This window comes from Pelophylax lessonae (genome assembly GCF_965119305.1).
Source record: "Pelophylax lessonae genome assembly, chromosome: 3".
In the NCBI taxonomy this organism is placed as follows: domain Eukaryota; kingdom Metazoa; phylum Chordata; class Amphibia; order Anura; family Ranidae; genus Pelophylax; species Pelophylax lessonae.
Genome location: NC_138770.1, coordinates 69,807,961 through 69,952,139, shown reverse-complemented (window position 1 = coordinate 69,952,139; position 144,179 = coordinate 69,807,961). Strand labels below are relative to the sequence as shown.

Sequence of the window (144,179 nt, the reverse complement as noted above, 5' to 3'; positions counted from 1 at the left end):
TTTCTGTTTGAAACAAGGGGCTACTCCTACCTCTACTCCTACCTCTATCTACTCTTTGTGCTACGTCCACACCCCACACAATATGAGGCTGCTTGCATGGCAGCCGTGTGTAGTGTGTTAGTGAAGATAAGGCAGGGTAGTACATGGATTGTGTGTTCAGTGAGTTTAGTGCAGTCAGTGTAGTGTAGTATGGTGAATAACACAGTGTAGTGGTGACACTGACGTGTTGGTGTGTACAACACGTCTGTGTCACCCCACTGATCCCATTTTTTTCATTGCTATATATATATATTTTTTCTTTTTTTTGCAGCATCAGGTGCTGTCGCTGCATTATTAGTACTCCCCCTTCTGTGTCGCAGGTGCTATTCCTTTTGCGTCAGCAGTGGTTTTATTGTTTCTATTTGTTTGTGGCACAGCAGCACTAATGAAAGCCCCTTGAATCGCCTATAGGGAAAGGGAGCCTTGACTGCTGGAAGCATGGCATCACTGTGGGTGTGAACCTAAAAGAGAAGTTAAGTAGCTCCCTTGGGATTGGCTACAAAGACCTGAGGTGACTGGGTGGAGCCTGAACTCTAGGAAAAGACTACGCTGGGGCACATCCAACTGCTCTGAAGAGATTCAGCTGTTACAAGAGTTGCTAGGTGAGTATTCCTCCTCTGTTCACAGGCCCCTCACTACCAAATTCCACAGGAGTTCTCCTTCCCCAGTGTTCCTGTACCATCATGGACGCAGAACTTTTATCCAGGCTGACTGGCTGCTTCTCTTCTTATGGTGAGACTGTCCTCTCAGCTCCTACACCTGCTGACCATCCTCCGCTGCCAAGCCACCCTCCTCCAGGGACATTCAATCCATCCAGCCCCTCCAGGGTCACTACTAATACAGCCAGACACAGGACCCCCTCTGGAGCTACTGGCGCTGAGGGCGCTAGCTCCTCTCTTTCTCTGCTAGACCCTTACTCTGCCTTCCTTCCCCTGAGATCCTCCCAGTGCAGCCATGTCTCCAATACAGCATCAGCCTCTGGTAATGGACACCACCTGCCCCATTCTAGGATTCCCAGAGCATCACATGTGAACGGACCTCATATGCTCCTTCCCTGGATACTGCTTCACTCTGCAGAGCAGGAACTGATTACCACTATCAGCTCTCATCTCCAGCATCTCACTCATCTCCTCTCACTGCTTCACTCAGCTCCCTGTGCTCTGCAGAGCAGGAACTGATTACCACTATCAGCTCTCATCTCCAGCATATCAATCATCTCATCTCTCTGCTTCACTCAGTTCCCTGTGCTCTGCAGAGCAGGAACTGATTACCACTATCAGCTCTCATCTCCAACATATCAATCATCTCATCTCACTGCTTCATTCAGTTCCCTGTGCTCTGCAGAGCAGGAACTGATATACACTGTCAGCTCTCATCTCCTCTCACTGCCTGTGTGAGGGATCAGGTTTCCACACAGCAGGAGGCACTGATCATTAACTCTTTGCATCCCTGCCTCAGCCTGCATACCAGACAGCATTTCAGAGTTACAGCCTCCCCAAGTGCCACGTGCTTCTGTGTCACTTGAGGCTGGAGGCTCCTTCCTATTAACCCTGCATGTCCCAGCGCAACCTCTGACACACAGGGTCAACTTCTGGACTCCAGACTCTCCCTCCAGATCTTTCTGAAGGCAATCATCAATCTTCCTACTCAAACTCTGCTGTGTAAGTATGATTATAGGGTGGTCTGGGATAGGTGTAGCTGTTTCAGAGCCACTGATGCATTTTTGAAGCAGTCCAATCAGTTTTTATATTTTACTATAGTGAGTGTCACACCAGCTGTGGCACCCACCCCACCCTCCAGGATCTGGTTCTCACCTAGGTGACCCACTATAATTAATTTCCCTGTCGATTTGCACAAGTGATTGAATAATTATATTTTAAATATGGCACCGTCAGTTCACGGATGTGCTGATGTGGGTGCTTTTTGATACACGGACAGTTGACAAATAAAACACATATTGATGGTTTTTTTTTTTTTAAAACAATTGAAAGCTAAAAAAAAAAAAAAAAAAACTTCCATTTTAACTTGTTGCCAATCAACACCCTATTTTTTCAGAATTTATATGTGATTACATTCTCAATCAAAAATTAATAAATCTAAATATCACACATATTGATGTTAATACCGAGGATGAAAAATCAAAGCAGCTTCCTTGAATTTTGGGAACTGGCTGCATGGTTTTCTGTGCCTATGCATTGCTCTGTTCAAAAAAAAAAAAAAAAAAATCCAGAAGTAGCATTTTCCCTATTCAATTATGTGGATCTCAGTTGGGAGGTCTACAAAACACATGGAAGACAATGCTGTTTAATTTTGATACCCAGTCTTGCCTAAATGGCTGCCGGAAAGAACTGTGTTTTGACTGCCGAAATGTTAGTCTATGGTATATGTATATTGACCTGCGTTGCTAGCTTGTAACATTATTTACTCTTGCGCTGACTTTTACTCTGCCTATGGTTATTACTCATGTGCCTAAACAGGCCAGCTTCTTTCCACTCACTCGCATGTCAGCAGTATACCAATTGGCATCTGCTGGCTGTTTATCGAGAACCACTGTGTGCGGTACACTGCATGTCAATGATGTCACTTTAAACACAACTTTTCCCTTGGCAGTGGCGCCCACCCAGCAGTCAACTCTTTCTGCATAGGGAATATACCACCTGCCAAACCACGTTTGACCCTTCTAAGACAGAGGATGCCAGTGAATGTTTCACAAATGGTGCACTGGCTAGACCAGTACCCTCTCAGTGGGGAGGCTTGAATCCTCCAATCTGGATTTTTTCAGGGATTTCGGATCTCTTTCATGCGACCCATAATGCTCATTGGGGGTTTCCTCACTTGGTGTGGTACCCAAAAAAGTACCAAAAAAAAATAAAAATTCCAACTGATACATCATTTTTCTATCCCTACATGCTTGTCAGTTAATGGAGGTATTATCAGGAGAAATCCCAGGACTAATACTCCTCTTTTGGTACCACGATTTCTTTGCTAAATTTGCTGGTGCTTCTACCCTTCTGCTGAAGGCCGACATCTGGTCTGCCTTTCTCCTCCTGCCTGTACACTGTGACTGTTCCATCTCAACAACGTGGAAGGTCATGCCCATCTTCTATCCTTTTGGGCATTGAGATTGACATTGTAGAAATGGTCTGCCAACTTCTTAGGGTTAATTCGTTTCTGTCCTTAGTTACATTTCCAAGGGACTCTAGGAAGCCCTGGCTGTGGCAGCTTCAATACTTCTGGGCCATCTTGTTTTCACATTCTGCATACTTCTGATGGGTAGTCTATGAAATGTATATCAGATACGCGTCTTTACATAAAAATGATCAGACCTATGTGTGATGACTTTGAAGCGCAGTTGTCCTTCTTGCACTCTAAGGCTATGTTTCCACTAATGTGCCTACTGAGTCGTGCAATTTCAAATGTGACTTTGTAGTGCGACTTGTTTGCGACTACTTCTGTGTAGACTTGTTTGCGACTACTTCTGTGGTGTAAAAACCTTTTTCTCAAGTCACTGCATCTTGAGTCGCAGCAGTTAGAACGGTCCCAATTGAAATTAATAGGTTTTGACTTGTCATGCGAATTGACATGTGTCGAGGCGCACAACAAGTCACACTAGTGGAAAGGGGGCCTTATGGTCATTCTTTTATAAATGGAGGAATTACTGTACTCCCATCTGGAGTTGTACAGGGCTGCATTCAGCTCCAGTAGCTTTGGCATTTCTTCCAGGGTGACTGGTTTGCTGAACATTGGCTGGCCTCATGGGCCCAACTCTATCTGTTGTGTAACATGATGCTGTTAGAGCTCTTTCCTGATTTGGTGACAGTGGAATTATTGGTGTAAATTTTGAGTAGGCAAGTGGTTTTATAAACACATGAGTGTGGTACAAGTGGTTAACTGCCCCTCTGCACACTCTCCAGTCTTGTTTTTGACTCCTATTGGACCCTGTCTGTGTTTTCCCTCCCAGAACTCTTGGGTAACCTGTCAGTGAATTTGGGACGAATTGGTGCTGTCACCTGGTGTGGAGTTCTCCCTTTCCCACTGCGGGACAGGCATCTGGCTCTTTCCTCCTACCTCTTTACCTGCAGGATATAGCTGTGGCTGGTTTGATGGTGGGCACTGCTCTCTCTGTTGTATTGTTTGTTTCAGGCTATTCAGCCAGGGGGATATCTCCGGAATTTTCTTATCTAGAGGGTTTTAAAGGGTTGGAAATATCCGACGTGCTTCCCTGATTCGCGGCACCTGTCTTCTGTGCACAACTTAAGCGACATCTTCTCCATTTGGCCCTCTGTCTGTTTTTGCATTTAGGGCTCTTTTTTCTAAATGCCTTTTCTTTAGCATTCTTTGGCACCTTTAAGATAGGTGAACACGTTGCCAAGGACAAACGCTCAGTTGGTGGTAACTCAGAGAATGTGCTAATCACGGAATTCTTTGTTTTTATCTCACGCTGATTCCTCCAACCTCAGCTAATTCCAATATTTTCGGGTCTTCCGATTTTTCCTTTCTCAGCTGTTCTTGCCTCCTACTGATTTTTCCTACACACTCTTTCCTCTTTGGCACAGGCATTGCTGCCCATGGTATGGGTTTTTCAGATGTGCTAGATGGCTTTTAGGTAGATGGGAATCATTTCAAAAATGTTGCTACATGTTTGTCCTCGCATTTTGTTCTGATTTAATGTTACTCTCCAGCATTAGTTTAGATCATTGCTGACTCCTTCGTTTATTGGGCCTCTTGCCACGCCAAATTTTGACACTGTTGGGAGAATTTTCCTTTGCAGTTGAAAAAAATCGTTGTTGCAATTTCATGGCCTTCCCTGGGTTGCTGGTATTACCTGAGACAATTGCTTTTAGGTCCCTTCATTCTTATCATTCATGTATAGGGAACAAATGTGGGCATTACCGGTCTGTAGGTTCAATCTCCCAAGTTAAACATGTTTTTGCTCGATGTTGTGACACTTTTACCAATCTATCGCTTGGTCCAACATTGTCCCCTTTTTCTGGTTTTGGCCTGTCATACTTTGTTCTTGTTTCTAGTTCTTGTTTGGAGCTTTTTTGCCGCAAGGTGAATACCTAGGTTTTTAGAAATTGTTCACAGGATTGGTGGCATTGTTGTTCGCCACAGGGGTCTTGGTGGAGATAAGAGTATTTATTGAGCCCTTATGGGGTTCATTTAAACGATTATTCTAAATATGGTAATCTTGGCCTACAATCTGGTGTTGAGAAGGTGCTGGCTGCGGTGGGGCGCTCGTCAGTGTACCACTGACTTGCGTGTGGCGGTTTTGACCTTGCCAGCAATTGATGTTGCTTTATGGGCTATACCCTCAAGTTAAATTCTGGGGTCAGTCTAATGTCTGTCCGGCACTGATGGTAAGGACAGGCCTCTTAGACTATGTAAGTTTATGTTTTATGGGTGCTCACAGTATAACCGTAGAACTGTGGCTGGCATTGTCGGGTGCTCACAGTATAACCGTGACTGACACTGTTGTTTGGTACATTTGGAAAGTTGTTACTTTTGCAAAGTTCAATAAAGCTGTGGCCTTGCCCTATTTCCAACTTAATCAGCTTCTGTGTCTTTTTGGGGGGCAAGGTATTGGTTTATTAGCTGCTCATAAATGAGCCTATCCTTCTCAGCAGTCAAAATATTTAGGGCATTGCTGTCCCCCCTTCTGCGTCACAACTGTTCCTCTTTCTGCGTCGGCAGTGGTTTCCTTTTATTATTTAGGGCAATTGCTGTCCCCTCTTCTGCGTCGGAGATGTTCCTCTTTCTGGGTCAGCGGTGCTTTCCTTTTTTTTTTTTTTTTTCACAGCAGCACTAAAAATATTAAGTCCATTCTGCACTGTAGGAATTCCTCCTCTGTGTTAGTAGTGGTTCCCTTTTTTATTTTTTTGCCTTTCTTAATTTTTTCTTATTAAAAAAAAACAATAATAAAACGGTTTATAGTGCACCAAGCACAAAAGCATTGCCCCCAAGCATCGAATTTTGATCCCACACTGTATAATAAAGTTATAACCCCCCCCCCCCCCAAAAAAAATAAAAAATAAAAACAATAATAAAAAACAGTTTAAAGTGTTTTTTCCATTTTTTTTTTCTAATTTTTAACAGCATAGCCCGTTCCTGCAGCCAGCAAGAGTAACTGTGAGGGGTTACAGTGTTCAGGCACCACTAATGCTAGACATACAGTTTGGGCCGAGCATCACCCATTCAGGTACTCACCTAACACCTGAACTTTCACGGCACTTAGCGGGATGTTCGCCCGCCAAGCACACAGTCAATAGGTTGTTAAGGCTTCCCTGATGAGAGCTGAATTTAAAAAAATAATTGTAAAAAAAAGTGTAAATTAAAAAAAAAATTTAAAAACTGCTGGGGGGGGGGGGGGGGACCTTTGGGTCTGGTATGGCTTTTAAGGGGAACCCCATAACATGATTAGGGAAAAAACAGCATGCCCCCCCCAAAAAAAAAATCTCTACAAGGCCCTTTGGGTCTGGTATAGATTTTAAGGGGAACTCAATGCCAAAATAATACAAAATAGCTTGGGGTCCCCAAAATCCATACCAGATCCTCATCCGAATATGCAGCCTGGCAGGCCAGTAAAGCGAGGGATGAGTGAGCGGCCCCCCTCCTGAACCATACCAGGCCACTTGCCCTCAACATGAGAAGGGTGCTTTGGGATGCCCAGCAAAGTACCATGTCCCCATGTTGATAGGGACAAGGGCCTCTTCCCGACAACTCTGGGCTGTGGTTGTCGGGGCCTGTGGGTGAGGGCTTATCAGAATCTGGAAGCCCCCTTTAACAAGGGGGACCCCAGATCCTGGCACTCCTATGTAAATGGGTATTGGGTACATAGTACCCCTACCAATTCACCAAAAAAGTGTCAAAAAGTAAGAACCACAGAAAACAGTTTTGACAAGTTCTTTTGTTAAAAAAGTAATAAAGAAAATAGTGTCCCTCGATGTAAATCCATTGTCAATCACGACGCCCCCCGGACCCGAAAAATAGAAAAAATAAAAGATGCTTCGCCTCTTGGGAGGCATCCCGCCATCTGCCCCATCTGCGCTTTGACAGTTCTTATATAGGCAAGGGGTGGGGCCACCTGGCTACATCACCTGGTCACCTGGTGACTTCACGTGATGTCAGAAGAGGGCGGTATAACTGGGTGATGTAGCCAGGTGGCCCCACCCCTTGCCTATATAAGAACTGTGAAAGCACAAATCGGGCAGGTGGCGGGACACCTCCCAATAGGCAAAAGTTTTTTTTTTTTTTTTCTATTTTTCGTGATTGACGATTCATTTTTAATCTAGGGATACCATTTTTTTATTTTTTAACAAAAGACTTGTCAAAAACTGTTTCCTGTGTTTCTTACATTTTGACACTTTTTTGGGGAATGGGTAGGGGTACTATGTACCCAACACCCATTCACATGGGGAGGGGGTGGGACCTGGGGGTCCACTTGTTAAAGGGGGCTTCCAGATTCTGATAAGCCCCCCATCTTTAGACCCCGACAACCACAGTCCAGGGTTGTCGGGAAGAGGCCCTTGTCCCCATCAACATGGGGACCCCCCCCATCCAAAAGCACCCCCCCATCATGAGGGCATGTGGCCCGGCATGATTCAGGAGGGGGGCGCTTGCTCGTCCCCCCTTTCTTGACATGCCAGGTTACATGCTCGGATAAGAGTCTGGTATGGAATTTTGGGGGGACCCCACAACATTTTTTTTGGCATGGGGTTCCCCTTAAAATCCAAACCAGACACTATGCAGTTTTTTCTTTTTTTTTTTTTTCTTTTTTTTTTTTTTTTAGCTTGGAAAATTGTGGTTGATGATACAATATCTGTCAAACACACGCCCAACGCTGGTGGTCACTATGAAATATTAAAAGTTAAAAATCCTCTTCATACAATTATGTGCAAAACAATTTGGATGCAACAATAAATATGTATAAATATATATAAATATAATACCTAATTAGCAGCCGCTGTGAATAAAACAACCAGATATAAAAAGTGCAGTTAATACTGTGTCAATACACAACATAAATCACACTCAGCAGCGCTATACCCAAAGTAATACACTCTGAGTCACTACAGGTAAAAGATAATTAATCCTTACAGTGAATGCAAGTGTCCATGTGATATAACAAGCAGTCTCTACTAATCCCAAGTGCAGTGTTTGCTAGCAGAGTGACATGGGGGTCCGTGGTATTAGATCGAAACCACAGTGGTACTTCAATCAAATGGAAAAACGATGGGTCCACCACCACACCTCCAGTGCTCCCCTCCAGATTTAACACTCACCAGATCAACAAAGATCAGAAGCCTCTATATCACTGCCTTTAAGTTGTCTTTCAAAGCCCCTGGTTAAGCGATAGCGGTCACTGCAGACTGTAGCTTCCTGTTTCTCTAGTCCAGACGTAGTGTCCCTGTGTCTGGGGTCTTTGTGTCTCCGTTTCCGCTGATGTCCTATTTTGGATATCCTGTGTCATCCTGGATACTTCCTGTATACATCACTTCCGGTTCCTTATCAGAATCTGGAAGCCCCCTTTAACAAGGGGGCCCCCAGGTCCCACCCCCCCACCCCCTCCCAATGTGAATTGGTGTTGGGTACATAGTACCCCTACCCATTCCCCAAAAAAGTGTCAAAAAGTAAGAAACACAGGAAACAGTTTTTGACAAGTCTTTTGTTAAAAAAAAAAAATGGTATCCCTAGATTAAAAATGTGTTTTTTGCATTGATACATGTCCCCCAGGGCAGTACCCGGGTCCCCATACACTTTTTATGGCAATAACTTGCATATAAGCCTTTAAAATTAGGACTTTCTATTTTTCATGTTTATGTCCCATAGACTTTATTAGAGTTCACATGTTCACTAGAACTTTTTCTCAGTTCGAGATGTTCTTGATATTATGTTCAGATGTTCAGCCCATCCCTACTTGATAGTTCTTAATGGCACTACTATTGCCATTATATGCAATGTTATATGGGAAAAACATTATTGGGGGGGGGGGGTGACATCGATTTTTTCCCACACCAGGTGACACCAACTCTAGTAACGCCACTGCCCACCCCTCCCCTCCTTCTGCCCAACTACAGAAGCCTTTGTATTGTGTGAAATCATTTCCATTGGGCAGCAGAGGGGAGGAGCGGGCATAGTTGCTCTCTGTGCTTCTCTCCTCTCTCACAGACTCGATTATGGAGTGTATCCTCCGGCAGAGCCATAATTCTGCCCATGGGTGTGCACACAGGGTGTGCTGAGTGTGCCTGGCCACACCCTAAACAACTCATACACATTAGCATTATTGTTTCTTTGTTTTTGCGTGTGTTTGTTTGTGCACAGCCTATTGCATTAGGGTGTGCTCCCCAAATCTTAAAACACTGTGACATAAGGAAAGGGGAAGTCGTCTAGGGACGATATATTTGTCCTCACTTTCTGTCCTATGTATAGGATTAGTGGAACCCAGACCAGGTTTTCGAGGTAACTTTGGGTCTGAGTAGTCCAGTTCAGATTTTGTGTCTCTCACCTGGATTGTTAATTTCTTTTTTTTTTTTTTTCAAATTCTTTATTGAGACAAAACAAAATAAGTCAAACAAGGTTCACACTCAGTAAATCAAGAATAGTGCACAACTGAAACATAGTTCGCAACAGGCATGTGAGAAAAGCAATTCAGAGTAAATGGTGCGTACGGTCATGGTGAAGAAATAGCCGCGTAGACGTGGTCTACATAAGGCCTAGGGTGAGGCAAAACATAATGCACATCAACCATTAAAAACACTCAGACATCTACAATATCACAATGTGTTGAGAGCAAAGAGCAGCATTCATCGTTGTCTAAAATGTGAAAAAGGTAAACCGAGAAAGAAAGAAAAAAAAAAAGAGAAAAGTAAAATCCTTTCGCACCAAAAAGGATGACAAAGTGAGGCAAATCTGATTTAAGTATAGTACCCAGTGTATAGTTTGAGCAGACAAGAAGGGGGAAAGAGGGTGGGCATATCGGGTTTGGAGAAAGAAAGGGGGGCAAGGGGAGAGGGGGAAGGCAAAAAGTCAGGAGGGGAAGGAGAGAAAAAGGAGAAAAAAAAAGGAGAAAATGAAAGGTTGGGAGCAGGTGGTAAGTAGATGTATTGAGGAATCAGCAGTCCCAGAGGGACGGAGAGTGAAAAGAGGACAGGGGGTAGGTCAAGAAAAAAGAGGAGCCGAATGGATCCCGTGGGGGCTGCCAGGCCCGTATCTCAGAAGGTTCAGGCAACACCCTGAAGAGCACTTCCTCCTCCGAGAGGATGAACATGTTCCAGCATCCCCAAGTCGCTGTGTAGTGTTCCCTCCTGCCCTGCGAAGTTAGGATCAGGTCTTCAAAGTCATGAATGAGCTTGACCCTGGACAGCCAAAGCGGAATCGAGGGGGGGGCCGTGGACTTACAACAGAGGCCAATGCAGACCTTGGCCGCATTGAATAAATGGCGTAGGACTGATTTCTTATAGCGGCTTGGCGGGATAGAGGAACAGTGTAGGAGAAAGAGAGCGGGGTCATCCGGGAGGACAAAGTCAGTCATTTGTTGAGAGATCCTCCGCACCTTCGTCCAGAAACCCGTCAGCCGTGGGCAGCTCCAGAACATATGGAGCATGGAGCCCCTGGCGCTCAGGCACCGCCAACATCTGTCTGACGCCTCAGGAAAGAAGCCGGAAAATTGTGTCGGGGAGTAGTACCAACGCAACAGAATTTTATAGTTAGTTTCTTGGAGACGTGTGCAGATCGAGGAGCGTAGAGAGAAGCAAAGAATGTTTCTACGTTGAGTCGCCGTAAAGGTCCGCTGTAGGTCCCCTTCCCACTTCAATAGTCCCGGAAGGACAAACTCCCTCGGGGGCTCCGAAATTACGGCATATAGCATGGACAGGGCATGCGGCAAGGGAGTGGTCCCTAAAATAAGGGCCTCGAGTGGAGACAGTGGTTGCTCAAAGTGCGAGCGGGGTCCCAGTTCGTGGAAGAAATGGAGCAAGTGAAGTGCCTGCCACCGGGTAAGCTGAAATGAGCCACCCGCCGCTGTTAACTGCAGGAGCGACGGCCAGGCTGCAGCACTCCCGAAATGGGATACTCTGAAGAGCCCCAGATCCAAGAGAGCCTTAAACCTACCTCCCTCACAGCCCAGTGGAAAGGCCGGGTTGCCCAGGATCGGGAACATAGGTGAGTATGTAGCTTGGGTAGCTACAGATGAAAGGGCTGAGGAGCAGATCCGGAGGGTCGGGCCGATGAGGGGGTGTCGTTTGACAAGTGCAGGTATTGAACTAACACACCACGGGGCTCCCGGGAGATGGAGTGCGCAGAACGACATCTCCTGTGTCATCCACAACTTCAGCTTCGTATGCCTGCACCAGTCCACAAGCCTGTTCAAATGGGATGCCTGGTAGTATCTCCTGGCATCTGGGACTGCCACCCCTCCTTGAGCCTTGGGCATCATGAGAGTGCGTCTACCCAGCCTAGGGCAGCGACCAGCCCATATAAATTTAGCAAAGGCGGCATCTACCTGTTTAAAAAAGGCAGCTGGAATTGCCACCGGTAGAGCCTGAAACAGATAATTTTGGTAGGATAGACATCTTGAGTATGTTGCAGCGACCAAACCAGGAATGGAGTCCCGATGACCATTTATCCAACAAGGCGCGTGTAGTAGTTAGAAGAGGAGGAAAGTTCAGACGGTATACAGCCCCGGGTCCGGTGGCAGGAGCGTGCCCAAGTACTTCAGGGCCGAGGCAGTCCACCGGAAGGGAAAACTGTGACTGAGGGACGCTAGGGTCCGGGCAGGGACCGACACACCCATCGCCTCTGACTTATGGTCATTTATTTTGAGGTGGGAGACCCCCCGTATAGCTCGAATTCACGGAGGAGATTTGGCAAGGAGATCAAGGGGTTAGTCAGGGAGAAGAGGAGGTCATCAGCATATGCTGAGGTCTTGTAGGAAGTTGGGCCCACCTGCACCCTGGAGATGTCAGGGCTCAGGCGCACCTTGATTAAGAAAGGCTCCAAGGAGAGGGCAAAGAGAAGAGGGGAAAGGGGGCATCCCTGTCTGGTGCCATTGTAGATCTGGAAGGGTTTGGAGAAGACCCCATTCGCCTTCACCATTGCCCGGGGGCAAGAATAGATACTTGTGATCCAAGTGAGCATATGTGGGCCAATGCCAAATCTTCACAGAACTTCAAACATATAGTCCCAGCTCACCCGATCGAAAGCCTTCTCGGCATCTGTGCTCAAGAAGACGGTTGGGCAGCGCGTAGTTTTGGCCAGGTGGATCAGGTTCAGGGCCTTGATGGTGTTGTCTCTGGCCTCTCTGGTGGAGATGAAACCCACCTGGTCCAAATGGACCAGATCTGGTAAAAGGGCCTGGAGTCTAGATGCTAGTGTTGCAGAGTGCGATCACTGGGTGCAGCGGAGTCCATTCAGATCAGACATTGTGGAGTAAACAGGAACTGGCTTCTTTATTGGAACATAACACAGAAATCAAACATGTCACCTTCTCATTTGTAATAACAACAGACAGGAAGAGATAACCAACAAGTACAGTGCAGTGTACAGGAAATACACATCATAGAAAATGCATAGCATATCACTTAGCATTAGCGACATCTACTGTTCTATTTGTGAACTGCAGTCTATCTGATAAGCTGTAAGCTGTTGTATCTCCAACACCCCTTCTCAACAGCTAAGGCTTAGTCTATTAAACCCATCTTCTTTGTAAGCCTTGAGTGGCTTTCGGCGGTCAGAGGCTTTGTAAGGATATCTGCTGTCATATCCTCGGTTGGGCAATAAAGTAACTCAAGAAGACCTTGCTCTTGAAGATCCCTAAGAAAGTGGAACTTCACGTCAATGTGCTTGGTTCTTGAATTAACTCCTTCCATGTGCGCAAGTGCGAGGCATCCTTGATTGTCCTCATAGATTTCTGTTGGTCCTAACTGTGGTAGACCCAAATCTGTTAATAGCTGTCTCAGCCATATAACTTCTTGACTTGCCTGCGCTGCAGCAACGTATTCTGCTTCAGTAGACGACAGTGAAACAGAGAGTTGCTTTTTACTAGTCCAACTGATGGCACCTCCTGACAGAAAAAATAAGTATCCACTGGTAGATTTCCTGTCACTGGTGTCTCCTGCCCAGTCAGCATCCACATATCCTGTTAAGGTGCTTTCATCACTTGCTGGTAACTTTAGCTGTCCCTTTTAGATAGCGAATGATTCGCTTTACAGCATTCCAGTCCTTTTGACTTGGCATTGAAACCTTTCTGCATAGGATTCCAACAGTTGCTGCAATGTCCGGCCTTGTAGCAGTGGTAAGATACAGCAATTTCCCTATTGCCTTCCTGTATTGAGTATTAGTAGGTAATGGGTTATCTTGGCAATTCATCTCCTTTAGGTAGTTGGTTTCCATAGGAGACTTTACTGGTTTGGCATCTTCCATTCCAAATGTTTCAATTATTTCTTGTATTTTGTGTCTTTGGTTCAGAAGAAAGCTGCCATCTTCCTCTCTCTCGATCTGGATGCCGAGGTAATTCTTTATGTTGCCAAGAACTTTGGTGTTGAAGTTCTGATTTAGTTTTTCTAGTATTTCTGCTTCATCCCCTTCTTGCTCAAAGCAAATCAGGATATCATCCACATAAATAAGCATATAGACCCATCTGTCTGCCAATTTCTTTGTGTATAAGCAGGGGTCTGCTTTACTCCTCAGAAAGTTTTGATGTGTAAGCACTTCATTTATTTTTATATTCCACGCTCTGGCTGCTTGCTTTAGACCGTATATACTCCTGTGAAGTTTGCAAACTAGGTCTGGCCTTTGTTCATCTTTGAACCCTGGCAGCTGTTCCATGTAAATTTTTTCTGTTAGCTTGCCATGTAAAAACGCGGTTTTCACATCAAAATGTTTCACTTGCATTTTCCTTGTGGCGGCTATTGTCAGTAAAGTCCGTATTGTAGTGTGCTTGACAACTGGTGCAAATGTCTCGTCATAGTCCTCTCCGTATTTTTGAGAATAGCCCTTGGCTACTAGTCTTGCTTTGTATCGCTCAATTGTGCCATCTGCATTGTATTTCACTTTAAAAGTCCATTTACAGCCTATGGCTTTCCTTCCGGGTGGTAGTTCTGTAAGTGTCCATGTTTTAGTGTCATGCATGGATTTTATCTCTTCATCAGCAGCCTTTATCCATTTACTTGCTTCTTGTTCTGAAAGCCGAGATATTTCTTCCCAGGTTGCAGGTTCGTTGATACTGGCAGTACTTGCTTTGTATGAGAGACGTACAGGTGGTTTACCTTTGTTTTCTCTTGTTGAACGTCTCGGTTTTGTGTCTGAGCCTTCTTGTGTCTGCTCTTCAGTACTGGTAGAGTCTGCACTCACTTCAACTGTTTGTTCAGAAGTTACAGAGATGGGCTGGTCAATGTCAGTTTTCTCTTCTATTCTTGCTTCTACTGTTGTCATTACATTGTCTCTGAAATCTTCAACAAAAGTTATGCTGTTGCTAATGGTAACCTTGTCTGTTTTGGGATTTAAGATTCTGTAACCTTTGACATTGTCACTATATCCAACGAAGATACCTTCAAATGCTCTGTTTTGGAGTTTGGTGCGTTTTTCTTCAGGTATGTAGATGAATGCTGTGACAGAACCCACTGTCACTGTGTGTTTTGGAGGGGACTGTGCGCAAGCCTCCTACCAACAGACTATGGGCCAGAAGCTACTGGAGTTTGGCACTGCAGCCTTTTGACTTTATCATCCACTACTGGCCTGGGAAGCAAAATGGCAATGCTGATGGGTTGTCCCGGCAAATGGAACTCAGCCCCTAACCTAAATCCGGACATCCCCAAGTTGACCTGAAAAGGGTCAAGCTGGGTCTGCCGGAGTGTTCCACAAGGGGGGAGCACTGTGACGGATCACCCTGTCCCTGGATTGTAAACCCCTTTGTGTCATTTTCCTATGAGTTTGGGACATTGCATTTTATTGCATTTTATTTCCTCTTTATTCATCCTCTGAACAAAGGAAGATGGCAGGACTCATGCCATTGAGTTAATGTAATGTAATGTAATGTTACAGCCCATTCCCCCCCTCCTCCTGTTCCTGTGTCTAAGTGTGTGGATTCATGATACAGACAATAGCCTGAGCTGGGCTGGAGACATCTCTCCGCAGGGGGTGTGTATTAAGACTTGCAGTTTCAAATGTACAAATGTTCAGTTCTCATTGGTTGTTGGTTGGTCCTTGTCTCATCCCCCCCCCCCTTGCAGGGCTAAGGGGAGTGCCCCTTAGCTGTGTGTAACTGTTGTCTTGGAATGTAATAAACAGTTTAAGCTCTTCATGGCTAACCCTCAACACCTGTGTGGATTGTCTCATGATTGAGGGGTTACGGGCTGGATATGGCTTCTCTGCAGGCTGTGGGTGCGTTTGGAAGACAGGAGACAGAGATCCGGCGGATGTGCCCAGCTGGGGTACAAAGATCCGTTACATTGGTTGGCAGCGGTGGGATGTCTCCTGCAGTCCAGGACATCCAAACCACCACCAGGATTCAAGATCTGGGCAGCTGCCGAGGAGTGATACGAGGACCAGCCAGCATGAGAGCGGAGTTCGGGAGGAGGCTGCAAGGCATGAGGAAGCAACATCGGGGACCAGCGACAGAGCACACCAGGCTCGGCTGGGAGGATGTGATCCGCCGGCAACTCTGGCATGAGGTGCTAATCCACGAGCGGCACCATCAGGGGAAGATCCTTCCCTCCTCCACAGAGATGTACCGGAAGCAGTACCGTGCGCGAGAGGTGTTCCTGAGGGAACGACCGCGAGATGAAGGGAAGACGGAGCTCGGAAGATTGGTCCAGGAGGAAATGAGGCTGGACGCCAGCTACAGAGCCCTCCGGTGGTTCGCGGCTCAACTGTGGCCAGGTACAGCAGATGGCAGCCCAACAGAAGGCGTTGGCTATGGCGGCGTGGGGCTGCTCCATCAAAAAATGTACGGAGACCCAGACTTTGGGAGCGATGAGGAGTGGCGGCTGGAACACATTCTGGATTTCCGAGATGAGGTGCTGGACCTCCCCGACGAGGCGTGTGACCTGGAGGAATTGGAGTTCCTGGTTGAGAAGGAATGGGAGCTCGAGATTGCCTACAAGCGGCTGTTTGACGGTGATCGGCAGCCTGGCATGGCTCCCGTTGCCTGGGACTGTCCGAGAGAAATAGCAGACAGTCACGAAGATGAGAAGCAAATGGGGCCAGGGGTGACCCTGCGTTTTCCCGTACTAACTGCAATGGAAGAAGCAGCGATGATACAGAGGGCACTGCGAGCGCTAGAATGCCGGAACGCACCAGAGGTCCACCAGGCAGCGAGACAAGCTGATAGCATGAAGGTCTCAGAAGGGGGAGTTGAGACAGGCGCTGGAAGGCTGGGAAATGGTGATCAGCAGCAAGTCCAGAGTATCTCATCTGGTGCCCCAGCGGAAGCGCTGGCTACAGGGCAGAGTGCCGCTGGCCTCTGCCCACCCTCAGAGGTAGATCCAGGGAGTCCGAGGGGTGACCTCAGTGAGCCGTTTCCCCAGCACTTGGACGCTACCCCAGTGGTTATCCCCCCAGCAGAAGCGCTGGCTATGGGGCAGAGTGCCGCTGGCCTCTGCCCACCCTCAGAGGTAGATCCAGGGAGTCCGAGGGGTGACCTCAGTGAGCCGTTTCCCCAGCACTTGGACACTACCCCAGTGTTTATCCCCCCAGCAGAAGCGCTGGCTACGGGGCAGAGTGCCGCTGGCCTCTGCCCACCCTCAGAGGTAGATCCAGGGAGTCCGAGGGGTGACCTCAGTGAGCCGTTTCCCCAGCACTTGGACACTACCCCAGTGTTTATCGCCCCAGCAGAAGCGCTGGCTACAGGGCAGAGTGCCCCTGGCATCTGCCCAGCATCAGAAAAAGAGTTGGATCCGGAGAGTCTGAGAGAGGATCTGCGTGAGCTGTTTTCCCAACAGCAGATATCCCCACCGGGAGTAGAGGAAGCAATTCTCCCTCCCCAACAATTGGACACTACCCCATTGTTTATCCCTCCGGCAGAAGCGCTGGCTACAGGACAGAGTGCTGATGGTCTCTGCCCAGCATCAGAACCAGAGATGAAGAATCCCGGAGGCAGTCCCTGCAAGATACCTTCTCAGCGGCTCGTAACTACACCAGGAGAAAAGCAAGTACCTTTTTCTCCCCAAATGCATAGCCCTACCAGCCTACATTCCCTACCAGCGGAAGCGCTGGCATCAGGGCAGAGGATTATTCAGTTCCCCCCAATATCTGCAACCCAGCCCCGGATCAGAGGAGTGCAGACAGTTGTTCCCACTCTGCAGCGGCTGTTTTTATTCATGGGAGACACTATGTGCAATTTTGCTCCCCAGCGCCAGAGTCGTACTTTTACTTTTCCTGGTTGCCTGGGGTGGAAGTTTGTGACTAACGCAGGTCCAGACCAGTTGAGGGTCAGGAACCTGGTTAGTCTGTTTTTAAAAGGGGAGAAATGTGACAGAACCCACTGTCACTGTGTGTTTTGGAGGGGACTGTGCGCAAGCCTTCTACCGACAGACTATGGGCCAGAAGCTACTGGAGTTTGGCACTGCAGCCTTTTGACTTTATCATCCACTACTGGCCTGGGAAGCAAAATGGCAATGCTGATGGGTTGTCCCGGCAAATGGAACTCAGCCCCTAACCTAAATCCAGACATCCCCAAGTTGACCTGAAAAGGGTCAAGCCGGGTCTGCCGGAGTGTTCCACAAGGGGGGAGCACTGTGACGGATCACCCTGTCCCTGGATTGTAAACCCCTTTGTGTCATTTTCCTATGAGTTTGGGACATTGCATTTTATTGCATTTTATTTCCTCTTTATTCATCCTCTGAACAAAGGAAGATGGCAGGACTCATGCCATTGAGTTAATGTAATGTAATGTAATGTTACAGCCCATTCCCCCCCCCCCCCTCCTCCTGTTCCTGTGTCTAAGTGTGTGGATTCATGATACAGACAATAGCCTGAGCTGGGCTGGAGACATCTCTCCGCAGGGGGTGTGTATTAAGACTTGCAGTTTCAAATGTACAAATGTTCAGTTCTCATTGGTTGTTGGTTGGTCCTTGTCTCATCCCCCCCCCCTTGCAGGGCTAAGGGGAGTGCCCCTTAGCTGTGTGTAACTGTTGTCTTGGAATGTAATAAACAGTTTAAGCTCTGCATGGCTAACCCTCAACACCTGTGTGGATTGTCTCGTGATTGAGGGGTTACGGGCTGGATATGGCTTCTCTGCAGGCTGTGGGTGCGTTTGGAAGACAGGAGACAGAGGTCCGGCGGATGTGCCCAGCTGGGGTACAAAGATCCGTTACAAATGCTTTGCATCCAAAAACTCTTAGGCGTTTTACATTTGGCTTCTCATTGTGCCAAAGTTCATATGGAGTTTTCTCTATTGTTCTGGAAAGAAGTCTGTTCTGCAAATATGTAGCTGTCATAGCTGCTTCACCCCAGTATTTTTGTGGTAGTCCAGAGTCTGTCAGCATACATCTGATCATTTCAGTCAGAGTTCTGTTCTTTCTTTCAGCTACTCCATTTTGTTCTGGTGTATATGGGACTGTCTTTTGATATTCTATTCCATTCTGTTTTAAGTACTCTTGTATCTTATATCCTGTGAATTCACCTCCATTGTCACTCCGAAGTATGAGAGGCTTCCTCTGAAACTTGTTACTGGTCTTTATTATATAGTCTTGTAATTTGTCAAAAACTTCACTCTTGTGTTGCATTAGGTAGGTGACTGTGTATCTTGAATAGTCGTCTATGAAAGTCACTATGTACCTTTTGCCTCCAGGTGTAGGTATGTTTAGGGGACCACACACGTCACTGTGAACTAAGTCAAGTGGTCTTGAAGCTCTCTTCTGACTGACTTTGGGAAGTGTTGCTCTTGTAGCTTTGGATTTAATACAACATTCACACTTAACAGTAACTGGACAAGGGGATATTGTTAGATCCCTTGTCAGATTCCTCCTCTGTAGTTCCTGTATGCATTCTGGGTGTCTGTGCCCTAGACGTCTGTGCCATATATGTATACAGTCATTGTACTTGTGAGTACATAGTCTCACCTTTTCCTTCACTGTGTCGAGGTGATATAGATGATCATCCAGCTTGGCACTTGCTAATGTCTGGTTGCCGTTTAGGATTGAACACTTGTCACCTTGGAACTTTACAGTGAGTCCTCTGGCTGTCAGACGCTTCACAGATAAGAGTCCTCCTTCTAGATTAGGAACATAAAGCACATCTTTCTATGGCTATCTTTGGTATGGCTAGATTGTGTCTCGCATAATCAGGGCATACAAGGGTTCCATGCCCATATCCTTCTGCATGTATTTTTCTTCCATCTGCAAGATAAATAGTTTCTTTGTTGTTCAGATCAAGTTCTGTGAAAAAACTTCTATCACTTGTCATGTGACTGGTTGCCCCCGAATCGATGCACCAGCCTTGACATTTATTGTTGCCTGTCACTTTAAAAGTGGCATTCCAGTTTCCTTCCCATGGATCATTGATTATGGCTTTGACCTTTTGTTTAGCATAAGAGGGACGCTGTCTTCTTTGCTCTGCTTTCCAGATGGTACAGTCTTTCTTTATGTGTCCCTGTTTGTGACATCTGAAACACACTCTGGTCTCTTTCCTGTGTAACCTTGCGTCTGTAGCTTTAAGAGTGGTTCTGCTGTCGATTTCTGTGGAGTCATGCACTAATTCCTTTCTTCTCTGATACTCATCTATGAGCCTGGTTTTTACAAATGATAGTGTCAGATCTGTCTCAGGACGTGTCTCCAGTGCATTGATCAGTGCAGTATATGTATCGGGCAAACTGCATAACAACATGGTTGCTGCGTGGCTGTCTGTTATATTCTCCCCGATTGATCTGAGTTGCGCAATCACTTCCAGCATTGCGTTTATATGCGCCTGCATGTCCTGTTCTCTGCTAATTTTCATTTTGTAAAGCTTCCGCAGTAGAAACAGCTTGCTGTTTAAACTGGATCTTTCATGCAGTCTATTTAGAATGTCCCACATGCCTTTCGCTGTGTCCTCATGGCGTATATGTATGAGCTGATCATCCTCCACTAGTAAGCTTATGGTGGCCCGTGCCTGTCTGTTTTTCTTGTCCCAGTCCTGATTATTGTCCTGTGGCCTCTCTGTTGTGGTAACCTCCCACAAGTCATCTCTAGATAATTGCATTTCCACTTTAAACTTCCATAGCTGATAATTGTCATTGTTCAGCTTGGCCACTGAGAGTTTAAGTTCTGAGTTTCCAGACATTTTTCCCTCCTTTATATATGAACAGTCTTACTTGTCTATAGGAGATATCACTGGAAAGCTTCCTTATGTCGATCTTTATCCGGATCCTGGGCCCATAACCTGTTGCAGATAGAGATGTATAGAACTGTTCGCCGGCGAACAGTTCCCGGCGAACTTCGCATGTTCGCGTTCGCCGCTGCAGGCGAACATATGCGATGTTCGGTCCGCCCCCCATAATACATCATTGAGGCAAACTTTGACCCTGAACCTCACAGTCAGCAGACACATTCCAGGCCAATCAGCATACCTCCCTCCCACACCCTCCCACCTCCTATAAATAAGCAAGGGCAGCATCCATCTTAGATCATTCTGAAGCAGTGTGTGTAGTGAGAGTAGGGAGAGAGCTGCTGCTGCTGCTGCTGCTGCTGTTAAGCTAGGGACAGTTAGTCAGTGTTCCTGGTCTTGCAGTGTTCTTGGTCCACTACTGCTGTAATATCAGCACCCCAAAAAGCCCTTCTAAGGGCTGGTATTTGTGTTTTTTTTTTTTATATATATATATATATATATATATATATATATTTCTAGCGTCCCCAAAAGCCCTTTTAAGGGCTGGTAATTGAGTTGTTTCTTCTCATATATATATATATATATATATATATATATATATATATATATATCTAGTTTCCCCAAAAGCCCTTTTAAGGGCTGGTAATTGAGGTTTTTTTTTTTATTTATATATATACATATATATATATTTAGCGTCCCCAAAAGCCCTTTTAAGGTCTGGTAACTGGTAATAGAGTTTTTCCTATATATATATATATATATATATATATATATATATATCTATTGTACACTGCAGTTGCCTGCCCGCTGTGTGTGAGAGGCCAAAGACCTACCACAGACTGTACTGTGTGCACACCACACTCATTTCGGGTGGCACAGGCACAGTACCTGGCATTTTAAAAAATATTTTTTTTTTCCTCTGTCATAATTGCAGTGAGTGCTGTGTCAGGTCCACAGAGTGTACTGTACCCACTGCAGTGCACTGCCCACCACTGATATATATACGGTGGCACAGCATCTTGTTGCAATAAATTGAAAAAAAAAATATTTTTTATTATTGCAGTTGCCTGGGCTGCCAGTGACTGTCAGGTCCACAGAGTGTACTGTGCCCACTGCAGTGCCACTGTGTGCCCACCCACCACTGATATATAAGGTGGCACAGCAGCTTGCAAAGTAAAAAAAAATATATATTTTTTTTAAATTGCAGTTGCCTGGGTGCCAGTGACTGCTGTCAGGTCCACAGAGAGTGTACTGTGCCACTGCCCACCCACCACTGATATATAAGGTGGCACAGCAGCTTGCAAAGTAAAAAAAAATATATATTTTTTTAAATTGCAGTTGCCTGGGTGCCAGTGACTGCTGTCAGGTCCACAGAGAGTGTACTGTGCCACTGCCCACCCACCACTGATATATAAGGTGGCACAGCAGCTTGCAAAGTAAAAAAATATATATATTTTTTTAAATTGCAGTTGCCTGGGTGCCAGTGACTGCTGTCAGGTCCACAGAGAGTGTACTGTGCCACTGCCCACCCACCACTGATATATAAGGTGGCACAGCAGCTTGCAAAGTAAAAAAAATATATATATTTTTTTAAATTGCAGTTGCCTGGGTGCCAGTGACTGCTGTCAGGTCCACAGAGAGTGTACTGTGCCACTGCCCACCCACCACTGATATATAAGGTGGCACAGCAGCTTGCAAAGTAAAAAAATATATATATTTTTTAAATTGCAGTTGCCTGGGTGCCAGTGACTGCTGTCAGGTCCACAGAGAGTGTACTGTGCCACTGCCCACCCACCACTGATATATAAGGTGGCACAGCAGCTTGCACTCATAGTACAACAGTAACAACACATTAAAAAAAATGACAGGCAGAGGCAGGCCACCCCGCAAGGGCCGTCGTGGTCGTGGTGCTGTGATTTCCTTAGGCCCTAGAATAATGCCCAGTGTTCAGAGGCCACCACAGACCCTGAACTCAAAAAATTCTGAGGCCATAGTTGACTGGCTTACACAGGACACCCAATCATCTACAGCTTCCGCTCGGAACCTTAATGTACCATCCTCCTCCAGCTCAGCTTCGGGCACCTCTCAATTTACCACTCGCCAGCCCGCCGGCACCACCACCAACACTAGCACCACAGCCGCTTCACTTGATCCATCAGAGGAGTTATTTTCACATCAGTTGGAAGAAATAAGTGATGCGCAACTATTAGTGCCAGAGGATGTAGATAACGGGGATATGTCTCAGTCAGGCAGCATTATACACATGGACGTACATTGTGATGATGATGATGTTGTACCTGCTGCTGCTGCCTTTGCTGAGTTGTCAAGTGAAGCGGCTGATGATGACGATGTGTCTGTGGATGTCACCTGGGTGCCTGCTCGAAGAGCAGAAGAAGAGGGGGAAAGTTCAGATGGGGAGACAGAGAGGAGGAGGAGACGAGTTGGAAGCAGGGGGGGGAGGTCATCGCAAGGAGCTAGTGGCGCAGTCAGACAGCATGTAGATTCGGCACCCGGGGTCAGCCAGACAGCACGCCAATCAACGCAAGCTGTTGCCACCACCAGAATGCCGTCCTTGCAAAGCTCAGCAGTGTGGCATTTTTTTTGTGTGTCTGCCTCTGATATCAGCGATGCCATTTGTAACCTGTGCCAAAAGAAACTGAGTCGTGGGAAGTCCAACACCCACCTAGGTACAACTGCTTTGCGAAGGCACATGATCTCACATCACAAACGCCTATGGGATCAACACATGAGTAAAAGCAGCACACAAACTGAAAGCCACCATCCTCCTCCTGGTCCAGCATCTTCAGCCACGTCAACCACTGCTGTCCTCCATGCCCCCTATCAACAACCCGCCCCTCCGCCTCTCACCTTCAGCAGTTCCTGCTCGTCACCTGCCCACAGTCAGGTGTCTGTGAAGGAAATGTTTGAGCGTAAGAAGCCAATCTCACAGAGTCACCCCCTTGCCCGGCGTCTGACAGCTGGCTTGTCGGAACTCTTAGCCCGCCAGCTTTTACCATACAAGCTGGTGGAGTCTGAGGCCTTCAAAAAATTTGTCGCTATTGGGACACCGCAGTGGAAGGTACCCGGCCGAAATTATTTTTCACAAAAGGCAATCCCCAACCTGTACTCTATTGTGGAAAAGGAAATCATGTCCCGTCTGGCACACAGTGTTGGGGCAAGGGTCCATCTGACCACTGATAGCTGGTCTGCAAAGCACGGTCAGGGCAGGTATATAACTTACACTGCGCATTGGGTAAACCTGCTGGCGGCTGCCAAGCATGGAATGCGTGGCTCTGCTGCAGACGAGTTGGAGACACCGCCACGACTTGCAGGCAGGCCTGCTGCCACCTCCTCTACTCCTCCTACTCCATCCTCTTTGCTAACCTCCTCGGCTGAGTCCTCTTCTGCTGTTGCGTCTTGCTCCACACCAACTGCACCCCCCCAGCTCCCCAGGGGCTATTCCACATGCCGGATACGACAGTGTCACGCTGTCTTGGGGTTGACTTGCCTGAAAGCAGAGAGTCACACCGGACCAGCACTACTGTCCGCCCTGAACGCACAGGTGGATCAGTGGCTGACCCCGCACCAACTGGAGATCGGCAAAGTGGTGTGTGACAACGGCAGCAATTTGTTGGCGGCATTGAATTTGGGCAAGTTGACACATGTGCCGTGCATGGCACATGTGTTGAATCTGATTGTGCAACGTTTTGTGCAGAAGTACCCAGGCTTACAGGACGTCCTCAAGCAGGCCAGGAAGGTGTGTGGCCATTTCAGGCGTTCCTACACGGCCATGGCGCACTTTGCAGATATTCAGCGGCGAAACAACATGCCAGTGAGGCGCTTGATTTGCGACAGCCCGACACGTTGGAATTCAACACTGCTAATGTTCGACCGCCTGCTCCAACAAGAAAAAGCGGTCAACGAGTATTTGTATGACCGGGGTGCTAGGACAGCCTCTGCGGAGCTGGGTATTTTTTTGCCACGTTACTGGACGCTCATGCGCAATGCCTGTAGGCTCATGCGTCCTTTTGAGGAGGTGACAAACCTAGTGAGTCGCACCGAAGGCACCATCAGCGACATCATCCCATATGTTTTTTTCCTGGAGCGTGCCCTGCGAAGAGTGCTGGATCAGGCCGTAGATGAGCGTGAAGAGGAAGAGTTGTGGTCACCATCACCACCACCAGAAACAGCCTTACCATCGATTGCTGGACCTGCGGCAACACTGGAAGAGGAGTGTGAGGAAGAGGAGTCAGAGGAGGAATGTGGCTTTGAGGAGGAGGAACACCAACCACAGCAGGCATCCCAGGGTGCTCGTTGTCACCTATCTGGTACCCGTGGTGTTGTACGTGGCTGGGGGGAAGAACACACCTTCAATGACATCAGTGAGGACGAGGAATTGGACATGAGTAGCTCGGCATCCAACCTTGTGCAAATGGGGTCTTTCATGCTGTCATGCCTGTTGAGGGACCCTCGTATAAAAAGGCTGAAGGAGAACGACCTGTACTGGGTGGCCACACTACTAGACCCCCGGTATAAGCAGAAAGTCTGTGATATGTTACCCAATTACCGGCAGTCGCAAAGGATGCAGCAGCTACAAAATAAGTTAAAAAGTATGCTTTACACAGCATATAAGGGTGATGTCACAGCACAACGGGAATCCAACAGGGGAAGAGGTGAAAGTAATCCTCCTCCTACCACCACAACCACGCCGGCAAGGACAGGACGCTTTACAGACGTCTTGTTGATGGAGGACATGCGGAGCTTTTTTAGTCCTATGCATCGCCACAGCCCTTCGGGGTCCACCCTCAGAGAACGACTCGACCGACAGGTAGCAGACTACCTTGCCTTAACTGCAGATATCAACACTCTGAGGAGCGATGAACCCCTTGACTACTGGGTGTGCAGGCTTGACCTGTGGCCTGAGCTATCCCAATTTGCCATTGAACTTCTGGCCTGCCCTGCTTCAAGTGTGCTGTCAGAAAGGACCTTCAGCGCAGCAGGAGGTATTGTCACTGAGAAGAGAAGTCGCCTAGGTCAAAAAAGTCTTGATTACCTCACGTTTATTAAGATGAATGAGGCATGGATCCCGAAGGGACTGACAGTGGGGGATGCATTAGACTAAAAAAGGCCTGATGACTCTGAGATGCCTTGGGCTAAAAATGGTCCACACGCTGCTGTATTTAATCTCTGCATGCCAGATGACTTACGTGACGTCTCCGCCACCAACTACGGTTCAAGCCGCAATGTTTTAGTGCACTTTCTGCCTTGAAAACCTCAATTTTTCCGGCCGCTGCTACAGCAGCGGCTGCAACAATACCTATTTTTTCATGCATGTGTACATGCCTAATTTTTCTGGCCTCTGGTGCTACACTGTGGCTGCAAAAAAAAAAAAGGCACATACATGTGTCAATTCCCCTTCGTGATCGTTACCTTGTTGTGGTGAAGGGGCTTGCGTATCACAATTAAGCAATCACCTCTAGGAGTGTGTTGGCACACCCCAGATGATAAGGTCGTTGCTTCATTGTGAACAGACCAAAAGCGATCAGCATGATAATTTTTCATAGAAAAAACATTAATTTTCTTTAATTAAAAAAAAAAAAGAGGACAGCCTCTGCGGAGCTGGGTATTTTTTGGCCACGTTACTGAATTCTCATGCACAATGGCTGTAGGCTCATGCGTCCTTTTGCGGAGGTGACAAACCTGGTCGGTCGAACCCAAGGCAACATCATCGACCTCATCCCATATGCATTTTTTCTGGAGCGTGCCCTGCGAAGAGTACTGGATCAGGCCGTAGATGAGCATGAAGAGGAAGAGTTGTGGTCCCCATCACCACCAGAAGCAGCCTTGTCGTTGTCGATTGCTGGACCTGTGGCAACGCAGTGAGAGGAGTCTGAAGAAGAGAAGTCAGAGGAGGAAGGTGGCTTTGAGGAGGTGGAAGACCAACCACAGCAGGCGTCCCAGGGGGCTTGTTGTCACCTTTCGGGGACCCTTGGTGTTGTACATGGCTGGGTGGAGGAAGAGACCTTCAATGACGTCAGTGAGGACAAGGAACGGGACATGGCTAGCTTGGTATCCAACCTTGTGCAAATGGGGAGTTTGCGGTTGTGCAAATGGACTGACTGACTGTTGGCCAATGGCCAGGTGACAACTGCACCCTGTTGGAGGCAGGGGCGCAGCGCAAGGTAGTGAACCCGATAGCAGACTGCTGCGGATGGACCGGAACATGAGCCCAAGATTCCCCAGGGCGCGGAGTCTAAGACCCAGCAGGTGTTCACCATAGCCTCTAGTGGTGAGGATGGACTTGGCTGCAGCTGGGCCCAGGTCGCGGCCCCTGGGGTCCCCCAGGTCACGCTCCGTAGGGAGAGAAGGGAAGCAGCCACTCAGGACACACGGAATGGTGATGGGTAAGCCAAGGTCGGGGTAACAGCCAAACAGGAACAGTCAGCGACAGAGCCAAGCCAAAGTCGGTACACAGTAGATCAAGCACACAGGAAACAGGAAACTAGCAACAGGGAACAGCAAAGCTAGCTGGCCTGCAGTGCACTGGTTAATATAGACTTCCTGTAATGGCCTGGGGTGGAGCCAAACAGGGAGGAGAGATAATAAAAACAGCCAGAAGGAATGGTCTTGCCCTTAATACAGACATGAGGAATGAGGAAGGATAAGGAGGGACAGGTAAACTACCAGACATTTATTGCATGTCCATGACAATGGGGAGTTTTGTATGTCAGAGTTTGGTCAGACTGTCACTGTGAAGCGGGCGTAACCCTTACACTATAAATATAATAAATAAGAGTAAAAATCTGCCTAGTTGCTATTTCAACGATATTGGTGACCAATCCAGATTGTACTGTGTATGGTGTGCTATCCAAAAATGTAAAATAAAATAAACCTGTGTGATATAAATTGTTGAAAACAGCACTTTATATTTGGTAACACTGTATGATTATTGAAGCGGATAACACATTTATTGATATACTCAGCAGCATTGGAATCACATGAAAACATTGACTTTTCACAAAACAATTTATATCACACAGGTTTATTTTATTTTATATTTTTGGATAGCACACCATACACATTACAATCTGGATTGGTCACCAATATCGTTGAAATAGCAACTAGGCAGATTTTTACTGTTGCGCAACACTATTTATTGTATTTATATAGCACAGAGCACTTTCTGAGGAGTGAGGTGTTTGCGGCAGTTGTAAAATCTAGATTAGGGGGGTAGCTCGCAGGATTCCAATCTGATTTTGAGTAACCCTTACACTACCTGATTGATACAATATACCTGATCGTATACACACACTGGATGTTTTAAAGCACGTTATTCCAAACAATTTAGGGATGTTAGGTGATTTATGCCCTTTATGGAATAAAACACAACTCTGCGTCAACTAGATAATTTTCCATGGGAGTTTTGCCATGGATCCCCCTCCGGCATGCCACAGTCCAGGTGTTAGTCCCCTTGAAACAACTTTTCCATCACTATTGTGGCCAGAAAGAGTCCCTGTGTGTTTTAAAATTCGCCTGCCTATTGAAGTCTATGGCGGTTCGCCCGGTTCGCCGGTTCGCGAACATTTGCCGATGTTCGCGTTCGCTGTTCGCGAACGGCGAATTTTAGGTTCGCGACATCACTAGTTGCAGAGTGCGATCACTGGGTGCAGCGGAGTCCATTCAGATCAGACATAGTGGAGTAAACAGGAACTGGCTTCTTTATTGGAACATAACACAGAAATCAAACATGTCACCTTCTCATTTGTAATAAGAACAACAGGCAGGAAGAGATAACCAACAAGTATAGTGCAGTGTACAGGAAATACACATCATAGAAAATGCATAGCATATCACTTAGCATTAGCGACATCTACTGTCCTATTTGTGAACTGCAGTCTATCTGATAAGCTGAAAGCTGTTGTATCTCCAACAGCTAGGAGCTTCGTAAAGAGCTTCAAATCAGCGTTCAACAACGAGATTGGCCGGTAGCTCCCACACGCCGAGGGGTCCTTCCCTCCCCTCCTTGGGGATAACCGATATGTGTGCCAACAGAGAGTCAGTATGGAACTCTGATGACAGGCCAATCCCGTTAAACAGCTTAAGCATATGGGGGACAAGTTGGTGTTGGAGCTGTTGATAATACAAGACAGTAAAGCCATCTGGGCCGGGGGCTTTCCCCCTTTTTGCCATCTTAATGGCCAGGGACAATTCCTCCGAGGTGAACTCCTCCTCTAAGGCATCCCTCGCCGGCGACGGGAAATCTCGGAAGGGGAACAGAGTCGAGATAGGACCGGGCGGCTTCATCGTGGGAGGGCTCCTGGGGGAGGTGGTAAAGATCCGAGTAGAAATCTCCAAATCGTTGGGATAGCTCTCTGGGGAGATGCAGTTTACAGCCTCCAGCACCCTTATTGAACACAAGAAGAGGCCTGCTGTTCCCTAAGGGCTTTAGCCAAAACTCGCCCACATTTGTCACCAGATTCGTAGTGTGTACATTTACAGCGCTGGATTGCTGCCTTTGCCCGGTACTTCAACAGGTCTGCCACCTGGCTCCAGTGTTTGGTCAGCTCGGCACCCACGGTGACATCTAGTCTAGTCTAGGCGGTGACAAAGAGCTAGCAGGGTAGGCTAAAGGGATTCCTGTCCAGTAGCTTCAGGTAGGCCCCGCAGTCGAATGTTATTGTGCCGACTGCGGTCCTCCATCTCCTCCATTTTAAGCTGCATGGAGGTGACTCGGTGCGCCTGGGACTGCTGTGCTTGTTCCAGTTGAGAGACTCTTGCTTCCAGGGAGGTGATGGAGGTCTCCTCGACCGCGACTTGGTCAGCCAGTATCTGGATTTCAGAGCGGACTGCCTGGTAGTCCCTGTTATGTGCTTCCTCCACCTGGAGCACTAAGGCCTCCATGTCCCTCTTAGTGGGCAAGGCCTGGATAAGAGCCCGGAGGCTAGCTGCAGAGGGTCTGGAGAGCGGAGAGGGCATGGTGTGCCCGACGGTGCACAGGGTTCCGACCTGACGGATTGTGCAGGGGAGGAGGGCTCGCTGGTCATCTCGGCAGTTGGAGCAGGGACAGTTCGCGGGCTGGCAGCGTGAGCGCGGGCAGAGGCCGCACGGGTCCCGTGGAAGAACTTGTGGATGTCGGATCGCGGGGAAGTTCGCAGATGCTTCCGGGATCTCTGGCGGTGACCGGAGTTCATTCCGGGCTGAGAGCAGCGGTATGTAGGGTACGAGAAGAGAGGGAGATGGTGGGAGCTCTCGCACCACACGTCCTTACTCCGCCATGTCTTGGGCATGCCCCCCCCATTGTTAATTTCTTAATTGATGGTCCAGATGATATAAAAAGGAAGGCTGGAGCATAATGTTGCTCTTGGCCTTGGACTCAGGAAGCCAAAACCTAAGAGAGCTACTGATCTTAAGTTTGCTGTTTGAGAGAAAGAAAAGGTTTGCATTTTGTCTATTTGTTTAGTTGGTGACTGGGCGAAGCCCTTCACCTGTGAGTTAGGAAACCTAAACTGTTTAGTTAGTGCCTGGTTGGCAAGGGTTTATTTTCTGTTTTCATGCAACCTTATTAATAAAACTGGCTACAAAGTCAGCTTTTAACCACTTGCCCATTGCTCACTGTGCTGCTACTGTGGCAAAGTGGCTCATTAACGTCTGGCGACGTAGACCTACGTCACCAGACTCTCCCCTCTCTCGCCGCCAGAGGCTCGCTCCCACGGTATTCAGACACAGAGGGTGTCGGGCCAGGGGAGGAGAGGCGGTGATCGCCGCCGCTCTAACCCGATTGTCGGGGATCGAGTGAGGAAATCCGCCCCGCTTGTGTAAACAAAGCGGGTGGATCTCCTATGTAACAGACAGTGACAGATTACAGGATTCAGCATAGCTGAACCTGCGATCTATGTCTGTGTCACACAATCCCCTCCCCCCACACGTCAGTAAGCATGAGGCACACATTTAACCCCTTGATCACTAACAGTGTTAAACCCTTCCCTGCCAGTGTCATTATTACAGTAACAGTGCATATTTATAGCACTGATTACCAGTGATGGAAGTAACTGCGTTAAAGTAAACGGCGTTACTTAACGCAGTTACTTTTGAGGGTAACGAGTAATCTATCAGATTACTCGTTTTCTCCCTGTAATGCCGCTGCCGCTACTTTCGGCTGCGTTACTGCAATTACATCTACTGCCACCAGATGGCAGCAGATGTCATTGTAATTCCCCCTCTCCTCTATGACCGCTGTCTGCGGTACAGGAAGTAGAAGAGGAGGAGACTCAGCCAAGGAGTTTCAGCGTCTGTGCTTCTGCTGTCAGGCACATCCTCACAGCAGGGGCTGCCTGTCCTGGAGACACTACCATACACAAAGATTACCGTTTTCTGCCAGCAAACCATTGCTATTAATCCTCTAAAACATGCCTGACCCTGCCAGCCTGTGCCTGCTCGGTTAATGAGAGGAACCCCTGAGACCTGCATATAATCTGTCACTGCTTCTACAAACAACAGGTCGTATATCAGTTGCGACACCTAGTGGTCACACAGGTGGATGCAACTTTCTTCTTTTTTGTAATACACAGATTGGGAATTGTTTATCACCTTTCACCATTAGCATCACCAGAAATTCTCACATTTTTGAACACTAAACTCTTTACAGTAATCACTAATGTCTGTCAGACTCTGCACTGTTTAAAGAGGTTTTGGAATAAAATACCACTTGTTTCTAAAAAAAAAAAAAAAATTGTTTATTTATTTGCACATAAGCACATTACACGTGGTCACCACACACAGTCCAATCCAGTGGTTTTCAATTGGATCAAATATTGAGGTGCACTTATATTATTTGGTGGTATTTCTTTCATTTGGATTTTATTACTTTGAGTCACTACACCATTTATTTGACACTTGTTTATTCACAGGTAGCGCCGTTTCAACCTCTTTTGCACTTGTACTTAAATCAGCCAAGGAGACACTAGAGACTTGGCAGATGATGATGGCTGCAGAGGGGCGGAGATGATGGCTGTGGAGGCAGAGATGACGGGGAGATGCAATGCTCTGGCAGAACCTGCCTGGCTACATATCCATGGAGGGTTTTGCAAACTATGGAGATGACTACAGCGGGCGGAGGCAGATCGTTTTTCATGCTATGGAGCTGCATGCGGTATAGAGTACGGGGAGAGGCACTGCTCTGGGGGGGCTAGTGGCTACATATCCATGCAGGGTCCTGCAAACGGGGCTGCAGATGAGTGTGCATTGGGCCTGTTTAGTAGTGGGATGGGAGTTAATTGCTGGATGGTGGATGGCAACCCCCGAATCCTGACGTTTGCTCCCCCCCCAGAGCAGTGCATCTCCAAGTACTCCACACTGCAGCTCCATAGCATGAAAAACGATCTGCCTCCGCCCGCTGTAGTCATCTCCATAGTTTGCAGGTCCATTGATATGTAGCCAGGCAGGTTCTGCCAGAGCAGTGCATCTCCCTGTCATCTCCGTCTCCGCAGCCATCATCTCCGCCCCTCTGCAGCCATCATCTCATAATGGGTTAATCATATCAAGGTATATCGGGCTCGGCGCTCGGCTTGTTCGGTGGAAATCCTGCGCATCAGCATTTGCGGCAGGCAGACCGCTTCTCTCTGGGAGATCGATTTTCACGCTACACCGGTTCACACTAGGTCGCTCCGACTTCGGGGTGACCTGAGAGGCAGAGAGCACAGCGCGCCAGCCCCAGGAGGAGGACGGAGCCAGACGGACCCGGACAGTGTGCCAGTGCCTGCCAGGCCACACCACCTCCAGCAGCCAGCACAGCAGGTACCAAAAAAAAAAAAACCTCACAGTCAGTCAGGACGCAGACCCACACTGCCACCACCAGTGTGCCACACCGCCACCACCAGTGTGCCACACTGCCACCACCAGTGTGCCACACCGCCACCACCAGTGTTTCACACCACCGCCACCAGTGTGCCACACCGCCACCACCACCAGTGTGCCACACCACCACCAGTGTGCCACACTGCCACCACCAGTGTGCCACACCACCAACAGCCAGCCACTCCAGGCAGCAGGTACCAAAAAACCAAACAAAATACAGTTACTCACAGTCAGGAGGACTCAGACAGTGTATACAGAAAATCCTGGCGCTGTGGTGCCGGTGATCAGAAGGCGGGGCTGGGACAATGGGGTCGGACAATGTCCAAAGGGGTCCACCATGAATTACATGTCCATGTCCGGGCTGCTGCCTACCCTAACTCCGATCCCAACTGAGAGGAGAAAGTAGCAGCACAAAAAACGGGTATAATGGCGCTCTCGGACAAAGTGGCACAAAAATAACTTGGATGCTGCTCAGGGTCTTAAATCATTAGACTTGTTTATTAAAATCAATTAAAAATGAAAGTGAGCTCCTAGACAGGAAATGCCAGTGGTGTGCCCAGGGTGCAGCACTCAGCTGATGGATGTAATACCGGAGGAGACAACTCCAAAGCAAGGAGGACCCAGAAGCAGGGAAGCAACGCCTTACCACCTGTGGAGCCTGGACGGTGTGGCACTTGTAGATGGACTGGCAGCCTCGATCGAGCCGGGAACCTTTTCTGCAGATGTGCCTCCGGGCTGGGCGATGCCTAAGGTGTAGAGAAGAGGCTGGAGGGAGGGGGGGAGTAAGATGCTCAACCCCCACTGACAGCTCCGGTGGTGGTGCACGCCCGAGGCAGCAGCGGCCGCTGCTCGTCAGACCCTGCTGACGTGGCGCCGGAGGATGACGTCACCGGGCGCCTAGCACAGACATGCGCACCGGGGACTGCAGCACCGATATAGCCGGGGATGTGGAAGCAGCTCACCGACGGCTGTTCTGAGCAACCAGAGGGTCACCTGGCGGAGCTGTTAGGGAAAGCCACGGATAATGGGGATGACATGTTTCGGGCCAAGCCGGGTTTAATAACAACTTTAGACACATTTCCCACGTTTTGAAGAAACATTGGCCAATATTACGTTCTGATCCTAGATTAGGCCCCCATCTCCCCCATGTGGTCTACAGGAGGGCACGGACCATCAAGAATGCCATAGCTCCTAGCAAAGTCAACGCATCCACGTCCAACAGGCCTTTGGACATTAGGTCATATTTCAGCGACAAAGTGGGCACCTTTCAGTGTAGGAAGAGGGGGTGCCTCACATGTTGCTTCATCCAACATGGTCGTGATTCCTTCTGCGATTCCTCTGGTAAGAGCTACAGCATACGTCAATTTATCACCTGCTCCACAGAATATGTGGTTTACATCCTACAATGTCCTTGCAATTTACTCTACGTGGGCCGCACCATCCGCCATCTGCGGACACGGATTGGTGAGCACCGTAGGGGCATTGCACAAGGACTGAATACCAAAAACGGGAAACCACCCCACAGTGTCCCCCGTCACTTCGCCACCCATCATAAGGGCCTAGTTCAAGATCTGAAGGTGTGGGCGGTGGAGTGCGTACCCAAGGGCTCCTTGTCCAGCAATGAACGTCTCTCCTTGCTTTGCAAGAGAGAGACGTTCTGGATTTATAAGCTAAATACCTTGTCCCCCCATGGGTTGAATGAGGAACTCGACGCTTACACTGTGGTGTAATATACACCCTGTTTGGGTTTGAGGTTGTCATCTGTTATTTATTTTATTATTCATTTCCTTTTTTTTTTTTTTTTTTTCCCATGGTATTATTTTATTATATTATTATATACATTTTTTCTTCCACAGCTTTGCAATATCCATTTACATTTCTGATTTTTGACATTTGATGTTCTGTTTTTGTTTTGTACATATTGTGTTTTGGCACAAGGTGGAGCCAGAGAGTGGGGGGCAACGCCTCTTCCTCCCTACATTCATTAAATTTGTCCCCTGCCTGTTAGCCACAGGAGATCTGAAGAAGGGCTTGGCCCGAAACATGTCATCCCCTTCATCCGTGGCTTTCCCTAACAGCTCAGCCAGGTGACCCTCTGGTTGCTCAGAACAGCCGTCGGTGAGCTGCTTCCACATCCCCGGCTATATCCTCCTCCGGTATTACATCCATCAGCTGGGCACACCACTGGTGTTTCCTGTCTAGGAGCTCACTTTCATTTTTAATTGATTTTAATAAACAAGTCTAATGATTTAAGACCCTGAGCAGCATCCAAGTTATTTTTGTGCCACTTTGTCCGGGAGCGCCATTATACCCGTTTTTTGTGCTGCTACTCAGGACTCAGACCCCCACAGTGTGCCACACCGCCACAACTATTAAAGATCTCATAGAACGTAATTGCATTATAGAATAGTAAAAAAAGTCGCAGTTACTTTTCTGAGTAACTAATTACTTATTCAATGTGGTAACTGAGTCAGTAACTCAATTACTTTTTGGGAGAAGTAATTTGTAACTGTAACTAATTACTTTTTTAAAGTAAGATGACCAACACTGCTGATTACTGTAGTAATGTCACTGGTACCCCCAAAAGTGTCAAAAAATGTCAGTTAGGGCTCCGATCTGTCCGCCGCAATGTCGCAGTTCCGCAAAAAAAATCGCAGACCGCCGCCATTACTAGTAAAAAAAATAAACAATAAAAATTACAAATCTTTCCCGTATTTAGTAAATGCAATGACTTTTGCGCAAACCAATCAAAATATGCTTATTGAGATTTTTTTTACCAAAAATATGTAGCAGAAAACAAATTGGCCTAAAATGTTAAAAAATTTTGATTTATTAATTATTTAAAAAAAAAAAAAAAAAGTAACTTGCAGGTATTTCACTTAAGTAACTTTTCAGATGATCTTAATACAGGATAGTCATATCAATTACCGTAACAACCATCAACAAAATAGCAGTTCGTGACCATGAACTATAATTATTGCAATCCCACTTATGTCTATATATCACATTATAGAACTAGTAGTGCAATCTGTCTGAACTATTCTATATATAGTGTTCATTTTGTGCCCTCACTTCCGTATATGGGTATCGTACCACTGAGTCCACGGATACCATTCTTGTACCTCTCTTTGATACCTGCCCACAGTGGGTGCCATGAGCAGTTCAAAGGTTTTATGCATTTGGACCGTAGCTATCACTTCTGATAGAACAGGTATGCACACCTCCTTCCATTTCCTAGTGATACAAATCTTGGTAGCGAGTAATACGTTAATTACAAGTTTGCAAGCCTTTGGGGGGATTAATGCTATCGGAACATGGAGCAAAGCCATGTTAGGGGATGGGGTCATTTGGTGCCCTATAACATCAGAGATCATTTTAAACACACTCTTCCACAACGTCATAACTGGTGGACACTCCCACAGAATATGCATCAGCGTACCGTGTTTGCCACAGTTCCTCCAACACATGGACGATGCTGTAGGCGCAAAGCGCGCAATCACTGTAGGGGTCATGTACCATCTCAGGGATACTTTGAGGTACAGTTCCCTTAGGGATGCACTCAGAGTTGCTTTATTGCTCATCACTATGGGTTTTGTCCATTGGGATGTGGAATAGGTAGCCCCTAGGTCTTGTTCCCATTTTAACAAGGGGGGAGTTTTAGTAAAAACCCCTTTTTCATCTAGTGCAGAGTATATCAGGGATATGCCTTTAGCGGGTTGTAAAGGTTGGGACAGGTATTGCCATATTCTGGCAGGAACCTTGGACTGAAGTTGTGGGTTATGATGTATGCAAGAGACAATTTGGTTGTATCTGAACCATTCGCCACTACCCAAGTGCCATTTGGCTGCCATCGTCCGAAATGGTTGCACGGTTTCCGCTTGGTATAGATCTTGTATACGGATAGGGGGAGATTGCCGCCAGGCCGTGAGGTCCATGTCGGGTACTATCTGGGTCAGACCCGACACTGGAAATGGGATAGTTACTACAGGTGTGTTCTTCCATTTGGTGTGTGTAAGGTGCAGCCATGCCGTCACCGACGCTCGGATCGTTGGTGACACATAACGTGGGAGGTGAACCCCTCGTCTCCTACTGCATACCCAGGTGAACAGATCATGTTCCGGGGTCACTGCCCGTTCCATCATGCCCCAGAGAGTATCTGGGACCTGCTGGAACCATGCTCGCATTTGCGATATAATTGTGGCTATGTAGTAGTCCATCAGGTTCGGCATAGATGCACCCCCCACTGCTTTAGATTTCATAAGGATACTCTTCGCACATCTAGGGCGTTTGCCCTGCCACAGGTAAGTGGATACCATGCCTTGGAGGGATTGTATAAATGATTTGGGAACCGGGATCGGTAGCGATCTAAACACGTATAAGATCTTGGGTAGAGTGCACATTTTGAAGGCTGCTAATCTCCCTGACCACGTAAGTTCAAATTTGGCTAGGGATCGAAGTTCTGTAGCTAGTTGGGATTTTAGAGGGATGTAATTATCTTGGAATAGGCTGCTGGCGGTGTTAGTAAGTTTAATTCCCAGGTAGGTTATGCCCGAGTCTGACCACTTATATGGAAAGGATCGGGTGAGAAGATTTCTCGTAGTGCCATCGACCCCCAGATCCAGGATGCAGGATTTGGCGTCGTTGACTTTATAAAGGGATATAGACCCGAAATCGGTCAAGATTTGTCTGATACGTGGTAGCGACGTTGCGGGATTCGAGACCATGAGAATAACATCGTCCGCGAATAGGCTAATTCGATGCTCCATTGAATTCACGTCGATTCCGGTAATGTTAGGATCAGTCCTAATTTTCTGAGCTAGGGGTTCTATTGCCATATTAAAGACTAGAGGGGACAATGGGCAGCCCTGCCTCGTCCCATTCGTAATCACAAACGGAGACGAGAGAGTGCCGTCCACTAACACCTGTGCTGAAGGGCCGGCATATAAAGCCATTATTGCAGAGTGCATTCTGCCCACAATGCCAAAGCGCCTGAGGACCTCACGCAGATATCCCCAATGCACTCTATCAAACGCCTTCTCTGCGTCCAAAGAGAGGAGCAGAGAAGGCGTTCTGTCAGTGCGAGCCGCATGAATGATATTGATAAGACGTCTGGTTGCGTCCGCTGATTGCCTACCCTTGGTAAAGCCTGCCTGGTCCCTATGAATGAGTAGGGGAAGATATTTCATGAGTCTAGTGGCTACTGTCTTGGCATAGATTTTCACGTCCGTATTCAGTAACGAAATCGGCCGAAAGTTTTGTGGCGTGTCGGGTTCCTTGCCTGATTTTGGCAGAGTGATTATGGTTGCCTTAAGCATTTCGGAGGGAAACAAGGACGAGGACGCCGCTTCGTTGAAAACCGAGCAAAGGTGTGGTGCAATTACGTCTTTTAGTTGAAGGTAATATTCATTGATCATGCCATCCGGGCCAGGAGATTTCCCCGATGGCAATGAGGAAATGGCAGACATCACCTCTCCAACTGTGAATGGTTGATTCAGTAATTCTGTCTGTTGTGGGCTCAGTGAGGGAAGCGCGATGGAGTCTAGGAAACCATTAATAAGCTCCGGGGTTGGAGAGGACGTTTGCGTCTCTTGGAGATTGTACAGTGAGTGGTAGTAGCTACTGAAGGTGTCTGCTATTTCTTTGGGGTCATGTACCTTATTAACTGTGGCAGGGTGTTTAATAGAGTGTATTTTATGTTGTACCCTCTGGCCTTTCAGCCTGGCGGCTAGCATTCTACCTGCTTTGTTACTCGTGGCGTAAAGCTTAGCTTTTGATTTTTGGAGGTTACGCTCATACGAATCAAGAAGGTGCGATCTAAGTTCTTGCCTTAGTACAGTTAATTTCTGCTTAAAGGCCGTGGAGGGAGCTGATTGGTTTTGGGCATCCACTGACGCAATTTCTCTCGTCAGCTCATCTATAGCCTTGGAACGCTGCTTGTTCGTTTTATGTTGCAATTGTATTAACACCCCTCTACTAAAAGCCTTGTGGGCATTCCAGAGGACCGCAGACCCCAATACCGACCCCGCATTGTTCTGGAAAAACTCTGTTACTTCTTGTTTGAGGATAGCAGCATTTGCCGGGTGCTTGAGCATTTCTGCTCGCGCTCGCCAGGGTTTATCCGAGCGGGCCTTAGGGGATACCGCAAATGTGACGCTTACAGGGGCATGATCAGACCAGGTTATCGGGGCTATCTCGGAGTCTACGGACCTCTGGAGGATCGCTTTATCAGACAATATAATATCAATACGAGCATATGAGTTGTGGACCGCAGAATGATGCGAATACATCCTATCAGTGGGGTGGTGGCACCTCCATATGTCATACAAGTCATTTTTGTTCATAAAGCCCTGTAGTGATGGCTGGAGCCTATTAGAGGTAGTTGAAGAGTCCAAAGATCTGTCCGGGGGTAAATTGTAGTCTCCGCATAGGAGTAGGGGGCCTTTTTGGACTTTCCTGATGGTGCAGAGTGTACGCTTCAAAAATCTCAACTGATGAACGTTAGGGGCATACACTGAGGCTATGGTTATGGGCATGCCGTCTATGGTGCAATTCAGTATAAGGTAGCGACCATTGGGATCAGCTTTGGAGGAGCACAGTGTAAAGTCCAGAGTTCTGTGGACGGCTATCAGTACTCCTTTCCTTTTTCTGGGACAAGAGGCTGTGTATATCAAGGGGTAATCCCTGTGATGGCAAGTGGGTGCGTGGGAGTCCAAAAAGTGTGTTTCCTGAACACATACTATTTGCGCATGATGCTTGAGAGCAGTACGCCAAAGTGAGGCTCGCTTGGCCGGTTGATTCAGACCGTTAGCGTTCAGTGACAGGATCTTAACTGTCATTGGAAACTAAAAGGCCGCATGTGGTGTAGCTACTCACTGTTTGGATGTGACTAAGCAAGAGTAGATGGCAGCCATGTGCTCCGGATACTGTTTGGAGATGACAGCTGTAGTAGATTTCCTGGAGACTCTGCTTAACATGAGCAGTCTTGATGAGTTGGTACCTTGCGGTGTATGGTGAAAACCTTTCATCTTGGCAGACGGGTAAGAACCTGCATAGAGGGAGAGGACAAAACAAAAACGAAAACAGCAAAAAAAGAAAAATGCAGAAGATAAACATGACCAAACTGCTGGGGCAAGTAAAGAGGATGGAGATTCGCGGCAACGTAGCCATCTCCCAAGGAGGGTAAACAGTTATTAGCCAATCGGGCTAAGGGGCTCCAGGCATTCCGCCTATGAAGCCTGCATCCACAAAAAAGCATAACGTAACAGGTGATGCAGTTGGCATAGTGCTCGTTTAGAACTTCAATCGTCGTGGGCGCCGCCCTGTTGCACTGTGTGCCATTGCTGGGGAATGCGACTTGGGGATTTCTTTGCTCCAGCCGGAGGAGCAGGTTCTGGGATAATGCCCCAAGATTGCAGTAATGAGATACCTCTCTCCAGAGTTGTGATGCTGAATGAGGAGCCATTTTTCTCTACCACAATTTTTGAGGGATGCTTCCATTTATATGGGAGATTATGGTTCCGAAGAGCCTTTGTAATCGTGGACAGCTGCCGTCGCATATCTAAGGTGTGCTTGGATAGGTCCGCAAAAATTTGTACATTGGCGTACGGTTCAGGGAGGTGGCCCAACACCCTTGATTTCTGTAGGAGAGCTTCTTTGATGTGATAAAAGTGTACACGCAGTAAGGTATCACGAGGAATATGTTGAGGCAGAAAGGGAGGTTTTGGAACCCTGTGAATGCGATCTATGGTTAGATCCAAAGGGGACGCTTCAGGCAGGAGGGCTGTGAAAACTGCCAGGGCAAATTTGTGTAGCTCAGTCGGTGTCACTGATTCAGGGATGCCCCGGATCTTTAAATTGTTTCTTCTGGAGCGATCCTCCAGATCAGCTATTTTAGCTTTAACCCACTGGCGTTCCGATAAGTTTTCCTCGTGAGCATCTACAAGTTCATTTACTGTGGCCACCATGTCAGACATAGATGATTCAACATTGTGCACTCTTTCTCCTAGGGAGTGGACCTCTGCTGTAAAGCTTTGCCAAAGCCATGATATCAGATTGCAGGGATGTGTGAAAAGTGCACATCATGTCCTTTAAAGCAGTGTCCAGGATCGGCTTTCCCACTGTGGGGAAGTCTGCTATAGGAGATGCCCCTAATTGCATAGAAAGCAGAGAGGGTGCAGTGTGGCCTAGCAGCGAGGCCTGGGACTGGGAGTCAAGTCTAATCTTGGATTTGGCCGGGCTGGAGCATGTCGGGCTAGAGGGTTCAGGGGTGCAGGGGGACACAGTACCTGCTCGCTGTATGTCACCGGACTGCTGTTCGTCCGGCAGATCGGAGTAATGTACCCGCTGCCCCGCCAGAGCGGCAAGGCCCGAGCCGCCGGCGCCATCTTGTCGACCGCTCCGGGATGGCAGGGGGAAGAAGGCTGTAAGTTTCTGCGGCCCCTTCACTCCCTTTCGCTTCCCCGTCATGTCGATCGGTGCAGGAGCGTTCCCGGGATGCAGCGGTGTGAAGATCGAGGGTGGATGCCTAGCGTAGCTGGGTAGATGTCGCTGGATTGCGGATGCTGGAGCCGGAGCGAGGGATCAGGCGTCCATCACGGTCCCGCGCTGGCCACGCCCCAGATTTATTAATTTTTTATTGGGAATGTTGTATATCAGAATGTGAAAAATATTGTTTTTTTTTTTTTTTTTCAAAAATGTCGCTCTTCTTTTAAAAAATAAAAAATAGCACAGGTGATCAAATACCACCAAAAGAAAGCTCTATTTGTGGGGGAAAAAAATGACATCAATTTAATTTAGGTACAGCATTGCACGACCGCGCAATTGTCCGTTAAAGTAACGCAGTGCCGAATCGCAAAATATAGCCTGGTCAGGAATGGGGTGAAATCTTCTGGTCTTAAAGCGGTTAAAAATACACTCATTGACAATTATTTTTTTTCAAAGACATGTAGCTAAATACATTTTGGCCTAAGTATATGACAAAAATTGAATATATTGGATATTTTTTAACTGTAAAAGTAGAAAATGTCAATTTTTTCGCAGAATTTTCGCTCTTTTTTATTAATATTGTAAAAATGAAAAGTGCAGAGGTGATCAAATGTCACCAAAAGAAAACTCTGTTTGTGGGGAAAAAAGGACATACATTTTGTTTGGGTACAGGGTTGCATGACCGCGCAATTGTCAATTAAATTCGCGCAGTGTCAAGTTGCAAAAAGTGGCCTAGACGTTAAGCAGGAAAATCCTCCGTTGGTAAAGTGGTTAAGAAAAGTACTGAACTTTTATGTTTTATTGTTCATTCTTTATTACCTTAATAAAACACTTTTTTGTGAAAAAAAAAAAAAAAAAAGAAAAGTTGTCTTTGTACTGCCTTTTTCCCAGGGAAGGTGATCCCCACTTTAGCTGTTCCCCCACAACACCGGCTATGAACCTGTTGGATATAATTATAGTGATAAGCCCATGATGTGGCAGGTAGCTATTAGGACTTAAAGTGGTTGTAAAGGCAAAAGGTTTTTTATCTTAATGCATTCAATGCATTAGGATAAAAAATTCCTTCTGTGTGCAGCAGCACCCCCTAATACTTACCTGAGCCCCATCTCTATCCAGCAATGTTGTACGAGAGACTCAGCTTTTCTGGACCCTCCCTCCTCATTAGCCTAGATGGCAATAAAGCACCATTGGCTCCCGCTGCTGTCAAAGTCAGTGAGCCAATGAGGAGAGACAGGAAGCTGGGTCCAGGCCGCGACTCCATGTCTAAATGGACACAGGGAGCTGCGGCTTGGGAGCCCCCTTAGCAATCTGTTTCCTGTGGGGGCACTCAACAGAAGGGAAGGGCCAGGAGCGCCGAAGAGGGACCAGAAAAGAGGTAGATCTGGCCTGTTCTGTGCAAAACCAACCGCAAAGAGGAGGTATAATAAACATAACATGTTTAATATTTTTAACAAAAAGAAACAAGACTATAGTATCACTTTGCAGTGTTACTAAACCCACAACTGTAAAATCAGTCTGTATATGCAGGAAATCATAATGCATAATGTTATACTCACTGTGGAACCTAAAGGAGTTAATCCTCTGCATTGTGTAAAAAAACTGTTTGATCCTGTATGCACAAATCCTCCCCTTCTTGCATTGTTCCCATAACATGTCCGGATAAGACAGTTACTGGAGTCAGTCTGCACATGCTCAGTTTGGTGTGTAATGCTAGAGAGTTTTTCTTTTCTTGGAAGAGTGCATGTGATCAGCACAGGGCCAATCATTACTGTCCAGACAGAGGGTCAGGGGTCCTGCATCCTGATAGGACAGTCAGTGCCATATGAAAACTCCTCCTACAAGCTTTACCCAGACACTGATAGAAGTCATAAGATTGCTATATAATGCTGATGAGATAAGGTATTTAGCAGTTTATATTTACTACAATAATTGCATTTCCATGTTCTGTGTACTGTGGGAGACCGGATACAGGGACTGCAGGGGCCTGGGTTTAGTAACACTTTAACTCATGGTGTGCCTGCACTACTTTTTACAAAGTTGCTGAATTTGTGGACTTCAGCATTAAAGTGGAACTTTAGTCATAACATTAAGTCCTGCTAGATCACTCCAGGCTGGCCGCTTTTGCAGGTATAGCTATATAAAACATAAAAAATAAGTGTCTATACTGTTTAAAATCCAGTAATACACAATCTCACCCTGCTCTACGCTTCTTACAGTTGCTCTCTATTTTTAGGCACTGTGCTGAATTTATAGAGGCCGATCTGCTGACAACCTAAAGATTTACTGCTGTTCAGCTTCAGCAAAATGGCAGCCTCCAACAAGAAGAGACTGTAACAATGCTGGAAGCATACATTAATTTTGGTAGAATAATTATTAATGTGGAATGTATGTTCCTTGCTGAAGAACATTTATTTTTATCAAGTTGTTATAGGTAAAATTCAACTTTAAATAATGAGAAAGTTATCAAAGCCCCATAACAGAAATGCAAAAACTGTTCTGGTCCATAAGGTGTACAGTGTATTGGAGTAAGAGCTGCAGTGGTTAAAGGAGAATAATATGCAAACATCATTCTTACCTGGCATTATTATTTCCGTTGTCACTCAGAGAGTTTCCAATGAGAATTTCAGCACCATTTATTCTATTACTATAATCAACTCTGTTAGTGATGGAGATGTAGGCAATTTTGTACGGTTTCAGCAGGTCCACCCTCCACCATGGAGAATGGTGATATCCTGTATGTGAGCAGGAACCCTGATAAAAGTCCGGATTCTGGTTCCCATCTATTGCATTTATTGGCGCTGACAGGAAGCCCCAGCGTTGATCATTTATAATTGCGGACTGAGTTGCTCGACCTTCAAGGGCAACATTCCGATCTGTCAATGTGAAAGTAGAATTACATATCACTTAAAGCAGAACTTTACCTATTACAAATTTATAAAAAAAAAAAATGTTCTTTAGCAAGGAACATACATTCCACATTTATAATTATGCTACCAAAATTTGGTGTGTGCTGTAAATTGCCTACTGTATTACTCCTGTTTCTTTTTGCTGGAGGCTGCTATTTTGCTGAAAATCAGAGCCACTGAGCAGCATTAAATCGTAAAGCGGAACTTAACCACTTGCCGACCGCCGCAAGTACATTTACTGCAGTAGTCAGCCGCTCCTGGGCAAAGCGACGTAGCACTACGTCACTCGCCCAGGAGCCTGTAGGGGGCGGGCACGTGCCGCCAGAGGCGCGCTCCCACCCCCGCTCATTCACAGGCATCCCCACGTGTGTGACCGGTGGCTCGGATGTCCACCAGCCACTCGCAATCTCCCGCAGGAGAGGGAGAAAGGCAGGCGGCTGATGTAAACACAGCCGTCTGTCATTCTCCCTGATGTAACTGCAGAAACTATACGATCCTGCTGTGTAGGATCGTATGTCTCTGTGGTTACATTACAAGCCACGCCCCCCCCCCACAGTTAGAATCACGCCCCTAGGGATACATTTAACCCACTGATCATCAATAAAGTTAACCCCTTCCCTGCCAGTGTCATTATTACAGTAACAGTGCATATTTTTAGCACTGATTACTGTAGTAATGTCACTGGTACCCCCAAAAGTGTCAAATGTCAGTCAAGGGTCCGATCTGTCTGCCGCAATGTCACAGTCCCGCAAAAAAAAAAAATCGCATATCGCCGCCATTACTAGTTAAAAAAACAATAAAAATGACATAAATCTTTCCCGTAGTTAGAAAACGCAATAACTTTTGGCAAACCAATCAAAATACGCTTATTTTATTTTTTTTTTTTACCAAAAATATGTAGCAGAAAACAAATTGGCATTAAATGTTAAAAAAATTTGATTTTTTTCTTTTTTTTCTTGAGAATTTCATATAAAAAAAATGTGAAACATATTGTTATTTTTTCAAAATTGTCGCTCTTTTTTTGTTTATAGCGCAAAAAATAAAAATCACACAGGTGATCAAATACCACCAAAAGAAAGCTCTGTTTGTGGGGAAAAAAGGACGTCAATTTCGTTTGGGTACAGTGTCGCAATACTGCGCAATTGTCTGTTAAATTCACGCAGTGCCGAATCACAAAATAGGGCCTGGTCTTTGAGCAGCCAAATCCTCCGGGGCTTAAGTGGTTAACCTATCGATTTAATGGTTTAAAAAAAAAACAGTTACGTTCCCGGAATGCTGGAATTGCTAACTGTCACATTAGCTTGTGTCCTCAACCAAACTGTCAAACCATCAAATGGCTGGTGTCATAACTGATCACATGTGCAGCACCATGGCAATTGCAGATCAAACAGAAGCAGCTTCATTGGCTGTAAGGGATAGGAGGGTTTAATTCCACTTTAGGGCTGTCAGCAGATCGGCGTCTACAAACTCTGCAGTGCCTAAAAATGTCTACAAATGAAGAGCAATTGAGCATGTGCAGAGCAGGTTGAGACAGTATATTACTGGAATTTAAACAATATAACCACTTATTTTTTATGTTTTACATTGCTATGCCTGCAGCCTGAAGTGATCAAGCAGGACTTCGTTTTCTGATCAAAGTTCCACTTTAATGTATGAATATGAATTTGACAACACTAGTGTGTTTTCATAACTATTTTTTTCAAAGGTCTTTTATAATAGGAGAGTCTGAAACCTTTCTCATAAACATGCAATACAAATGGAGGGAAAAAGAAAAAAATTCCTATCAAATACTTACAATAATTTTTCTATCCTGATAGACTTCATGGCAGCAAACATAAAGTTAGCGCCACCTTTCTCTTACTCCATAGGACCTCACTCCAAAAGTGTTAAAGCTGAGCCAAAGATTGTGTTCTGTATCTAGCCTACATATGACACTGGAAGGGCACCCGTGCTGCCATGGAGTCTCTCAGGAAAGGAAAATTACAGTGAGTATTTAATAGAATTTTTTTCTTTTTCCTGACTGACTCCATGGCAGCATATATTCGGGATCTAACTAGCCAAAAAAAATGTCCTGCATATGGGAGAACAATTCACCTTGGGTTGCAGTCAACCTCAGCCCTCCTAATACTTACCTAAGCCACCCTCCCCCCTCTATCCAGCGATGTCCATGAGTGCCTCAGCCGTCTGGGACTCTCCCTTTTGATTGGCTGAGACACAGCAGAGTGCGTCATCATTGGTGCCCATTGCTGTCAATCAAACATGTAGCACACTACTGTCATGTTGTTCACCCTCATTGAAACTAAAGAGCCTACTGTCAGATGATGAAACACAAAAGGAACATATAGAGGGTGGCCAGAAATCTGGAATGTTTAAAAATATTTACTACTGTTCCACCACTCAAGGCTTCTTCTGATTGTACGTATGTGAGGGCCCACTTTGATATAGGAATGGGAGGGACCATTGTCCTGATCATCATCAGGCATTGAGACACTGACAGGAGAAGAGCGAAAAGAGGATAACCCAGCACCCTACCACCAATATGCGCTAGCTGCAAAAAATAAAGTATCCTGAACCATGATGAATTAGGCTCTCAGATACACAAAGACTTGTGTAGGGGTCAGATGACCCTTTTTTGAAACACTAGCCAGCCAACCTCTTGTAGGGTTCTGAGGACCCCCTCTGGACTCTTGAAAAGGATCTCTGTTTTGAGAAGGAGTACATTGAGAATTCATCTAGAAGACATGTAAGCTGAGTAATATCTTGACCCAAGTAGAATTGGAGGTACGTCAGAAAAGAGACAGCTGTGGGAAATTAGAAATGGGCATCACTCTGAGCAACAATAATGCTCGTCTTTAAATCTCATCTACTGGAATTGGTATTGCTGTCCCCTGAGATGGTAAGATTTGACAGCTAGCAGAACTGCTTGTCCTGAAGGTCCTGAAAAACCCTAGACGAATGCCATACCCTCCTATCAGCAGAGGAGCAACCAGGTACCCATAAGATATGTATGGGTGGCACAATCTGAAAAGTGAAGCTCTCTTCTTGATTGGGGACTATCCCTCTCCCTGTCCAATTCTTCCTGGATTCCAAGGCAGGACTGCAGGAGAAAACATCTTCAGAGTTTATAGACGCCAACTGTCAGGGACATTCCGATAACAGACATATGCGCATGCGCAGGAATGTGCGCGTTCGAATACAAAGATTCACCAAATGTGAACGCCTATGCACATGCGCGCGAATTAGCCATTTAGCATTGGCGCCTAAATGGCATATATAAGGGCAGCAGCTGCACTTGTCCAGTGCTGTCTGATCTTCAGCTTTACCTGAGTTCTGTTCCTGTGCCTGTATTTGATTCCTGTATTGACCTGGCTTGTCTGACTACGTTTGCTATCTCCCGGCTTGCCTAGACTCTGCTATACCTGCTTTCCAGCCTGATATCCTGCTGCCAACTTCTGCCTGTACTCTGACTATTCTCTGCCTGCTGCTTGAACCATATATGATTATGTATCTGAACCGGCTTGTCTGAACCTGCTCCTGTCTTTGCCTATCCAGCTCCATCCAGTGCCTAGTGACGGTGTCCTGCATCCGCTGCACACTCGTTGCTAAGGCCAGCCCGATTGGCATCTAGCAACCAGTGACGTAGCAGAGCAGACCCAGGATGCACAGCGCCGCCGCGGATGACTCGGAGGAGGATCCTCCTCCTCGTCGGCTCGTCCTCCTCTCCTCCGTCTCGACCCTAGGAGACTGGCTCTGCCTCCACCTCCACCCACCTCCTCCCATGTGTGTGCAGCCATTGTAAAGGTAAGGCTGCCACAGCCTGCCAGGCTGATTGATTAATGATATTATTTTTTTAACTCTCTCATGGCAAATGCAATGATGGCATGATGATGATTGAATCGATGACACAAGAGACAGACATCTCTGTCCTGGAGGATATACCTTACTATATATTGGTCCCTGTAATATGTATATAGTAAGGTATATATCCTCCAGGTAGTAGTTGTACTCTCTTGTAGTATAGTGTTCCCTGTAATGTGTATATAGTCTATATACATATTACAGGGAACACTATATACTACAAGAGAGTACAACTACTACCTGGAGGATATATACCTTACTATATACATATTACAGGGACCAATATATACTACAAGAGACAACTACCTGGAGTATATACCTTACTATATACATATTACAGGGACCAATATATACTACAAGAGACAACTACCTGGAGTATATACCTTACTATATACATATTACAGGGAACACTATATACTACAAGAGACTCTTGTAGTATATATTGGTCCCTGTAATATGTATATAGTAAGGTATATCCTCCAGGTAGTTGTACTCTCTTGTAGTATATATTGGTCCCTGTATTATGTATATAGTAAGGTATATCCTCCAGGTAGTTGTCTCTTGTAGTATATATTGGTCCCTATAATATATATATATATATATAGTAAGGTATATACTCCAGGTAGTTGTCTCTTGTAGTATATATTGGTCCTTGTAATATGTATATAGTAAGGTATATACTCCAGGTAGTTGTACTCTCTTGCAGTATATTATATATTGGTCCCTGTAATATTTATATAGTAAGGTATATCCTCCAGGTAGTTGTCTCTTGTAGTATATATTGGTCCCTGTAATATGTATATAGTAAGGTATATCCTCCAGGTAGTAGTTGTACTCTCTTGTAGTATATAGTGTTCCCTGTAATGTGTATATAGTCTATGTACATATTACAGGGAACACTATATACTACAAGAGAGTACAACTACTACCTGGAGTATATACCCTACTATATACATATTATAGGGACCAATATATACTACAAGAGACAACTACCTGGAGGATATACCTTACTATATACATATTACAGGGACCAATATATACTACAAGAGACAACTACCTGGAGTATATACCTTACTATATACATATTACAGGGAATCCTATATACTACAAGAGACTCTTGTAGTATATAGTGTTCCCTGTAATATGTATATAGTAAGGTATATACTCCAGGTAGTTGTGCTCTCTTGCCATGATGAATGCATGTCCTCGCTCACCTCCTCCGGACTCCTCTCCGCCCTGCCATTTTTATTCTCGTGGGTGATTGTGTAGGCAGGGGGCCCCAGTGCACTGCATTGCCCAGGGGCCTATAAGGCTCTTAAGATAGGACTGGTGAAAGGTTGTCACTGTCTCCTTGGAGCACTAGTCACTTTATGTGTTTGTAGCACCCTACAGGTAGGTGCTAGGTAAAACTATAGTGGGCCTTGTCTGCCTAACAGCAGGGCTATGATTTATTTAGCTAGGGTGTCAGGGCTTCCAGATGTGTCTGCTGAGGGGAGGAGTATCCCCACTGGCTCCTGTGAGAGGCTTCTCATAGGGCAGTGTGGGAAGCCCAATCAGGGGACACATCCAAGCTTATAACTACCCCAGAAGGCAGATTTTGCTGCAAAGAATTCTAGGAGTGGGTATAAGTTTGGAGGGAAGTGTGTGGCAAGGTGTCTTTGGCGGGAGCAGAGTCCCAGGAAGGAGAGTGTGGCTGTCTCTCCTCCTGTCTGAGGAAGGTGGATGTCTCAGGGTGTCGCCTGAGTGTTCAGAGAGTGCTGAGTTGAGCTGAGGGGATCCGGTGTGCCGAGAGCCTGCGGAGAGAGAGAGAGTGGGGTCCAGTCCCAGGAAAGCCTACACAGGTCGTGAGTACTGAGGATTGCCCCTGGGGTTCTGCCTGAAGTTAGAGGGGACCACTCTGGGATCCAGTGTCAGCTAGCTGTAAAAGGGGGTACCTAGGTTGAGGACCCTGAAGCTACAGAGGGAGTACATAGTCAGATCCTGAAGAGTTCAAAGTCAAAGGGGGGCACCTGCAGTCTGGGCCCTGAATTGTACAGAGCGTGCCAGTTACAGTGACAACTATACAGAGTTCTACTACATACTACCTCAAGCTGTGCCAGGTGGGGGAAAGTATTCAGTGACGTTCACAGTACAACAGTGTCATGAGTTCTACATTTCTCAGTCTTGGATCTTCTGGAGTAATAAGTCGAGGATTCAGCACTTCTTCTGTTCTACAGATTGTTCTCAGTGTCAGTGAGCGTTGGCTGGCGCCGGCTAGTGTCTGGGACGTGCCAATGGGCATTTCAGAAGTAAAGTTCCAATTGTAATTAGTTTAAGCCTCAAGGAGTATCCCACTCATTCCCTTCTCCAATCCCCTTTATTCCAATAAAAACCACAAACAAAGATGCCGGAGTTGTCGCTGCTTCAGTTGTCATACCCAGGGTCACAGCTCACATGGGCTGGAGAGATTACTGGTACTAATGGCAGACCCACATCAGGCCATAGGCCTGGAAACCTTGCTACATGTGGCTCTATTATCTGCACATATTCAGCACAATTGGCACCTTTTGAAGAGGCTGCACTTGTATTTTGCACTAATGGACTTTTGCACATGTGTATTAGTTATTTATTTGTGATTTTTTACTTTATCACATATTTGGCACCAGTGGCACTTTAGAAGATTAATTTTAAGTGGTTGTTATTTTATTTACACTAGCTCATTCGGCCTTTTTTGCACTACTGGATTTTTTATTTTTTATGTGTTTACACCAATATATTTATTGATTTATGTATATGAGATCACTATATATTTGAGGTCTGTTGATCATTGGATCACATTTAGTCACTAAATTGGTTTGCTACTAATTGCGCAGCATTTTTTGATATACTGGTAATTGTTTTACACTGTGTAAGATAGTGAAGGCTTGCGGCAATCAGCTATTACCTGGTTGCTCATGGGATTTACTGATTGTACTGTTCACTCTACTCTTAGACTCTGTATAGTTAGTCCCCCGCCGCAAACCCCCCCCAATCAGCTGATCAGCCGTCCCCTACTTATGTGTCCGCTGCCTCTCTCCCCCTGTCCTGTAAGGTCTGTCCTCCGCCGCTACCGCTGCTCTGTCACCTGTCCCAGTCACCCTCAGTGGTCCCCGGCACCCAGCTTCCTTGTGCGACTTCCTTGCATGTATCACCCGCTGCAGCTTCTCCTCTACACACAGCTTCTGGCTGTGACCAGGGTTCTTTTCCTGATCATGCAGAGGTTACCAGCACACACACATTAATGAATCCATGCACATAGACCCAGAAACTAGTCTAGGTAATTTGTTTTCAATGCTTTAATGAAAAGTTGTAACTGGGGAAGGGTGTAGGGCATGGAATACTCTGATCAATGTTATCTCTAAAGAAGAGGGCACTAACTTGGCTGTCCTGTAAATAGCACTTTTTGACCTCTGAGACTGAAAGGAATGGCCAAATCAGGGACATTGTGAAAGCTGTAGCCTGTAAAAATACTCTGGTCCATTTATTACTAAAGCACCATTCACAAGGCCACTGAATAGCTGCCCAAACTTAGTGATGCCTTCCACTGAAGTATTAGTAGACTGGATCCTCAAGGGTAAAGTCTCAGGGCTGTCTCTATAGTTGCAGGTATGGGCTCCCTGGCTCTGTCACATCCGGTTCTTGATGAGCATCAATATATTGTAGATCAGCGGCAATGCCCTCAGAGATGGCAGTGAATGCTAGGACTCAATCGGGCTTCTGGGCCCAGCATCATAGATGGTTCCCCAACAACTTTCCATGCCTCAGCCTGAAACAAGAGAGCTAGCACATGGCCTCCCCAAAAATGTATACCCTCCCCAATCATGCACCATTTGCCTGGACCACCTACTGGGATTGCTGGGGGAAACATGAATATTTGTAATTCAGTCTGGAAGGAAAAACCTCATACTATAGTCAGTGGTGTGAGTGACACCTTGCTGACAACAGTGAGAAACCACAACCCCACTGAGTTTATGGATAGGGTTGAGCGGACACCTAGATGTCCGTGTTCGACGGGTTCGGCCGAACTTTAAAAAAAAGTCCGGGTCCGTGTCCCGGACTTTTACCGAACTTTTCCCGGACACCAAACCCCATTGAAGTCAATGGGGATCCGAACTTTAAGGCACTAAAATGGCTCTAAAACACCAAAGGAAAGGGCTAGAGTGCTGCAAATGGCAGCAAAACGTAATTAAGAGCATGGCAAGTGCTCTGCAAACAAATGTGGATAGGGAAATAACTTAAAACAACAAAAAAAACAGAAAAATAAAACAATGTTCTTCTTCATCTCTGAAGGACGAGGCCCATATGGAGTAGGAGGGAGGTTGAGGTGGTGGTGGATGTGGCGGTGACATAGGCATGCGCACAGGGTGTGCCGGGTGTGCCTGGGCACACCCTAATCACCTAGGGCACATAGCATTGCCAGTGAGGAGATGGGAAAGATCTCCCTCGGACCTGCTCTGCTCTATTTCTCTTTGCCTACAGGTACATGGCCCCGATACATTACTCTCCCTGCTGGCAAACACATGCATGTGTATTTCAACTTTGGGGTGCACACCTTAATGCAATAGGCTGCGCACACCTATGGGCGGTGTAGGTGGAAGCGGCGGTGGAGGAGGACCAGGGCCGGATTAAGAGCATCATGGGCTTGGTGCTGAGGATCTTGAAGGGCCTTAAGGGCCGTGCCTTGCCATGCACCCAGAGGAGGAAGGGTGCAGCCATGCATGCCTAATTCAACATGGGATGCTGTCTCTGAAGCCCATAAACACATCCATGCATCGGCAACTGTCCCTCCTTGTCCGGCCTTCGCGCTGTGTGGGGAGGTTCTGAGGGTGCTGCCTGGGGAAGCGAGCATAGAAGCCAGACTTCTGTGTTTACAAGTGACAGAAGAGCGGTAACAGTGAATATGGCCAACCCGGGGCCTATATAAAAGGTAGGGGCCTGGAGCTGCAGCTCCAATAGCCCCTACGTTAATCTGGCCCTGAGGAGGAGGACGAGGTAGCCAAAACTGCTTCTTTTCACAAATTTTAAATGAGGGTACACCCCAAAAGAGTGAGAAAGAGCAAAAATGGAACAATGGGTGGGTAAGGTCGGTATCCATTGCTATTCTGCACAAGGTACGGAAAAGTCCCGTGGGATCCATGCCTGGTTCATTTTAATGAACGTGAGCTTGTCCACATTGTCTCTGGACAGGCGGCTGCGCTTGTCTGTTATAACGCCCCCAGCCGTGCTAAATACCCGTTCAGATAATACACTGGCTGCAGGGCACGCCAGCACCTCCAAGGCGTAAAGGGCAAACTCAGGCCATGTGCCCAATTTGGAGACCCAGAAGTTGAAGGGGGCAGACCCGTCATTCACTACATGTAGGCGTGTGCACACATACTGCTCCACCATGTTGGTAAAATGCTGCCTCCTGCTAAGACGTTCCATCTGAGCTGCTGGTGCTGCTGTTTGTTGTGGCGTGCTGACAAAGCTTTTCCACATTTCGGCCATGCTAACCCTGCCTTCTGAGGTGCTGGCGGTGCCCTGGTTGCGTTGGCGAACTCCTCCTCCTCTGCCTTGTGCTTCCACTGCGGCCCCGCTGTCAGATGGGAATGCCAGCAGCATGGCGTCTACCAGCGTGCGCTTGTACTAGCGCATCTTGCGATCGCGCTCCAGTGAGTGAATTAAGGACGGTACGTTGTCCTTGTAACGGGGATCCAGCAGCGTGGCCACCCAGTAATCAGCACAAGTTAGAATGTGGGCAACTCGGCGGTCGTTGTGGAGACACTGCAGCATGTAATCGCTCATGTGTGCCAGGCTGCCCAGAGGCAACGAAAGGCTGTCCTCTGTGGGAGGTGTATCGTCCGTGTCCTCTGTATCCCCCCAGCCACGCACCAGTGATGGCCATGAGCTGGCCTGGGTGCCACCCTGCTGTGAACATGGTTCCATCTCCTCCTCCAGCTCCTCCTCCTCCTCATCCTCCTCATCCTCCAGAACTGTGCCCCTGCTGGACAATTGTGTCCCTGGCGTTTGTGTGTGCAGGAACCCACCCTCGGAGCCCCTTGCGAATGACTGCCCTGAAAGCCTTGGAAATGTTACCTCTTCATCGTCCTCCTCCTCCTCATCCTGTGCCACATCCTCTTCCATCATCGCCCGAATTGTTTTTTCAAGGAGGCATAGAAGTGGGATAGTTAAGCTGAGAATGGCGTCATTGCCACTGGCCATGTTGGTGGAGTACTCAAAACAGCGCAACAAGGCACACAGGTCTCGCATGGAGGCCCAGTTATTGGTGGTGAAGTGGTGCTGTTCCGCAGAGCGACTCACGCGTGCGTGCTGCAGCTGAAACTCCACTATGGCCTGCTGCTGCTCGCACAGTCTTTCCAGCATGTGCAAGGTGGAGTTCCACCTTGTGGGCACGTCACATATGAGGCGGTGAGCGGGAAGGCCGAAGTTACGCTGCAGCGCTGCCAGGCGAGCAGCAGCAGGGTGAGAACGCCAAAAGTGCGCACAAACGGCCCGCACTTTCTGCAGCAGCTCTGACATATCGGGGTAGTTTTTAAGGAACCTCTGCACCACCAAATTCAGCACATGCGCCAGGCAAGGGATGTGCATCAAACCGGCTAGGCCCAGAGCTGCTATGAGATTTCGCCCGTTATCGCACACCACCAGGCCGGGCTTGAGGCTCGCTGGCAGCAACCACTCATTTGTCTGCTGTTCCATGCTCCTCCACAACTCCTGTGCGGTGTGTGGTTTGTCCCCCAAACAGGCAAGTTGTAAAACTGCCTGCTGTCGTTTACCCCTGGCCGTGCTGAAGTTGGTGGTGAAGGTGTTACGCTGTCCGGATGAGGAGGCGGTAGAGGATGAGGAAGCGGAGTAGGAGGAGTTAGGAACAGGAGGCAAACTGAAGCGCCCTGCAATCCTCGGTGGTGGAAGGACATGCGCCAAATTGCTATCCGCCTCAGACCCATCCGCCACTGCATTTACCCAGTGTGCCGTTAGGGAGATATAACGCCCCTGACCGTGCTTACTGGTCCACGTATCGGTAGTTAGGTGGACCTTGGCACAGATGGCGTTGCGCAGTGCACACCTGATTTTTTCCCCCACTTGGTTGTGCAGGGAAGGGATGGCTTGCCTGGAAAAGTAGTGGCGGCTGGGCACGACGTACTGTGGGACAGCCACCGACATAAGGTTTTTAAAACTGTGCGTCTCCACCAGACGGAATGACAGCATTTCAAAGGCCAATAATTTTGAAATGCTGGCATTCAGGGCCAGGGATCGCGGGTGGCTAGGGGGGTACTTCCTCTTCCTCTCAAGTGTTTGGGAGATGGAAAGCTGAACGCTTCCACGGGACATTGTGGAGATGGTTGTTGGTGACCCAGGTGGTGGTGTTGCTGACAGATCGTCTGTTTGCGGGGTGGCAGGTGCCGGTATCACTACAGATGTGGCTGGAGCGGCCGAGACTGCAGCAGAAGAGGAAGCAGGATGAGCCAGAGACGTTTCTTGGTTTTGAAGGTGTGTACTCCACTGCAGCTCGTGCTTTGCACTTAGATGCCTGATCATGCAGGTTGTGCTCAGGTTGAGAAGGTTTATGCCTCGCTTCAAGCTTTGATTGCACAGGGTGCAAACCACTCGTGTCCTGTCATCAGCACATTTTCTAAAGAACTTCCACGCTAGAGAACTCCTTTGAGCTGACTTTGGTGCGCTCGTTCCCTTGCTGCGTTGGGCAGTAGCGGGCGTAGTGTCTAGGGCACGGCCGCTCCGCTTCTGCACCCTGCTCCCTCTTCTGCTGTGCTGGTGGCTCTGTGCGACCACCGCCTCTTCCTCCAAACTACTCAGGTCACCTACATGACGTTCATTCCATGTGGGGTCGAGGACCTCATCGTCCTCCACATCATCTTCCACCCAGTCTTCACCCCTGCCCTCCTTGTCGGTCTCCACAATGCTGAACGCCGCAGCAGTTGGCACCTGCGTTTCGTCATCATCGGAGACGTGCTGCGATGATCCTTGCATGTACTCATCTTGAGAAATAAGTGGTTGGGCATCGCTGCACTCAATCTCTTCCACTTCTGGGGCAGGGCTAGGTGGATGGCCCTGGGAAACCCTGCTGACAGAGTCATCAAAAAGAAGAAGAGACTGCTGTATGGCTTGGGGCTCAGACTGCTTGCCTGATTTGCAAGGGGGTGAGGTGAAAGACGGTTGGACATCGGCTGCAGGTGCCAACTGTGACCTTTCTGCAGTAGACTGGATGGGAGACAATGTGAAGGAACTGGAGGCACTGTCAGCAGCAAACCAATCTACTATCGCCTCCACTTGTTCTGGCCTCATCACTTCTAGGGGCGTATGATGCCCTACCAAATACTGATGCAGGTTCTGTCGCCTACTCACACTTGAGGAAGGTGTTTCACTTGTGCGTGTAGCTGGCACAGATCGACCACGTCCTCTCCTTGCAACAGGAGCTCTACCAGCAGCACCACAACCCAGGCCACGGCCCTTATTTGACGGCCTCATATTTCTGTAATTTAAGATCTTGCCCTAGAAAGGTTTTTATTGAATAGCGGAATAGGAAATATGATCCAAAAAAGTGTATGTATCTCGCACGTACAAAACCACACTAGGCCCCAATTACTATTGTTTCTACCCCTAAAAGGATGGATGAGGAGTAGGAGGAGTATGGAACAGACAGCACCCTCAAATCTTCAGAAGTATGAGATGAACCTCAAAAACTTGGAAAGGTGGATCTCACACGTACTGACACAGACTATCCCGCAATTCAATTGATCCTCAAAGGTTTTTATTGAATAGCGGAATAGGAAATATGATCAAAAAAAGTGTATGTATCTCGCACGTACACCACCACACTAGGCCCCAATTACTATTGTTTGTACCCCTAAAAGGATGGTTGAGCAGTAGGAGGAGGAGTATGGAACAGGCAGCACCCTCAAATCTTCAGAAGTATGAGATGAACCCCAAAAACTTGGAAAGGTGGATCTCACACGTACCGACACAGACTATCACGCAATTTAATTGATCCCCAAAGGTTTTAATTGAATAGCGGAATAGAAAATATGATCAAAAAGAAAGTGTATGTATCTCACACGTACACCACCACACTAGGCCCCAATTACTATTGTTTGTACCCCTAAAAGGATGGTTGAGCAGTAGGAGGAGGAGTATGGAACAGGCAGCACCCTCAAATCTTCAGAAGTATGAGATGAACCCCAAAAACTTGGAAAGGTGGATCTCACACGTACCGACACAGACTATCACGCAATTTAATTGATCCCCAAAGGTTTTAATTGAATAGCGGAATAGAAAATATGATCAAAAAGAAAGTGTATGTATCTCACACGTACACCCCCACACTAGGCCCCAATTACTATTGTTTGTACCCCTAAAAGGATGGTTGAGGAGTAGGAGGAGGAGTATGGAACAGGCAGCACCCTCAAATCTTCAGAAGTATGAGATGAACCCCAAAAACTTGGAAAGGTGGATCTCACACGTACCGACACAGACTATCACGCAATTTAATTGATCCCCAAAGGTTTTAATTGAATAGCGGAATAGAAAATATGATCAAAAAGAAAGTGTATGTATCTCACACGTACACCACCACACTAGGCCCCAATTACTATTGTTTGTACCCCTAAAAGGATGGTTGAGCAGTAGGAGGAGGAGTATGGAACAGGCAGCACCCTCAAATCTTCAGAAGTATGAGATGAACCCCAAAAACTTGGAAAGGTGGATCTCACACGTACCGACACAGACTATCACGCAATTTAATTGATCCCCAAAGGATTTAATTGAATAGCGGAATAGAAAATATGATCAAAAAGAAAGTGTATGTATCTCACACGTACACCACCACAGTAGGCCCCAATTACTATTGTTTGTACCCCTAAAAGGATGGTTGAGCAGTAGGAGGAGGAGTATGGAACAGGCAGCACCCTCAAATCTTCAGAAGTATGAGATGAACCCCAAAAACTTGGAAAGGTGGATCTCACACGTACCGACACAGACTATCACGCAATTTAATTGATCCCCAAAGGTTTTAATTGAATAGCGGAATAGAAAATATGATCAAAAAGAAAGTGTATGTATCTCACACGTACACCACCACACTAGGCCCCAATTACTATTGTTTGTACCCCTAAAAGGATGGTTGAGCAGTAGGAGGAGGAGTATGGAACAGGCAGCACCCTCAAATCTTCAGAAGTATGAGATGAACCCCAAAAACTTGGAAAGGTGGATCTCACACGTACCGACACAGACTATCACGCAATTTAATTGATCCCCAAAGGTTTTAATTGAATAGCGGAATAGAAAATATGATCAAAAAGAAAGTGTATGTATCTCACACGTACACCACCACACTAGGCCCCAATTACTATTGTTTGTACCCCTAAAAGGATGGTTGAGCAGTAGGAGGAGAAGTATGGAACAGGCAGCACCCTCAAATCTTCAGAAGTATGAGATTGTGTTCACTGTACCCCACAAAGATTGTGTTCACTGCACCCCACAAAGATTGTGTTCACTGCACCTCAAAAAGGATTTTGTTCACTGCACCCCACAAAGATTGTGTTCACTGCACCCTAAAAGGATTTTGTTCACTGCACCCCAAAAAGATTGTGTTCACTGTACCCCCCAAAGATTGTGTTCACTGCACCCCACAAAGATTGTGTTCCCTGTACCCCACAAAGATTGTGTTCACTGCACCCCACAAAGGATTTTGTTCACTGCACCCCAAAAAGATTGTGTTCACTGCACCCCAAAAAGGATGTTGTTCACTGCACCCCAAAAAGGATTTTGTTCACTGCACCCCAAAAAGATTGTGTTCACTGCACCCCACAAAGATTGTGTTCACTGCACCCCACAAAGGATTTTGTTCACTGCACCCCAAAAAGATTGTGTTCACTGTACCCCCCAAAGATTGTGTTCACTGCACCCCACAAAGATTCTGTTCCCTGTACCCCACAAAGATTGTGTTCACTGCACCCCACAAAGGATTTTGTTCACTGCACCCCAAAAAGATTGTGTTCACTGCACCCCAAAAAGGATGTTGTTCACTGCACCCCAAACAGGATTTTGTTCACTGCACCCCAAAAAGATTGTGTTCATTGCACCCCACAAAGATTGTGTTCACTGCACCCCACAAAGGATTTTGTTCACTGCACCCCACAAAGATTGTGTTCACTGCACCCCACAAAGGATTTTGTTCACTGCACCCCAAAAAGATTGTGTTCACTGTACCCCCCAAAGATTGTGTTCACTGCACCCCACAAAGATTCTGTTCACTGTACCCCACAAAGATTGTGTTCACTGCACCCCACAAAGGATTTTGTTCACTGCACCCCAAAAAGATTGTGTTCACTGCACCCCAAAAAGGATTTTGTTCACTGCACCCCAAAAAGATTGTGTTCACTGCACCCCACAAAGATTGTGTTCACTGCACCCCACAAAGGATTTTGTTCACTGCACCCCAAAAAAGATTGTGTTCACTGCACCCCAAAAAGGATTTTGTTCACTGCACCCCAACAAGGATGTTGTTCACTGCACCCCAAAAAGGATTTTGTTCACTCCACCCCAAAAAGATTGTGTTCACTGCACCCCACAAAGATTGTGTTCACTGCACCCCAAAAAGGATTTTGTTCACTGCACCCCAAAAAGATTGTGTTCACTGCACCCCACAAAGATTGTGTTCACTGCACCCCAAAAAGGATGTTGTTCACTGCACCCCAAAAAGATTGTGTTCACTGCACCCCACAAAGATTGTGTTCACTGCACCCCACAAAGGATTTTGTTCACTGCACCCCAAAAAGATTGTGTTCACTGCACCCCAAAAAGGATGTTGTTCACTGCACCCCAAAAAGGATTTTGTTCACTGCACCCCAAAAAGATTTTGTTCACTGCACCCCAAAAAGGACGTTGTTCACTGCACCCCAAAAAGATTGTGTTCACTGCAGCCCAAAAAGATTGTGTTCACTGCAGCTCACACACAGAAAAATGGATGTGGATCACTGACACCTGCCTATCTCCTATCCCACACCACACAGTAATATCGATTGTAGTTTGTAGAACACAGTTTCCCTAAAATTCAGCAGCAGCCTCTCCCTAACAGGATTGAGAAGAGATCGTAGATCAGGATTGAGTGCAGAGTCACCCCACCCCCCACACAGCAATATCGATTGTACTTTGTAGAAGACACTGACCCTATAATTCAGCAGACTCTATCCCTAAAATGCCTACAACTCGCCCTGCCTAAACACTCCGACCTGTCCCTCAATTCTATCCGGACACAAATGTTTTTTTCCTGCCTGTCTTTCCCTAATCAGCAGCCAGCACGTTGATGTGTGCTCTGTCCCTGATCTAAGCAGCAGAATGAAGACGCTGCGGCTGCCTGGAACTTATAAAGACTTGGTCACATGCTTCAGACGGCCAATCACAGCTACTGAGACATTTGCAGGCATGGCTGGGATGGCTTAAGGCACACCAGTTAAACGATTGTTGATTGGCTGTTGAAAGCCCGCCATGAAAAGAGCGCCAAAGCATGCAAAACCCGGAAATAAAACGACCGAACACGGATTTTTTACCCGAACATACAGTAAAGTGTCCGTGTTCGGGTACAAAAAATCCAATTATTTGGTACGAACACGAATAATACAGTCCGTGTTCGCTCAACACTACTCATATATTTATTTATTTTTTTACTTATTTTTATTCACATTGCACAATAGATTGGTTTACTCTGTATAGTTTATCTTAATAATTTATTGATGACTGGAGTTATGATCATTTTTAAAGGGACAGCACATCCATTTGTATTATAAGGTTTGTATATCTTGTATTCGGGTATTGAGTTGCTGCAGTCTTTGCAAATTTGTGTTTGACACTGAGCGCAGGTGGTTGGGCATAATAACTGCTAGCATCAAGCTGCACTGTTCATCTGTAGTGCCATCTATTTAAAAAGTGTTCCTGTCACATAAAGTTAAACTATTAAAAATAATGATAAATGAATAAAAAAAATAGAAACAACATTTTAAGATCTACATTTGCGGCAAGGATTTTTTTTTTTAATTAAACATTGTAGTAAATCAATAGCTTACAGTTCTTTACAAAGAAAAAAAAATAACATGATTTAGGTATGCAAATGATTTAAAGATTTATTGCTAAGGTAACCGAATCAGGCTGACAGAGCATACTCTGCCCTGGGAATTTAGACATCAATGAACTCTGGTCATGAAAGGGTTAAATGATGGTTAAGAATACCAGGAGGGGGCGCAGCACTCCCAACCCTACCTGGGGATTAAGTTGACGGCGGGCCCGCTGGAGCTGTTTTTGTGGCTAACTACCCCCCCCCCCCATGCTTCGTCATCTCATGAACTTGATGACATCTTGGTCCTCCATACCTCTAGCCTGGATGGGGCGCATCACTGTCGCTAAGATGGCCATTCTGCCTAAGATTCTGTATCTCTTCCGGGTGCTCCCGATTAATGTCCCCTCTTACTATCTTCGCCAGCTTCAGCGACGCACCTTCACATACGTCTGGGGCAAGTCTAGACCTAGAATACCCCGCAGAACACTCTTTCTCCACAAACTCCGAGGCGGCCTAGGCCTCCCACACGTTACCAAATACTACCAGGCAGCCCAGCTGGCCCAACTACCCAAGTGGCATGCCACTTGCGAAGTCCCACTCTGGGTATCCCTGGAAACGGTTGAATGCGACCCCCTCTCTGTAGCTAACTTATTATGGCTTACTCCCCCCGATCGTAGGTCCATCTCTAATCCCGTCGTGCGCCACTCCCTACGCCTCTGGGACGCCCTTAAATTCAAATTCAAGCTACAATCACCACACAACCCGCTGCTTTCCTTTCTACGCAACCCATCCTTTCTCCCGGCCTGGGAATCCCCCTCGTCCTTCCGACACTGGGCGTCAGCTGGTCTACTTCGGGCACACACTCTGATAGCATCCGACACTATTAAGCCTTTCTCTACGCTTTGTGAGTCCCACCACCTACGGACCTCTGAGATTTTCCGCTACCTCCAACTAAAACACTTTTATGCCAATTGCATCTGCACTGACTCTTCTCTGCCCACCGTGACTGCTTTCGAACATACCTGCCACCGTGACCCACACACCCAGGGCCTCATTTCCCAGCTGTACTCCAGACTCCCCTGACAACACCCCCCCCCCCTTATGCTGCTAAATGGGAACAGGATCTGGGGTCCTCCTTAGATACCGAGGCCTGGGCTAAGATCTGGCAAGTGGCAAAAGCGGCCTCCCAAAATATAGTTGCCTTGGAAACCAATTAGAAAGTGCTGATGCGGTGGTACTTGGTAGTCCAGTGTTGGTCATGTAACTTAAAAAAAGTAATTAGTTATAGTTACTAGTTACTTCTCCCAAAAAGTAACTGAGTTAGTGACTGAGTTACTTTTTTACTGATGTAACTCAATTACCAGGGAAAGTAACTATCGCGTTACTTTATAAAAATAATCAAATATGTCAAATAACTTGTATGCCCCTTGTATGTGTGGTATTTGCTTAGTGGTACCTGCATGGTATTTGCTGAGTGGTACCTGCGTGGTATTTTCTTAGTGGTAACTGCGTGGTACACTGGTACGGTACCTGAGTGGTATTTGCTGAGTGGTACTGGCTGGCTGCGTGGTACACTGGTACCTGAGTGGTATTTGCTGAGTGGTACCTGCGTCTGCTGCCTGGAGTGTATGGCTGCTGGTAGTGGCTGGTGGTGGTGTGGCACACTGGTGGTGGGGGTCTGAGTCCCGAGCCCTCCTGTCCTGACTGTGAGTAACCGTATTTTTTTTTTTTGTACCTGTGCTGCTGCTGCAGTGCTGCCTGGCTGGCTGCTGGTGGCTGGCTGCTGCTGGTGGCTGCTGCTGGAGGTGGCGGTGGCTGGCTGCTGGTGATGGTGGTGGCTGGCTGCTGCTGCTGGTGATGGTGGTGGCTGGCTGGGAATGGTGGTGATGGTGGTGGCTGGCTGGGGATGGTGGTGGCTGGCTGCTGCTGGTGGTTGGCTGGGGATGGTGGGGGTGGTGGCTGGGGATGATGGTGGTGGTGGCTGGGGATGATGGTGGTGGCTGCGGATGATGGTGGTGGCTGGGGATGATGGTGGTGGTTGGCTGGGGATGATGGTGGTGGGTGGCTGGGGATGATGGTGGTGGCTGGGGATGATGGTGGTGGCTGGGGATGATGATGGTGGTGGTGGGTGGCTGGGGATGATGGTGGTGGCTGGGGATGATGGCGGTGGCTGGCTGGGGATGATGGCGGTGGCTGGCTGGGGATGATGATGGTGGTGGCTGGCTGGGGATGATGATGGTGGTGGCTGGCTGGGGATGATGGTGGTGGTGGCTGGCTGGGGATGATGGTGGTGGCTGGCTGGGGATGATGGTGGTGGTGGCTGGCTGGGGATGATGGTGGTGGCTGGCTGGGGATGATGGTGGTGGTGGCTGGCTGGGGATTATGGTGGTGGTGGCTGGCTGGGGATGATGGTGGTGGCTGGCTGGGGATGATGGTGGTGGTGGCTGGCTGGGGATGATGGTGGTGGCTGGCTGGGGATGATGGTGGTGGTGGCTGGCTGGGGATGATGGTGGTGGTGACTAGGGATGATGGTGGTGGTGGCTGTGGATGATGGTGGCTGGGGATGATGGTGGTGGTGGCTGGGGATGATGGTGGTGGCGGCTGGGGATGATGGTGGTGGCTGGGGATGATGTTGGTGGTTGCTGGGGATGATGGTGGTGGTGGGTGGCTGGGGATGATGGTGGTGGCTGGGGATGATGGTGGTGGCTGGGGATGATGGTGGTGGCTGGGGATGATGTTGGTGGTTGCTGGGGATGATGGTGGTGGTGGGTGGCTGGGGATGATGGTGGTAGCTGGGGATGATGGTGGTTGCTGGGGATGATGGTGGTGGTGGGTGGCTGGGGATGATGGTGGTGGCTGGGGATGATGGTGGTGGTGGCTGGGGATGATGGTGGTGGTGGCTGGGGATGATGGTGGTGGTGGCTGGGGATGATGGTGGTGGTTGCTGGGGATGATGGTGGTGGTGGCTGGAGATGATGGTGGTGGTGGCTGGAGATGATGGTGGTGGTGGCTGGGGATGATGGTGGTGGCTGGGGATGATGTTGGTGGTTGCTGGGGATGATGGTGGTGGTGGGTGGCTGGGGATGATGGTGGTGGCTGGGGATGATGGTGGTTGCTGGGGATGATGGTGGTGGTGGGTGGCTGGGTATGATGGTGGTGGCTGGGGATGATGGTGGTGGTGGCTGGGGATGATGGTGGTGGTGGCTGGGGATGATGGTGGTGGTTGCTGGGGATGATGGTGGTGGTGGCTGGAGATGATGATGGTGGTGGCTGGGGATGATGTTGGTGGTTGCTGGGGATGATGGTGGTGGTGGGTGGCTGGGGATGATGGTGGTGGCTGGGGATGATGGTGGTGGCTGGCTGGCTGCTGGGCTTGGCGTGCTGTACTCACTCAGTCCGGAGTCCGCGCTCGTCCTCTCTGCTCACTCACAGTCTCCTCCTCCTCCTCCTCTCTCATCCTCGGTCATAGAGGAGAGGGGGAATTACAATTACATCTACTGCCATCTAGTGGCGGTAGATGTAATTGCGGTAACGCAGCCGAAAGTACCGGCAGCGGCGTTACAATGAGAGAACGAGTAATCTGATAGATTACTCGTTACCCTCAAAAGTAACTGCGTTAAGTAACGCCGTTTACTTAAACGCAGTTACTACCAACACTGCTTGGTACCCTCACGTATTGCAAAATTCCTACCCTCCCACATGCTTCTGAGGCTGCCTGGAGGCGGGCACACACATGCACATCTGGTGGACTTGCCCACTAGTAAAAAACTTCTGGCAAGCTGTCTTCCAAATCCTCTCTACCTTGATGGCTGAATCAATCGCACCTGACCCCCTCTTTGTGTTACTCAATGTGAAGCCTGACACTGTATCTAACTCTAAGCACAAACTATTCCTCCAAGTCACCACGGCAGCCAAATAAACCATTGCAAGAGCATGGAAGTCCCCGCACCTCTCCTTGCCTGAGGTCAAGCAGGGGGTCACCACAGCCATGATACACGCCAAAATTGAGGCGGTTCTAATAGATAAAATAGACAAGTACAGTAGACTTTGGCAACCTTGGGTTGACAATTTTCTTCCATCCAATTTTGACACCTCCCTCCTACTGCCCTGATATTAACCTGAGGCTTACTGGCTACTACTCCCTGTTCATTGCCCCCCAGCGAACCTCCTTCTCCCCCCCCCCTTTTTCCTTCTCCGCCTCCCTACGTGATTTGTTCTGGCACCAACAACACACCTGTTTGAGCCTGTCAAGAACTACAGAGTGCATCCTGCAGGCTCCCTGGTTTGGCCTGCTTTTCCTGGTTTTACTTATTGTATCCTCTGTTTCCCCCGTCTAGTTGCATTACCATGTGGATTATCGCACACATTTATCCCTTCTCACGTACTACCGAACTGCTGGGCTTTGTTCATCCTTGCTTCGCCTGCTGCTTGGCCACGCCTCCCCACCTGGGCACAGAGTGTTCCCTTTATGGGGTGCCTATGGGTTGGCTATGCCGGTTGCAGAGTCTTGGCCACAGCCCCCCTGGTTGCCTCTTATCTACCTACTCCTAAGTTTGACCCATGGTTATTGTAGCCATTATTTTGTTAGCGCATCTGGCTTGTACTTATCTTGTCACTCTGTTTACCAATTGTTGTTACCTGTTTACTTTGTTCTCCAATAAAATGTTTGAACCGGAAATTGTTAAAAAAAAAGAATACCAGGAGGATTAAAGTTCAATCTATTTCTTAACCCAGTGTGTGCTCTAATATTATCGTCTATCAAATATTGTTAATTCTATGATGGAGTTCTTCACTGATGACATTCTTTTTTATGCATTTATTTATTTATTTTATTTTATTCTTTTTTTTTTTTCTTTATACTCGAATTCCATACATATTTCTGCACATCAATATTTCTACCTGAAACATGTTTACAACCTTTATCCAGAACTTTCATTTCAATCTTCTGATCTATTTTCTACCACAGTCTTCTATTTTTTTAAATCTTCTACAAAGCTCTATATACATTATGTTTCCCAAAGCTTCATAATTATTATAAGCAGATACTGTAGATTCCCTCTGTTTGCTCTCCCCACATTTGATCATCATTCCTCAATGTTATGGCTCTCTCTGGTCATTGGCAATGAGAGCAATGAGGTCAGGATCTGGAATTTTAGTTCCCTGCCTCCCTGTTAGTAAGAAAACACCACTATTTTAAAGCGTAAGTCCACGTTTGTTGAGAAAAAAACATTCCCCTCTGGGTGATCTCATACATTGCAAGGATTTTAACAAACTTTGTTGCAGATTTCTACCTTTTGTTATTCTAAAGAAATCATTGTTTGTTCCTCTGTGCCGAGTGAGTCAAATGGGAGTGGTTTCATAATTATCAATCAGCTGTGGCAGCTGCAGGGCTCTAATGAGCTGCTGGGCCTGCATCCCTTTAGACGTGTTCCTATTGGGAATTACATTTTTGTTGCAGGGGATGCCAGGAATCTGACTTGTATCACAGAAGCAGGAAATTATGTTTCTGGGGTGTGGTCAGTATACATTCTGTGTACAGAACACCTCCAGGCAGCCATATTGCATTGCATTTGCAGAAAATTACAACAGCTGCACATTGAAAAGGAAAGGTAATTTTTAATAACATTCAATTACAATATGATTTGTGTCGCAATTCTATACGCTATATTGTTTTTTCTTTATTTGCTGATTTTTGTTCCCCACGAAAGTGGTGTTACGCTTTAAATATTACTTATTCAGATCAGATCCTTATATATTTTGATGCATTTTATCCCCCTTTTTTTAAATCTAAGGCACGTAACATGTTTTCTCTGTATACCGGAACACAACAAATTTACATAACATTTGACAACACACACATAATGCTGAACATTGTTTATTAAGCAATATTTGATTATTCAGATTAATGTAAGGCATTACATTATAACTTTAATTATTGTATTAAACTGATGTTCTTTTTAAGCAGTCCTTTTAATTCTTGTCAGAGGTCCAGACTTGAACTTCACATAATTGAAGACATTCGGCCTTTCCACGTAAAATTATATTGACGTATCTGCCCTCCATGCCATGACAGTAGAAGTTCTGTGTTGCTCCACCTGGGATAGAGGTAATCAACGCACACCTGCAAAGTTAAATTCTTACTATTAATGATAACAGTCACAGTAATACCAATAGTTATACAGTAAAACCTTGGATAGCGAGCATAATTTGGTTTGGAAACATGCTTGTAATCCAAAGCACTCTTATATCAAAGCGAATTTCCCCATAAGAAATAATGGAAACTCGGATGATTCGTTCCACAAGTCCTTCAGTTTATAGTCTATATACAAAGATTATAGCAATGTGATAGGTTGTGTAACCATAAAATGTCCATCCACAATATGCAGCCTTCCCAAGGGGATTAGAAGCAAAATCTAGCAGAGCTACAGAATATAAGAGAGATGAGAGGCGCCTCTAAGTGTAGCAATATGGTTACATTTAATGAAGGTTAAGCATTTAGCAACTCACATGGTTGATGATTAAAATAGGCACACCTAAGTATGCAGGCATCCGGGGTAAAGCTGTCCACATAGACCATCTTCTGAACCATCGGTTCTCACCAATGTCAGTCTGCAATCCTGACCGGGAAGAATAGCCTGCAGTAGAGTGATCTGAAAGTGAGGCTTTGAATCACTCGTGGAGTGCAGTGTGGAAGGGATGACGTCAATGGTGGTGCAGAGGACAGTCTATGTGGACAGCTTTACCCCAGATGCCTGCATTCTTAGATGTGCCTGTTTTAATCATCAACCATGTGAGTTGCTAAATATTGAACCTTCATTAAATGTAACCATATTGCTACACTTTAGAGGCTCCTCTCTTCTTTTTTATACATGACGCTACTTGTATATCAAGACATCGCTTGTATATCAAGTCAAAAGTTATTTAAAAAATGTGCTTGTCTTGCAAAGCGCTCTCAAACCAAGATTTTACTGTGTCTGAATTTATTTATTTTAAAAAGCAGCAAGATGATATGTAAAGCAGAATAGCTCAATAAAAGATAAAATAGAAAAGCAGGTTTTCCTGCAAAGCTTCAAAGATCTCAAATCTGCAAAGCTCTCCAAATCTGGCACTTTTTCCCACAGAACTTTTTTTTTGACCACTGATGTCCTCTGTTTTTTTTTTTTTTTTTCAGGTTAAGTGACAGTCATCATCATAATCCCTAATAAACCATATAAATAGTGCAGCACAACAAGCAATAATTTGACAGAATCATAAGTGAATAAATGTTACTAAAAAAAAGCAACAATAGTGTATTGAAAACAATGATTGCTATGAAAAATAAACAGTGAAAGTGAGTCCAAGAAAACACACAATACAGGACCGGGAATAAATCAACAGTTCACTGTGCTTCAAATTAAAGTGACAAAATGTGATCTTCCATCTCCATGTTTGATAAATAATAACTGTGCTCGTTAATAGTTCCTCCTCCTTTATAAGGCTGGCCATACACTATACAATTTTCTTATTCAATTTCCTTTAGATTTACCTTAAACTATGTAGTGCAAGGGCCTGCCTGATTGCATACAAATTGAAAGTGTTTAGTTTTGACCTTATATTATATGGTTTTGGTAAATCTAAAGGAAAGTTGAAGAAAATTGTATAGTGTATTGCCAGCCTAAGACGGCAGCCCACCTTATACTTAGACCCCCCTGTTTTACCTGTGGGTCCAAGTAAGCAGTCCCCTAATAGGGTTAAAGTCAGGAGTGCGCTCCGCTCTGAATCCCCAACACCTCCTTTCAATGCTGCATGCTTACGATCTGCGGTATATGCAAATAAATGGAAAAAAATCTAGTGTTCTATGTAAACACCTGATTTCCAGATAAAAATAGGGACACCACACTTACATAAAAGGTACTCAGTCATGCTGGAGTATCAAACAAATAGACTTATCCCAGCGTGCTTTAACAAGGGTGGCGGTGACCGTGATATAACATCCGAGGGTCTGGCTCCTATTCCCAGACGTGTGTTGTCCTGGGTATGGACTTCATCAGTGGGTACTGATGAAGTCCTTGCCCAGGACAACACGTGTCTGGTCCCCCTGGCAATGTACCCTCCCCTTGTGAAGGGCATGTGGCTTGGTTTGGCTCAGGAGGGGGGAGCACACTGATGCTTGGATGAGTTTTTGGTATGAATTTGGAAAGGGGGCCCATCTAATTTTATCCTGTTTTATCCTGTTTTTTTTTTTTTTTTGTGGGGTATCCTCTTAAAATCCTCTTACTAAATACTTTGAAAAAAAAGGGGTAATTTTAGGGCCTTGAGAAATGAGATAGGCCTTCAGTATATCAGGACTGATCCATATATATATATATATATATATATATATATATATATATATATATATATATAAATCTGCGAACAATAGACACATGGCGATACATTTGAATATGAATTTATATCTTTATGTTTTTTCGTTTTTTTTTTACTCAAATAGAGCTTTCTTTTGGTGGTGTTTGATCACCACTGGGTTTTTTTTTTTTTATTTATTATATGTAAAAAAAACTGAAAATGATGAAAAAAATGCATTTTCTATTTTCTATTATAAAACATATCCAATAATTATTTTTAAAAAATCAAATTTCTTCATAAATGTATTATTCTGCTACATGTATTTGAAAAAAAAAATCCCAATAAGTGTATATTAATTGGTTTGTGTGAAAGTTATAGCATCTACACACTATGGTATAAATAGTATCTCACAAAAGTGAGTACACCCCTCACATTTTTGTAAATATTTTATTATATCTTTTCATGTGACAACACTGAAGAAATGACACTTTGCTACAATGTAAAGTAGTGAGTGTACAGCTTGTATAACAGTGTAAATTTGCTGTCCCCTCAAAATAACTCAACACACAGCCATTAATAATCAATTCAGCCAAGCGCTCACTCTGAAGGGGAAGACCGGCGTGCTGCTCTCCTCAGGTGGGGAACTCCAACTGAGATACATAAGAGAAAGAAAAGGAGGCGCAACACCTAGTGCATTACCCGTGGTCACTGTATAAAATGTTTTATTAAAATGCCAAATGCATACTCACAGACGAGAAGAATATAAAATTTAAATTAAATTAAAAGATTCAACCACAGATGAAATGGAACACATCCTTGTAGATGAGACCACTAACGCGTTTCGAGAGTCAAGCTCCCTTCATCAGAGCTGATCTTGTCAACAGCAAACCCAAATACAGTATATACTAGTATCAATTAAACTGGTTACTTCCACCTCCTATGGGCAGTGGGCGGAGCTATCCAGTGCACAGTTCAGCCCCCTGTTCTCATTCCCCTCAAAACAATCACAAGTGTCTCATAATGTCCACTGGCCTGTGGTAAATGACAGATAAATGCACATGCACTGCCCATTTTCATTCGAACCTGGGAATCAAGTAAACAGGGCAGTGTGTATTATGTATAAGAAACTTAACATAACTCTAACATCCACTAGTGCCATGATGTCATCATGGAGGAGTAGAAGAGGACTCCAGTGGCAACCTGTGAAGCTCTGATGATCTCCATGCCCAAGAGGGTTAAGACAGTGCTGCACAATAATGTTGGCCACACAAAATATTGACACTTTGGGCCAAATTTGGACATTTTCACTTAGGGGTGTACTCACTTTTTATTTATTTTTCACACACGTGTACTCACTTTTGTTGCCAGCGGTTTAGACATTATTGGCTGTGTGTTGAGTTATTTAGAGTGGACAGCAAATTTACACTGTTATACAAGCTGTACACTCACTACTTTACATTGTAGCAAAGTGTAATTTCTTCAGTGCTGTCACATGAAAAGATATAATAAAATATTTACACAAATGTGAGGGTAGTACTCGCTTTTGTGAGATACTGTATACTGGAATTTACACAGCTATAGGCGCTTTACTGTAATATTTGTGATCAATGACTTATAGTGGGACTCTGAAAGGGTGGCACACAGGGCCGGATCTAGTCTGTAGTCTCTAGTCGAGTGTACTGAGGGTCAGCAGGGTAGAGGATAGTGGTTAGCAGAGCAGAGGGCAGGGATCAGCAGTTTGTAGGACAGTGTACAAGGGGTCTGCAGAGCAAAGAATGGAAGGTCAGCAGGGCAGAGGATGGGCGGTCAGCAGGGGAGTGTATAGGGGTCAGTATGGCAGTGTACAAGGGGTCAGCAGGGCAGAGGACATATAATATATTTTAACCTGTTCCTGCCTGCGCTATAGCCGAAAAACGGCTACAGAGCGGACCTAAATTGCCGTGCATGAGCTGTCTGCACGCTCCCTGCGGAGCATGCACAGCTCGCTCTGTGATCAGCGAGTCCATGAGACTCAGCTGATCACAGATTGGAGTAAGGGGCCAGTCCGGGCCCCTTACCACGTGATCAGCTGTCAGCCAATGACAGCTGATCACGTGATGTAAACAGCAGGTAATCTTTTTTTCACCAGCTGCTGTCAGAGGGACATCGGTCTCGAAGAGGAAAATACACTGCTGCCTCATGTGTGCCCACCTGTGCCACCTACCAGTGCCCACCAGTGCCACCAACCAGTGCAGGTCAGTGCCACCTGCTAGTACCCACCAGTGCCACCTATCAGTGCCCACCAGTGCCACCTATCAATGCCCACCAGTGCCATCTATTTGTGCCAACTAGTACCCCATCATCAGTGTTGCCCATCAGTGTCACCTACCAGTGCCCATCAGTTCCACCTATCAGTGCCCATGAGTGACACTTATCAGTGCCACCTATTAGTGTCCTTCAGAGCCACCTATCAGTGCCTTTCAGTGTCGCCCATCGGTGCCACCCATAAATGCCACCCATCAGTGCCACCCATCAGTGCCACCTTATCAGTGCCCACCAGTGCTGCCTTATCAGTGTCCATTAGTGCAGCCTTATCATTGCCACCTTATCAGTGCCGCCCTATCAGTGCCGCCCTATCAGTGCACATCAATGAAGGTAAAAAATCACCTGTTTACAAAATTTTATAACCAAATATAAAAACTGTTTTGTATTTTTTTTTTCAAAATTTTCAGTATTATTTTGTTTGTTTAGCAAAAAATAAAAACCTCAGTGTTGAATAAATATCACCAAAAGAAAGCATTATTTGTTTAAAAAAAAAAAAAAAGATAAAACTTTAATTTGGGTACAGTGTTGCATGACCACTCAATTGTCATTCAAAGTGCGACAGCACTGAAAGCTGAAAATTTGGCATGGGCAGGAAGGGGGTTTAAGTGCCCAGTAGGCAAGTGGTTAAACACACTCACACTCCAAAAATGGATGAAAGCTCTACCCCTATCCACATACTTCAAAATATCTTTTAAACCCTATGTTCTATAAATACCTCTTTGGGGGTGGTAAATGTGCAGCTACTACCATCTGCATACAAAAATCACCTTTATTGTAGAAAAATATATATAAATCACATGTACATCATACATCACAGGACATTTTAAAAACAAATTCCAGCTAACCTGCTCCTATATAATATGTGTATATATTATATTCCTAACGGTGAACTTAGCCTTTAAAAAGTACACTCACGTGAGCTTTGGAAGACTCTACCCCCTTTATGACTTCAGTCCATTTTTTTGCTATTCTGCACTGCACTAATTTAATCTATATTTGTGCAATCATGCAAAGTTGTACCCAAACTAAATTTAAATATTTTTTTTTTCACACACATAGAGCTTTGTTTTGGTGGTATTTGATTACCACTGGGATTTTTTAATTTTTAATTTTTTGCAATATAAATGAAAAAAGACAGAACATTTTAAAAATAAAAAAAGACAATATTTTTTACTTTCTGCTATAAAACATACCCAAATAAAAAATTAAAGTTTAAATTACATTTGCTCCTTTAGAAATGTCAGTATGGCTGCAGCAGGCTCCATACATCGTACAGATGCGCCACTTTACAGGCACATTATGGGGACCCCCCCAGGCATGATATTTAAAGGAATTTTTCATTGTTATTGTTTCACTTTAAGCATCATTAAAATCACTGCTCCTTGAAAAACAATTGTTTTAAATTTGTTGTTTGCATTGATACATGTCTCCCATGACATTACCCAGGTCCCCATACACTTTTTATGGCAATAACTTGCATATAAGCCTTTAAAACGAGGAATTTCTATTTTTCATGTTTATGTCCCATAGACTTTATTAGAGTTCACATGTTCACTAAAACTTTTTCTCTGTTCGAGATGTTCTTGATGTTATGTTCAGATGTTCAGCCCATCCCTACTTGATAGTTCTTAATGGCACTACTATTGCCATTATATGCAGTGTTATATGGGAAAAACATTATTGGGGGGGGGGGGTGACATCAAGTTTTTCCCGCACCAGGTGACACCAACCCTAGTAATGCCACTGCCCACCCCTCCCCTCCTTCTGTCCAACTACAGAAGCCTTTGTACTGTGTGAAATCATTTCCATTGGGCAGCAGAGGGGAGGAGCAGGCATAGTTGCTCTCTGTGCTTCTCTCCTCTCTCACAGACTCGATTATGGAGTGTATCCTCCGGCAGAGCCATAATTCTGCCCATAGGTGTGCGCACAGGGTGTGCTCAGTGTGCCTGGCCACACCCTAAACAACTCATACACATTAGCATTTTCGTTCCTTTGTTTTTGCGTGTTTCTCCTCACTTTCTGTCCTATGTATAGGATTAGTGGAACCCAGACCAGGTTTTCGAGGTAACTTTGGGTCTGAGTAGTACAGTTCGGATTTTGTGTCTCTCACCTGGAATTTCTTAATTGATGGTCCAGATGAGATAAAAAGGAAGGCTGGAGCATAATGTTGCTCTTGGCCTTGGACTCAGGAAGCCAAAACCTGAGAGAGCTACTGATCTTAAGTTTGCTCTATGAGAGAAAGAAAAGGTTTTGTTGGTGACTGGGAGAAGCCCTTCACCTGTGAGAAACCTAAACTGTTTAGCTAGTGCCTGGTTGGCAAGGGTTTATTTTCTGTTTTGTTTTATTTTCATGCAACCTTATTAATAAAACTGGCTACAAAGTCAGCTTTTAACCACTTGCCCACTGCTCATTGTGCTGCTACTGCAGCAAAGTGGCTCGTTAACGTCTGGCGACATAGACCTACGTCACCAGACTCTCCCCTCTCTCCCGCCGGAGGCTCGCTCCCACGGTATTCAGACAGAGTGGGAGTCGGGCCAGAGGAGGAGAGGCGGTGATCAGCGCCGCTCTTCCCTGATTGTCAGGGATCGAGTGAGGAAATCCGCCCGCTTGTGTAAACATATTATCCCCATTATATAGATATATATACAATTTTGACCTCATATATATATATATATATATATATATATATATATATATATATATATTTCACATTCATCACTATATATATCTTTGCAATTTTACAGATTCTGAGTGCTTTGCTGCCATACACATAAGCTCCACAACCATGCACTCCAGCCCACATTTGCCCATATGTGTGGCATGTTTTGGCGGCTCCTCTGCGGGCAGCTGCTGGATGACTTCGTTCTGTACAGTTTAACCACTTCTGGACCGCAAGGAATTGCCTCTTTAATGACCAGGCCATCAGATCGGAGCTGAGCGCCAGGACCAGTCATCACCAGGAACTTCCGCATCCAACATTTGGGGTCTCAGAGGTTTTTAAAGGTGTACTGTCCTACATGAATATTCCGTGGTGGATTGGATGCTGATTTTGGAGGGGACCATTTCCTGGTGATCGTTTTATGCTTCAAGCTTGGTGGACCTTCCGTAACAGGGGGTCTAAAGTTCTGGTAAGGAGACTACTTTATTTATGCACGTGGTGATCGTCAGGACTGTGTTTTTTCCACTCACGGTGTTGGAATTTACTTGTATATATTTCTGCACCTCAGCATTTGCCTCTGACGGACTTGATGGACTTTGTTCAATCATTGTCATTTAAGGTCATTTATTTATGTGGCGCTGTACTTGATTGTTATTGCTTTTTGGTCTGATTATACCTTTGTACTGGCAGCCTTAACTCATGATAGTGAATTGAGCGCAGCTATCTTCTTTATTACTTCAATACTGTTGACCATTGCAGTTTGTAACGGGGTTTTGAGGGCGCCCCCTAGTGTCTTTGGGGTCCCTAAACCTAGTTAACTCACTATGCCTGACAGGCGGATCCTGAGCCTCCGCTATCTGGGAGCTGGGGTACATGTCTGCGGCAGTGCCTCCACCCAGTGGGGCATCCGGGGTAGGGATGTGGGGTCCCACTGGGAACATACTTGGTGCAATGAGACTGACACAGCCTAACTGGAACTAACTTTATATAGTAAGTAGCAAATGAACAAACATACATGGGAAAATACAATAGAGTAACACAGATAACAATGCAATGTGGATTTTCCTCACCCACCTACTAGCACACCTGCGTCCCACCCCCTTATCTTCACCCTAATGGCCGTTGGTGCACATAGGTTAGTTGGGGCCCTTATAAGTCCTGCTCCGCAGAGTCACTGAAGCAGCCTGAGATGTGCAATGTCCACTCTGGACCTCAGAGTCTTTACTGTGAGTGAGGAGACAGGTGCCCTGTGGTGATACAGGGAGAGGCTTGGCTTACCCTCACAACGCAATTAACCAGGTCAGTCCGCTGCAGTCTCCTCTCACTGGATTCACCAGACGTCTGGACTCAGTGCGTGTCTTTGAAAGCAGGTCCCTCTCTCAGCTGGTGTGGTCTTGGGTGAAGCAAGTTCTCTCAGCAGGGTTCTATCTCTGTGCTGCAGTCTTTCACAGCTAGTCGCATGTCCTTTCTCTGGCTGAGCATGTGGTAACTTCTAGAAGTCTTCCATGACCTCCTTCCTCAGAGCTGTGCAGGAAGTCCTCCCAGGACATTCATAGGTGATAAAACCTGAGCAGAAGGATAAGAAGTCATCCAGAGCTGGTGTCTATCTCCCTCAGACTTCTCATCTCCTCACACACCACTTTCTGGTCACACTGTGATGATGCCACAATCATGTGACTGAAAAGGCCAAGTCCTGTGATCAATGCTCAATGTTTTATTAACAGCATACTGAGTCCATCTGCCACCTACTGGGCATTTCAGATAATACAGCCTGTGTAAAATCCACAGGGTTACATGCTCCCCCTTGAAAAATACTTGCCTTCCACTGGCAAGTCCTAGCCAGGGGGCTTAACAAAAATTCAACAGAAAAAGGTTTAGCATACATACAGTACAGTTAGCACAGTAACATCCTAGCTAGCTAGTTATCTAGGGTAAAGAGTCACTAACATTTACCACTTCAGCTAGTGCATGTAGGAAAGTGGCCATTTTAGATGCCGCTTGTGTCAGCGGGGCATAACTGGGCTCTCCTATATTATCATGAACTAGGGCCCTAGGGGGTTGCCGCACTCTGGTGCTGTGTCTCAGTTCTCGCTGTGGGAGAGGATCTTGGGACATCAACTGTGGAACTTTGACTCCTGCCCTCGAACTAGAGTCTCTAAGGGAAGTTCCAGGCACAAAACATGGACTTTCTGGATTCAACCTTGGAGAACTTTGTGAAACCACAGGAGTTAAAGGAGGCAATTTCTGTGTTTCTTCAGCGGGTGATGACCACCACTGATCCTCTGCACTGGGAGTTCCTGGGGTCTCCTCTGCCCCATTTCCAGGACTCTCTGCTGGGTTTTCCCTCGGTTCTTAACTACTCTCCTCCTCTTCATCAGCATACACAACTGGAAGCAGATGGTTTCTATGCCAAGCCTTTATTCGGCCCTCCGGGCCCCTAATGTTGTACACTGGCAGCCCTTCCAGTTTGGGCACAACCTCAAACAGGGTATCTTTCCATCTGTCAGCCAGTTTGTGTTTTCCAGGCACACCTAGATTCCGGAGAAGAACTTTATCCCCTGCTTGAATCTCCCGATATCTCACCTTAGCATCATACCTTCTTTTGTTCCGTTCTTTCATTTTTGCTGCAGCTTGGGTGGCCAACTCATAGGCCCGATGAAGGTTTTGTTTGAGGTTCCTCACATATTGAAAGTGTGAAGTTGAATCTGTTCCATCAGGAGACACTCCCAAACGGACATCTATCGGCAATCAAGCTTCTCTTCCGAACATTAGGAAATAGGGTGAGAACCCTGTAGATTCATGCCTTGTACAGTTGTATGCGTGGACCATGGTTTCCACATGTTTACTCCAAGACCGCTTCTCGACTTGCTTGAGAGTCCCTAGCATATCTAGGAGGGTCCTATTGAACCGTTCTGGCTGTGCATCGCCCTCCGGATGATAAGGTGTGGTTCTGGACTTCTGCACCTGCAACATGTCCAACAGCTCCTTGATCAACTTACTCTCAAAGTCTCTACCTTGATCAGAGTGTATCCGATTGGGTAGTCCATAGTGAATGAAATACTTATGCCAAAGGACTTTGGCTACAGTCACAGCCTTTTGATCTTTAGTGGGGAAGGCTTGAGCATATCTGGTGAAATGGTCCGTTACCACCAGCACATTTCCAATTCCCGCTGTATCGTTCTCAATGCAGAGATAGTCCATGCACACAAGATCCATGGGTCCCGTACTTTTCAGATGACCCATAGGGGCAGCTCTCACAGGCAGGGTCTTCCTCTGGATACACCTCCTGCATGTCTGTACATGTTGCTCGACATGTTCCCTCATGCGAGGCCAATAGAACCGATCTTGTACTAGGCCATAGGTCTTGTCCACCCCGAGATGCCCATGTTGATCGTGGAGAGCTCTCAGGACCATGCCACGGTATCTGTGCGGTAGTACCAATTGTTTTCTGTCAGGGTGATCATGATACTTCACGACCCTATAGAGTACTCCATCTTCGAGATGTAGTCGGCTACATTCTCTTCGGTATAATTCTCTTTGACTCTCGGCCACCACATACATCTGACAAAAGGCTCCTACCCCTGGCCCAGGGATCTCTTACCACTCCTCTTCTTCTCGGTGAGGAGGGAGTCTAGGTCTGCGGGACAGGGCATCTGCGCTGACATTCTTGGGCCCAGGCTTGTACTTCAGGCTGAAACTGTAGCTTGACAAGGCAGCCAACCACCTATGTCCTGTGGCATCCAGCTTAGCTGTAGTCTGTATGTAGGTAAGTGGATTGTTGTCAGTCCTTACTTCGAATGTTGCTCCATACAAATAGTCATGCAGCTTATCCACGATGGCCCACTTGAGTGCCAGAAATTCCAATTTATGAACTGGATAGTTCTTCTCTGTACCTGTAAGACTTCTGCTTATGTAAGCCACTGGCCTCAATCCTTCTGGATAACTTTGGTGCAGTACACCCCCTAGGCCTTCCATACTGGCATCCACATGGAGGATATATGGTTTCTCAGGGTCTGCCTAGGCTAAGACAGGAGCTTCTGTAAGTCTCTTCTTCAATGTCAGAAAGGCGTCTTCACATCCTGAAGTCCATTTTTCTCCAAAGGTGTCTTTAGGATATGGTGCCTTAGCACCCCTTACGTCAGAGGTAATCTTCAGCAGGTCATGTAACTCTCGAGCAATCTTTGAGTAGTCTTTCACGAACCTTCGGTAGTAACCACAGAATCCGAGAAAGGACCGCAACTCACTGATGTTATTTGGTCTTGGCCAATTCAACACTGCTTCAATTTTAGCAGGATCTGTGGCTACTCCTTCAGCGGAGACTATGTGCCCCACATAAGTGACAGAGTTTTGGGCAAATCGGCATTTGTCCACTGATAGCTTCAGGCCTTCAGCTTGAAGTCGATCCAACACCTTTAGCAACCTTTGTTCATGCTCGTCTGGCGTCTTCCCGAAAACAATTAGGTCATCTAGATACACAAGACACTCTTTGGGATTCATATCCCCCACTGTTTTCTCCATCAGCCTCTGAAAAGTAGCAGGAGCTCCTGTGACTCCCTGTGGCATTTTGGTAAACCGGAGATCCTGAGTTCGAATCTCAGCAGTGCCTCCATATGTAACGGGGTTTTGAGGGCGCCCCCTAGTGTCTTTTGGGTCCCTAAACCTAGTTAACTCACTATGACTGACAGGCGGATCCTGAGCCTCCGCTATCTGGGAGCTGGGGTACATGTCTGCGGCAGTGCCTCCACCCAGTGGGGCATCCGGGGTAGGGATGTGGGGTCCCACTTGGAACATACTTGGTGCAATGAGACTGACACAGCCTAACTGGAACTAACTTTATATAGTAAGTAGCAAATGAACCAACATACATGGGAAAATACAATAGAGTAACACAGATAACAATGCAATGTGGATTTTCCTCACCAACCCACTAGCACACCTGCGTCCCACCCCCTTATCTTCACCCTAATGGCCGTTGGTGCACATAGGAGAGTTGGGGCCCTTATAAGTCCTGCTCCGAAGGGTCACTGAAGCAGCCTGAGATGTGCAATGTCCACTCTGGACCTCAGAGTCTTTACTGTGAGTGAGGAGACAGGTGCCCTGTGGTGATACAGGGAGAGGCTTGGCTTACCCTCACAACGCAATTAACCAGGTCAGTCCGCTGCAGTCTCCTCTCACTGGATTCACCAGACATCTGGACTCAGTGCGTGTCTTTGAAAGTAGGTCCCTCTCTCAGCTGGTGTGGTCTTGGGTGAAGTAAGTTCTCTCAGCAGGGTTCTATCTCTGTGCTGCAGTCTTTCCCAGCTAGTCGCATGTCCTTTCTCTGGCTGAGCATGTGGTAACTTCTAGAAGTCTTCCATGACCTCCTTCCTCAGAGCTGTGCAGGAAGTCCTCCCAGGACAATGAATAGGTGATAAAACCTGAGCAGAAGGATAAGAAGTCATCCAGAGCTGGTGTCTATCTCCCTCAGACTTCTCATCTCCTCACACACCACTTGCTGGTGACACTGTGATGATGCCACAATCATGTGACTGAAAAGGCCAAGTCCTGTGTTCAATGCTCAATGTTTTATTAACAGCATACTGAGTCCATCTGCCATCTACTGGGCATTTCAGATAATACAGCCTGTGTAAAATCCACAGGGTTACATGTTTATCAATGTTTACTATTAGACTGTTTTCATGGAATTGTGGAAATCTGCTATTGGTTTTTATGAATACTGGAAATGGGATAATTTACCGGTCTTCCTACTCTATTGATGTAATATATCATCATGTTATGTTTTTATCTGTATGTACTGATCAATAAATGTGTTACTCTTATTTTCCCTCAAGCCTAGTCGTGTCTTTCATTTAAAGTCCCAAACCTTCTCTTTATGCTTATTGAACCGGGATGGAGACACACGACACATCCCATTGTGTGGTCTCACTCAAAGTCCCAAACTTCCCCCCTTTATATACGCTTATGTAAACAAAGCGGGCGGATCTCCTATGTGACAGACAGTGACAGATTACAGGATTCAGCATAGCTGAACCTGCGATCTGTTTCTGTGTCACACAATCCCCTCCCCCCACACACATCAGTAAGCATGAGGCATACATTTAACCCCTTGATCACCAACAGTGTTAACCCCTTCCCTGCCAGTGTCATTATTACAGTAACAGTGCATATTTATAGCACTGATTACTGTAGTAATGCCACTGGTACCCCCAAAAGTGTCAAAAATGTCAGTTAGGGGTCCGATCTGTCCGCTGCAATGTCGCAGTCCCACAAAAAAACGCAGACAGCCGCCATTATTAGTAAAAAAAAAATAAAACAATAAAAATGACAAATCTTTCCCAGAGTTAGTAAACGCAATAACTTTTGCGCAAACCAATCATAATACGCTTATTGTGATTTTTTTTTACCAAAAATATGTAGCAGAAAACAAATTGGCCTAAAATGTTAAAAAATTTTGATTTATAAATTTTTTATTGGGAATGTTATATATCAGAATGTAAAAAATATTGTTTTTTTTTTTTCAAAAATGTCGCTCTTTTTTAAAAAAAATTAAAAATAGCACGGGTGATCAAATACCACCAAAAGAAAGCTCTATTTGTGGGGAAAAAAAGGACATAAATTTAATTTGGGTACAGCATCGCACGACCGCGCAATTGTCCGTTAAAGTAACGCAGTGTCGAATCACAAAATATGGCCTGGTCAGGAATGGGGTAAAATCTTCCGGTCTTAAAGCGGTTAAAAATACGCTCATTGAGAATCGTTTTTTTCTAAGACATGTAGCTAAATACATTTTGGCCTAAGTATATGACAAAAATTGAATATATTGGATATTTTTTAACTGTAAAAGTAAAAAATGTCAATTTTTTCGCAAAATTTTCGCACTTTTTTATTAATATTGCAAAAAATGAAAAGCACAGAGGTGACCAAATACCACCAAAAGAAAGCTCTGTTAGTGGGAAAAAAGGGACGTAAATTTTGTTTGGGTACAGGGTTGCATGCGCAATTGTCAGTTAAATTTGCGCAGTGTCAAGTTGCAAAAAGTGGCCTGGACGTTAAGCAGGAAAATCCTCCGTTGGTAAAGTGGTTAAGAAAAGTTGTCTTTGTACTGCCTTTTTCCCAGGGAAGGTGATCCCCACTTTAGCTGTTCCCCCACAACACCTATGAACCTGTTGGATATAATTATAGTGATAAGCCCATTATGTTGATGATGATTAGGACTTAAAGTGGTTGTAAAGGCAGAAGGTTTTTTATCTTAATGCATTAGGATAAAAAATTCCTTCTGTGTGCAGCAGCCCCTCCAGCACCCCCTAATACTTACCTGAGCCCCATCTCTATCCAGCAATGTTGTACGAGAGACTCAGCTTTTCTGGACCCTCCCTCCTCATTAGCCTAGATGGCAATAAAGCACCATTGGTTCCCGCTGCTGTCAAAGTCAGTGAGCCAATGAGGAGAGACAGGAGGATGGGTCCAGGCCGCGACTCCATGTCTAAATGGACACAGGGAGCTGCGGCTTGGGAGCCCCCTTAGCAATCTGTTTCCTGTGGGGGCACTCAACAGGAGGGAGGGGCCAGGAGGGCTGAAGAGGGACCCGTAAAGAGGAAGATCTGGCCTGTTCTGTGCAAAACCAACCGCAAAGAGGAGGTATAATAAACATAATCTGTTTATTATTTTTAACAAAAAAAAAACAAGTCTATAGTATCACTTTGCAGTGTTACTAAACCCACAACTGTAAAATCAGTCTATTTATACAGGAAAGCATGTTTGTTATACTCACTGTGGAACCTAAGGAGTTAATCCTCTGCATTGTGTAAAAAAGCTGTTTGATCCTGTATGCACAAATCCTCCCCTTCTTGCATTGTTTCCATAACATGTCCGGATAAGACATAGTTACTAGAGTCAGCCTGCACATGCTCAGTTTGGTTTGTAATGCTAGAGAGTTTTTCTTTTCTTGGAAGAGTGCATGTGATCAGCACAGGGCCAATCATTACTGTCCAGACAGAGGGTCAGGGGTCCTGCATCCTGATAGGACAGTCATTGCAATATAAAAACTCCTCCTACAAGCTTTACCCAGATACTGATAGAAGTCACAAAACTGCTATATACTTCTGATGAGAAAAGGTATTTAACAGTGTGTTTACTAAAATAATTACATTTCCATGTTCTGTGTACTGTGGGTGACCGGATATAGTGACTGCAGGGGCCTGGGTTTAGTAACACTTTAACTCATGGTGTGCCTGCACTTTTTACAAAGTTGCTGAATTTGTGGACTTCAGCATTAAAGTGGAATTTTAGTCATAACATTAAGTTCTGCTAGATCACTGCAGGCTGGCCGCTTTTGCAGGTATAGCTATATAAAACATAAAAAATAAGTGTCTATACTGTTTAAAATCCAGTAATGCACGATCTCACCCTGCTCTATGCTTCTTCATTGCTCTCCATTTTTAGGCACTGTGCTGAATTTATAGAGGCCGATCTGCTGACAACCTAAAGATTTACTGCTGTTCAGCTTCAGCAAAATGGCAGCCTCCAACAAGAAGAGACTGTAACAATGCTGGGAGCACACACTAAATTTGGTAGAATAATTATTAATGTGGAATGTATGTTCCTTGCTGAAGAACATTTATTTTTATCAAGTTGTTATAGGTAAAATTCCACTTTAAGTAATGAGAAAGTTATCAAAGACCCATAACAGAAATGCAAAAACTGTTCTGGTCCATAAGGTGTACAGTGTATTGGAGTAAGAGCTGCAGTGGTTAAAGGAGAATAATATGCAAACATCATTCTTACCTGGCATTATTATTTCCGTTGTTGGTCAGAGAGTTTCCAATGAGAATTTCTGCACCATTTATTCTATAACCATAATCAACTCTGTTAGTGATGGAGATGTAGGCAATTTTGTACGGTTTCAGCAGGTCCACCCTCCACCATGGAGAATGGTGATATCCTGTATGTGAGCAGGAACCCTGATAAAAGTCCGGATTCTGGTTCCCATCTATTGCATTTATTGGCGCTGACAGGAAGCCCCAGCGTTGATCATTTATAATTGCGGACTGAGTTGCTCGACCTTCAAGGGCAACATTCCGATCTGTCAATGTGAAAGTAGAATTACATATCACTTAAAGCAGAACTTTACCTATTACAAATTTATTAAAAAAAAAAAAAAAAAATGTTCTTTAGCAAGGAACATACATTCCACATTTATAATTATGCTACCAAAATTGGTGTGTGCTGCAAATTGCCTACTGTATTACTCCTGTTTCTTTTTGCTGGAGGCTGTTATTTTGCTGAAAATCAGAGCCCCTGAGCAGCATTAAATCGTAAAGCGGAACTTAACCACTTGCTGACCGCCGGAAGTACATTTACTGCGGCAGTCAGCCGCTCCTGGGCAAAGCGACGCAGCACTACGTCACTCGCCCAGGAGCCTGTAGGGGGCGGGCACGTGCCGCCGGAGGCGCGCTCCCACCCCCGCTCATTCACAGGCATCCCTGCGTGTGTGACCGGTGGCTCAGATGTCCACCGGCCACTCAAAATCTCCCGCAGGAGAGGGAGAAAGGCAGGCGGCTGATGTAAACACAGCCGTCTGTCATTCTCCCTGATGTAACTGCAGAAACTATACGATCCTGCTGTGTAGGATCGTATGTCTCTGTGGTTACATTACAAGCCACGCCCCCCCCCCACAGTTAGAATCACGCCCCTAGGGATACATTTAACCCACTGATCATCAATAAAGTTAACCCCTTACCTGCCAGTGTCATTATTACAGTAACAGTGCATATTTTTAGCACTGATTACTGTAGTAATGTCAATGGTACTCACAAAAGTGTCAAATGTCAGTCAGGGGTCCAATCTGTCTGCCGCAATGTCGCAGTCCCACAAGAAAAAATCGCAGATCGCCGCCATTACTAGTTAAAAAAAAAACAATAAAAATGACATAAATCTTTCCCGTAGTTAGTAAACGCAATAACTTTTGCGCAAACCAATCAAAATACGCTTATTTTTTATTTTTTTTTTACCAAAAATATGTAGCAGAAAACAAATTGGCATTAAATCTTAAGAAATTTAGATTTTTAAATTTTTTTTCTTGAGAATTTCATATAAAAAAAATGTGAAAAATATTGTTATTTTTTCAAAATTGTCGCTCTTTTTTTGTTTATAGCGCATGATCAAAAAATTGCACAGGTGATCAAATACCACCAAAAGTAAGCTCTGTTTGTGGGAAAAAAAGGACGTCAATTTCGTTTGGGTACAGTGTCGCAATGCTGCGCAATTGTCTGTTAAATTCATGCAGTGCCGAATCACAAAATAGGGCCTGGTCTTTGAGCAGCCAAATCCTCCGGGGCTTAAGTGGTTAACCTATCGATTTAATGGGTTAAAAAAAAACAGTTACGTTCCCGGAATGCTGGAATTGCTAACTGTCACATTTGCTTGTGTCCTCAACCAAACTGTCAAACCATCAAATGGCTGGTGTCATAACTGATCACATGTGCAGCACCATGGCAATTGCAGATCAAACAGAAGCAGCTTCATTGGCTGTAAGGGATAGGAGGGTTTAATTCCACTTTAGGGCTGTCAGCAGATCGGCGTCTACAAACTCTGCAGTGCCTAAAAATGTCTACAAATGAAGAGCAATTGAGCATGTGCAGAGCAGGTTGAGACAGTATATTACTGGAATTTAAACAATATAACCACTTCTTTTTTATGTTTTATATAGCTATGCCTGCAAAAGGGGCCAGCCTGAAGTGATCTAGCAGGACTTCATTTTCTGATCAAAGTTCCACTTTAATGTATGAATATGAATTTGACAACACTAGTGTGTTTTCATAACTATTTTTTTCAAAGGTCTTTTATAATAGGAGAGTCTGAAACCTTTCTCATAAACATGCAATACAAATGGAGGGAAAAAGAAAAAAATTCCTATCAAATACTTACAATAATTTTTCTATCCTGATAGACTTCATGGCAGCAAACATAAAGTTAGCGCCACCCTTCTCTTACTCCATAGGACCTCACTCCAAAAGTGTTAAAGCTGAGCCAAAGATTGTGTTCTGTATCTAGCCTACATATGACACTGGAAGGGCACCCGTGCTGCCATGGAGTCTCTCAGGAAAGGAAAATTACAGTGAGTATTTAATAGAATTTTTTTCTTTTTCCTGACTGACTCCATGGCAGCATATATTCGGGATCTAACTAGCCAAAAAAAAATGTCCTGCATATGGGAGAACAATTCACCTTGGGTTGCAGTCAACCTCAGCCCTCCTAATACTTACCTAAGCCACCCTCCCGCCTCTATCCAGCGATGTCCATGAGTGCCTCAGCCGTCTGGGACTCTCCCTTTTGATTGGCTGAGACACAGCAGAGTGCGTCATCATTGGTGCCCATTGCTGTCAATCAAACATGTAGCACACTACTGTCATGTTGTTCACCCTCATTGAAACTAAAGAGCCTACTGTCAGATGATGAAACACAAAAGGAACATATAGAGGGTGGCCAGAAATCTGGAATGTTTAAAAATATTTACTACTGTTCCACCACTCAAGGCTTCTTCTGATTGTACGTATGTGAGGGCCCACTTTGATATAGGAATGGGAGGGACCATTGTCCTGATCATCATCAGGCATTGAGACACTGACAGGAGAAGAGCGAAAAGAGGATAACCCAGCACCCTACCACCAATATGCGCTAACTGCAAAAAATAAAGTATCCTGAACCATGATGAATTAGGCTCTCAGATACACAAAGACTTGTGTAGGGGTCAGATGACCCTTTTTTGAAACACTAGCCAGCCAACCTCTTGTAGGGTTCTGAGGACCCCCTCTGGACTCTTGAAAAGGATCTCTGTTTTGAGAAGGAGTACATTGAGAATCCAACTAGAAGGCATGTAAGCTGCCTAATATCTTGACCCAAGTAGAATTGGAGGTACGTCAGAAAAGAGACAGCTCCGGGGAGTTAGCAATAGGCATCACTCTGAGCAACAATAATACTCGTCTTAAAATCTCATCTACTGGAATTGGTATTGCTGTCCCCTGAGAAGCTAAGATTTGACAGCTAGCAGAACTGCTTGTCCTGAAGGTCCTGAAAAACCTGAGACGAACGCCGTACCCTCCTATCAGCAGAGGAGCAACCAGGTACCCATAAGATATGTATGGGTGGCACAATCTGAAAAGTGAAGCTCTTTTCTTGATTGGGGACTATCCCTCTCCCTGTCCAATTCTTCCTGGAGTCCAAGGCAGGACTGCAGGAGAAAACATCTTCAGAGTTTATAGACGCCAACTGTCAGGGACAGGCAAATGCACATGCGCAGGAATGTGTGTGTGCAAATACAAAGATTCACCAAATGTGAACGCCTATGCACATGCACGCACATTAGCCATTTAGCATTGGCGCCTAAATGGCATATATAAGGGCAGCAGCTGCACTTGTGCAGTGCTGTCTGATCTTCAGCTTTACCTGAGATCTGTTCCTGTATTTGATTCCTGTATTGACCTGGCTTGTCTGACTACGTTTGCTATCTCCTGGCTTGCCTAGACTCTGCTATACCTGCTTTACAGCCTAATATCCTGCTGCCAACCTCTGCCTGTACTCTGACTATTCTCTGCCTGCTGCTTGAACCATATCTGATTATGTATCTGAACCGGCTTGTCTGAACCTGCTCCAGTCTTTGCCTATCCAGCTCCATCTAGTGCTTAGTGACGCTGTCCTGTATCCGCTGTGCATCCGCACCGCTGTATTTGCTTCTACCTGCTGCTCAGCAATCCAGCCCTGTCCAGTGACTCATCGGCTACTCATCTCTCCTGCCAATGGAAGACCAGCACTGGCACTCTTACCCCACTGTGCTCTCGCATCCACTGTTGCAACTCCAGTGGTGCCAGAGCCAGGGCTGTACGAGAGGTCTCCCTCTGCACGTCAGGCTCTGCTACAAGGTACGTGACAGTATCAGACAGCCATGTCTGAGCCTGCAAGAGGGACCTCTCCAATTGATGAGATCTGTCAACATCTCGCAGCCCTCTACCAAGCCGTCAAGTCCCTGCAGGAAGACTACATTCAGCTGGAGGTACGTGTGCAGTCTTTAGTCACCTCTGCAAGGCCTACCACAACTCCCTCTCCTGCTGCTGCACCAACACAGACTACTACCGCACCCACTGTAAAGATGTTACCACCTGAACCCAGGGTTCCTACACCTGAAAGGTGAAAGTAAATTCAGGGCATTCCTCAATGCATGCCAGTTATATTTCGCCCTGCAACCCCGGACTTTCTCTCTGGAATCCACTAAAGTGGGATTCATTATTTCCTTACTTCAAGGGGAACCCCTTGGAGGCTGCTCTCCATGCACTCCAGCAAGGCTGCAGAGTGGCTGAAGACTATGTCACAGACTTCAGACGCTGGAGCGCAGATACACAATGGAATGACGCAGCTCTGCGACACCAGTTCCGCCTTGGATTGTCAGAAGGTCTTAAAGATGAGTTAGCTCAGGTTGGAGTACTTAATACCTTGGAGGGCCTTATCACTCTGGCTATCCAGATCGACCGTCGGCTCCACGAGCATCGGTCAGAAAGGTTTTTCCAACAGTCCTGTCCTGGTGATGATGCCTAGGGCTCCAGCTCCTGCTCACTCTACGTTTACCACTTCAGCTCCAGCCAGTTCAAGTTCTATTAACCCTGCATCAGATGTCCCCGAACCCATGCAACTTGGATTAATGCGTCCTGCTCTGTCTCCTGAAGAGTGACTATGCCACCGATAAGACAACCTATGTCTTTATTACGGAGAAACTGGTCACTATGTGCGGACCCCACTATGTGCGGACCTGTCCTATTAAGATGCCTAAGTGTCCACCTGCCTTCCCTGCTAACCTGTCATCTTTATCTACTAATGCAACTCATCTAGCTTTCCCACTCTCATTCCAGCTTCCGGAAGGAACAATCTCAGTCAGCGCTAGAGGCAGAGCCCCCCCTGCCCCAAAGCACCCCCCCCCCATGTTGAGGGCATGTGGCCTGGTATGGTTCAGGAGTGAGTGGGGGGCCCCACCCCCATCCTGGCCAGCCAGGCTGTGTGCTCGTATAAGGGTCTGGTATGGATTTTAGAGGGAACTCCACGCCTTTTTTTTTTTTTTGCGTAGGGTTCCCCTTAAAATCCATACCAGACCTGAGGAGCCTTGCCCACGTCATTTTTTTTTAAATTTTTTTTTATCTGTATTACCGGGAGCGGACACTACATTACAGCCGCGAGCAAGTTTAAATGACATTTTTTCCTTTAGAAATGTCAGTATTGCTGCAGCAGGCTACATACATTGCACAAATGCGCCACTTTACAGGCACATTAAGGGGAATCACCAGGTACGATATTTAAAGGATTTTTTCATTTTTATTGTTTCACTTTAAGCATTATTAAAATCACTGCTTCTGTAAAAACGATTGTTTTAAAAAAAAAATTGCATTGATTCATGTCCCCCAGGGCAGTATCCAGGTCCCCATACACTTTTTTGGGGCAAAAACTTGCATTTAAGCCTTTAAAATTAGGACTTTTGATTTTTCATGTTCGTGTCCCATAAAGTTTGCATGTTCGATAGAACATTTCCCCTGTTCGAGATGTTTTTGTATGAACCGAACAAGCGGGTGTTCGGCTCATCTGGAGCATGCAGTTCTTTCATTGACTTAAACTTTGCCACTCAGCAGCAAACTCCTCTGCGACCAGAGACTCAAGGACTTTCTGTGTACCTGGCGGATGGCTCATGTATTAACGACGAACGAGCAAACAGCCATGTTCGAGCCAAACTTAAGTTCGACTCAAACTCGAAGCTCATCCCTAGTTGGAAATATTCTTCAGAAAATAACTAATATTCACCATCCCAACTTCCATTGCGTTTGAAGACAGACAAGCAAGGGTTAAGGCAGGCTTACAGACTGCAACTGTCTGCAGATATACCTTCTAAGGTCAAAATCAACACATAAAGTTACCACTAGAGGACACTACACCCCCAAGGACACACCCAATCACCATGATTGAGTATACCCCTGAAGGACTCAGAATATTCCAATGGGAACTCCGTGCATCTGGCTATTCTCATGAAGGCCATATCAATCAAATAGGTGACTCCTTATGCTGGAAACCCTCTCAGATATGCTCCTCATCACATGTGTACCATAAATTCCACCCTGCTATTTGCTGGTGAATTCAGCCTTATCCTGGCATCATCCCGCTGATATCTGGAAATACAGTGTCATGCGGTACCACCAATAATTGGGAACGCTGATCCTCATTTTTAGCGTGCCATGAATGCCACCCTACTGGTAGCTGGAGAACCTGGTATTAGCCTGTAACTGTCCCACTGATAGCTGGGAACATCTCCGCTCATGACCCTGCCAGAGATCCAGGAGCTGACATCTATCAGTAAACCCAATTAATAGCAGTAAGAGAAACACCATCTTGATAGGTCCTATGAGGAGGTCAGAAAAGGAACACAGTCTCCGAATCGGCATCAAAATTGATGGGAGTGTGGTCCTATGGGGTAGGAGTGAGGGTGGAGCTACCCGAACACGTGCTAACATGGAGTTAGAAAAGTATGTTTAAATGTTTTAAAAAGTCCAAAATCACTGAATAGCTATGTACTAAATTCATGACATTATTTAATTCTTTGGGGCAAGATAGATAGACAGACAGACAGACAGATTCAAAGCATTTACCTCTTTTTCTATCTATTAATCAATTCCTGCCCATGCTATAGCCGAAAGATGGCTACAGTGCGGGCTTTCTTTTCCGGGAGGGACTACATAGAGGTCCCCTCGTGATCGCACTGCCTGTGTACCTCCTTTGGACACAGCTGATCACAGATCAGGGTAAAAGGCCAATCACAGCGACCCTTTACCATGTGATCAGCTGTCAGCCAATAACAGCTGCTCACCAGATGTAAATACAAGCCGGTTATCGGCTTTTCTTTCCTCACGCTTACATGGTGAGGAGAGAAAAAAAAAACCTTTAACCAGCTTGTGTTAAAGGGACATCAGCACTGATAATCAGGGCACTGGTTATCAGTGTACTAATTATGAGTGCAGTCCCACCAGTGCTGTCAATCCGTGCCCACCAGTGCTGCCAATCAGTGCTCATCAGTCCTGCCAATGAGTGTCCACTAGTGCTGCCAATGAGTGCCCACCACTGCTGCCAATCAGTGCCACCTATCAGTGCTCATCAGTGTTGTTTACCAGTGTCTATCAGTGCCCATCAGTGCCACCTCTCAGTGCCCTTTATTGCTGCCAAGCAGTGCGCATCAGCGCTGCCTAACAATGCCCATTGGTGCCGCCTATCATTGCAGCCTCTTCAGTGCAAACCAGTGCCACTTATCAGCCCCCATCAGTACCACCTCATAGGTGCCCATCAGTTCAGCCTATTAGTGCCCATCAGTGCAGCCTCATCAATGAAGGAGAAAAATTACCTGTTTGCAAAAAAAAAAATAGCAAACTATGAAAAATGTTTTTTTTTTTTTTCAAAATGTTCGGTCTTTTTTTTCTCTATTTAGCAAAAAAAAAAAAACAGTAGTGATTAAATACTACCAACATAAAGCACTATTTGTGGGAAAAGAATGATAAAAAAAATGTCATATGGGTACAGTGTTGCGTGACCAGGCAATTTTCATTCAAAACGTGACAGCGCTGAAAGCTGAAAATTGGCCTGGGCAGGAAGGGGGTAATAGTGCCCAGTAGGCAAGAGGTTGCCCTAGCTCATATATATTTATCATTGTTATCTATATGTAGCGGTAAACTTGAAAGGTGCTGATTGGAGATGATGTGACGCAATAAAAGCATAGCCACGTCACATTTCCTGATAACAGCAGTACAAATTATAATAGTTACATATTTACATAGTAGTTGAGGTTGAATAAAGACAATAGTCCATCCAGTTCAACCTGTGTAGGTGTGTGTGGCCGTAATCATTCCAAGTACCCCAGAATGTTTATGATCTTCGAGATGTACATCCAAGAGTCTTTTAAAAGTAGCCATACTCCCCGCAGTTACTACCATTTGTGGTAGAGAGTTCCACAATGTTATTGCCCTCACTGTAAAAAAAAACCCTGCCTAGCCTTAGGTTAAATCGCTTCTCCTCTAATCGCATTGTATGGCCTCGTGTCCTCTTACATTCCTTGCGATTGAATAGTTTTTTTTTTCTATGCTGAGATCACCGTTGAGGTATTTGTAAATCGCTATCATGTCCCCTCTCAGGCGTCTCTTCTCCAGTGAGAACAAATCAAGTGCATGTAAACGCTCTTCATAATTAAGGTCTTCCAATCCCCTAATTAGTTTAGTTGCCCTTCTCTGGACTCTCTCCAGCTCCAACACATCCCTTCTGAGGACTGGCAACCAGAATTGGAAAGAATACTCCAGGTCCGGCCTGACCAGAGTTTTATAAAGTGGTAGGATCATAGTTTTATCTCTGGAATATATCCCCTTCCTTATGCATGCTAATATTCTGCCGGCTTTGGCAGCTGCAGCTTGACATTGCATGCTATTGCTTAGTCTATCTTCTTCTTTTAAGACTCCCAGATCTTTCTCCATTTATGATTCCCCCAGAGGTTACCCCCCCCCCCAAAGCGTATTTTGCATTTTATGTCTTTAGTCCCCAAGTGCGATACCTTACACTTCTCCACATTAAACCTCATTTGTCATGTAGTTGCCCACTCTGTTTTGTTCAGGTCATTCTGTAAGATGTGAAGTTATTGCCCTTCTTAATTTTGTCATCTGCAAAAACTGAGATTGAGCAAGTTATCCTGTCCTCAATGCTTTTTATAAATAGATTGAACAAAATCGGTCCCAGGACTAAGCCTTGGGGGACCCCACTTACCACCCCAGACCAGTCTGAGTATGTGTTATTTATTACCACCCTTTGGACACGCCCCTTTAACCAGGTTTCTATCCAAGAGCAAACCTTGTGGTCGATGCCTGCAGACCTTATTTTGTAAATTAAGCATTTGTGGGGAACTGTATCAAATGACTTAGCAAAATCCAGATACACCACATCCCCCTATCTAGCTCACAGCTCACCTTCTCATAGAATGTTAACAGATTGGTTTGACAAGACGCTCTTTTGTAAACCCGTGCTGATTACTGCTGATGATGTTGTTATCTTTAGCAAATTCTTGGATATAGTCCCTTATCATCCCTTCCAGTAGTTTACATACTATTGACGTTAGGCTGACCGGCCCTATAATTTCTCGGGATATGCGTCTGCCCTTTTTTGAATATTGGTATCATGATAGCTTTCCTCCAGTCACCTGGTACATTTCCTGTCAAAATACTATCTGCAAAGATCAGGAACGGTGGTCTAGATATAACCTTACTGAGTTCTTTGAGTACTCTCAGATGCACGCCATCCAGTCCCGGTGATTTATTTGTGTTAATTTTATTCAGCCTTTCCATAATTTCACCCTCTGTTAGCCATAGCGGCATGTCCTGTGAATTACTGCTAACCATACAGTCATGGTCAGTATACCCCTCCTTTTCCTGTGTAAAGACTGAGGAGAAGAAAGCATTTAGCACAGTTACCTTCTCTGTGTCCCTTGTAACCATCCTCCCATCATCATTAATTATGTGTGCAACATGCTCTGACCTCGTTTTTTTCTGTTGATATATTAAGAATTTCTTAGGGTTATTTTTACTTTTCTTTTTTTTTTTCCATAAGAAATTTTTATTAAAGTTTAAATAGAAAACATACATAATATGTACGATACACAAGAACAGATACATGAAATGTATACAGAAAAAAGTGGGGTTGTCATAATAATACTAAGTTGACATAACAATGTAAAAAACAGGTAGATTGGGGGCGTGGCCGGAAGTCGATGGCGCTGGACGTCTTTTAGGGAGCTCCTGCTGCCAAATAAAGTAATCCGCTTGCATCTGCTCTGCATTCTCCTCTTCGGCCGGAAAAACACCTCTACAGCACTCCCACAGCGGCCCTCTATCCAGAGGTACCTCCATTTTCAATTTCGGACCAATATCTTGAGCCCGGGGATTTGCGGCCTACTCGAGGCCCTCCGCCGGCTGAAGCCGCGGACTAAATTTTGGATCCCTCCCGCCCGCCGGCGCCGCGCGATCGCGGTTACATCGGGCCCGCCGCCTGCACCATAGCTGAGGTACCTGGAGCCCTTGTTACCTATCCCCTCAGAGTGGATGGGGGGGAGTGAGAGGAGAGGAGACTGAAAGAGAAAACCGCATTTACACAGCTCCAGAGCACAGGATTACAAGCCACATCCATCGGCGCTCCTAGAGCCCAGAATCCTGCTTTCTTCACCCCTAAAAGACTGCCAGTCCCTCTGGGCACCTGGGGGGACCTGTATTGTACACCCTGCAAGTCAGATTGCAGCACACCAGGACCCGCGGCCTACCTCATACCGCCGCCATCTTGCCATCTAAACATCCACATCCATCTGCACACCTACAGCACAGATTACTGTTGCTTTCACCCCCAAATGACTGCTAGTCCCTCTGGGTACCTGGGGAGACCAGTATTGTCCGCCCTGCAAGCCGGATTGCTGCATACCGGGACCCGCGGCCTACCTCATACAGCCGCCATCTCATCCTCCGGACTACAGAGGACTGGGTAAGCCATCCACCTCCATCCATCCCCAAGAAAGGCAATATCTGCCCCCTGAGGCCTTTGTTTCTCCCTGCCACCTCCAAACTAGCTGTCTGCAGCCTTTTTAATAATCCAGGGACTCGGGCCTAGCGCGGCCGGCCGCCATCTTGGCCTAGGCAGCACACCTCACCAAACCTACCATCACTAAAAACTTTCTCAAGCAGCTGCATCCTATGTGTTAACTCTGTGCCCTTATGAATTGATCACCCCTATGAAGCTCTTGCAGCCTTTACAACCCCTATTACATTGTGTTGTTGACAGAGACAGGCACAAAACACTATCACAGCACAGAATACTATTGTTCAGTGGCAGCCAACTAACAAGTGTATGAAAACAGCTGATCAGGTTCTTAGGGAGCCACCCGCCATCTTGGCTGCTTACGGAGTCACGACAATAGCCCTTCATCTCAGCTCTAACTCTCTGTCTCAGGATGTTTACTTTTTGGTCCTATACAGCTGTTTCTGTGCTCAAAGTATCATATCCCCCTCAGCTATCAACTCCACCGTTCCTGTGGCGGCATGCGCGGAGCCTTCTAGGCAAGACATGACAGCCTAGAGCTTCGCATCTCTGGGGATAGGACAGCCAAGCCGCTTCGAGTCATCGCTACCTACCTTACCACTAACAGACCCAACTGTCTGACCTACCTGCAATGGTATACGGAGGCACCAAGTCAAAAATAAAGACTAAATCCATCCGGGACGTGCTAATCAAATCATCTTCCAAGATGGCGGGCCCGTCATCTTCCAGGTCACCTCACACTCCCTCCGGTGCGCATTCCTCTGCCCATCCACAGGAGGGAGACCTTGACCCTGACTTTGGACTGACCCCACTTATGTTTAGGAGCGACGCCTCACAAACTGACCTCCTCCAGCAATTCGAGCGGATGCTCACCCGGGCCCTGAAAACTACCTCAGATACCATAACTGACAGGCTCACACATGAAATCCGAGAAGTGGGCCACCGCACGACTGTACTGGAACAGCGTACTGATGAGCTAGAGGTAGCGACAGGTAACCATGCTGAGGAGCTTGAGACTCTCAGAGAGGAGAACCTGACCCTGCAATCCCGCTTGGAGGACTTTGAAAACAGGGCCAGGAGATCCAATATACGGATCAGGGGTATCCTGGAATCGGTTGAGGACCTTCAATCCACCATAACAGCGCTTTTTCAGGAACTAGCCCCCTCTATACCAATTGAACGCTTGGAAATGGACAGGATTCATAGATCCCTAGCCCCTCGCTCAGACGAAGGACCCCCGAGGGACATAATAGTGAAACTTCATTATTTCCGCTCCAAGGAACAACTCATGGCTGCAGCCCGCAACCGGGAAGCCTTAATCTTTCAAGGTCATCGCTACCAGTTTTTTCAAGACCTATCACAAGCCACCCTTGCTAAGCGCAAAGCTATGAAACCTCACTTGCTAACCCTACAACACCATAAGATCATCTACCGCTGGATCTTTCCCTTTGCGGTACGTTTTTCTTACAAAGGTACCTCCTACCAATGTAAAACATCAGAAGACCTGCAACACGTTTTCCGGGAACTCCACTTGACACCCCCAGAACATTTGCCAGAAGGCTCTAAACGCCGAGCTACATCCTCCTCACCACAGAAATCGCAAGCCCACGCTGGTCAAGTCGCCCAACCAGGAATCCACAAGAGGGGCCGCTATTCTTCACCAACTCCACGTCCTGCTCAAGCTCCAGAAGACTCCATGGACTGATGGGACACCGTGCCGTTCAGCAGCGTTCCAATGCCTCGGCAAGCGCTTTGCAGCTCTGCCGACCCCTTTGGGTACCACGGTTCTGGTGTCCCCTAGACACAGTAACTATGACCCCCCCCCTTTTTTTTTCCTCACACTACGCAGCCAGTTGTGCTGCTCGGTGCACTCATACCAGGCACTTATGGTTGATTACTTGCCCCCGCACTGACCCCCCCCCCCCCTATACTGGTCGTACATTACCCACGGAAAGGTTGTAGTGATTCTCGCTATGCCTGCTAAGCAAGCTTACTAACAGTCGGCCATGCCATCTTCTCTTCCCCCAACACCATCACTGCCTGTTCTGAGTGCATTGGTATGCTGTAGGCACTCGGGGCTAGATACCCTGGTTGCCTACTTATGTTGGTATAGTTGGGTATATTGTCCACCCTATTAGTTTTACTGTTCAGAGTTTACTGTATAAATGACTCGAATTATTTACATCATTACGTTATATGTTTTCTTAGGCTGTCCTAGTCCCAGGGACTGCTCACTGCACCCCACTTTTTGTCCACTAGAGCCAGCCTTGTCTGGATTGGCATCTACTGGACCCTTTGATTCCTACCGGCGGGAACCACAGTTACTTCCGGAGGACCCCTGTAGGTTTACTTAACATTTAAACTCTCCCTAAGCTTCTCTTTCCCAGCTTCCCTACCCCCCCTCTCCTTCCAGTCTACCCTCCCTTCCCGTCCTCCTTCCCCCCCCCGGGGGGAGCCTCCTACCCCTGGAACCCGACTCTTTCGTCCCTCTCACGACTTCCAATCTTCACCATGTCAACCTTGAATGTGCTTACCTTAAATGTACAAGGCTTCAATTCCCCTTCTAAACGAGTGAAAGCTTTCCGGTCGTTTTCTTCACTATCCATTCATGTGGCTTGCCTTCAGGAGACGCATTTCTCATCGCAATCTACTCCCAAACACTTTGGTCACCAGTATCCACAGGTCTATACGGCCTCTGCCCCCACGAAGCAACGCGGGGTACTGATAGCGTTTCATAGAACTACTCCTTTCACGCCTCGGAAAGAGATTAAAGACCCAGAGGGTCGGTACCTCCTCCTGGTTGGTCAACTTCTTGACTCTGAGGTCACGGTCGTATCTTACTATGCCCCTAACAAAAATCCCCAGGCCTTTCTTTCCCATCTATTGACTGTCACTGACACGCACAAGAGCGGTACGCTATTGCTCTGCGGTGACTCGAACCAAACGCTCTATCCCCTGCTCGACAAATCCCCTACCCCGACGACTCCACAACGACTCTCTTTTCAACATCTCCTGAACCAACACTCTCTCTTAGACACATGGCGCGAGCACAACCCCATGCGGCGGCAATACACTCACTACTCTCATCCACATAAAGTATTTTCCCGAATTGACCACATTCTTACCCACGTGGGCACGTCTCCACTCATCACCGCTTCTACCATTATACCATGCTCTTGGTCTGATCATGATGCGGTGATCACCTCCTTCTCTTCCATGGTGCCGAAACCTAACCTTCGCACTTGGCAAATCAATGACAGCATGCTGGCCAACCCTACTCACCGCCAGGAAATTGAGCGAGCCATCACCGACTACTTGACTACAAACTCGCAACCAGACACATCCCCATTGACCTTGTGGGAAGCCCACAAACCCGTTATTAGAGGGGTTTGCATTAGCAGAGCCTCCTACGTACGCAAGGAAAAGCGTGTTCTGCTCCACAAGCTTGAAGCAGCCTTTTACAAGGCCTCAGCGGACTTTCAGGAGACACCCAAGCCTTCCACTAAACAGGCTCTTGACAAAGCACGTCTGGAATTAGACCTCCTCCTGTCGGAATCGGCGGAACAAACACTCCGAAAATCTAAACACACTCTTTATATGAAAGCGAATAAACCTGATACGTTCCTGGCTCTGACACTGCGTAAGGCTGACTACACTCCGAAACCCATACGTCTTAAACTATCCAAGGACACCTACTCCAGCAATCCCCTTAAAATCCTACGCAAATTTCGCGACAAACTCTCAACACTCTACAAGAATCCCTCTGGGTTCAATCAATCACAGCTGGACGCTCTCCTGTCTTCCGTCCAACTCCCTTCCCTATCATCTGCCCATAGGGAAATGCTGGAACAGCACCTCACAGCTGAAGAACTGCATCAGGCTATAAAGTCTTTGAAACCTCGTAAGCGCCCAGGCCCAGACGGCTTCTCCGCTACTTATTATAAACGCTTTGCACCCATTCTGATCCCCCCTCTGGTAGGAGCGCTCAATTCCTTGCTCGATGGGCACCCCTTCCGAGAGGAGTCACTTACGGCTGCGATATCCATGATTCCTAAACCCAACTCCGACCACACTTCCTGGTCTAACTTTAGACCCATCTCCATACTGAATATAGACATTAAGCTACTAGCCAAAGCCCTTTCTACCCGTCTCAATACCGTTATCGGAACTTTAGTTCACGCTGACCAAACGGGCTTCATTCCGTCTCGCCAAGCTGGTGATAATGTCAGACGAGCTACTCTTCTAGCCCACATCGCTAGACAACGCCGCATTCCCTCCTGCTTCCTCTCCCTCGACATTTGCAAAGCCTTCGACTCCTTATCCTGGCCTTACCTCACCTCGATCCTCGGTCGTTGGGGATTTGGCTCGCATTTTATGCAATGGGTAAATGCCCTATATCGGAACCCTAAAGCATATGTTCACTATTCAGGCTTTCGATCGGACTCCTTCCCCATTGAAAGGGGCACGCGACAAGGCTGCCCCCTCTCCCCCCTTCTTTTTGCCCTAGCTATTGAACCCCTAGCTATGCTTATTCGCGCTGATCCCAATATTAAGGGACTTGAGCTGGGCGGCCATCACCATAAACTCTGCCTCTTTGCGGACGATGTCCTCGTTTTTCTCACTGCCCCCCTATTGTCGGTTCCTAGCCTCCTACGCACCCTAGCGAACTTTGGCTCAGTCTCAGGCCTGGTAGTTAACCCTCGAAAATCACTAGCTTTAAATGTATCTCTCCCAACCGATGTCCACGACCACCTTAGGTCCTCACTCCCGTTCCCTTGGGCGACTTCGTATATCCCTTACCTGGGAGTTAAACTCACAGCAGACCCTGCTGGACTCTATTCCGCTAATTACCCCCACATGCTGTCTACACTATCGAACCTCATTTCTAAATGGTCCTCCCTGCCCCTATCTTGGATGGGGAAAATCACAGTGCTTAAGATGTCCATTTTACCCAAAATCTTGTACCTCTTTCGGGTACTCCCCATACAGGTGCCGGCCTACTACTTACGCATCTTACAGAAACGGGCCTTGGACTTCATTTGGAGCAACTCTAAGCCTCGTTTACCGAGACAGACGCTATACCGCCCACGTATTCGCGGCGGGTTGGGGGTACCACATTTCGCCAAATATTATTACGCAGCACAACTGGCTCAGCTCCCTAAATACCATGCCACAAAGGAAATTCCGCTGTGGGTTTCCCTTGAAGCAGTGCAAAGCAATCCATTATCTGTGGCCAACCTGCTCTGGCTGCTACCCTCGCAACGGAGGAGTATTACTAACCCAATCACGAAACATAGCTTGACTATCTGGGATAGACTTAGCCGACGCTTCCACCTGCAATCTCCTCATAACCCCCTACTCTCTTTTCTCCGCAATCCATCCTTCTACCCGGCCTGGTCCTCTCGGACCTCCTTCTCCGCCTGGACTAGTGCTGGTCTGATACGGGCCCATCAATTCTTCACTCCACGCACCTTCTACCCATTCCCTACCCTACGAGAAACTCACAATCTCCCATCTGGGGAAATATTCCGCTACCTACAACTCAAACATTTCTTTACACAAGCTACTCCGGTTAGAGAGAACACCACCACCTTCTCGACATTTGAACACGCATGCAATACTGACCCTCACAGACGAGGGCTCCTCTCTGACCTCTATGCCCACCTCCTGTCAGCTCAGGAGACCACCCCGCCCACATACACAGCCAAATGGGAACGAGACCTACATATTACGCTTGACGATGAAGACTGGATGCAAATTTGGCAGGCTACCAAATCGGCATCCCCGAATATTGTAGCACTCGAAACCAATTACAAGGTCCTTACCAGATGGTATTTGGTTCCCACTAGGATCTCTAAATATGTACCTCAGTACTCCCCCCGTTGCTTCCGGGGATGCGACTCCCCAGGTACCCACGCACATATCTGGTGGGAATGCCCTGTGGTGCGAGCCTTCTGGTCCAAAGTACACGATACCCTGTCTACCATGTTTGGCACCTCTCTTGCCCCTGACCCGGCATCAGCTCTCCTGAATCGCAAGCCACCTAACCTTACACACCGTCAATTCAAACTTTACCTATACGTCACGACGGCTGCAAAGCAAACCATCGCGAAAGCATGGAAAACCCCCACGCTCTGTCATCTGGCTGTGCAACACAGAGTTACCCAAGCCATGCTACATGCTAAAACAGAAGCAATTTTATTGGATAAACTGACCCCTTATGAACGGCTCTGGCGGCCTTGGATTGACCATTGCCTACCACCAGGCCTTGACGACAGCCTTGTACTCACCTGATTGGGAAGTCCTCCTTGCCGACCCTCTTTCCCCACTTGGGCCCCTGGGGGGTTCGAGGCTCCCTCCAGTTACCAGCTGTTACCTCCCCCCCATAACCCTCTCCCACCTACCCTGATTTCATCCCAACCCTGCCTTCCCAGCCCCCTCTCCCCACTCGGCCGCTGGCATATCACATTAAGTGTTATACCTTTGTTTTGGTTGAGGCCCCTTCTATGAGGGGGCCCATTTACGCATTGTGACCTCGGTCACACCTTGAATTTGTACGTGCCATTACTGCTTCTCAGTCGGGATGCCAGGTCGATCTCTTATGCGTATCACATTGTTGCCTATTCCTTGAATGTTATATGCTGTAGTTCTATATTTACTGTGACTTGTTATATCACGGCATGTACCTAAGCTTTCTACTGCATGTTACTGTACCATGTTTCTTTTGCCTTCAATAAAAACCATTTAAAAAGAAAAGAAAAACAGGTAGATTATACATCAGTGTGATTGTGGTGGGTTCAAGCAGAGTATTCGGATATAGAACTAGGCCAGGTGTCAGTATAACCTGTACGACGGGGTCCCTTGACACAGGGGTCCCGTCTAACTGAGGGCAGGCATGAAGGAGAAATCATGAGCCACAGTGGCATCTTTCACTGGGTATTGTTAGCCAGGTTGCATAAAGAGTATGGGATGAAATTGGCCAAGAGGCAGGAAAGGACCCACTGGGTATAGAGTAGTGAGTCGGTTTCACCAGATAAAGAGGACAAACAACAGAATGGGTAGGAGAGAGGGGGAGGGGAAGAAGGGGAGGGAGGGAGAAGGGAGAGGGAGGGGAGGTGGGGGAAGGGTGTAAGGGAAAGAGGGGAGGGGAGGGGTGACAGGATGAAAGGGGGAGGCAGAGGGTTGAGGACGGAGAGGGTAAGAGGGGACGAGGGCGGGGCGGGACAGGGTCAGAGGTGTGGCAGTGGATCACATTAAGATGGGAGACCATGTGGGAATAGAACGCGACTATATTCTCTAGTCCTGGTAGAATGTACAAGTTTATGTGGGGGGGGCCCTTGGTCCCCATAATCGTTTTGTATGTGGTGGTGTCTTTGAACCGGATCCAGTCTATCCATAAGGCTGAGAATCTGTGAATTTGATCGTTTGAAATACTGATTAGTTCCTCCATTTCCTCAATTCTATTGAGTCTAAGGAACCACTCCCTAGACGATGGAATGGAGGTTGATTTCCAGTGGCAAGGCAAGCAAAGTTTAGCAGCATTTAGCATGTGGCGGGCAAGAACAGGCCTGCGTGCTTTATGAGTATCTGGGACATGGTTGAGAAGGAAGTGGCCAGGGGTAAAGAGAAGATCACAAGACGTTACTTCACGCACCAATCTGTGTACCATCTCCCAAAAGGGTTGGATAATGGCACAGTTCCACCAGATATGAAGCATGGTGCCTGGTTCCCTCTGACACCTCCAGCAGGTGTCTGGAACTCCCGGTTGGAATTTATGAATTCTGTCTGGTGTTCTGTACCAGCGTGTTAGGATTTTATACCCATTTTCTTGGGTTGTGACGTTGACAGAGGCCCGATGGATTGAGTGACAGATTCCCATTCTTTCTCAGAAAGAGAAAGTTGGAGGTCACGGGACCAGGCCTGCGTAAAGGGGGCGAGAGAAGCTGGAGGGGCGTCGAGTAAGTGGCCATAGAGTTCAGAGATCAAATGTCGCTGGGGTTTGGCTCGAATACTAATAGCCTCCAGAGGAGTCGGGGATCTCGACCACTCTCTGGAAGCTGCTGAGGTGTTAAGGAAATGTCGTATCTGAAAGTAGGACCAGAGTGGGAGGTTACAAGGGGCTAGGGAACGGTTGATCTCTTCCCAGGATAGGAGATTCCCATCTTTAAAGAATTGTTGGGCTAGTATTTCTTGGTGGGGCCAACTGTGTCGAAGGAAATTAATGGAGTTGCTGGGTGGAAATGCGGGGTTCATCCTCAAGGAGGTCAGGGGGCCCACTTGCGGGTTAATTTGGAGCTTTTTCCGCCATTTATCATGGGCCAGTAGTGGTGGGCCAATTAACGGGTGGCGTTTAAGGGTTGGAGAGACCGCAGAGAGGGGCATCCAGGCCAGCAGGTGAAGTGGGATCTCCGAGAAGATGTTTTCAAGATTAACAACTAATTTGCAAGAGGAGTGGAGATTCCAGTCCAGAAGTCTAGCCAGGATGCAGGCCTTGTGATAGGTTTGTAGATCAGGGAGACCCAGACCCCCTTTGCGTTTAGGGGCCGTCAGGCGAGTGAGTTTGATCCTGGGAGGTTTCCCATCCCATAAGAAGTGAGAACTGCTAGTCCGGAGGGTCAAGAAAAATTATGTTGGGAGTTGGATGGGAGCCGCCTGAAAAAGATACAACAGTCTGGGGAGAATGGACATCTTGAGTAGGGCAGCTCTGCCAAACCACGAGATGCGCAAATTCTTCCACGTCCGCATGTCCCTGCAGATAGACAACAGCAAAGGCTTGTAATTGGTATCAAAGAGGGAATCGAGGCGACGAGGTATATGTATGCCCAGATAGGGGATGGAGGCTGGTGCCCATAGGAAGGGAAAATTGGCTTTGCATCTCTCCACGTCCGTGTCAGGGAGAGTGACATTCAGGGCCATGGATTTGGAATAATTCACTTTAAGGTTTGAAAGGGAATGGAAGAGTGTGAGGTCTTGGAGGAAATTGGGTAAGGAGATGTGTGGTTGGGAGAGAAAAAGCAGCATGTCGTCTGCAAAGGCCGCTACCTTATGGGTGGTGTCACCTATCGGAATCCCGCGGACATTGGGGTTCGAGCGGATCATGTTTAAAAAGGGTTCCAGGGAGAGTACAAAGAGGATGGGGGACAGAGGACACCCCTGTCGCGTGCCATTGGAAAGATGGAAGGCGTCCGACAGGTGGCCATTGACCCGAACTCGGGCTATCTGATTGGTGTATAAGGCGCGTATGCTAAGTAGCATTCTCTCCTGCAGTCCTAAAGATGTCAGCATAGATGAGAGATAGTCCCAGGCCACTCTGTCGAACGCCTTTATCCGCGTCCAGGGAGAGAAAAAATCCAGGGAAGTTGTGGGAGGTGAGCCAATGGTGAACGTTGAGTGCCCTAGTAGTGTTGTCCCGCGCCTCTCTTCCCGGGACGAACCCAACTTGGTCTAAAGAGACCAGGGATGGGAGGAGCGGGACAAGACGGTTTGCCAAAATTTTGGCATAAAGTTTGGCGTCAATATTTAGAAGGGAGATAGGACGATAACTGGAAACAAGCGCATCGTCCTTGCCCTCCTTCGGGATCACTGTGATATATGCCTCTAAAAGCGACGTAGAGTGGTGTTGGGATTCTGCAAGACTTCTAAAAGCTCTAACGAAGTGAGGTTTAAGTATGTCCTCAACAGCTCGAAAGTAAAGCAGGGGAAGGCCGTCCGGTCCAGGTGCTTTTCCCGGTTTCATCTCACGAAGAGCTCTAGAAAGCTCCTCTGTGGTGATGGGGGATTCAAGAGCTTCGGCATCTTGGGTGGAGAGGGGAGACAGGCCATGGGATTTAAAGAAATTCTCAAGTTGGGTAGCCCTTGAGGCAGTCTGAGAAGGGCTGCTCTGAGCGGGGGAAAGTTTGTATAAGCCTTTATAAAATTCTTCGAATTGGCGGGCGATATCCACGTTAGAGGAATGTAGGGTGCCAGCCGAGTCCCTGATTGTGTGGATGGAGGTGAGGTTCGTTTTGGGACGGGTGGCTCGAGCCAGGAGGCGGCCACTTTTATTACCTTGCTCGTAAAACACTTTACGGCTAAGGACAAGTCTACGATGTGCCTGGAGACCCAGTAGGTTTTTCAAGCTTGTACGGATCTCCAAGAGTTCCGATGCGGCCGCTTGAGCAAGAGAGCATTTGTATACCGTCTCTAGGACGGTCAGACGAGAGTAAAGGTCCTGGAGTTCACGTTGGCGTTCTTTTTTCAGGGATGCTGCTAAAGATAGGAATTCGCCTCTAATTACGCACTTATGCGCTTCCCACTGGACTAAAGGTTTAGTGTCGGGGGTGTCGTTGAACTTGAAATATTCCTTAAGTGTAGATGTCAATTTGGAGAGAACCGTCCCGTCTTTAAGGAGCGAGGGATTCAATCTCCACGTTTTGGACTTTGTGACGAGTTCGGGAAATCGGAGTGTCGTGGTTATAGGACTATGATCCGAGAGGACCCTAGGTTCGATAGAGGCTTCCGAAAGGAATTGCAGGTCTGGCTGTGAGAGGAAAATGTAATCGATCCTCGAGAATTTCGAGTGGGGGCGGAGAAGAAGGTGTAGTCCTTATCGTTAGGGAAGAGCGTCCTCCAGGAATCATGGAGGCGCAAGGATCGAAGCTGGAGGTGGATTTGGCGTAGCGCCCGGAATGGTAGAACCGAAGCACCAGTTGAAGAATCTAGGAGGGGGTTGAGAGGGGCGTTAAAGTCTCCTCCAAATATCAAGAGCCCAGTAGCAAAGTCTGTGAGTTCTTGGCATACTGTTCTGAAGAAGGGTACTTGTTTGGTATTTGGCGTGTATATATTGGCCAAGGTTACTGGACGGGTGTTGAGGTGCCCTTTTACAAAGAGGAATCTGCCTTCAGGGTCTGGTCTAACATCTAAAGGTTTGAAGTCAACTTGCTTGGAGAGTAAAATAGAAACACCCCGTGACTTGGAACCCTTAGATGTAGCATGAAACGCCGTGGGGAAGTGTTTATTGGAAAAGGAAAGCGGATTGCCCATTCTGAAGTGAGTTTCTTGCACTAGCACTATTTTGGCCCGTAGTCGTAAGGCTTCGGCTAGGAATTGTGAGCGTTTTTCGGGGACGTTCAATCCCCGGGCATTGGATGAGAGGATCTTCATAGTGCTATGCGTTTTGATCACTGCAGGATCAGGCATGGTGGCATCCACTCGGAAACAAGTTGCTTTAGGGAATAAGAGAGGATGTGTCGGAGGGAGGAGGAGGACAAGGTAAAGGGAGGGGGAAACAGGGACAAGAGGAAGGAGGTGAAGGGGGGAGGAGATAAGGGAAGGAAAACAGGTAGGGGGAGAAGGGGAAGGAAGTAAAAGAGTGAGTGGGGGAAAAAAGGTGAGGAGGGACGGGAAGGAGGGGGCAGGAAAAAAACACAAGGATGAAAAGAGCAGAAAAGATCCCCTAGCCGCCCTCTACCAGCAAATCGGATCAATCAACCACTAGAGGAGGGTCAGCGGGGAAAGACACAAAGTGTCACAGGTCAACAAACAGTTGCGAACTGTCGTTGAGGTGGGGAACAATAGTCTGGATACGGCCCCAAGTCAGGCATTGGACGGCTCTGCACTGGGGATCAACAGATCATGTGTGGTAAATGATAGTAGGTGCCTCATACAAACTGGCTAAGTGGGTCATTGGAAACATTAAGGTGGTAATGAAGTAAGGTGGGGAACAACGGATGCCCATCAAGGAATACGTTTTCAACCATTGCAGTTGTAGCAGGATCAGGGGAAGTATGGCACAACATAAAACAAAAAGATTGGTAACATTAACTGAAACAGGTAAACTGTACCATGAGAGGGGAGACAATAAGGTCAACAGCGTAACAGGTTTGCAATTGGAATGAGCAGTTAGTGAATTGGCAGTAGGTACTCTCAACCCAACCCGGTCCCTCAGTCTTCCAGGGTTAAGGAGGGGGAAAGGGACAAAACAAAACAGAAAGCTCCAAGGGGGGTCAGAGTCAGTCCTGGGAACGTAGTTCAGGGAGGAGTGGGGATCCCCTCAGGTGTACGTGGTGTCAAGCAGAGGTTGGTCAGGAAGGGGGAATTAAGGTATACGGGGGATGTGGCGAGATTGTCTTGGGGATCTTGTCAGTCCGGTAGGGAGGTCTGGGATGCAGAGGGGGAAAGTAGTCATAGGATGCTAGAGGGAGAAGAGGTGGAGGGGGGATGAGGAGTCTGAGGAAGAAATACAGTCGTCATTAATAGGAGTGGGGAGGGTGTGGGAGGGGCAGTGGCAGACAGTCAAGGGTCCACTCATATTCATTATCCCATAAATAACAATCTTATGATACATAACATCTCAGATATACTTCGTCATTTTGTTATGGCTATGGTAAGTTTACAAGCAAAGTAAAGCGAATCATCCTCCTCTCCCCCCAAACATCACTCAAGTGTTAACCCCCACATACAGTACATTGGTCAGAGGCTAGTAATAGACCTCCACTTAGAATAGACAATAATGACTAAAAATAGCAGTAAGGATAAACCTGTTGCAGCAAATGGTATTGCGGGGGCACGATATCCGGGAGGAGGGTGTTGAACATCGCGGTTTGCGAGAGAAGGTCAGCCAGACCAATAGTCCCGGATCTTCAGGAGAGTTGCATCGGAGTAACGAAACCTGTGGAAAGTTAAGGGGAGGGAGAAACGAGGGGGGAATAGTGGGGAGGATAAGGATAAGTAACAGTTCCATGGGTGACATATGGAAGGGACCGAATGGCCAGGAGGGGGGGGGGGGGAGAGAAGTGCGAGGACTGAAATGTGAGAGACAGTCTGATTCAAATAGCGTCAGCTACCGGCTGGCGGTATTAAATGGATCAGGGGGGGGGGTTGCAAGGTCCGTGGTGATTATTGGGGTAAAGCCACTGTGGTAATGTCCAGGATAGGGGGGCGTAAGGAGCACAAAAGGGAGCAGGGGCAAGGGGGGGGGGGGTAGGGCAGGAGCACCTCTATGGATGTTGCAAACAGACATCAGCGATCATCTTGAGGGATTAAAGGTTCAGCTTCTCCCGATGGCGGGCTGGAGATGGGAGAGGGCTTGAGCGACGATCCTCTCTGGAACGCATGGGGGTCGCATCATGTTGAGAGTGGCGGCGTCTGCGCTGTCTACTCCTTTGTGCTTTAGGAGTAGTGGAGGTGGTGACTGAGATCCAGGGGTCCGAAGTGTAAAACTCACCATACCAGTCAGGTAAGTCCAGCACTGGAATCTCAAAGGCCTCGCAGAAAGCAGGGATGTCATCAGGGACTTTCAAGGATGCGGACCTGCCTCGAAAGGTAGCAAAGAGGCAAAAAGGAAAACGCCATCTGTACGTAATCCCTCTGGTGCGGAGAGCTTCTAGTAGGGGGCGCAGGGCTCTGCGATTCTGCAGAGTGATGGGCGAGAGGTCCTGGAAGAGTTTCAGCTCTGTCCCCTCGAACAGCACACGATCCCGGCCCCTGGCTTTACGGAGAATGGCTTCCTTAAGGGGGTAGCTCACCAGGCAACATATCACATCGCGAGGTGGATCGGATTCTCCCGCTCTAGGGCGCAGGGCCCGGTGCGCCCTCTCAAAATCGATCGGGGTGTCTGCCGGCCTTTCAAGTAAGTCATTGAAGATCGTGGTTAGTGAGGTGGTCAGGTCGCGGGGTTCCACTGATTCTGGGAGGCCCCGTAGCCGGATATTATGCCTCCTACCTCGGTTATCCAGATCCTACAGGTGGCGGTTGATCTCGATGAGGTGGGATGTGTACAGGTCTGTACCCCTCTGGAGTTGCTTGATGGCGGCCGCATGGGTGGCAGAGGCCTTCTCCGTGACGTCCAGTCTGGCAGTTACTGAGCGCTGTTCCGCCGCTAGTTCCGAGATGGCGGAGCCCAACGTTGATTTAATGTCAGCGGCCACATTTTGGAGGTCCATGAGACTCGGAAGAGGTACCGCTGTGGTCGGCTGGGCTAGGGATCCGGTGGATGTGGAGGATTGCGCCACAGGAGAGTTAGGCGTGGGAGCCGGGGAGGCCGCACGGCGGTCAGTCTTCTGTGTACGGAAGATGGCCGGGATGTTTCCCGTGAGCTGGGTGTCTTGATCAGGCATCACCCGGCTGGCTGAAGCGCTGCGACCCGATCGTAGCATATTAGGAAGGCTGTAGGCACCCGAAAAAGCAAGTTGTAGATCCCCAGTGCACGGAGCCGAGTTAACAAGCAGCCATTCAGGTCCGGTGCCCTCTTTTTACTTTTCTCTGCTATTTGTCTCTCAAAGTCAAAATTTTAACCATCTTGATTTCGTATTTACATTTCTTATTTGATTCCTTGTATTGCTGGAAAGCCAATAATGTGCCCTCCGATTTTTATTTCTTGAAGGTAATTTTTTTTTCCCTAATACGTTTTTTTTTTTTTTTTTTTACATTACGGTTTAGCCACCCTGGTTTGGCTTTGGCTCTTCTAAATTTATTTCCTATAGGAATGCACTGTGAGATGCTTTTGTTTAATATGTTCCTAAAGCATTCCCATTTTTTCCTCAGTACAGTGGGTACGGAAAGTATTCAGACCCCCTTACATTTTTCACTCTTTGTTATAGTGCAGCCATTTGCTAAAATCTTTTAAGTTCATTCTTCTTCCTCATGAATGTACACACAGCTCCCCATATTGACGGAAAAACACAGAATTGTTGACATTGTTGCAGATTTATTAAAAAAGAAAAACTGAAATATCACATGGTCCTAAGTATTCAGAGCCTTTGCTGTGACACTCATATATTTAACTCAGGTGCTTTCCATTTCTTCTGATCATCCTTGAGATGGTTCTACACCTTCATTTGAGTCCAGCTGTGTTTGATTATACTGATTGGACTTGATTAGGAAAGCCACACACCTGTCTATATAAGACCTTCCAGATCACAATGCATGTCAGAGCAAATGAGAATCATGAGGTCAAAGGAACTGCCTGAAGAGCTCAGAGACAGAATTGTGGCAAGGCACAGATCTGGCCAAGGTTACAAAAAGATTTCTGCTGCACTTAAGGTTCCTAAGAGCACAGTGGCCTCCATAATCCTCAAATGGAAGAATTTTGGGACGACCAGAACCCTTCCTAGAGCTGGCCGCCCAGCCAAACTGAGTTATCGGGGGAGAAGAGCCTTGGTGAGAGAGGTAAAGAAGAACCCAAAGATCACTGTGGCTGAGCTCCAGAGATGCAGTCAGGAGATGGGAGAAAGTTGTAGAAAGTCAACCATCACTGCAGCCCTCCACCAGTCGGGGCTTTATGGCAGAGTGGCCCGACCGAAGCCTCTCCTCAGTGTAAGACACATGAAAGCCTGCATGGAGTTTGCTAAAAAACACCTGAAGGACTCCAAGATGGTGAGAAATAAGATTCTCTGGTCTGATGAGACCAAAATAGAACTTTTTGGCCTGGCAGAGGAATGGCAGAGGATCCCCAAATCCAGGTGTGAAAGACTTGTTGCATCTTTCCCAAAAAGACTCCTGGCTGTATTAGATCAAAAGGGGGCTTCTACTAAATACTGAGCAAAGGGTCTGAATACTTAGGACCATGTGATATTTCAGTTTTTCTTTTTTAATAAATCTGCAACAATGTCAACAATTCTGTGTTTTTCTGTCAGTATGGGGTGCTATGTTTACATTCATGAGGAAGAAGAATGAACCTAAATGATTTTAGCAAATGGCTGCAATATAACAAAGAGTGAAAAATGTAAGGGGGTCTGAATACTTTCCGTACCCACTGTGTATATATATATATATATATATATATATATATATATCTGCTATATTGTGATTTACGCTAAAGGTGATCATCCTGTGATCGCTAGAACCCAAGCTGTCCCGGACTCCTACATCTGAGATTAGATCTGGGTCATTAGTAATTAATAGATCCAACACTGCATTCTTTCTAGTAGGAGAATCCACAAACTGAGACATGTAGTTGTCCTGTAAGATATTCATGAAGAGACGGGCCATTAGTGAGTGTGCAGTCCACTCTTCCCAGTCAATGTTGGGATAATTGGAGTTCCCCAATATGATGACTGGTCCCAGCTTTGCCGCGTTACCCAACAGTGATAGAAATTCCAGCTCTATCTCTTCCCATTGGTTGGGCGGCCTATAACAAACCCCCACTATTACTTTCCCCTTTACTTCTTCCCTATGGAGTTCTACCCATACGGATTCTACCTCCGTACTCATCCCTTCCATAATGTCACTGCTCTCTACCACCCTTACATTATTTTTGACATAGAGACATACTCCTCCCCCGCTTTTTCCTTCCCTGTCCTTCCGATACACAGAATACCCTTGGATATTGGCCAGCCAGTCAGTTGCGTGAGGGGTAGAACCAAGTTTCTGTTATTCCCACAAGTTCTATGTCCTCCTCATGTACTAACAGTTCCAACTCATCTATTTTATTAGCTAGGCTCCTGGCATTTGTGTATACCCCTCTTAGTTTTGTGAAAGTGGATAGTGAATTGTACTTAAGTTTATTCCTGTTTTGTCTGAGGTTTGTCCGCACAGATCCCCCAATGGTTGGTGTTACAGATCTACTGTCGCTGCTGACCCCAGTAATACCTTCTGTCCTTTGCTCCCTACTAAATGACTCTACCTCTGAGCCCCTCCCCTCCCCATCCAACCCCTAGTTTAAAAGCCCCTACAACTTTGTGGCCATATTTCCCCCCCAAAAGAGCTGTACTGTCCCCATTAAGGTGCAGTTCATCTTTACTAAAGAGCCGGTAGGTGACTGGGAAGTCAGCCCAGTTCTCCAGGAACCCAAACACCCCCCTTCCTACACCAGTACCTCAGCCACTTGTTCAGTTCCCTAAGCTCCTTCTGCCTCTCTGGTGTGGCTCGAGGTACAAGCAGAATTTCAGAGAAAACCACCTTGGAGGTCCTATTCCTCAATCTATTCCCTAAGTCCCTGAAATCATTTTTTAGAATCCTCCACCTTCCTCTCATTTGGTCATTGGTGCCTACATGCACCATGACCACTGGGTCCCCCCAGCCCGCCCAATAATTTGTCTAACTGATCCGCAATGTGCCCTACTCGAGCGCCCAGTAAACAACATACTGTTCGGCTACCTCAATCGTTTTGACAGATTGCCCTCTGTCCTCTTGATAATTGAGTCCCCTACTACCACAACCTGTCTAACCTTTCCTGAGTCTCGGCCCCCCTCCTTCCTGAAGCCACCCTGGCAGCTGGGGGAGGGCGCCTGCTCCAGCACTGCCACCCCTGAGCTGATATCCCCATCATGTAACTTGGCATATTTGTTGGTGTTCCAACTCCAGACTGGCCTCCCTAGTGCTCTTCCCTTTTCCCCTCCTTCTGTCACCCTACTGCCTACCTTCTGTGCCTACGTCTCCACCCTCCTCTATTCTGGCCCCTGCCAGCACCTGCTGGGTAATGTCCAAGATCCTTTCCAGGTTGTTGATGCTACGCAGTGTTGCCACCTTGTTTTCTAAATCCAGGATCTGAGCTTCCAGAGAAACAAGTCACTCACATCTGGCACAGCAGTATTCGCCCTCAATTGGTTCATCAAGAAATACATACATGCAGCAAGAAGTGTACTGAGTGGCATCCCCAATCCTGTCGGACATTACCCTCTAATCTATAGGGATAATTAGGATAATGACCTGCTATTCGTTACCTACACTATCTCAATCTCCCCCGGTACTAAACCTAGGGTACTCACCAGTCACGGAGGTACTCCCAGTCACAATGTCACAAGGTATTCCCGGTCACTAGGTCCTCCTGGTCGCTAGAGTTACACATCGGTCGTTAAGGTACTCCCAGTCACAATGTCACAAGGTATTCCCGGTCGCTAGGTCCTCCTTGTTGCTAGGGTTACTCCCGGTCGCTAGGGTTACTCCCGATCACTAAGGCACTTCCGAGTCGCTAAGTTTGTTCCCAGTCGCTAAGGTTGTTCCCAGTTGCTAAGCTTACTCACAGTCGCAAGGTACACCCAGTCACACGATTACTCCCAGTTACTCCCAGTCGCAGGTACACCCAGTCACACGGTTACTCCCAGTTCAAGGTACTCTCAGTCGCAAGCTACTCCGAGTTACACGGTTACTCCCAGTCGCAAGGTACCCAGTCGCTGAGGTACTCACAGTCACACGGTCAGAGGCTGACTGGCAACGTTCGACCCTGGAGGCAAGTACAAACCAGAGGCCCACGGTGCAGCAATTTGTCCCCCCCCCCCCCCACACACACACACTCTCCCTCTTTCTGGCCTTCTCCTGACTCCATTCTAGGCTGAAGCTCCACTGCAGGTACTCTCTACTCACCGGCTGAATCCAGGAGCCCGACCTGGCGAGCAGGGGGAGGTTGGAGGGAGCTGGGACAGCTTGGTTGGGGTTGGAGGAGAGTCTGCAGTGAGGCATGGAACAGGCCTCTGCTCAGACAGTTTACACCATCCATGCTGGGGGGAGGGGGTAAGCCTGCACTCTGTCCTTATCTTAAACCTGCACTCAGTAGGTCAGGGGAAGGGATTTTTTACTTCTCTTTACCAGAAAACTTTAGACATGTCTGTGGCAGAACATTGCAGCATTTTTACAGGGCATCAGAGCGGCCCAGGAGGCAATTGCCACCCTGCCTCCTGGCCCAGTCCTCCCCTGCACACGGTTACTCCCAGACACATGGTTACTCCTAGTTGCACGGTACACCCAGTCGCAAGGTATTCCCAGTCGCAAGTCCTCTTAGGTTTTAAGGTATTCCCAGTCAAACTGTTTAGGTCTGATGTCAGTTTGTGCAGTGCAGCCTCCCCCTGTTGACCCTTCAGTTATGCCTGCCCCCCCCCCCCCCCCCCCCAGATGGTACCACGCAGCTTCCCTGTTTGAAGTAGAGCAGAGCAGATCAGCTCACTGTTAATCTATTTCCAGCTGGATCTATTTCCAGCTCACAGATCTCTCTTACCAGCCACTGTTCTCTCTATTATATCAAAAAATGCTGCCCAATTAGTAGCAAACCAATTTAGTGACTAAATGTGATCCAATGTGATCAACAGACCTCAAATATATAGTGATCATAAATACATAAATAAATAAATCTATTAGTGTAAACACATATATAAAAAAAATACAGTAGTGCAAAAAAGGCCGAATGAGCTAGTGTAAATAAATGAACAACCACTTAAAATAAATCTTCTAACGTGTCACTGGTGCCAAATATGAGTTAAAGTAAAAATTCACAAATAAATAACTAGTACACATGTGCAAAAGTCCATTTGTGCAAAATAATCCAGTTGAGCCAGCGCAGGTACAAATGCAGCCTCTTCAAAAGGTGACAATGGTGCTGAATATGTGCAGATAATAGAGCCACATAAAGTGACAAGTGCTCCAAGGAGACACAGTAACAGCTATTTACAGCAAACTGTGCAACCCCTTGTGAGTGGGCGCTCACCTTATGCAGTGTGACTTAGCATTTAAGCTATAGTCAGAAAGCACTTAGTGGAGTTGATCCAATCCTCCTAGATATGGATCCTTCACAGGAAATAGCTCCTTCCAATACCCAGCCCATGTATCACACATGCAAAGGAAAAAAACGAAATAGTAATGAAATCCTTTAAATTTAGAAATGTATTGAAAAATGAATAAAAAACACTCACATTTATGAGGTGCTACAGTGTGCCAATCTGTCATCAGCATCCGAATAAGATAGGTATCATTGAATTGGGTGGTGTGGTAAGAATTGCAGCCCGGTCTAACAGTAGCAGCCAACAGCCTCAGTGACTCGGTCAGTGCAGCTTTCCATCCGTCCTTGCCCCTCCCCTACACGTGACCACACAGGGACCTCATGTCTTCATCAGGGAAAAATATCCATATATATTTCTATACTATAGCTTAAATGCTAAGTCACACTGCATAAGGTAAGCGCCCACTCACAAGGGGTTGAACAGTTTGCTGTAAAAGGTTGTCACTGTCTCCTTGGAGCACTAGTCACTTTATGTGTGTAGCACCCTACAGGTAGGTGCTAGGTAAAACTATAGTGAGCCTTGTCTGCCTAACATCAGGGCTGTGATTTATTTAGCTAGGGTGTCAGGGCTTCCAGATGTGCCTGCTGAGAGGATAAGTATCCCCACTGGCTCCTGTGAGAGGATTCTCATAGGGCAGTGTGGGAAGCCCAATCAGGGGACACATCCCAGCTTATAACTACCCCAGAAGGCAGATTTTGCTGCAAAGGATTCTAGGAGTGGGTATAAGTTTGGAGGGAAGTGTGTGGCAAGGTGTCTTTGGCGGGAGCAGAGTTCCAGGAAGGAGAGTGTGGCTGTCTCTCCTCCTGTCTGAGGAAGGTGGATGTCTCAGGGTGTCGCCTGAGTGTCCAGAGAGTGCTGAGTTGAGCTGAGGGGATCCGGTGTGCCGAGAGCCTGCGGAGAGAGAGAGAGAGTGGGGTCCAGTCCCAGGAAAGCCTACACAGGTCGTGAGTACTGAGGATTGCCCCTGGGGTTCTGCCTGAAGTTAGAGGGGACCACTCTGGGATCCAGTGTCAGCTAGCTGTAAAAGGGGGTACCTAGGTTGAGGACCCTGAAGCTACAGAGGGAGTACATAGTCAGTGGATCCTGAAGAGTTCAAAGTCAAAGGGGGGCACCTGCAGTCTGGGCCCTGAATTGTAGAGAGCATGCCAGTTATAGTGACAACTATACAGAGTTCTACTACATACTACCTCAAGCTGTGCCAGGCGGGGGAAAGTATTCAGTGACGTTCACAGTACAACAGTGTCAGGAGTTCTACAGTTCTCAGTCTTGGATCTTCTGGAGTATAAGTCGAGGATTCAGCACTTCTTCTGTTCTACAGAGTGTTCTCAGTGTCAGTGAGCGTTGGCTGGCGCCGGCTAGTGTCTAGGACGTGCCAATGGGCATTTCAGAAGTAAAATTCCAATTGTAATTAGTTTAAGCCTCAAGGAGTATCCCACTCATTCCCTTCTCCCATCCCATTTATTCCAATAAAAACCACAATATCTATCCCATGTAACAAACCCTATACAAAACCACCCTCAATACTTTCCTTGTTTGATCTTGTTACTACTGAAGAGATTGCTAATTTTTTCTCAGAAGCCAGCCTTACCACCTGTCTGCTGGACCCTGTTCCCTCACAACTACTACAGTCACCCTCTTCTTCTGTCCTATGCTCCCTCTCTCACATCTTCAATCTCTCCCTCTCTGCTGGCACCTTCCCCTCCCCTCTAAAACATGCACTGATCATCTCCATGCTTAAAAAGCCCTCATTGGACCCCACCAGTCTGAACAACTTATGACCCATCTCCTTGCTCCCGGTTACGTCTATATTTTTAGAATGATTAGTGACAACAACCTTCTTGACCCCTTGCAATCTGGCTTCTGCTTACTACAATTCACTGAAACTGACCTACTAAAACTCATGAATGATTTACTAACTGCTAAAACCAATGGCCACTACTCCATACTAGACCTCTTCTGCCTTTGATACTGTTGACTATCCTCTCCTCCTCCAAAAAATCCACTCTTGGCCTTTGAGGCTCTGCTCTCTCCTGGTTCTCCTCCTACCTATCACAAAGCTTCTTCAGTGTTACCTATAACTCTGTCTTCTCCTCTCCACTTCCTCTTTCTGAAGGGGTCCCCCAAGATTCTGTCCTTGGACCCCTCCTCTTCTCCATCTGCACCTCCTCCCTTGGTCACTTGATAAACTCCCATGGCTTTCAGTATCATCTTTATGCTGATGACACCTTCTTCTCACCTCACTCCTTCAGTCTCTTCTCGCATTACTAACTTTCTAACTGACATATCAGCATGGATGTCACACTACTTCCTCAAACTCAGTCTTTCTACAACGGAGCTCATAACATTCCCTCCTGCCCATGCCCCCTCCCCAGAGTTCTCCATCAAGATCAATAATACAACTATCAGTCCCTCCCCTCATGCCAGGGTGCTGGGTGTAATTTCGGACTCTGAGCTGTCCTTTCAGTCTCAAATCCAATCACTGTCCAAATCATGTGTAGACTTCACCTCCATAACATCTCCAAAATATGCCCCTTTTTAACCATTGAAACCACTAAATAACCTATTTACTCCCTTAGTATCTCTCGCCTTAAATACTGTAACTCCCTCCTCATATGCCTACCTCTTCACAGGCTATCCCCTCTTCAGTCTATTACGAATGCTGCTGCCTGACTAATCCACCTTACCAACCATTCAGTGTACTGGCTTCCCATTGCCCAATGAAAAAAAATTCAAAATTTTAACAACATACAAAGTCATTTACAACTCTGCACCGAGCTGCATCACCAACCTGGTCTCCAAATATCATGCAAACCCTCTTCAGCTAATACCCAATTATTTTATTTCTCCCATCAGTTCATCCCTCATAGTTCATAGATCTGTGAAGGCCTGCCCGAGTGGATACTTCTCAAAAGAGTGGCCCTTACATCCTCTTCTGGAGTCCCCCACCGCCGTTCTCCACTCTTCCTCTTCTCTGAGCACCCCTCGAAAAGTCGACTATAGACACACGCAGTGCAATTTGGCCACGCCCTTGCTCCCTCTTCACATGATTTGAATGACAGCAGGAGCCAAAGTGCTGCACACAGGACAGCGCCGGATTGAGAGAGTACTCAGGATTATAGTTCTTTTCCTATTCTTAAAGGGGCATGAGATTAATTTGGATGGTTCTAGTTATACAGCTGTTTTAATTGAGGGAAACTGTTGCAAATATTACAGATGAAAATCTGGGCAACAATTGTGTAAAAGCACTGATGAGAACATCTGCATACTGATTGATAATCAAAACCTAATTGAATGATTTCCTTATTCTGATCCAAATTATTTAAGCTCATTGGCTAGTCCTGGAAAGTCCTGTTTTGCACGTGGAATGTCTACATATAAGGATCGCTGCTGAAGGAGTTTCCATTATCTGCTGAGGCCAATTTACCCCTAGAGTACAGGATAACCACAAGCATTGATTACTTGTTTCTGGTAAGCAGCCACTCATTTTTTTGATCATGGTGGGGTCGCATGCAGCACTCAATATTGCAAGTTGCGTTTATTCACTCTTCATTAAAGAATCACCAGTTGGACTTCACTTTGAAATTCTTTTAACATTATATTGCTCATTGGCGATTTCTTGAGCTATTTGTGCCCGTTTTTGGTTTATGGCACTAATGATGGTTGTCCATGCACTTTTGTAGTACTTGTTTTACTTTTGCAATTAATATATATTCTTTTATATCATTTTCGTTTATAATCTTTCAATGATTTTCATTGTCATAATTTATTATGTCTTTTGATTAATATTTAATTTGAGCGCACTAGTCTATTTTCACTCATCCCTTACAGTTATTGACTTTTTTTTTTCCACCAGCCCCTTCCTATTAGATTCATAAGCTCCCATGAGCAGGGCCCTCCTAACCCTCTTGTATTGAAATGTAGTGTTGCTGTATGGCCGCCGTTTTATTGAAAAGCGCTGTGCAAACTGTTGGCGCTATATAAATACTAAGGAAATGAGTTCCGCGCTGTGGATATCTTAACGGATGGAGAAGAAGAAATTAGGCTGCAGCCTACCCTGGACTACAATCCTAAGATTGTGTAAACAAAGGAATCAATAAGTGGGTAATTGGCGCTGCCTATAGTGAATATGATTAAGTGTAAATTTCAATAAATGTATATAAATGTGAATATCAGTGCATATATCCGACTTGATATCGTAAAAATAGCATATATATAATAAAAATATTATAAGATCAACATGTAAACATTAGGAATAGAGTTGAGCGGACACCTGGATGTCCGTGTTCGGTGGGTTCGGCCGAACTTGAAAAAAAAGTCCGGGTCCGTGTCCCGGACTTTTTCCGAACTTTACCCGGACACCGAACCCCATTGAAGTCAATGGGGATCCGAACTTTCAGGCACTAAAATGGCTCTAAAACACCAATGGAAATAGCTAGAGTGCTGCAAATGGCAGCAAATGTAGTTAAGAACATGGCAAGTGCTCTGCAAACAAATGTGGATAGGGAAATAACTTAAAACAACAAAAAAAAAACAGAAAAATAAAACAATTTTCTTCATCTGTGAAGGACGATGCCCATATGGAGTAGGAGGGAGGTTGAGGTGGCGGTGGATGTGGCGGTGTAGGTGGAAGCGGCGGTGGAGGGGGACGAGGTAGCCAACACTGCTTTTTTTTCAGTCATTTTAAATTAGGGTACACCCCAAAAGAGTGAGAAAGATCAAAAATATAACAATGGCTGGGTAAGGTCGGTATCCATCTCTATGCTCCACAAGGTACGGAAAAGTCCTGTGGGATCCATGCCTGGTTCATTTTAATGAACGTGAGCTTGTCCACATTGTCTCTGGACAGGCGGCTGCGCTTGTCTGTGATAACGCCCCCAGCCGTGCTAAATACCCGTTCAGATAATACACTGGCTGCAGGGCACGCCAGCACCTCCAAGGCGTAAAGGGCAAGCTCAGGCCATGTGGCCAATTTGGAGACCCAGAAGTTGAAGGGGGCAGACCCATCATTCACTACATGTAGGCGTGTGCACACATACTGCTCCACCATGTTGGTGAAATGCTGCCTCCTGCTAAGACGTTCCATATGAGCTGCTGGTGCTGCTGTTTGTTGTGGCGTGCTGACAAAGCTTTTCCACATTTCGGCCATGCTAACCCTGCCTTCTGAGGTGCTGGCGGTGCCCTGGTTGCGTTGGCGACCTCTTCCTCCTCCTCCTCTGCCTTGGCCTTGTGCTTCCACTGTGGCCCCGCTGTCAGGTGGGAATGCCAGCAGCATGGCGTCTACCAGCGTGCGCTTGTACTCGCGCATCTTGCGATCGCGCTCCAGTGAGTGAATTAAGGACGGTACGTTGTCCTTGTAATGGGGATCTAGCAGCGTGGCCACCCAATAATCAGCACAAGTTAGAATGTGGTCAACTCGGCGGTCGTTGTGGAGACACTGCAGCATGTAATCGCTCATGTGTGCCAGGCTGCCCAGAGGCAACAAAAGGCTGTCCTCTGTGGGAGGTGTATCGTCTGTGTCCTCTGTATCCCCCCAGCCATGCACCAGTGATGGCCATGAGCTGGCCTGGGTGCCACCCTGCTGTGAACATGGTTCCATCTCCTCCTCCATCTCCTCCTCCTCATCCTCCAGAACTGTGCCCCTGCTGGACAATTGTGTACCTGGCGTTTGTGTGTGCAGGAACCCACCCTCTGAGCCACTTGCGAATGACTGCCCTGAAAGCCTTGGAAATGTTACCTCTTCATCCTCCTCCTCCTCATCCTGTCCCACATCCTCTTCCATCATCGCCCAAATCGTTTTTTGAAGGAGGCATAGAAGTGGGATAGTTAAGCTGACAACGGCGTCAACGGCACTGGCCATGTTGGTGGAGTACTCAAAACAGCGCAACAAGGCACACAGGTCTCGCATGTAGGCCCAGTTATTGGAGTGAAGTGGTGCTGTTCCGCAGAGCGACTCACGCGTGCGTGCTGCAGCTGAAACTCCACTATGGCCTGCTGCTGCTCGCACAGTCTTTCTAGCATGTGCAAGGTGGAGTTCCACCTTGTGGGCACGTCACATATGAGGCGGTGAGCGGGAAGGCCGAAGTTACGCTGCAGCGCTGACAGGCGAGCAGCAGCAGGGTGAGAACGCCGAAAGTGCGCACAAACGGCCCGCACTTTCTGCAGCAGCTCTGACATATCGGGGTAATTTTTAAGGAACCTCTGCACCACCAAATTCAGCACATGCGCCAGGAAAGGGATGTGCGTCAAACCGGCTAGGCCCAGAGCTGCTATGAAGTTTCGCCCATTATCGCACACCACCAGGCCGGGCTTGAGGCTCGCTGGCAGCAACCACTCATTTGTCTGCTGTTCCATGCTCCTCCACAACTCCTGCGCGGTGTGTGGTTTTTTCCCCCAAACAGGCAAGTTTTAAAACTGCCTGCTGTCGTTTACCCCTGGCTGTGCTGAAGTTGGTGGTGAAGGTGTTACGATGACAAGATGAGGAGGCGGTAGAGGATGAGGAAGTGGAGTAGGAGGAGTTAGGAACAGGAGGCAAACTGAAGCGCCCTGCAATCCTCGGTGGTGGAAGGACATGCGCCAAATTGCTATCCGCCTCAGGCCCATCCGCCACTGCATTTACCCAGTGTGCCATTAGGGAGATATAACGCCCCTGCCTGGAAAAGTAGTGGCGGCTGGGCACGACGTACTGTGGGACAGCCACCGACATAAGGCTTTTAAAACTGTGCATCTCCACCAGACGGAATGACATCATTTCAAAGGCCAAGAATTTTGAAATGCTGGCATTCAGGGCCAGGGATCGCGGGTGGGTAGGGGGGTACTTCCTCTTCCTCTCAAGTGTTTGGGAGATGGAAAGCTGAACGCTTCCACGGGACATTGTGGAGATGGTTGGTGACCCAGGTGGTGGTGTTGCTGACAGATCGTCTGTTTGCGGGGTGGCAGGTGCCGGTATCACTACAGAGGTGGATGAAGAGGCCGAGACTGCAGCAGAAGAGGAAGCAGGAGGAGCCAGAGACCTTTCTTGGTTTTGAAGGTGTCTACTCCACTGCAGCTCGTGCTTTGCACTTAGATGCCTGATCATGCAGGTTGTGCTCAGGTTGAGAAGGTTTATGCCTCGCTTCAGGCTCTGATTGCACAGGGTGCAAACCACTCGTGTCCTGTCATCAGCACATTTTCTGAAGAACTTTGTAATGTTCTGGTACCTCTGGTACCCTTATTTCCACATTTCTCTCTTAAAATTGCGTCCCATCTTGCTATCCAAATGGGACGCATACACCTTTAAGGGCAATGACATCATCGCCGAGCGCCGCTATGAGCGGCTATTTCAATCGCCGGCTTTCTCTCACTCATTGCTCGTTCAAACCGCATGTTCACTGCACCTTCTCTTGTGAAGCTGGAGCTGCTGGCTATTCCCTTTGCCTAAACTGAACCGGAACCTTGCTGCCGATCCGTATCTCGCTACTGGATCACCTCTCACTACTGAACTTTGTTACTACTACCTATCTAGTGATAAGTACCCCACAGGGGATTCCTTACTAACCTGCACTTCTACTGTCATCTACTGCATATACCAGGACTATCTCTATCTAAGCTATTTCCTATCATCTGCATAGACTGTTAGCTCTTGGGACTACCATCAACTATCTTTGCACTAGGTTACTCTGTCTTGTATACTCCATCTGCTGTCCCCTACCATCTGCACTATACTTGACATTAGAACCTATCTGCTTACTACCATCACCTACCACTCTCCTAAATACTACTCCTAGGTGTTCACCATACTATAGCCTGCCTCTCACCTATATACTCTCATGTATTCTATCCCTCCATTAACATCAGATAGAGTGTATGTATATTGCATAAACAGGCTGTGCACAGTGATGAAGTCCTGAGAGTTGGATATGTTTGTTCAACAGAATCTCTACACGACTACTGAGTGTGACAATTCTGCAGCTGCAAATCCATCCACTAACAAAAACGCATGAGCGTTACAAACTTCCACGCTAGAGAACTCCTTTGAGCTGGCTTTGGTGCGCTCGGTCCCTTGCTGCGTTGGGCAGTAGCGGGCGTAGTGTCTAGGGCACGGCCGCTCCGCTTCTGCACCCTGCTCCCTCTTCTGCTGTGCTAGTGGCTCTGTGCGACCACCGCCTCTTCCTCCAAACTACTCAGGTCACCTGCATGACCTTCATTTCATGTGGGGTTGAGGACCTCATCGTCCTCCACATCATCTTCCACCCAGTCTTCACCCCTGCCCTCCTTGTCGGTCTCCACAATTCTGAGTGCCGCAGCAGTTGGCACCTGCGTTTCGTCATCATCAGAGACGTGCTGCGATGGTCCTTCCATGTACTCATCTTGAGAAATAAGTGGTTGGGCATCGCTGCACTCAATCTCTTCCACTTCTGGGGCTGGGCTACCAGTTACCCACCATGGGGTCACCTTGATTTTCATCTACTTACCAATTCTCTCTGGATTTGGACTAATTCTCTGGGACTATTTCCTATTTACACTTATTTGGCTACCTGGATTATCACTTCAGCCAGTTACCAAATTATTTATTGCTTTTTTTGCACAATATTTTTGCACAATTTGCACTTACCACATTTTATTTCTTCAACTGTGATTGTATTAATTTTATTGGTACTGGCTATTAAGTTATCAGTTTTTTAGCCAACTACTATATAGTTGATTGTATAACCATCGATCATTACTCTTATATTTCATTGCACTTTATCTGATACTCTTTCACTGGTAATATATTTATTTATTTTTTCTTATACTGCACTTTCTAGTCACTGGTCACTTTATATTTGGATACAGTTACACCATTGCACTCAGTATTTTCAGCATTTTTTATCACCAATGGCCACTTGTTCACATTTATATACATTTATTGAAATTTACACTTAATCATATTCACTATAGGCAGCGCCAATTACCCACTTATTGATTCCGCTATATAAATACTGTATTGTAATACTAAAAATAATAATTTATCTAAGCATTTACCTTTCTTTCTGTCTACCTATAATTTATCTCATATCGATGACTATTGGCATCTATATATTCAGTAGATACAAATTTATACATAGGTTAACCTCAGATCTGTCTGTCTGTCTTTCTGGCTATTTGTCTGTCTGTCTGGCTATTTGTCTGTCTGTCTGGCTATTTGTCTGTCTGTCTGGCTATTTTTCTGTCTGTCTGGCTATTTGTCTGTCTGTCTGGCTATTTGTCTGTCTGTCTGGCTATTTGTCTGTCTGTCTTTCTGGCTATTTGTCTGTCTGTCTGGCTATTTGTCTGTCTGTCTGTCTGGCTATTTGTCTGTCTGGCTATTTGTCTGTCTGTCTGGCTATTTGTCTGTCTGTCTGGCTATTTGTCTGTCTGTCTGTCTGGCTGGCTGTTTGTCTGTCTGTCTGGCTATTTGTCTGTCTGTCTGGCTGGCTATTTGTCTGGCTATTTGTCTGTCTGTCTGTCTGTCTGTCTGCCTGTGTGGCTATTTGTCTGTCTGTCTGTCTGTCTGGCTATTTGTCTGTCTATCTTTTTGCCATCATTTTATATTTTGGCTTACACAGGATAAATAAATTATTACAATTTAATGTCAGCCTAATATAAGACATATAACGTTCTATACAAACAGTCAGGGACAACAGTTCTTACACTGAGCAGAAACCCCACAGAGGATCCACAAGAAGGCCACAGTGTGTAGAAATATCATTCTCATGATTTAGAAATTCACCTAAAGGAAAATTTAGGGAAAATAAACAAAATGTTATCTTGCCACAATACAATATTAGGTAAAGCATAAAACTGAATGTATTTGCTGTTTGATTTTAGAGCTCTCAGGTTTGTGTAGACTTCACCACTAAAACTCAATTAATGTAAAGCATAGGTATAATTGAGGTGGACTTGCTCTTTGATTTTTGAAAGATAAACTTTAACTGGCCATTACAGTGTATATAAAACCAAAAATGTGTGTTTTTAGTTTTCATTAGGGCAAGGAAGCATTAAAACCTGTGCCATTCAATCAGAACTGTGCATACGCGGGAGTGACATCATCGCTGGCTTGGTCATTCAAGTGGCCACAGCCCACTTCGCTTCAAGGTAAGTCTTTCATAATGTGCTAGTATGCAGTGCATACTAGCAGTTTATGATATTGCCTTGCAGGAAGAAACATTTATTTTTTGTTAAGAGTTTACTACCACTTTAACTCATCCCTCTCATATTCAGTAGGCTAATCACATGCATGCTACTTGTTTGTAGATTTGATTCCCATTGGCATTTAATGTCTCTAGAAATGTCTTTAATAGTAGGAAGAATAAGTATCTTGAGGTTCTGATGACACAAATTCGATTTTTGGCAGTGCTCAAGATATCCACTATATTACCAAAAGTATTGGAACGTCTTTACACGCACATAAACTTTAAGGGAATCCCAGTCTTAGTCCGTAGGATTCAATATTGAGTTGGCCCACCCTTTTCAGCTATAACAGCTTCAAATCTTCTGGGAAGGCTGTCCACAAGGTTTAGGAGTGTGTCTATGGGAACGTTTGACCATTCTTTCAGAAGCGCTTTGGTAAGGTCAGGCACTGATGTTGGAGAGAAGGCCTGGCTCACAGTCTCCACTCGAATTCATTCCAAAGGTGTCCAAAAGGTGTGCAGGCCAGTTAAGTTCCTCCACCCCAAACTCGCTCCTCCATGTCTTTATGGACCTTGCTTTGTGCACCGGTGTGTAGCCATGTTAAAACAACAAGGGGCCATCCCAAACTGTTCCCACAAAGTTGGGAGCATGAAATTGTCCAAAATGTCTTTGTATGCTGATACCTTAAGAGTTCCCTTCAATGCAAACCTATTTTTACCTTGGCCCAGACTTCCAGCTCTCTAAAAGCTTGAAATCCCATGAGAATGCACTTCACCCCATTGCAGAGGTGTATTTTCACAGGATTTTGAGCACCCAGCTATCCCAGGAGACATTGGAGAGGCAAAAATTGTATTTTTTAAATCACCTTCAAAGATAATTTGACTTTGGGGGTGGGGGCTTTCAATAGAAGTTCCAATTTAAAAGCAAGTCTGTGATAAAAACAATTAGGAAATATGCTCCATGAAAAGAAAAAAAAAAACACATGCAGCCTGTTATCACTGTAGTGCACATGGACAGGGAAAGGCTGTAAAGAGGCTGCAGGATATCTGCAGCATTAATATGTAACAAAGTATGTAAGAAGGTTAATACCTCCCCCCCCCAAACCCCCAATTCTCCAAGGTACACAGCATTTTGCTGCCTAGATGACATTCATTACAGCGGTAGTAAACCCAGTCTATGATTTTAACCTACAGGTAAGCCTATAATAAGCACATTACTAAGGCACCCCAAATGTAATTCTCAAACTTGTCTTAACCTCTAACCAACCCAACCCCCTTTTACCCCAACTCTGTAGAAAAAACGCCAAAACACAATTGTTGGAGTAAAATTTGGCCGTAACGGCCATTTATTAAAATAAAACATTCCTTAAAACAGGAACCAAAAATAATAATACAACAACAAGAAACTTGAGGTTGCCAATCTTTGGAGGCACCAAGTATCAATTATCAACTATGTATCTGCGTAATTATTTAAACGGTCCCCAGCCGCCCCACACCAGCTCGGGGACAACCTCAACATTCTGCAGATACCTCACAATTTTAACCTACTAGTTAAACCCCCATTAACTGGCATTCCACAGATGACTCCATACCTTAGATGGGTCCCTAAACTGATGAGCACAGCAGATTTTTTTAACCCCTCCAAAGACCCCAACCACCAAATCATGAAGACCACATACAGAAGCATAAATCCAATAAATGGGCGGGCAGGCAGGAACGTTCCTCCCCACGTGCTTCATGGAATGCTGTGAAGATGTGCTGCCCTCTCCAAGACCACCCTTCCAGTCCCTCCCGCAGGCTAAATAAAAACCCCTAATTGGGTAGAAGACTGATTTAACTTATCTGAACTTTCTTAACCCTATCTCTACACTGCCTACATAGTCATGCTAGCCCTGTGCTTATTTTTTATTGTTTTTGCTTTGGGCTGTACTTGATTACTAACACATTATGCCATTGCCTTACAGGTGTTTTTTTTTTTTTTTTTTTTGTTAAACTCTGCCACGGTTTACTAATGCTTTAGGGTTCTTTTTTACAGTATCCACTTCTCCAAACGTGCCAGTGCCTATAAGCCTTAATCTTATTTCTCCCCCTGCACTTTATCAGCAGCACTCTCAATACTTTCCTTATCACCATTAAAGCACATTGTCATTATGGCTGCTGGAAAAACTGAGATGGAACAAAGAATGAATAAAGATCAAAACAGCATTGTGACAGAACCCACTGTCACTGTGTGTTTTGGAAGGGACTGTGCGCATGCCTCCTACCGACAGACTATGGGCCAGAAGATACTGGTATTGTCATGAACCTTGGAATACGGAAGTGTTCCTCCTTGAAATATGTTACACAGTGAGGGGGTCTTCTGCCCTGTCTTAAGGCTCCAGACGGCTCCATTGTTCTGTGTCTGGCTATTGAGTACATTGATTGCCCCCTGGGGGTTCTGTCTCATTACACATAACAGTCCTTCTAATCAAGCTATCGGACCAATCCCTGCTGACTCATTTTCAAGTCCTCATTTGCATGACTAAAGAGGACCTGAAGGAGGACTACATGTGCTTTACAATTGACCAATAGGAAAGCTGTTGTTGGGGGCGGGATGTTCCAAATTCTGTACAAAAGTGTGTTGTATACTTTCAATAAATGTCTTCCTGTTTGAACTTACATACAGCCTGCCTGGTGTTTGTTCTAATGGAGTCCGAACGGCACATAGCTGTAGTTCGGATCCCGGAGCCTTCGTTGAGCGAACCATCAGATGTTGCGATCTGCAAGCTGACTCACTAGTAGCAGAGGAGTGTCGGGAGAGCGGAAGCGAGCGAGCAAGGGTCTCGTTACAAGCATTTAATGTTAAAAGGTTAAAGTTCTAGTATGTATTCTTAACTCAAAAAGGTCCCTTTTTTTTGTAAGTCTCCAAAATTATTATTATTATTATTTATTTTTTTTGTCGCTATAATATTCAACTTCCTGTTAGAGGGTGGCTACATTCATTCTTCATGGTTGCACAGTATGTAGGAATAAAGCCAACCTCTCTTGCTTGCTCCCAAGATGGACTATGGACTATGTACTATTGGATTTGTAGTGTGCACGAAGGCAATGAGGCAGAAAACCCCAATAGGAAATGATTTCCTGAAAAAAATAGACTACATAGCTAATAAGTAATAGATGTACATGGACTGTTTTTGACTTTTTGTTTTTCCGCCGATCAAACCTACCTAGATGGATGCAGCATCTGTCCCCTGGCGCCTCTACACTGAGAACGGAGGGATTAAACACTGCCGATCGCTCAGTTCTCACAGCTCCCCGAGCAGAAAGCTGCTGACTGTCAGTCACAGCTCTCCACTCTGCCTCCTCCTCGCTCATTGGAGCGCTGGGCTGTGGAGGGGTGGGGAGCGGCCGGCTTAGGCTCTCAGCGAGCTGGGTATCACGACTTCCATTGTTGCGATGACGCGGAGCCTGAACTGACTTCTGTGACGTCAGCAGAGAGCAGATTTCAGCCCACTCTCTGCTGAAAACAGGTCACAGGAGTGCAAAACAAACTGCACTCCGATGATCCATAGGAGATGTACAGCCAAATGAGCTTTGGCTATACTTCTCCTTTAATGACCAGGCCATTTTTCATGATATGGCACTGCTGTAACTGACAATTGTACGGTTATGCGACCCAAATAGAATTTATGTCTTTTTTTCCACAAATAGAGCTTTCTTTTGAAGGTGTTTGATACCCTCTAATTTTTATTTTTTGTGCTATAAACAAAAAAAGAACGACAATTTTGGAAAAATATATATTTTTTACTTTCTGCTATAAAACACACCTAATAAGATAATGTAAAAAATCCAATTTCTTCATCAGTTTAGGTAAATATGTATTCTGCTACAAATTTTTGGTAAAAAAAAAAATCCCAATAAGTGTATATTGATGGTTTTGCGCAAACGTTATCATATCTACTAGGGGATAGATTTATGGCATTTTTATTTTTTGGCAGCGATCAGTAATTTTTAGCGGGACTGCGACATTGCGGTGGACAAATTGGACACCTAACTGACACTTTTGACACTCTTTATGGGGACCAGTGACACTAATACAGTAATCAGTGCTAAAAAATATGCACTGTTACTGTACTAATGACACTGGCAGGGAAGGGGTTAACATTAGGGGTGATCAAAGGAATAAATGTGTCCCTAGGGGGTGCTTGATAACTGTGTGGGGGGTGCTCTGACTGTAGGAAGACAGAGATCTGTGTTCCTGCTTTGGCAGGAACACAGGATCTCTATCTTCTACCCTCTCAGAACGGTGATCTGCCTTGTTTACATAGGCAGACCGCCGTTCTGCCTCTGTCGGGAACAATTGCGGGTGGCCATCGGAACCACTGATTGGCTCCCCCTCTGTACAATCAGTGTGCGAATGCGCCTCTGGTGACGCACGCGTCCTCTAATGGTATTGCATGAGATGATGTACAGATATGTGATTTCATGCAATTGAGCCAGCCTGCCGCAGAAAATGTAAGTTAGGCGGTCGGTAAATGGTTAATTCAACCATTCTTACAAACAATTAATGACAACTAATATGCAACAAATAATATGTGTAATATGTGTATAATAATTTTACCCAACCCTCTTTCAACCCCCTACCCCAGCCAGAGGCGTAGGAACGTTATCGGCGCCCCCCGAAAGAGAGAGGGGGGTTTACACAGAGAGCGAGAAAGGGCAGGCTTACAGAGAGAGAGAGAGGGGGGTGACATAGAGAAAGAGAGGGGGGGTGACATAGAGAGAGGGGGGGGGGTGACAGAGGGAGAGAGAGAGGGGGTGGCAGAGAGAGAGGGGAGGTGACAGAGAGAGAGAGAGAGGGGGTGACAGAGAGAGAGAGAGGGGGTGACAGAGAGAGAGAGAGGGGGTGACAGAGAGAGAGAGGGGGGGTGACAGAGAGAGAGAGGGGGTGACAGAGAGAGAGGGGGTGACCAAGAGAGAGAGGGGGTGACCAAGAGAGAGAGGGAGAGTGACAGCGAGAGAGAGGGAGGGTGTCAATGAGAGAGAGAGGGGTGACAGAGAGAGAGGGGGTGACAAAGAGAGAGAGGGGATGAGAGAGAGAGAGAGGATCACAAAGAGAGAGATTGAGGATGACAAAGAGAGAGAGGGGGGATGACAGAGAGAGAGGGGGGTGACAGAGAGAGAGAGGGGGTGACAGAGAGAGAGAGGGGGTGACAGAGAGAGAGAGGGGGTGACAGAGAAAGAGAGAGGGGGTGACAGAGAGAGCGAGAGCAGAGAGAGAGGAGGTTGACAGAGAGAGAGAGGGGGGCGACAGAGAGAGAAGGGGGGGTGACGGAGAGAGAGAGAGGGGGTGATGGAGAGATAGAGGGGGTGACAAAGAGAGAGAGAGGGAGTGACGGAGAGAGAGAGGGGGTGATGGAGAGATAGAGGGGTGACAGAGAGAGAGGGGGGTGACAGAGAGAGAGAGAGAGAGAGGGGTTACAGAAAGAGAAAGAGAGGGGGGTGACAGAGAGAGAGAGAGGGGGTGACAGAGAGAGAGGGGTGATAGAGAAAGAGGGTGTGATAGAGAGAGAGAGGGTGTGACAGAGAGAGAGGGTGACAGAAAGAGAGAGAGGTGGTGACAGAAAGATAGAGGGGGTGACAGGGAGAGAGGGGTGACAAAGAGAGAGAGAGAGAGAGAGAGAAGGGGGTGACAGAGAGAGAGGGGGTGAAAAAGAAAGAGAGAGAGAGGGGGTGACAGAGAGAGAGAGGGTGACAGAGAGAGAGAGAGGGGGGGTGACAGAAAGAGAGAGAGGGGGGTGAAAGAGAGAGAGAGGGGGTGACAGAGAGAGAGAGAAGGGGGTGACAGAGAGAGAGGGGGGGTGAAAAGAAAGAGAGAGAGAGGGGGTGACAGAGTGAGAGAGAGAGGGTGACAGAGAGAGAGAGAGAGAGAGGGGGGTGACAGAAAGAGAGAGAGAGGGGGGTGAAAGAGAGAGAGAGGGGGTGATGGAGAGAGAGAGGGGGTGACAGAGAGAGAGAGAGAGGGGGTGAAAGAAAGAGGGGGGGTCCCCCAGTCAGCTTTGCCTGGGAGTGGAGAGGAGGTTGAAGGAGTCTCACAGTGCTGAGCGGTGGTATGGGTTCCTCTGACAGCCCCAGTGCAGTCCCCAGCCTGCCGCCGAACTGGAGCCGATTGATGATGTCACGGTCATGTGACTGCTGACTGGCCACATGTGTGGGCGGACAGAGCTCCGGAGAACCCGCACTGCTGCCTGGAGTGGACACAGGGCTCCAGGATTGGAGTTGCACGTTGCCTGGGGGCGCCGGGGGTGCAGGCTGAGCGGAGGGCGCAAAAATCACTTTTTTTGCACAACCCCCCCCCCCCCCTCAGCCTGCGCCCTTGGCGGGCGCCAACCCCTTAGTGTGCCCCTGACCCCAGCTAAATTAGGTTTAGTACCTAACCTTAACGCCTACCTACAGGTGCTCTTTGCAGCAAGCTGCAGAGACTACACCTAATATAGCCACCATAAACAGTGAACCATCACTAATCTATGCATTCTATAATAAAGCCACATACCAGAAGAGTAACGGATCAGCAGTAGCACAACTCTCCCAGATGTTTATCTTCTGAATCCCGGAGATTCTTTTTTCCTTCTGGCTGAATGTTGCTTGGAGTTATCTGTTATTTATATGAGTTTCTGATGTTTATTTGTAAGAGCAGATGGATGATGGTAAAGTTACATCCGGTTTTTCCAGAACAGTTCATATAAATGAATAAATCAAATGAATAACTTTACTGGGAGTGTATCAATAAACTTATATTTACCATTGGAACTTGAGCAAACACGTTTATTACATTGTGTTTGGATGTTCTGCTGAAATGCAAATAGTAGTAAAATAGATAATATTTTTTTACAACTAATTTGTATAAAAACTAGGTGTGCGACTTTTCTCAAGAAAGTGATTTATAAATGAAGTAATATTTTTCAAATAAATGTCCATAAATCCAGGTGTGTTACTTTTCTCAGGAAAGAAGTAAAGTTTTTAGACCAGGAAAGTGATGATCAGTGTCAAAAGGATACATGATACAAAGTAGATATGCATAAATTAGGGTATTGGCCAAAAGTCAATATTATAGTTAGTCCTCAGTGATCAGATGTTCAAAAAGTAAATTAAATTAACCAGTTGCCGACCATAATCTGTATATACAGTATATGGTGGCATGATGGCTCTCCTGCACAGGATCATATCCACCTAGTACGTGATCATGCACTTTCCAGTCTGGGGCGCAAATTTTATTTTTTTGTATTATTATTATTTTTTTTTTTTTTATACTTTTTATTTTTTCTTTATTATGTTTTTATTATTACTTCTATTATACTTGTATTTTTGTTTTTATTTCTTTTTTTTATTTTAGCTTTTATTTTTTGTTTTCGTTTTGTTTTTTTTTGTCTTTATTTCATTGTTGTTGTTTTTGATTTCTTCATTTACTTTCATCATTTTCATTTTTTTCTTTTCTAATTTTTTTATTTTTCAATTTATGTTTTTACATTTAATGGTTTTTGCTTTTGTTAGATTTTGTTTATTTATTATGTTTGTTCACTGATTTTTGCTCCACTAGCATCCTTGCTATGCAGCCTAATTGTGTATTGTAATTGTTTCTGTCCTTCCCTGCCCAATCTTCCTTTAGTCCCCCCCTTACATAAATCAGGCTCTTCACCTTGTACTATTACGCTTCAAAAAGGAGCGCGCATGCTCAGTATGAGCTTGATGCATGCTCAGAAACGTGTTGTGTTGTACAGCATCTCGGAACATCACTCACTGCCGATGTGCTTTACGCTGCTCTCCACTCACACCCGGAAGCGCCATCAAGCAGCCAGCCCCCGTCTTTATGGATATCGCTGGAGTTAGTGGATGATATCAGTGTCCACCTCTCCATCTGAGATACTATATTACAGTTTTTTTTTTATCATCACTCTTGTGAGTTTGCTACGATTTTATCCATCCAAAGTGCTAGTAAATACTACACTTAGAGGCTCTCCTTTTGTTTTCTCCTTTTACTCACACCATACAGAGTTGGCTCCAACCTCTGACAAGAGCTATAGCCCTGACTGTCTAGCACACTCCATTAACAAATCCCTTACCCCTTCCAACCCATTTCCATCCAAAGGGGAGTTTATATGGACATTTTATTGGACTAATTATAATTTTAAAACCTTTTAATGCATTTTGTGGACTGCTATCTTTGCTACCACATACACTTATGGTGATCCTGAGCACTTGTTGTATTTATATAAATTACAGAAACCCACTCCCACTGTGATTGGGAACAACGGGAGCCAATCAGCGGATACGGAGGACCCGATGTTGGCCGGGACCCACCGATCGTTTGGGATGCAAGCAGAACGGCAGGTTGCCATTCTGTCAGTAGGAAGGATATTGATCCTGTGTTTCTGTAAAGCAAGAACATGGATCAATGCCTTCCCCTAGTACAAGCGCCTCCCACACCGTAACCAAGCACTGGCTAGGCTCACAGTTAACCCTTTGATCCACCCTGATGTTAACTTCTTCCCTGCCAGTGTCATTAGCACAGTGACAGTGCATATTCTTAGCACTGGTCACTGTATTGGTATCAGTGGTTCCCAAAAAGTGTCAAAGTTAGTGTCCAATTTATTCGCCGCAATGTCCTAGTCCCAAGTTGCCATTACTAGTAAAAAAAAAAAATTACTTAAGAATATCCCTTAGTTTGTAGACACTATAACTTTTGTGCAAACCAATCAATATACACTTATAGGGAATTTCTTTTTTTTTTTTTTTCCAAAAACTTAGCAAAACACGTATTGGCCTAAAATGATGAAGAAATTTGATTTTTTACATTTTTTAAATGGGTGTGTTTTATAGCCGAAATAAAAAAAAAAATTTTTTTCAAAACTGTCAGCCTTTTTCTGTTTATAGCACAAAATATAAAAAACGCAGAGGTGATCAAATACCACCAAAAGAAAGCTCTATTTGTGGGAATAAAAAATGACATCAATTTTATTTGGGTACAGCATTGCACGACTACGCAATTGTCAGTTAAATTAATGCAGTGCCGTATCGCAAAATATGGCCATCAGATGGTGCTGGGACACCAGTCTTACAGAGGTTTTGTGCAATGGTACACTATGTGTGACAGACGTTGTGGTGTGAACTGGTACACATGGAGACAGATGTTGACAGGACACTAGTTGTACAGATGTTGTGGTGTAAGTTGGTATACATGGAGACAGATGTTGATAGGACACTAGTTGTACAGATGTTGTGGTGTGAACTGATACACATGGAGACAGATGTTGATAGGACGCTAGTTGTAAAGATGTTGTGGTGTGAGTTGGTATACATGGAGACAGATGTTGATAGGACACTAGTTGTACAGATGTTGTGGTGTGAGCTGATACACATGGAGACAGATGTTGATGGGGCACTAGTTGTACAGATGTTGTGGTGTGAACTGGTACACATGGAGACAGATGTTGATAGGACACTAGTTGTACAGATGTTGTGGTGTGAGCTGGTATACATGGAGACAGATGTTGATAGGACACTAGTTGTACAGATGTTGTGGTGTGAGTTGGTATACATGGAGACAGATGTTGATAGGACACTAGTTGTACAGATGGTGTGGTGTGAGCTGGTACACATGGAGACAGATGTTGACAGGACACTAGTTGTACAGATGTTGTGGTGTGAACTGGTACACATGGAGACAAATGTCGATGGGACACTAGTTGTGCAGATGTTGTGGTGTGAACTGGTACACATGGAGACAGATGTTGATAGGACACTAGTTGTACAGATGTTGTGGTGTGAGTTGATATTCATGGAGACAGATGTTGATGGGACACTAGTTGTATAGATGTTGTGGGGTGAGTTGGTACACATGGAGACAGATGTTGATAGGACACTAGTTGTACAGATGTTGTGGTGTGAGTTGATATTCATGGAGACAGATGTTGATAGGACACTAGTTGTACAGATTTTGTGGTGTGAGTTGGTATACATGGAGACAGATGTTGATAGGACACTAGTTGTACAGATGTTGTGGTGTGAGTTGGTATACATGGAGACAGATGTTGATGGGGCACTAGTTGTACAGATGTTGTGGTGTGAGTTGGTATACATGGAGACAGATGTTGATAGGACACTAGTTGTACAGATGTTGTGGTGTGAGCTGGTACACATGGAGACAGATGTTGATAGGACACTAGTTGTACAGATTTTGTGGTGTGAGTTGGTATACATGGAGACAGATGTTGATGGGGCACTAGTTGTACAGATGTTGTGGTGTGAGTTGGTATACATGGAGACAGATGTTGATAGGACACTAGTTGTACAGATGTTGTGGTGTGAGCTGGTACACATGGAGACAGATGTTGATAGGACACTAGTTGTACAGATGTTGTGGTGTGAGTTGGTATACATGGAGACAGATGTTGATAGGACACTAGTTGTACAGATGTTGTGGTGTGAGTTGGTATACATGGAGACAGATGTTGATAGGACACTAGTTGTACAGATGTTGTGGTGTGAGCTGGTATACATGGAGACAGATGTTGATAGGACACTAGTTTTACAGATGTTGTGGTGTGAGTTGGTATTCATGGAGACAGATGTTGATGGGACACTAGTTGTATAGATGTTGTGGGGTGAGTTGGTACACATGGAGACAGATGTTGATAAGACACTAGTTGTACAGATGTTGTGGTGTGAGTTGATATTCATGGAGACAGATGTTGATAGGACACTAGTTGTACAGATTTTGTGGTGTGAGTTGGTATACATGGAAACAGATGTTGATAGGACACTAGTTGTACAGATGTTGTGGTGTGAGTTGGTATACATGGAGACAGATGTTGATGGGGCACTAGTTGTACAGATGTTGTGGTGTGAGTTGGTATACATGAAGAGACAGATGTTGATAGGACACTAGTTGTACAGATGTTGTGGTGTGAGTTGGTATACATGGAGACAGATGTTGATAGGACACTAGTTTTACAGATGTTGTGGTGTGAGTTGGTATACATGGAGACAGATGTTGATAGGACACTAGTTTTACAGATGTTGTGGTGTGAGTTGGTATTCATGGAGACAGATGTTGATGGGACACTAGTTGTATAGATGTTGTGGTGCGTGTTGGTACACATGGAGACAGATGTTGATGGGACACTAGTTGTACAAATGTTTTTGTACACTGGAACATGCCTGCTGTGACAGCTGTTTGGTTACAATGGTCAGCTTTCACTACTACTACTACTACAGATGTTTTCTGGCACAGGTACACTGTGTCAGATGTTAATGGGGCATGAGTAGTATATCTGACCTAGAGACAACATTTTTAGAAAGAACATTTTTAGAAAGGAAAAATGACCATCATTTTTTTAGTCAGCCGGAATATGATGTACTTATTACGATTCTGTTTTCTAATTTGAATCCATTGGAATTAGTAAAAATTCAAATATTGGATTCTTATTTCTGTCAGCTCACGTAGCCCCTGTACTGTGCACATGTATGTTTCATGTAAGCACCTGAATATTGGACAATTCTTTCCTGCCTGGGCCATTTTTCAACTTTCACATTGGATGTTGCTGGGACATTAGTATTACAGAGGTTTTGGGAATTGATATACTGTGACAGATGTTTTGGTGTGCACTGCCTTTCCGTATTTGGAGATGAAATCTCTTTTTCTCGTAAAGAGAAAGACGTAAAGAATGTCCCCTTTGTCCTTTGTGATGACCTTAAAGTGAATAACTGAACACCAAGTTCACTATATGGACCCCTCATGTATTTCTACATGTTGATCATATCCCCCCTTAATCTCCTCTTCTCAAGAGAGAAAAAATTCAGTTCCTCTAATCTTTTCTCATAGCTGAGCTCCTCCATGCCTCTTATCAGTTTGGTTGCCCTTCTCTGCACTTTCTCCTGTTCCCCAATATAATTTTTATGAACTGGTGCCCAAAACTGAACTGCATATTCCAGATGAGGTCTTACTAATGATTTGTACTCTCTGTGATCTCTCTCTCTCTGGAGTCCATGCCTCTCCTAATACAAGAAAGGACTTTGCTTGCTTTGGAAACTGCAGCTTGTCATTACATGCTATTATTAAGCTTAGGATCTACCAGAACATTCCAGATCCTTCTTCACTATGGATTCTCCGGGGTCTACTCTACCTAGTATGTATGATGCATGCATATTCTTAGCCCCCAAGTGCATAACTTTACATTTATCACCATTAACCACTTAAAGAGGTTGTACACCTATAATTTTTTTTTTCTCTTCTTTAAATCCTGAAAGAGAAACCCATAATGAGCTAGTATGCATCGCATACTAGCTCATTATGAAATACTTACCTTAGAACGAGCCCCCGCCGTGCCGTCCGCTTACCTGTATGACGGGCGACATGTATAGTCGCCCGTCTTCCGGGATCGCGGCATCCGGCCATCTGATTGGCCGGAGCCGCGGTGACGTCACTCCCGCGCACGCGCGCGGGAGCCGACGGTCACGGCACGGGGCTCTGAAGGAACGGCACGATCTGCCGTTCCTTCAGAGCGCATGCGCCAGTGACGTCACTGGCTGCATTAAAGGTAAATATCTCCTAAACGGTGCATGTTTAGGAGATATTTACAGTACCTATAGGTAAGCCTTAATATAGGCTTACCTATAGGTACAACTTCCTGAGGAGGGTTTACTTCCTCTTTAAGCCCCGGAAGATTTTACCCCCTTCCTGACCAGGGGGTATTTTGCGATTCGGCACTGCGTGACTTTAACGGACAATTGCGCGGTCGTGCGACGCTGTACCTAAACGAATTTGACGTCCTTTTTTTCCCACAAACAGAGCTTTCTTTTGGTGGTATTTGATCACCTGTGCGCTTTTTACTTTTTGCGCTATAAACAAAAAAAGAGCGTAAATTTTGCAAAAATAACAATATTTTTCACATTTTTTTATATGAAATTCCCCCCAAAAAAATGTAAAAATCAAATTTTTTTAACATTTTCGGCCAATTTGTTTTATGCTACATATGTTTGGTAAAAAAAAAAAAATCGCAAAAAGCGTATTTTTATTGGTTTGCGCAAAAGTTATCGCGTTTACTAACTAAGGGAAAGATTTTTGTCATTTTTGTTGTTTTTTTTTTTAACGCGTAATGGCGGCGATCTGCGATTTTTTTTGCGGTACTGCGACATTGGGGCGGACAGATCGGACCCTTGACTGACATTTTTGACACTTTTGGGGTTACCAGTGACATTTCTACAGTAATCAGTGCTATACATTTGCACTGTTACTGTAAAAATACACTGGTAGTGAAGGGGTTAACTTTATTTGAGAGGGAGGGGCTGTGTGTGTCCCTAGGGGCGTGCTTTCTACTGTGATTGGCTGTGGCTTGAGCTGTAAGGACACTGATCAACGGATCTACATAGTAGATCCGTGTGATCAGTGTTTTTACACCGAGGAGAATGACAGGTGGCTTGTTTACACAAGCTGCCTGACTTTCTCCCTCTCCCCCGACGATCGCAGAGTGACCGGCGGACATCGGGTCTGCTGGTCACACGCGCGGGGGGGGGGTCCGTGACCGCGCGGGAGCGCGCCTCCGCGGGCGCGCGCTCGCTCCCCAGAGCCTCACAGGCTAGCGACGTAGACCTACGTCGCTTTACCTGTGAGGGGCTAACTGCCGACGTAGATCGGCGTTAGGCAGTCGGCAAGTGGTTAAATCTCGTCTGCCACACAGCTGCCCAATGAAGTAGTGCTTGAGGTTGGCTTGTAAGCTGTAGACATCATGTAGCACGTTTTTTCACTGCAAAGCTTGGTGTCATCTGCAAAGACTGAAATGGTACTTCTTATCACAGACCTTATATCATTTATAAAGATATTAAAAAGTAAGGGTCCCAACACTGAACTTTGGTGTATACAACTGATATCCTTAGACCATTCGGAGTAAGAATCATTAACCACTACTCTCTGAATTCTTTCTTTTAGCCAGTTTTCTACCTAAGCCTATAGATTTGCTGATTTCTTCTTTTTTTTTTTTTTAAACATTTTATTGAAACAAGTTGTTGTACAAAGAGTAGGCATATGTATGCCTAACAACACATATCAAAAAGGATGGGAGGGTGTGAGGGAGGACAGGGTAGAGAGAGGGTCCACCTTGATTCCTGCCAGAACCCGTCAGGCAACTGGTTATGCAGCTAGGATCAAAAGGTTGAAAAGGTCAGGGACCATATATCACTGCTAGGAAGTAGCGGAACTATCAGGGTCGCAGCAGTCATGCTTGCGACCGGGCCCTGGAGTTCCGCCACCTGAGGGGGGGCCCGCCAGCCCCCGTTCTCTTACCGCGCCGTGAGGGGGCCGTCCATTCGCCTGACTGTTCTGGCTAGTGGCTAGTATTGTAACTGGCTGCCCTCCCCGATCATTGTGCCGCACTGCGCGGGGAGGTGTCTACAGCGGCCGGACGGTTGCTAAGAGGAGGCTGCCTGGCTGGGCTAAGTCTTCTGAAAAGCAGTCTGTGTCTGCTGCTGCCTGCACCGCCCTCAGCCCTGCCGATCCTCCAATAAACAGAGGAGGCTGATGCAGTGAGGCAGGGGTGGATGCCGGTGATAAGCAGTCATCCATACCTGGGACCGCCTCCCAGCTCCGCCCCCCGACTCCGGCTTCAGCTCCGCTTTTTGTCTGACTCATGGCTGTTCCTAGCACTGGGCAAGGTAGGAGAAATTCTCCCTGTCCCGAGGCCCCACACTGCCCAGTGAGTTCCAGGTGTCGTACTATCACTCTGCTCCCCCCGGCCCCATACTGCCCCCCTCCCATCATGCTGCTCCCCCCATACTGCCCCCTCCTGGCACACTGTCCCCTATACTGCCACCTCCTGGCACACTGTCCCCCTATACTGCCCTCCACTGCCCCCTCCTTGCACACTGTCCCCCTATACTGCCCTCCACTGCCCCCTCCTGGCACACTGTCCCCCTATACTGCCCTCCACTGCCCCCTCCTGGCACACTGTCCCCCTATACTGTCCTCCACTGCCCCCCTCCCATCATGCTGCCCCCCCCCATACTGGCACACTATCCCCCTATATTTCCCTCCACTGCCTCCCTCCCACCATGGTGTCCCCCTCCCATCATGCTTCCCCTCTGGCACACTGTCCCCTATACTGCCCTCCACTGCCCCCCTCCCATCATGCTGTCCCCCTCCCATCATGCTGCCCCCCCATACTGGCACACTGTCCCCCTATACTTCCCTCCACGGCCTCCCTCCCACCATGCTGTCCCCCTCCCATCATGCTGCCCCCCTGGCACACTGTCCCCTATACTGCCCTCCACTGCCCCCTCCCATCATGCTGTCCCTCCATACTGCCCTCCACTGCCCCCCTCCTTCATTCTGTCCCCCTATACTGCCCCTTCCGGTCACACTGCCCTCCCATACTGCCCTCCACTGCCACTCCCTCCCATCACACTGCCCCCCCCCCCTTCTGAAGGTGCCCCCTGTGCTCCCTCACCCAGATTGAGTCACCCTAATACAGAAGGTGTAACTGTGTGTGGCAAGTTTAGTGGGAGGATGTTGGTGGAGAACGAGGAGCTGCAAAATGCCCCGCTCCCCCACAGCACTACCGGCATCCCCTCTCCCCCTGATATCTCAGTAAAGCTCCAAAAATGTTGCTCCTAAAAAAATTGTAAAAACAATAAAAAATAAAATTGTAAAAACCAAAAAATAAAAATGTAAAATAAAATGGTAAAAAATAATTAAAAAAAACAAAATAACAAAAATTAAAAACTTCTGGCCCATACCACTGCCATACTGACCATGTCCACTGCCATACTGACCACGTCCACTGCTCTAATGACCATGTCTACTGCCCTACTGACTATGTCTACTGTCCTACTGACTATGTCTACTGCCCTACTGACTATGTCTACTGCCCTACTGACCATGTCTTCTGCCATAGTGACCTTTCCACTGCCATACTGACCATGTCTACTGCCCTACTGACCATGTCTACTGCCCTACTGACCATGTCTACTGCCATACTGACCATGTCTACTGCCATACTGACCTTTCCACTGCCAAACTAACCATGTCCACTGCCCTACTGACCATGTCCACTGCCATACTGACCTTTCCACTTCCATACTAACCATGTCCACTGCCCTACTGACCATGTCCACTGCTCTAATGACCATGTCTACTGCCCTACTGACTACAGTATGTCTACTGCCCTAATGACCATGTCTACTACCATACTGACCTTTCCACTGCCATACTGACCATGTCTATTGCCCTACTGACCATGTCCACTGCCCTACTGACCATGTTCACTGCCATATTGACCATGTCTACTGCCCTACTGACCACATTTTCTGCCATATTGACAACGTCTACTGCCATACTGACCATGTCCAATGCCATACTGACCATGTCCACTGCTCTACTGAACACGATCACTGCCCTAATGACCACGTCCACTGCCCTACTGACCACGTCCACTGCCCTACTGACCATGTCCACTGCTCTCCTGACTGACACTATTCACAGTCGACATTGACACCACTGCCGGAACTACCAGGGTTGCAAAGGTCGCACTTGTGACTAGGCCCTGGCCTTCCACCACCATGGCGGGGCCCAAGACTGTAGGAAGGAGGTCCGCTGAACAACATGTGCAAGGGATCCACTGCGACATCATAAAGGTTGCTGGGACCAGTGGGAAGGGCTCTGGGCTTGGAGGGAAGGACCGAGGCCGGAGGTCGGGGGGCCCTTCTTGGTTTCTTGCACCAGGGCCCTGAAGGTTCTAGTTACGCCTCTGCTGCTAGGCCCTCCAAACAAGGAGCCATAGTGCGAGTTCAGTGCAAATCACAAGCTCCCCTTTCTCACCTTATTATTCTATGCAGGAGCAAGTACCTGGAAGTGCAAAACAATCAGCTATTTGTTGAATACACTGGAACCATTCTGCTATTACCACTTCCAGAATAATCTGGTGCACCATAATGCTATATTGACAGGCTGGACTCTTATCACCTGTTGGTTTACCGGCGCTGCCACAGTGCACAAGGATAAAAACCTTAAAACCATATACATGTGCCGTGCAAAATATGTTGAATGAATCCAATTTATTGAATCTTAAAAAAGTGCACAGTGCATTAAACAAATTGATATGGTCCTACAAGGAGCCAAGGGACCATATCATGTGTGATAAAGTGCCAGCGAACTGGGACAAAATAGTGATACCTGTAAACAGTACTAATAATAAGTGCTTCACTATAAATACAAAAGTGCTGAGATTTCTCTGGAGTGAAAGACTTTATTTAGACGTGCAAATGAAATTGGAAAATTGTACCAGTGATACTGTGTGAAGTATGTGCTCACAGGATATGTCGTGCTGGTGAGTGCCGGTGCTAATACCAATGGGTCCCCCACTAGGTAAAAGCACTTACCGCATGGACTGCCTGTGGACCAAACTGCACATCAATCCTGGTTCCCACTCTGTTTCCTCACTGGCGTTTAATGAGCTTGTGCTAAAAGCATAAGATATCTCCCATAGTATAGTTTAGGTAAGCAAAGCAAGAAACATATCCACTCACAGTTAGGAAGTTCACCGTCAGCGTGCAGGGTCCGGTCGCCTAAGCGCTTCCGCGTTCCACGGTCCGGAACTACTGCTACCGGAAGTGACATGTGACACAGCAAGACATGCCCTACGCGTTGTGGTGGCGTCGTGGTGACAATTACATGCTCCCAACTTTGTGAGAACAGTTTGGGAATGGCCCCTTCCAGGGCTGCTGATAGGGGGGACCACCAGTCCTCCTTGTAGGGGCCCGGGCAAACAGGAGGGCCCCAACAGCGCAGGGAATCGGTGCGGTCAGGCGGAGGGGCAATTACAGAAGGAAGCCCTGTGCAGCTTAAAGCCAGTTTCTCCCCCTCCTGCGAGCTTTCAGCTGTTGCGGGGAGAGACACAGGGCATCATTCCTGTATTTGCTTCTCTGATACCGATCCCCCTCTCTGTTCTGCCTGCTTCTGATCCCCCTCCTTCCCGTGTGCCCCCCTTTCACTGTGCACCCCCCTATTCCTGCAGCGCTGCAGGCTTCCCTGTCCTGTAAAAAATAACAGATTGTAAAAAAATAATAATAATAATAATAATAATAATAATTAAACATTGTAATAAATAATTTTTAAAAATTGTAAAATAAAATTGTAATTTTTTTTTTACCATTTAAAAAAAAAAAATATATAGAATTTCTCTTTTTAAAATGTAAAAAACAATTAAAATGGGCTAATTCACACAGGTTCTCTATTAAGTTTGTGTCCACTAATTATGATTTTAGTGTATTTTTAGTGAGAATATTGTCTTGATATATCGGGAAAGGGGGGCTGCTAGGTTTGCTGTACGCGGCCCCGTTATTTCTAACAGCAGCCCTGGCCCCTTACTGTTCCAACATAACTGAGAACCAGTGCAAAAAGCAAGGTCCATAAAGACATGGATGAGCGAGTTTGGGGTGAAGGAACTTGATTGGTCTGCACAGATTCCTATACTCAACCCGACAGAACACCTTAGGGATGAATTAGAGCAGAGTCAGGCCTTCTCGTCCAACATCAGTGCTTGACTTCACAAATGCTCTTTTGGAAGAATGGTCAAACATTCCCAAAGACACATTCCTAAACCTTGTGGACAGCCTTCCCAGAAGAGTTTAATAGCTATAAAGGGTGGGCCAACTTAATATTGAACCCTACGGACTAAGACTGGGATGCCATTAAAGTTCATGTGTGTGTAAAGGCAGGTGTCCCAATACTTTTTACAATATACAGTAGTGTAAATGCTACTGGAACAGAGAAATGTTGAAACTTACCACCACATAGACTCTCTCACCTCCCTACCCCTTATTTCCCCTTTTCTTCCTTCTTAATCCCCATTAGAGATGGCCTTGCAGTTCGCCCGGCTTGTTCGCAAATTCAACTTTTGCCGATGTTCGCGAATATGTCCGCGCCGCCATTTTATTTTTTCATTCACAAGATCTTTGACCCATGACACAGCCATCAGGTGGAACGGGACAGCCAATTGAAACATTCCAGCACATGGACAGTCCCCCTACCCTATAAATTGACCCGATCTGGTGGCCATTTCACATTCCGCTTTCTGCCAGTGTAGGGAGAGGTCTGCTGTGCTCATTAGGGAGAGGGTATTTCGGTATAGGTCTAGTATCTTTTGAGCTTAGGGGCAGGTATCCTGTGGTTGCTTTAGGGGCAGTTAGAGATCGGCTGCAGTCACACACAAATCGCTTTGTCAATGTCCACAAAAGTCATTTAAAATGCTCCAATGTCATTTTAGGGTCTATTACAGTCGCTTTACTATAGGGCCAGGTATCCTGTGGTTGCTGTAGGGGCAGTTAGAGATCGGCTGCAGTCACACACAAATTGCTCTGTTAATGTCCACAAAAGTCATGTAAAGGGCTGCAATTTTTTTGGAATTGCTGTGCAGTGCACTAAAAAGGGGGGGGGGGAGGGGGGTAATCCACATTATAATATACTTTGTAGAAAGCATATTATAGTGGATTAGTACTATTATTGTGCACTGTGCAGCATTGGGACAGGTGTGGTGGTGAGACTGAGCGTTTCTGCAGCAACACTACACACAGTGACAAAAGCACTTATAATGTATTAGAACTGGTGTGATAGACCAATTGCCCCCCCCCCCCCTCCCAATGCCACATATTGAAGTGGGGTGTTATCTGAGTAAACTTTTTCAAGTGTATTTGTGTCATGCAACAATATCTCCTAGTTTGCTGATTGAAGTCTGGTGCACACAGCGCCTAACTCACTGGCCAATTTTTTGAACTGGTGTGCGACACCAATGCCACATATTGATGTGGGGTGTTATTTAACCACTTAAGCCCCGGAGGATTTTCCTGCTAAAAGACCAGGGGGTATTTTGCGATTCGGCACTCCGTGACTTTAACGGACAATTGCGCGGTCGTGCGACGCTGTACCTAAACGAATTTGACGTCCTTTTTTTCCCACAAACAGAGCTTTCTTTTGGTGGTATTTGATCACCTGTGCGATTTTTTGATCACGCGCTATAAACAAAAAAAGAGCGACAATTTTGCAAAAATAGCAATATTTTTCAAATTTTTTTATATGAAATTCCCCCAAAAAAAATGTAAAAATCAAAATTTTTTAACATTTTTGGCCAATTTGTTTTATCCTACCTATGTTTGGTAAAAAAAATCGCAAAAAGCGTATTTTGATTGGTTTGCGCAAAAGTTATCGCGTTTACTAACAAAGGGAAAGATTTTTGTCATTTTTGTTGTTTTTTTTTTTAACGCGTAATGGCGGCGATCTGCGATTTTTTTTGCGGTACTGCGACATTGCGGCGGACAGATCGGACCCTTGACTGACATTTTTGACACTTTTGGGGTTACCAGTGACATTTCTACAGTAATCAGTGCTATACATATGCACTGTTACTGTAAAAATACACTGGCAGTGAAGGGGTTAACTTTATATGGGAGGGAGGGGCTGTGTGTGTCCCTAGGGGCGTGATTCTTACTGTGATTGGCTGTGGCTCTAGCTGTAAGGACACTGATCAACGGATCTACATAGTAGATCCATGTGATCAGTGTCTTTACAGCGAGGAGAATGACAGGTGGCTTGTTTACACAAGCTGCCTGACATTCTCCCTCTCCCCCGACGATCGCTGAGTGGCCGGCGGACATCGGGTCCGCTGGTCACACGCGCGGGGGGGTCCATGACCGCGCGGGAGCGGGAGCGCGCCTCCGCGGGCGCGCGCTCGCTCCCCAGACCCTCCCAGGCTAGTGACGTTAATTAATGTCACTCTGCCTGGCAGGGGCTGACCGCCGCAGTAAATCTACTTGCGGCGGTCGGCAAGCGGTTAAAAGTATAAATTTCTAAGAGTGTATTTTAGTCCTGCAAAAATTTGTGTAAAAAGTGCTACACACAGTTACAACAGTTACTGGCCAATTATTTGTAGAACTGGTGTAATAAACGTGTGACACCCCCCCCCCCCCCAATGCCACATATTGAATTGAGCTGTTATTTTACAGTATACTTTTCTAAGATTGCATTTTAGTCCTGCAAGCATTTGGCCTCTTTTGCTGTGTTCACACTGCTGCTATACACAGTGACAACAGTTACTGGACAATTATTTGTAGAGC

The 144,179-nt window shown here is 46.4% G+C and overlaps 1 protein-coding gene across 1 annotated transcript; it reads right to left on the bottom strand.

Moving 5' to 3' along the window:
- Positions 1-66,480: 66,480 nt before the first annotated feature.
- On the bottom strand, positions 66,481-129,679 carry LOC309549334 (fucolectin-4-like). The gene is made up of 4 exons (XM_082249533.1): positions 129,577-129,679; positions 122,566-122,644; positions 82,598-82,895; positions 66,481-66,646 (listed from the first exon to the last, which is right to left on the bottom strand). Exons 2-4 carry the CDS (start codon positions 122,627-122,629, stop codon positions 66,496-66,498), a joined length of 513 nt encoding a protein of 170 aa, XP_082105659.1. The 5' UTR covers positions 122,630-122,644; positions 129,577-129,679; the 3' UTR covers positions 66,481-66,495.
- Between the last annotated feature and the right edge of the window lie 14,500 nt (positions 129,680-144,179).

Bases quoted from the DNA above. Each gene is read 5' to 3' on its own strand.
- LOC309549334 (XM_082249533.1), bottom strand. From the start codon at position 122,629: ATGAGAATGATATTTCTACACACTGTGGCCTTCTTGTGGATCCTCTGT. The intron at 82,896-122,565 runs GTAAGAACTGTT...TCACATTGACAG, and splicing joins CTGTGGGGTTTCTGCTCAGT to ATCGGAATGTTGCCCTTGAA. The intron at 66,647-82,597 runs GTAAGAATGATG...TTAACTTTGCAG, and splicing joins AACGGAAATAATAATGCCAG to GTGTGCGTTGATTACCTCTA.